The sequence below is a fragment of the Pinus tabuliformis genome, chromosome 8 (assembly GCF_031772625.1).
Source record: "Pinus tabuliformis cultivar Carrire ecotype Pingquan chromosome 8, CPIR1, whole genome shotgun sequence".
Classification (NCBI taxonomy): Eukaryota; Viridiplantae; Streptophyta; class Pinopsida; order Pinales; family Pinaceae; genus Pinus; species Pinus tabuliformis.
The window spans coordinates 1,770,015,486-1,770,159,664 of record NC_142294.1 but is presented as its reverse complement, the minus strand read 5'-3'; the positions used below and the strand labels follow the sequence as shown (position 1 = coordinate 1,770,159,664).

Here is a 144,179-nt window from a genome sequence, read left to right as displayed (position 1 = left end):
AAGTAGGCTCACTATCACAAAGAAATTATATTCAGAAACATGAGAATAATTACCTGAAGAACATCTTGTTTCAAAATCATCATATTTTCTTGGAAATGTTCTAATATGAGTTGATATTCTTAGTGGCTATTCATCTCGTGGAGGAAGTTTCTCATCTTGTGGAGCAGACTCTTTTGGAATGCAAGTAATTTTTTTCCTTGTAGAAACACTTCTATCATCCATTTTTTTCAACAAAACCATTATCATCATTAAGAGGCAAATTTAATGAAGGAAAATCCACAGATGAAAATTCCACAGTCTAATCTTGTAACACCCTCCTCCTACATTTACCCAAGTTAACAAGTTTGTTGGGGTAAACATGTGATGAGAGGCTACTATGATCCGATTCAGCTCCCCATGTATGGTTAAGGAAGTAGAAACAACACAACACAACTAATCTAAACTTCTACGTAAGTCGCACAACCTCCACAATCCAACCAACCTTTCCAAGTGATCAACCACTAACACAAATTGTCATTTCCCTATCCTAGATCCTCAGTCACTCCCATGGCATGGGCATTCATGCAACTAGGGCCCTCCAGTCACTCTCAAATCAAGGGCATGCAAGTGGCTGGGGTATGTTTTAGCTAGTTCATAGACAGTGACCCAAGATTCTATGCCACTTTTCAAGGCTAGGGCTTAGGCCACTACTCAGAACTTCATGAAACATCCAGAAATGAAACATAACATCAAAATAATGTGATATGAATTGGATCATTATATTGTTTTTCATACATATCGATGCATTTGGGGTGGAAAAAGTGGAGGAATTAGCTCACGAGGCAGTTTTTACTGGAAGGACCCAGTTTGGTGAAACGGGGTCCGAAACCTTTCAAGAGCATTTTGAGGAATCAAATGACATTTTTTTAGGGTAAAGATTTGTGGGTTAGGTGTAGAAAATTTTCATGCTATTCTGCACACATAGAGATTTCCAACAGCACAAGAATCACATCAATCGGAGTTTGTATGCAAAAGTTATTGCACTTAGAAGTTGACCTTCTTGTTTTCACAGCTATAGTTCGGAAGGATGACACATCAGCCCCCATTATTCATGAAAAATGGACTAGCCACATGTTTTTGATCTAAAATAATCTAGAAGAGCCTATTATGTAACTCTAGTTAAGAGTTGATGTGGTCAAACTTAACCACTAGTCGACTATCAGGCTGCGTTATAACTAGGACACTAGGAAGAAGAGGCATTCCATTCTTTTGAGAGAATTTTGTTCCATAATTGAGAAAAGATAGCCAGGATAGATATCAGGTAGAGAAAACAGAGAAGATATGTGCACTGTATCAGCCCACGGGAAACAAACATTACTTCTTTGCATATGCTACCATATTTCTAGATAGAGAAAGAGAGCGAAGCGACCTCACCTTCCAACTAGGTTTTCTCTGGAAAGGGTTTCCCAGAGAGCATATCTTGTGTATTATGTGTGTGTGAGATTATTTTATCGTTATCTACTTTCAATTCATGCACTAATTACAGTTAATTTTACAGATCTAGAAATTAAATAAAACTGTAATAGTGTAGAATCTCAAAATTTTAATATAGTCTTACCGAATCTATTGTGACGAACTATCGAGTGGAATATCCATAGGAGTTTACAAATCATTTGGTATCAAAGTTGGTTTCTTTGGGTATTTTGTGGAGATTACAGGGATCTAGATCAGCGAGGCCAAAAATTGTAAAACCCTAATCATGGGTGACAAATTTGTAAAAAAACCTCATGACCCTGTTAAGGTGAGGTTTTTTGCGGCTCCAAGAATAAGTCATGGATATAAACCGCAATGTCAACCTCCTTATTCCAACCCTAAGAAATAAGTTGGGGATATTTGGAGAAGAAGGGGGTTCAAATGTAGAGGACAAATTAGAAGGGGAATCAGGAAATCAAGAAGACGCAGATAACTAGCCAAAGAAGGAACTCAGAAAAGATCAACCCAGTTTGAGTGTCGTGAACCAATACATGTTTAAAGTGGAAGAAAATGTTGATATCAAGCCATACCATGGTGAGATCGACACTCTGAAGCTAAACTACTAGTTGTAACAACTGGAAGTTTATTTCAGTGTCCATTAGATTGAGGAAGGGTAGATGATCTCATTCGTGCAACTAAAATTAGAGGGATATGCATGACTTGGTGGGAGAGCCACACAAAAACTCTGAGGTTGGAGGGAGAACCTCTAGTGACTAAGTGGGAGGATTTAAAGACCCTCATTAAGTCACATTTTTATCCCATTGTGTACGTGGAAGACCAGTGGATCTAGTGGCATTACTTCACGCAAATGCTGGGCCAAAGTGTTCAGGAGTACACCACAAAATTCAGAAAGATGGTTATAATGTTGGGTATCTCTCCAAAGAACACATATGTACTCCTCAAGTATTTAGGGGGTCTTCACCACCATCTGCGTGAGAAAGTGATGTTGTTGAAGCCCAAAACGGTGGACGAGGCTTGTGTATAGACACATTAGCTAGAGAACATAGGCCTGAAAAGAGTGCAATCAAGTGGATCGAAGCAAAAGGAGCAACAAGACGCTTCTAAGGAGGGCAAGAAGGAGAAAAAAGGGGGAAAAGATAAAAATATGTTAGCCACAACACACAAGTGCAAAGATCCTAGAAACCACTACAACCACTACAACATTGATGACCATACAGAGGAGAATTGTTGGAAGTTACATCCAGAGCAAAACCTGAAGAATAAGAAGAAAGATAATAAGAAGAAGAATCTCATGGCCACTGATTCCAACAATGAAGTTGAAATCAATCAGATGTGGATGAGAAGATCGTTTGTACATTCGTGCAGAAGGATGTGAATCTGAGTAGCCTTTAACAACAGGATGAGAAAGAAATGACCAAATTTTTCCATGTAAAGATATAGGTTAAGAAGACAAAGATTGATGCTCTGTTTGACTTAGGATCACAAGAAATTGCATTGCAACAGATCAAGTCAACAAGTTGGGGGTGGAAGTTCGTGATCATCCAAACCCATATCAATTGGGATGGGTACATAAGGATGCAAAGCTAAAGGTAACAAAACAATGTAAAATTAGATTTTCTATCAGTTCTAATTTTATTAATGAAGTAGATTTGGATGTGGTTCCCCTTGATATATGTGGAGTCATGTTTCGGAGTCCATACTTGTACATGCGTGATGAAATATTCATTAGGAGGGTTAACTGGTACCATCTCATCAAGGATGGAAAATCATTCATCAATGCATAAAAAGGAAAGTCAAAAATTTCACTAGTAAGTGCTAACCAAGCCAAGAAATTGATCAGTTCGAGCAAGAAGTATGTTTTATTGTTTTTAAGAGAAAATCAGTCTGTAGAGGATTCAATAAGAGGTAAGGCATCCCTAGAGGGGCATACTAAGAAACAAAAAAAACAATTGGATGAGTTTTTACAGGCATACAAGGACGTGTTCCGTGAGCCTAAATGGATACCCACTAAGAGAGAAGTGGAGCATGATATCTAGCTATTGCTAGATTCCCTATTGCCAAATATTGCATTGTAAAGGTAGTCTGTTATAGAAGCAAGTGAGGTGAAGAAACAGTTGCAGCAACTACTAGAACAGTGTGTCATTCGACCGAGTACATGACCATGCGGGTCACACATCATCATTGTGCCAAAGAAGGATGGGAGTTGGTGGATTTGTATAAATTATAGGGCCTTGAATAAAATCACGCTCAAGAATAGATACCCCCTGCCCAGGATAGATGATATGCTAGATCAGTTGCAACAAGAAAAGTATTTCACCAAGATGGACTTGAAGTCTGTATATCACCAGGTTTGAGTCAAATAAGAAGATACATGGAACGCCACCTTTAAAACCAGGCAAGGTTTGTATGAGTGGTTAGTTATGCCAGTTGGCCTATGTAATGCACCAGAGACATTTATGAGATTAATGAATGATGTATTGTGCCCTTTTATAGATTCATTTGTTATTTTCTATTCGGATGGTATATTGGTATATAGTGCTACATGGGAGGAGAATATTTCACATTTGATGCAGGTGCTGGAAACATTGAAGGAGCACTAGTTGCTAGTAGACCTCAAGAAGTGCGAGTTTGCACTATAGTCCTTAGTGTATTTGTGGTATGTGATTGGTGTAGGAGAATTGAAGGTAGATCCTTCCAAGATGGAGGCCATCATGAAGTGGGAGTTTCCCAGTAATGTTACTGAGGTTAGGAGTTTCGTTGGAGCAACACAATACTCGAGCAAATTCATAACCTCATGTTTAGCAGTAGCAGCACCACTCCACGCCATAACAACAAGTGGCAAGAGTTTCCAGTGGGGAAAAGGGCAAAAAAAGGCTTTCAATGAGTTGAAGAAGAATATTGGTGAAGCACCAGTTCTGGCATTACCGAATTTGAAATGAACCTTTGAAGTGGAGATATATGTGAGTGGTTATGCTATGGGATTTGTCTTGATGCAAAGGGAAATGTCAATTTTCTACCATTCTGAAGTATTTCATGGGGTAGTAGATAACTACCCTACCTGCAATAAGGAGCTCTATGCCATGGTGCGATATGTCAAGAAGTGGAAGCACTATTTGATGGGAAAGGAGGCAATAATCCACACAAATCACCAGCCATTACAGTACTTGCAAGCCCAGAGTAAGCTACAACAGACTCGACATTACAAGTGGATGGTGTTTTTACAGCAGTTTCCTTTGGCGATCAAGTATAAGAAGGGAAGCACATAGTATTCTTTCAATGTCACCCACATAAAATATTGCAACTTTGGGGACTCTTATGCACATGGACCCATTCACCCATGATGCATACGGAGAGGCATATTCAGAATATGAGGATTTCAAGGAGGTGTATCAGTAGTTACAGAGTGAGAGTCATGTGCAGGATGGAGACAACATTGTTGAATACCATATCGAGGATGAGTTACTCTAAAACCTAGATAAGCTATGTGTTCCTAAAGGTGAGTGTTTGCTGCGGATTAGAGAGGCTCACACCACCAAGGTTGCATGGCACTTTGGTGTAGGGGAGACCGTGGCTAACTTGTAGAGGTATGTGTATTGGCCCAAGATGAAAGAAAAAGTAGCTAGGTTCGTAAGAGGATGCATGCTTTGTTGTACCAGCAAGCATAGCAACATGAAACAAGGTATGTATCATCCCTTACCTGTACCTACTTATCCTTGGGAAAGCATTTCCATGGACTTTGTGGGAGGTTTACCGAAAACAAGGGAGGGACATGACTACCTGTTCATGGTAGTTGATAGGTTCAGGAAGATGTGTGTTCTGATGCCATGTAAAAAGACCATCAACAGACAAGAAGCAACAAACTTATTTTTTGGACACGTCTGGGTACATTTTGGGATGCCAAGGAGAATCACTTCAGACAGGGATACAATATTTATCATTGCATTCTAGACTACATTGTACGAGAAGATGGACATCAAGTTGAAGATATCTACAAAATTTCATCCACAAACAGATGGGCAGACAAAAGTAGTCAATAGGACTTTGGTGAAATTTCTGAGGGGTTACAACCAAAAGCATCTAAAGACCTGGGATAAAAATATGGTATATATACAACATTCTTATAACAGCGCGGTCCAATATTCTATACGAATGTCCCCACTTGAAACTTGTTTTGGATATTTTCCACCTTCACCTTTGGATATTGCATATGGGCAGTGATGAGGAGTGAAGGAAAACATTACAGGAGATGCTTTGAGGGTTGTCAAATTTATAGAGAAGATCAGGCTTATCCATCTATAGGTATAGGAAACACTGTAAAAGTCATAGGTGAAGTATAAAGCTAGGCATGATTAGCACAAAATAGATAAATCATTCAAGGTGGGAGATAGAGTATGGCTATAGTTGAACAAGGAGAGTCTGCAGGGGCCTGGAAAGAAAATCAAGGCTCTAAGCTATGGTCCCTTTGAGATACTAGAAAAGGTGGGTGATAATTCCTATTAACTCATTTTACCACCATATATGCACATTTACTCAGTTGTAAATGTAGAGGATTTGAAACTCTATGAGTCTTCCATACTATATCAAGAACAAGAACAGGTCCTACATTTTGTGGAGGATTTCACACCAGATGCTCAGCCAGAGTTGACAGAAGATACAGTTTTGAAAAAGAGGTCTAGAACTACAAGACAAGGGAAAAAATATGTTCGGCAAATTGGGTTGAATGGACAACTTCAAGCAAAGCTAAATGCTACAACAGAGAGAATGTGGAGGAAAAAATTCCTCACCTCATTGAGTAAAATATTTTGGGTACCAAAATCCCCCCAAAATGGGGAGGTGTGATCCAAATTGGATCATTATATTGTTTTCCATCCATCTCGATGCATTTGGAGTGGAAAACGTGGAGGAATCAGCACAGGGGATGGTTTTTACTGGCAGGACCCAGTTTGGCGAAATGGGGTCTGAAACCTTCTGGGAGAATTTTGAGCACCAAATGATGTTTTTGGGGGTAAAAAATTTCTTCTTAATCGTAGCACCTTCTCATGCTATTCTACACACAGAGATCCTTCCAACGGTGTAAGAAATGCATCAATCAGAGTCCGTATGCAAAAGTTATGCCACTCAAAAATTGACCTTCCTGTTTTCAGGCCTATAGTTCAGGAGGATGTCATGTTAGCTCCCATTATTCATGGAAAAGGGTCTACCCACGTTCTTTTCATGTAAATGACTCTAGAAGAGTATATTTTGTAACTCTAGTTAAGAGTTGATGTAGTCAAACTTAACCACTAGTAGGCTATCGGGTTGTGTTATAACCGGACCACTAGGAGGAAGAGGCATTCCATTCTTTCAAGAGAATTTTGTTCCACAGTTGAGAAAAGATAACCATGAGAGATAGGATGTAGAGCACAAAGAGAGGATTTGTGCATTGTAGTAGCCCACAGACCACAAACAATACTTCTTTGTATCTGCAGCCATATTTCCAAACAGAGAAAAAAAGCAAAGTGACCTCACCTTCCAACTGGGTTTTCTCCTGAAAGGGTTTCCCAAAGAGAATATCTTGTGTATTATGTGTGTGTGAGCTTATTTTATCATCCTCTACTTTTCTGCTTGATTTACTTTTGGGATGCCAAGGAGCATCATTTCATACAGGGATACAATATTTATCACTGCATTCTCGACTACATTGTGGGAGAAAACGAACATGAAGTTGAAGATATCTACAAAATTTCATCCACAAACAGATGGGTAGACAAAAGTAGTCAATAGGACTTTGGTGCAATTTCTGAGGGTTTACAACCAAAAGCATCTAAATACCTGGGATAAAAATATGGTATATATACAACATTCTTATAACAGCGCGGTCCAATATTCTATAGGAAAGTCCCCACTTGAAACTTGTTTTGGATATTTTCCACCTTCACCTTTGGATATTGCATATGGGCAGCGATGAGAAGTGAAGGAAAACATTACAGGAGATTCTTTGAGGGTTGTCAAATTTATAGAGAAGATCAGGCTTATCCATCTATAGGTATAGGAAACACTGTAGAATCCGTAGGTGAAGTATAAGGCTAGCCATGATAAGCACAAAATAGATAAATCATTCAAGGTGGGAGATAGAGTATGGCTACAGTTGAACAAGGAGAGTCTGTAGGGGCGTAGAAAGAAAATCAAGGCTCTAAGCTATGGTCCCTTTGAGATACTAGAAAAGGTGGGTGATAATGCCTATTGACTCATTTTACCACCATATATATGCATTTACTCAGTTGTAAATGTAGAGGATTTGAAACTCTATGAGTCTTCCATACTATATCAGGAACAAGAATAGGTCCTACGTTCTGTGGAGGATTTTACACCAGACGCTTAGGGAGAGTTGACAGAAGATACAGTTTTGCAAAAGAGGTCTAGAACTACAAGACAAGGGAAAAAATACCTTTGGCAGATTGGGTTGAATGGACAAGTTCAAGCAAAGCTAAATGGTACAACAGAGAGAATGTCGAGGAAAAAATTCCTCGCCTCATTGACTAAAATATTTTGGGGACCAAAATCCCCCCAAAATGGGGAGGTGTGATCCAAATTGGATCATTATATTGTTTTTCATCCATCTCGATGCATTTGGAGTGGAAAAAGTGGAGGAATCAGCTCACGGGATGGTTTTTACTGGCAGGACCGAGTTTGGCGAAATGGGGTCTGAAGCCTTCTAGGAGAATTTTGAGCATCAAATGATGTTTTGAGTGGTAAAAAAATTTCTTCTTATTCATAAAACCTTTTCATGCTATTCTACACACAGATATCCTTCCAATAGCGTAAGAATTGCGTCAATCAGAGTCCGTTTACAAAAGTTACGCCACTCAAAAATTGACCTTCCTGAACTTTCAGGAGGATGTTGCGTTAGCTCCCATTATTCATGGAAAAGGGTCTAGCCACATTCTTTTCATGTAAATGACCCTAGAAGAGTCTATTTTGTAAGTCTAGCTAAGAGTTGATGTAGTCAAACTTAACCACTAGTAGACTATCGGGCTGTGTTATAATTGGATCACTAGGAGGAAGAGGAATTCCATTCTTTCAAGAGAATTTTGTTCCATAGTTGAGAAAAGATATCCATGAGAGACAGGATGTAGAGCACAAAGAGAGGATTTGTGCATTGTAGTAGCCCATGGACCACAAACAATACTTCTTTGTATCTGTAGCCATATTTCCAGACAGAGAAAGAAAACGAAGTGACCTCACCTTCCAGTTGGATTTTCTCTCGAAAGGGTTTCCCAAAGAGAATATCTTGTGTATTATGTGTGTGTGAGCTTATTTTATCATCCTCTACTTTTTTTCTTGATTTACTTTTCGGATGCCAAGGAGCATCATTTTAGACAGGGATATAATATTTATCACTGCATTCTGGACTACATTGTGGGAGAAGATGGACATCAAGTTGAAGATATCTACAAAATTTCATCCACAAATAGATGGGTAGACAAAAGTAGTCAATAGGACTTTGGTGCAATTTCTGAGGGGTTACAATGAAAAGCATCTAAAGACCTTGGATAAAAATATGGTATGTATACAACATTCTTATAACAGCGTGATCCAATATTCCATAGGAAAGTCCCCACTTGAAACTTGTTTTGGATATTTTCCACCTTCACCTTAGTATATTGCATATGGGCAGCGATGAGGAGTGAAGGAAAACATTACAGGAGATTCTTTGAGGGTTTTAAAATTTATAAAGAAGGTTAGGCCTATCCATCTATAGGTATAGGAAACACTGCAGAAGTCATAGGTGAAGTATAAGGCTAGGCATGATTAGCACAAAATAGATAAATCATTCAAGGTGGGAGACAGAGTATGGCTACAATTGAATAAGGAGAGTCTACAGGGGCCTAGAAAGAAAATCAAGGCTCTAAGCTATGGTCCCTTTGAGATACTGGAAAAGGTGGGTGATAATGCCTATCCACTCATTTTACCACCATATATGTGCATTTACTCAGTTATAAATGTAGAGGATTTGAAACTCTATGAGTCTTCCATACTATATCAGGAACAAGAATAGGTCCTACGTTCTTTGGAGGATTTCACACCAAACGCTTAGGGAGAGTTGACAGAAGATACAGTTTTGCAAAAGAGGTCTAGAACTACAAGACAAGGGAAAAAATACCTTTGGCAGATTAGGTCGAATGGACAACTTCAAGCAAAGATTAATGGTACAACATAGAGAATGTGGAGGAAAACATTCCTCACCTCATTGAGTAAAATATTTTGGGGACCAAAATCCCCCCAAAATGGGGAGGTGTGATCCAAATTGGATCATTATATTGTTTTTTATCCATATCGATACATTTGGAGTCGAAAAAGTTGAGGAATCAGCTCATGGGACAGTTTTTACTGGCAGGACCCAGTTTGGCGAAATGGGGTCTGAAACCTTTTGGGAGAATTTTGAGCATCAAATGATGTTTTTAGGGGTAAAAAATTTCTTCTTAATTGTAGCACCTTTTCATGCTATTCTACACACAGAGATCCTTCCAACGGCGTAAGAATCGCATCAATCAGAGTCCGTATGCAAAAGTTATGCCACTCAAAAATTGACCTTCCTATTTTCATACCTATAGTTCGGGAGGATGTCGCATTAGCTCCCATTATTCATGGAAAAGGGTCTAGCCACGTTATTTTCATGTAAATGACTCTAGAAGAGTATATTTTGTAACTCTAGTTAAGAGTTGATGTAGTCAAACTTAACCACTAGTAGGCTATCGGGCTATGTTATAACCGGACCACTAGGAGGAAGAGGCATTCCATTCTTTCAAGAGAATTTTGTTCCATAGTTGAGAAAATATAGCCATGAGAGATAGGATGTAGAGCACAAAGAGAGGATTTGTGCATGGTAGCAGCCCATGGACCACTGACAATACTTCTTTGTATCTACAGCCATATTTCCAGACAGAGAAAGAAAGCGAAGTGACCTCACCTTCCAGCTCAGTTTTCTCCCGAAAGGGTTTCCAAAAGAGAATATCTTGTGAATTATGTGTGTGTGAGCTTATTTTATCATCCTCTACTTTTCTGCTTGATTTACTTTTACATGCATGCACTAATTACAGTTAATTTTACAGATCTAGAAATTAAATAAATCTGTAATAGTGTAGAATCTCATATTTTTAATATAATATTATCAGATATGTTGCGACGAACTATCTAGTGGAATATCCATGGAATTTTATATATCACAATGATACAAATGAAAATACTTGAACAAGGACTTGACTGGACCCCTACTAGCCATGATAGGCATTTTGTCAAACATGTCACAAATATGAATTTTATAGGTCATAACAACAAATCTAAGCACAAGGGTCTCATACTTATCTAAGAATCTCTAAGAAGCATTGTTGCCTTATCACATTATCTTTATTATCATCTATTAGGTTATATATTCATTGTCCATTCATTTACAAATAAAAACATGATGAGAGCCATACAACATCATTGTCAGAAAGCATACTCATAACCAACATATAATCAATAAAAAATACAAGGATACAACAACCATAAAATCTACATATAACTAGTACATTTACACATGAAATACCAAGGGAAAGAAACTCTTATTAATGAATGCAAAAGAAAACTAGGTTTGGGACTCCAACGAACCACCCAACCATAGATTGGCTGAATCAAATCTTTCTTTCAACAAAGCACCCCCATGCCATATTCCAAGCATGAATGTGGGACTCATAACCAAAATCAACCAAGACTTCCCAAGGCTAAACCACCTCACCCTCAATAATAGAACCAGGCTTTACTGCAATCCACATCATATCACTATGCCCTAAACAAGCATGGATGCCATCGATTTCTCCACCTACACCATGAGGAATTTTATTGTCTCCTAGTCCCTAGGATTTACCACAATCCACAGTCTGATTCAGGGATCACTAGAAGATGTGTTCCTTCTTTTATAGATCCACCTCACTCAGTTTTGAATCCAACCTGCAATCCATCTCAACCAAAACATGAGAACCCAATCACACCATGGCTATCTGGAAATGGAAAGGAAAGGTTGAAGAACACTATCACACCTGGAAAAACCCATGCCCATGACAACAAGAGAACCAAGAAATCACATGAATAACCATGTATGATAGATGTAACAAGGAAATCAAACATGAAAATCAATACCTACAAACAATATCGTTGTAGCTGTTTGATCCCACTCTTCCTTATTTGATCCTTGATTTCCTTGATCTAAAGTTGAAGTGCTTCAAGAAAACTCTAAGTATCCAAAAGTGTGTGTGAGAGAGAATAGAGATAGAGCTCCAAAACTAAATTGGTGCTCATAAGCCTTTTCATCAATGAGGCCTCTATTTTCTTCCATTTTTCATTATTTTCCTTCATTTTCCTCCTCACATGCATCCTTTGACCTTTCACCTTTCTTATCTCCTAATTTCCTTTATTTTCATAAATAATTTCCAAAAATGCCATTTTTCCTTTACAAATCCTTTTCCATTTCCTTTTCCATTTTCCTTTATCCATAATAACTGAAATGAACACCCACTAGGATGTTTTTCCCACCATTCATCTTGGAATACGTGTCCCATGACCTTGGTCTTATATTTTTTTTACATGAATTTTTACCAGGGATGTTACAGATCTAGAATGGGAATCCCCCATTCAAGATGTGGAAGTTTATTATCAGATTCATAATAAAATTTCTTAGATATTTTTTTCTAAATGATTTAGCTGTCTATCAACTATGGATGCATCTTTATCTGATTCAAGAAAAACAACATCTCTCGACAAAATAAACTTCTTATTTTCTTCATCATATAACCTGTATGTATTAGAAGTCATGGAATGTCCCAAAAATGTACATTTTTGCTTCTTGTACTCGACTTGTTTCTTTGTTTCTTACGAATTAAAGCATGAGAACTAAAAACATTGAGATATTGAACAATAGGAAGACGATTATACTACATGTCATATGAAGTTTTATTATTGATAACATAAGAAGGACAACGATTTCTGATATAAGTTTAACAAAGAACCTCTTATCACCAAAACATCAACTTTACATTCTTAAAGAACATCATTGATCTAACCATGTTAAGGAACAATCTGTTCATTCGTTCTACAACATAATTTTTTGTGTGGATTATAAGGAATTGTTGTTTGGTGTTTGATTCCATTCTCTTGAAAATAAATTTCAAAAGAATGTGAATTCTACACTCCACCATTATCAATTCTTAGAGTGCCTATATTAAGTTAAGTTTCATTTGTAATCAAGAGATGAATTTTTTTAAACACATCAAAAACTTGCAATTTTTATTTCAAGAGATAGACCCAACACATCCTCGAATAATCATCAATGAATGTCAGTATATATTTATTACCATTTGTAGTTGAAACAAGTATAGGTCCACATAAATCTTAACGTATGAGACCTAATTTTTCGAAAGTTTTAGAAGTAGAACTATGAAAAGGTTGTTTATAATGTTTTCCCAAAATACAAGCATTACATGGTGTAATCTTTCTTGGAATTGTTGGAAGCCCTTTAATTCTCTACGGTCTCATAATCATTATATTGTCATAATTTATATGACCAAAACGAGCATGCCATAATAAACTTGAAGAAAGAGTATCATTTTGCTGGATTGAATGAGTAGTATTTAATGCAATGGATGACATACCTTTTAATTTTAAGAGTTTTTCTTCTTCCACACCAGTCATAACAATCTCATTATCAGTTGTTCTTGGAATCTCCATTGTACCATCAAATATGTGTATTAAATGTCCTTGTTGTCTAATATGTATAAGAGACAATAAATTCCTCTCAAATTGTGGGATGTAAAGAACATCATGTAAAATATAGTCAGTAAGACATGGCATATTTAATCGAATAAAACCGATCCCTGAAGATTTAACTTGCAATTTATCAGCAAAATAAACTACACCATTAATGTGATCATTGAATTTTTCAAACAAGTCTCTCCTAAAGGCCATATGATAAGTGGCACCTGTCTCTACGATCCGACTTTCAGGCCATGAAGAAAATGAGGTACTAAAGAAATAATCCATATTAAAATTACAATGTGCAACAACATAATGTGCATTCTTAGAATATTGTCCTTTATCTGCAGATGGTTGATCTTTCTTTTCATTCGTTTGTTCTCTCCTTTCACTAACTTTATCCCAAGAAATTCTACAATTAGCAGCAATATGTCCAATTTTACCACATGTAAAACATTTGATATTTGGTTTATCATTAAAATTTCTCTGTTGTTTATCATTATGTTGTCTATCTCCGTGATTATTTTTTCCTTTTCTACCTCTATAATTCCTCTTACCACGACCTCTGCAACTCTTATTAGTTATGGAAGTTTATTCTTGAGGATTTTGATCTTTTCGAGCAAGGCAGAAAGTTTCAACATTAGGATTGGGTAGGGGTTCTTTCTTTCCAAATGACTTTTCTCTATCTGCAATTTTTCTTACTAATTTATGAGAGTCTAAATATTTTAACTGTCCACTAGCTTGGAGAGTTTCCAAGTAGTGTAAATAACCAGGGTAGAGGGAATTTATAAAGGCAGTAAGTTGTAGATCAACCTTAATACCAATAGATTCAATTTCATGATTGATGGATTTAATTTCATAAGCAAGTTTCAAAGGGTCATTATCTTTCATCTCTAGATTAAACAACTTCAATAATAACTAGACTATCTCCAATTCTGAATGTGAATCATAAAGTTATTTCAAATTTTTTATTGCTTCATATGTTGTTTTACTTTGAATAATGTATCTTGTTACCTCTTCTGAGACTGAAGTAGAGATTAACACATAGACATTTTTATCTTTACTCTCCCAGATTGCAAGTTTGTTTCCCTCATCAGGCGATTCTAGTTTATTGTCATATTTTCCTTCACAAACTCCATCACAAAGATTATTAAAAATAAGTTTATTAATTTTCCATTACGTCTCGTGATAATTTTCCTTTCCAGAAAGAAAAAAAACTACAGAAATGAGAGAACCCTTTTTTGTAGACAAACTCAACACTCGAAACGTGCACAACTGCTTAAAAACTACTAACTCTCATAACTTGCCTTTGGAATGATATATTAACACATTCTATCTCGACCAAGTAAAATTTTAAATTATCAAATTAACTCGAGCAACACGATTGATAAGGAATTTTCTCCTTAGCCTCATATATAACCAATAAAAATATAAACATTCATCGCAGTCAACAATGGTAAAAAATAATAAAATGAACAGATCAGAATCAATGGTCCAAATCAATTTGTCGTTACATCCGATAATAAACACAACAGTGTAGGTGGTCCCGTAGGTGCAGGACAGTCAAGCACAATCAATGACTTGGATAAACTCTCGATCAACAGCGTGGATCAACTCTCGAACAATGACACAAATCAACTCTCAACTAATCCTTGGCACATAACATCACATGTAATCGTCGAACCAAATCGATGGCGCAGAGCGGCTCTGACGTATCTAGGGGTGAACGAGGACATGAAGTTTTCCAAATGTGGATAAACTTGGTGGTCCAAGAAGGTGGTTTCACAAATTGTGATCTACGACTCACAGTTATTTTGGGGGCACTCTAAGCAATTTCAGAAACCACCGAGGGTGGTCACAAGGGTGGTTTTTGATACCACCATGGAATTGTGTGGGACCCTTAATCGCCACTTTCCCTCGTTGCTTCGCCAAAGGAACTCACCACGTTTGTAAAGATATTGAGGTTCTTAACCAATCATTATTAATCAACATGGAGTTCTTGACTAGGTCAATCCCTCAGAAAAATGGATCACCACTCCAGCACTTTCCAAACCTCACTCTCTGATACCACTATTAAACAAGCCTCGAGAACTTCATGATAAAACTTATGCTGTTCTTATTTTCATTATTAATCATACAAATGGGATTTTTACAAACAAAATTAGAGTGAGAAAGTTATGTCTCCATAACTAGAAATATGGGAAACAACTAATCAATCTCCTAACTAAGTCCACCCTAACTATATGCAAAATCCTGAAGGATTAGTTAACATTTGTTCTGCGTGGTATTCTCTTTATTTTTCTCATCTACCTTTACTATCAATCTATTGACAAATAAGTCTAAAAATATTAAAAACATCTCAGATTGTAATATATTATGCCAAAATATTTATTTTTCATATTAATGTTTGTGTCTATTTGAATGTTCATGCTTTCAAAACAATATTATCAACGCATCGAGGACATCAAGGCATAATTCATTAATCATTTGTTTTGAACAAGTTGAAGAGAAAAGTTAAAAGTTTTAAGCTTTTTGCCAAGTATGAATAGACAGATGAAGGCCAGTGATTCACAGCTTGTTTGTTTTGAGCAAGTTGAAGGAGAAAAACTAGAAATCCTACTTTGCTTTTGACAAGTTCTAATCGAGTCATAGTTAATTTGGAGAGATTTTTGGTGTAATTTAACTATAATTTGATAAAAATTTGTTGATATCACAAGTTTAAGTTATAAACTCTCCAATTTAAATCGCAGAATGTTAAATTCATATATTAAAAAACCGATTTTAAACGTTTAAAAAAATCAATTGAATTCCAACAAAAAACTCTAAAAACGTATAATGATTAGACAAGTCTCTAGAAATATTTGATTTTTTTTTAAATGTGAGTGCGACATGTGGAAAACAAAATATAGTAACCTTATTCCTCCGTATTGGTTAAAAAATCGTTCGACTCAAGTGAATCAAATTCAATTCATTTCATGTGGTAGCGTTAGAGAGGAGGAACGATGAGAAGACGGGGTGGAGTGGAGCCGAGCTACGAAGGTGTTGTAGCTGTAAAATTCTTTACCGAAGTATTTGTCATCCTTTCCATGTTTCATAAATTAATTGAATATCTATTCACCTATGATAGGTCTAACTCACTGCTCTACATAATGACCACAATACCAACCATTCTACAGAAGGATCACAATACCAACCACTCGGAATGTGATTAAATAAAGTTTTAGATGATATGGATGTGATTTTTCCTTTTGCAAAAAAATAATAGAAAGCCTAGTTAATTTAGGATTAGAGACACATTCAGGAATGTTACCATCTACTATAAAGATGTCGACATCTTTTAATGCTACACCATTTGGCAATGTGTTTATAGCTGTGACCTTTTCCAAAATTAAATACGATTTTTTGTTTTTCAGAACAAAAAAACAGAACATTCATATATCAATAAGAATGTTTTAGATATTCAATGGTTCTTCAATGGGAAACATATCTAGTGACAAATGGCCATCTGATCACACAAAATATTTTGTTCCTACAAAAACCTTAGCGTCCAACAATTATATATATATAAATTTAGTTTTTACAGAGAAAGCTAATAATATTATTTATTTTGGTTTATAATTTTTAACATAGTTAATAAAGATTATTATGTTGACAGACACTAGTTATATTTGTATGAAAGAGATATTGTTATATTATGTTAAATATTTTGATTTATTAAATTATATAAAAATAAATAATATAATTATATTATATTATTTTATTGAGCAGAGAGGTTCATTTTACAACCTAGTATTAGGGGATGTGTAAGTCTGTCTGTTTGTCCATTTAAAAGAAATAAAAAATACATTCTAAATAGAAAAATAATATCGGTTATAATAAAAAAATAATATTGGAAGTATAAAAAATTGTGTGACTAAGACAATTAAACCGTATACTTTTCAAAAATATTTCAACAAGAGATTTAAATAAATTATTTGAAGATCTATGTTAATTGATTTATGTTGATATCTATAGAAAAAGATATTTTAATGTTATATATAATAAAATATTTTATATGGCTTATCAATATAATATTTTAATACTAATTAATATTGACATATACTTAAAAATACATTAATAATACATGTTATATAAAATATTTTATTTTAGTCCTATATATATATTATATATAGCATTAAAAATAAAATTTAAACAATTGAAAATTACACATTGTATTTTGTATTTTAAAGAAGTTTGCAAGTGAAGAAATTTGATCTTCTAAGCTCATGTTAAATCAATAATTAAAATGGATTTATGTGGATTATAAATTAGACTAAATAATCTTGAAATTTATGAAATTTAACTTTTAATTAACTGTCTGTATTTCTATTAATAATGAAGTTATACCATGCCATTCAAACATTTTCTTGGAATTTAATTTTTAATTAACATACTGTTTGTTTTGACATTAATAATTTTGAATAATTCAGTAATGGTATGCAATTCAAACCTTTTAAGTGAATGGTAACTGTGTACAATGCTCTTTATATGGTGCATGATGCACGGACCCAAAAATACATTTCTCTCTCATAAGGAGGTTTATGATGGGCGAGAACAGTTTTTTACAACTTAGGTGGAGAGATTTAGTCATAGTCTACTCCAGAGAAAAGACAATAAAAATTTCTTATGTATGACTGACAAAAAAAATGAGAAAAAAGAGCGTTACTTTTTGCTATTCCACGTAAATCATTGTCAGAGCTCTCAAAGGCTCTCGCTACCCACGCCCACAAAGTCTCCTTCCTCTCAACGCCTGTTAACATTTCCAGAATGAATCCGTCCTAAGAGTTTCAATAGTGGCCCGGCCGGGTTGATCTGCTGGAAGTGCTGTTAATGAAGGTCAATTTCAGAAGATATGAATCGGCTACAGACAGATGTGAAAGGCAATGTCCTTCAGGGAATCACTTTTTAATAGAATCTGAGTTTAAGAGATGGAAAGATTCGAAAATCCGAACAATTTAAGGTTTAATTTTTTCCGTCCCAAGGACCTCCACCATACGGGAATCTCTCTGACGGAAAGATTTGAAAACTTTGTTTGTGCGAAGGACCTGTCCGAATTACAGTAAATGAAGAATGAGTTTTGAACCATATCATTCGGAAAATTCCCACTTAAATGTCGAGGCAATGTCCAGGACACCATCCATCCCTGTATAATAAGACCATAGCTCAAACGATATCCGTTATTCTATTGGCTGTTACTGTTGAAATATTAATTTCAACTGTTACGCTGCATTTAATTCAGTAAACCGCTGAACCTTATCGCACGGCTTTTGCTGAAAGGTGGTTTTTTTCCGAACGGCAGCGATAAAACCAGTGCTGACGCGTGTCCTCAGTACATTTTGCAAAATCACTTTTCATCGGGGCGTAACGTTCGTTTGATTTGACCAAGCGTTGGATTGAAAAGAAAGCTGTCCACCGTTGATTGAGACCAAAACTGTGTACAGCCCTGCACCATTTGGACATTGCGTGAAGTTTTTTGTTTGACCGCTAGTAAAACATAAATGAAATTAAATGTGTTCGTAGAGTATTGGTAAAGAGTTTTAATTTTAATGTTTTTTTTATTTTACGGAGGTATGGGCATAGTAAAAACGTATTTGTTATGTTTTTTTGTTGTGTTGTGTATTGTATATGGAAGGTGAATCCACGCAGCAACGTATGGAAAAAAGGGCGAATAAAGAAAATCTCTTACAAAGAGGTATCAAATTTTTAATGCACAACAGTGCAGATGTAATCCTTTTTTTTGTTGAGAGATTGAAATGGAATGTGTAGCAGCACACATGTAAATTTTTGGTTGTTCGTTGAATACGTTCTGAAAATATACGCAGAAGCGTAGGAAGCAGAGTATGTGCTTTTTATTTTTTTGTTGAAATGAAATATGCAGAAGTTTTTTTTTTTATTTATAGCAGTAAATGTAAAGGAAATTTTTATACACAGTAGTGTAAAATTTCTAAAAGAGATAGAGTAATTTTTTTTGGAACTTCTTGGTGAATCCCTCTGTTAAGAGGAAGAAGTTTGTATCAGGGAGTTCATTAATGAATATAAAATTTTTATGAGTGTGAAAAACTTTGAGCTTCTTCAGCTATCTATTTTAAGCTTCCCTGTGTTAAAGACCCTGTGCAAAATAGAGCATTTTCTCTGTTCAGTTGTTGTTTGAAATTACCAGAAATCTCCAACAGTGGTATCAGAGCTTGTCCAGGCTCTTTGAAGGTGTCAAAGAAGCTGAAGGAAGGTTCCTTTTGTTGCAGCAGCTTCTCTAGCAGAGTGAAGACTCAGTCAAGAAAGGATCCAGGTATTTCTCAAAGTTTTTTTTGTGTTGTTGTTGAAGACACTCAGTGATTTTTAAATACACAGTCAAATATTTGAAGCATAGCTGAGCGTGCAAGGAATGGCTAGCTCCAGCACCAGCACTAGCATGGATATTTTTAATACTTAGCTCCCACAGTTTAATGGGAAAAACTATGACTATTGGGCAATAACCATGAGAGCCCTATTTGCCTCACAAGATTTATGGGAATTAGTTGAAGATGGATTTGAAGAACCAGCAGATGAAGAAGAGTTTAATAACTTGACATAGGCAGAGAAAGATCTGTTGAAGAGCTATAAGAAGAAGGATTCAAAAGCCCTCGTATTTTTGTATCAATCAGTGCATGAAAGTGTGTTTCCAAGGATAGCAGTAGCCAAGACATCCAAAGAAGCATGGCAAACTCTCAAGACAGCCTATCAAGGCATGGAGAAAGTGAAGACAGCAAAACTATAGTTGCTAAGGAGAGATTTTGAGAATCTATGCACGAAGGAGTCAGACAATATTGACTCATTCTTCACACATGTGATTGGTCTGGTCACACAGATAAGATCTCATGGATAAATTCTTGAAGAAAGGAAGATTGTGGAGAAACTACCGAGGGTCCTACCCTCAAAGTTTGATGTGACTGTCACCACCATAGAAGAGACAAAGGATCTCACAAACTTTTCAGTTGATGAACTTCATGCATCACTGATAACACATGAGCAAAGGTTGAGTAGAAATGAAAACTCATCTCTAGAGCGAGCCTTCAAGACCCAGATGTCCTTTGGAAGAGGAAGAGGTCAAGGCAGAGGAAACAAGAGAGGAAGAGGCAGAAGCCAAAATAGAGGTCGAAGGAACAGTCCAGCAAATGCTGAAGGAAGAGGCAGCAATCCAAATCAGAATCAAGGCCAAGGCAGCAGCCAACAAAGTGGACAACATCATGCTCAAGGACAAAGGTATGAAAAATCTAATGTCCAATGTTATTACTGTAAAAAATATGGGCATTATGCAAATGAATGTAGGAAGGAGCAGCATGATATAAGTAATAGATCTAGTACAAATTTCACTAGAGAAAATATCAGCCAAGATAATGTGCTTTTAGCTTGTAACATGACTGAGACAAACAGTGATGATATATGGTTTCTAGACTCCGGTTGCAATAACCATATGACAGGAAACATAACCTTGTTTTCCAATTTAGATCAGAGTGTGAAGTCACAAGTCACACTTGGGACTGATAGTAAAGTTTCTATTATGGGAAAAAGAGAAGTAAAAATATTTACAAAGAAAGGTGAAAAGAAAACCGTAGCAGATGTCTATTATGTTCCTGGAATGAGGTGTAACCTCTTAAGTATTGGACAGTTTGTTCAAAAGGATTACAATGTTTTCTTTGTGAATGATGTATGCACCATCATGGATAGAGCACCCAGCAAACGATGTATTGCTGAAGTAAAAATGACAAGGAACAGGATGTTCCCTCTCAGAATAAAGGCAGATTTGAAAAATAAGGAAATAATAGCAGCATTGACACAAGAGGCTTTCCAAAGCGTACCAAAGGATGAAAATTGGTTGTGGCACTTGAGATTTGGACATCTCAACTTTGGAGGTCTTAACTTGTTGAGTAGAAAAGGAATGGTAAGAGGATTACCATTGATAGAAAAACCGGACAGCCTTTATGAAGGTTGTATCTTTGGAAAACAACATAGAGAAAGTTTTCCATCAGGGAAAAGCGTAAGGGCAAAAGCACCCTTAGAAATTGTCCACTCAGATTTATGTGGACTGATGCAAACCCAATCATTAGCAGACAGCCAATATTTTCTAACGTTCATTGATGATTTCACCAGAAAGACTTGGGTTTATTTCCTGAAGAATAAAAGTGAAGTGTTTGAAAAATTTCGAAATTTCAAAGCACTTGTAGAAAACCAAAGTGGGCTGCATATCAAAGTCCTAAGAACTGACAGAGGAGGTGAGTATATCTCCAAGGAATTTCTACGTTTTTGTAGAGAAAATGGAATTCATAAACAATTTACAGCTAGGTACACCCCGTAGCAAAATGGAGTTGCTGGAAGGAAGAATAGGACAATCATGGATATGGCGAGGAGTATGCTAAAAGCAAAGCATTTACCAAATGATTATTGGGCTGAAGCTGTACACTGTGCAGCGTATATTTTGAATAGGTGTCCTACAAAAGCAGTCATGAACAGAGTGCCGGAAGAAGCATGGAGTGGGAGAAAGCAAAGAGTCACCCACATGAAAGTTTTTGGATGTGTGGCTTATGCACACATTCCAGATCAGCTAAGGAAGAAGTTTGACAGCAAATGGGAGAAATGTATTTTCATTGGATACAGTGAGGAATCCAAAGCTTACAGGTTGTATATCCCATCTACCAAGAAGTTTTTTGTGAGCAGAGATGTTCAATTCATTGAGGAGGAAGCTTGGGATGGAAGCATAGAGAAAACAATGAATATTAAAAACTGTTTATCTCATGATGAAGATGATGAGAAGATGGCTGAAATACATCCCCAAACAACAGCGCCAACACAAGGGCAGCAAGAGACACCCTTGAGGAGAAATGAAAGTGTTTCTCCAAGCACACCACAATGTGTAAATTCAAGTGCGTCTTCAAGCACTTGTACACCAAATGAAAGAGGTAAGAAATTCAGAAATTTAAGTGACATTTATGATGAAGGTATGAATTCCTTGTTTGCTTTATATTGTCATGTTGATGACCCTATTCATTTCGAAGATGCAATTAAGGATAGGAAATTGATAGAAGCTATGGATGAGGAGATTAATGCCATAGAAAGAAACAAGACATGGGATTTGGTCGAACTACCAAAAGGAAAAGAAGTCATTGGAGTTAAATGGGTCTATAAGACCAAAAGTAATGCTGAAGGCAAAATAGAAAGACACAAGGCAAGGCTAGTTGTCAAAGGATATAAGCAACAGTATGAGAGAGACTATGAGGAAACTTTTGCACCAGTTGCAAGAATGGAAACCGTGAGAGCTGTGCTATCCATAGCAGCACAAAACAATTGGAAAGTTTACCAAATGGACGTGAAGTCAGCATTCCTAAATGGAGTGTTAATGGAAGAGGTTTACATTGAACAACCTCTAGGCTATGAAAAGAAAGGCCAAGAGCACAAAGTGTGCAGATTGAAGAAAGCTCTTTATGGGCTGAAGCAAGCGCCAAGAGCGTGGTACAGTAGGATAGATTCCTATCTACTGGAAAAAGGATTTGTTAAGTGTGAGGGAGAACCCACCCTCTACATCAAAGAAAAAGATGGTAAAATACTAATTGTTGTGTTATATGTTGATGATGTTATTTTCACAGGTAATGATGATCATCTTATTGAAACTTCAAAACAGTCATAAAAGAAGAATTTGAAATGACTAACATGGGTTTGCTGAGATACTTCTTAGGAATAGAAGTAGATCAAAATGAAAATGGGATTTTTATCTCACAAGAAAAATATGTTAATGAAGTGTTGGAAAGATTTAATATGCAAGAGTGCAAGGCAGCAATCACTCCCACAGTGATGGGATTAAAACTCAGCAAAGAGGATAGCAGCAAGGATTTTGATCCTAGTTTGTACAAGAGCATAGTTGGCAGCCTCATGTATTTGACTGCAACTAGGCTAGATATAATGTTTGTTGTTAGTTTAATTTCCAGATTCATGGAGAGGCCAAAAGAAGCACATTGGCAGGCAGCAAAAAGAATTCTGAGGTATGTTAAAGGTACTAAAAGGTTTGGCATTTTATATACTGTCTCAGAATGTTCAGATTTAATTGGATACACTGATAGTGATTGGGCTGGAAGTATAGATGACCGGAAAAGCATATCCAGTTATGTTTTTCACATGGGTTCAGGAGCCATTTCATGGGCTTCTAAGAAACAATCTATTGTAGCATTGTTTACAGCAGAGGCAGAATATATGGTAGCTACAGCAGCAGCATGTCACGCAGTTTGGATGAGAAGGATGTTGAGGAGCTTATGCCAAGAGCAAACAAAAGGAACGTTGATTTTTTGTGACAATAGCTTAGTTATTGCATTATCCAAGAATGTTGTGTTTCATAAGAGAACGAAACACATTGACACAAAGTTTTACTACATCGGGGAATTGGTGAACAATGGAGAAATTGTTTTACAGCATTACAGAACTCAGGAACAGGTTGCTGACATTCTGACCAAGCCATTGAGACAGAAAAGTTTTGAATTTTTGAGGAAATGTCTGGGTATGACTAATAACCCACCAGTTGAAATTAAAGGGGAGTGTTGAAATATTAATTTCAACTGTCGTGCTGCATTTAATTCAGAAAATTGCTGCACCTTATCACACCGCTTTTGCTAAAAGGTGGTTTTCCTTCGAATGGCAGCGATAAAACCCAGTGCTGACGCGTGTCCTCAGTACATTTTGCAAAACCAATTTTCATCAGGGCATAACGTTCGTTTGATTTGACCAAGCAATATCCGTTGGATTGAAAGGAAGGCTGTCCATCGTTGATTGAGACCAAAACTATGTACAGCCCTGCACCATTTGGACATTGCGTGAAGTTTTTTGTTTGACCGCTAGTAAAACATAAATGAAATTAAATGTGTTCGTAATTTTTTTTTATTTTATGGAGGTATGGGCATAGTAAAAGCGTATTTGTTATGTTTTTTTGTTGTGTTGTGTATTGTATATGGAAAGTGAATCCACACAGTAGCGTATGGAAAAAAGGGCGAATGAAGAAAATCTCTTACAAAGAGGTATCAAATTTTTAATGCACAGCAGTGCAGATGTAATCCTTTTTTTTGTTGACAAATTGAAATGGAATGTATAGCAACACACATCTAAATTTTTGGTTGTTCGTTGAATACGTTCTGAAAATATACGCAGAAGCGTAGGAAGCAGAGTATGTACTTTTTATTTTTTTGTTGAAATGAAATATGCAGTCGAGTAAATGAAACAAGAAGTTTTTTTTTTTTTTTTTTTTTTTTTTTTTTTTTTTTACAGCAGTAAATGTAAAGGAAATTTTTATACACAGTACTGTAAAATTTCTAAAAGAGACAGAGTAATTTTTTTTTGGAAGTTCTTGGTGAATCCCTTTTTTAAGAGGAAGAAGTTTGTATCAGGCAGTTCATTAATGAATATAAAATTTTTATTAGTGTGAAAAACTCTGAGCTTCTCCAGCAATCTATTTTAAGCTTCCCTGTGTTAAATATCCTGTGCAAAACAGAGCATTTTCTCTGTTCAGTTGTTGTTTGAAATTACCAGAAATCTCCAACAGTTACCATCCCAAATCCAGATAATGTCTTTGAGACCAGGTCTCAGCTCTTGGCTGCACAGCTTACTGTACTCTACCGTATCACCCCGAGTCTTGCGAAGCTCTACTAGGAAAAGTGAGGGCGTGATTTCAAAAATCTGGACATCGATGGACAAATGACCCTTCAGCACGACCTCAGAACCCTGGAGCTTGATCTTGCAATCCTCGGTCTTCTTGATGTTGAATCTCAACACTTTGGCGATCTCCTCCACCTTCGATATTATGCTCCATGCTGGTTGAATTGATGTAAACCACAACCCCTGCTTCACGTTCTTGTCTTCGAACATGCCGGAGAGATTGAATGCCGACGACAGCGAGATTATGTCGAAGGCGTTGAAGAGGGCCAGCTTGGCAACAAAGAACACCGACTCGACATTGTTGGCTTGTGGGGATTTGAAGCCTAACCAAAACCAGGGGACCTCCCTGAGCTACGGAACGGTGATCCTTGTCTGGGGATTGTGGTCCAACAATCGGAAGACGAGTCGCCGGAGGTCGGAGGAGAACCAGGGCGGGAACTTGAAGTCGCCCTTGTTGATTTTCTTATACAATGCCATAACATTTGCGTCCTGGAACGGCAGGTAACCTACCCTGAGCACGAACAGTATGATCCCACATGACGAGATGTCGGCCTTGGCGCCGTCGTAGCCCTTCATCGTTATGACCTCTGGCGCCACGTACGCCGGCGTGCCGCATGCTGTGTGCAGAAGCCCATCCGGTCTAAATTGCTCCGGCAGTGCGCTAAGTCCAAAGTCGCAGACCTTCATGTCCCCGTTCTCATCTAACTACAAGTTCTCCGGCTTCAGATCCCGGTGGTACACACCCTGGCTGTGGCAGAAATTCACCGCGCTGATCAATTGTTGAAAATACTTCATCGCCTCCTCTTCTTTCAATTTCCCCTTTCTGGCAACCCTCTTGAAGACCTCACCGCCATTAACGTACTCCATAACGATATAAATCGTGGACTTGCTCGCCAGGACTTCGCAAAGCCGAACGATGTTGGGGTGTTGGACCAATTTCATTACCGAGATTTCCCGTGTAATCTGCTCACTCATCCCAACCTCCAGGGTTTTTCGTTTGTCCATTACCTTAATGGCAACGTTCTCGCGGGTTTCGAGATTTATAGCATGGTAGACCTTGGAAAATGTCCCTTGCCCCAACAGGCGCCCTAATTCATACTTCTCCATCAGAATATTGGGCTTCATCTCAATTTAAAAACTAAAATCAAAAATCCGTGTGGATTAAAACTTCTACTCAGGCGTCTTCGCTGTATCAAGCCTGTCAAGTTTCTCTCCGCCATCTGTTCCATTGTGGCATAGTCGGCATGTGTTCTGGTGGAGCCCGGCATAACCTGCGTACAAGAGCTCTGATAGCCTGTATTTTATTATGAAAGATAAGTAGGCAGTATAAACCTTTGAAATCCAATTAATATTCGAAGAAAAGCCCAAGTGTGGACGATTTCAAGAACGTATCGAAGAACCCTGATCACTGGAAATACGTGAAGGAGGGACAACCTATCATTCTTGGGCTCTTTGCTTGTGTGTTAAGATTATGCCATGTGTCGTTCCGTCGATTTCCTTCCTGTATCATTCCATCCAGTATACACTCATCTCTGCTAGAAACTTGTTTACCCGGCTTTCGTTTATAATAGATTACCCACGTTGGCTTGGAAGGAGTTGGCATCCTTCGTAGACACTTTACCTTACCAGGCAATAACACATGGTTTTCATGTAGCAATGTGAATACGACATCAACCATTTCAAATTGAAATTCGAAAACCACGTGTTTATTTTAATTTCAAACCAAACACAAATAGCATCGTCTACGCAGGTGGTAGAATTGCTGGAATGGTAAAAATGATTTGAATTTGGTTTTAAAAATTTCAAAAAATGTAGTATTAGCAATGTTTGAATCATATTTTTGATGGTGGAAATGAATTTAGCACTTTTAAATTTTGGGGTACCCAAAATCTTGAAGTTTGACAGCTGTAACTTGGATTTACAAAAATCCCAAATTCTATTAAAATTTTGCTGAAATTTCCATAATTTTCGAGGCAAATTTGAGATGGTTAGACTATCATTGTTTGATACAATGTAAGAAATATGAAATTATGAAATACCAAAAACGAATCATAAATAGAGAGTAGTCTACCCATGAGGAGGAATTGCCTGGGAGCCTCTGCCGACAGGGAAAACTTCTGACTCTGGCCACCGGTATTTTTTTTCCTCAAACCTCAAGATTTGTCGCTTTGTACAGGAATGTTCTAATTCTTGTTTGAATTCTCTCACAATCCGGTGTGATTGTCCAAGTTGGTCGAGTCATAAATAGGGAGTAGTCTACCCATGAGGAGGAATTGCTTGGGAACCTCCACCGACCAGAAAAAATTCTGAATCCCACCGGGTAACTTTTTCCTCAACTCTCGAGGTTCGTCGCTTCGTGCAGGAATGCTCTAATTCTTGTTCGAATTCTCTCGCAATCCAATGTGATTGTCCAAGCTGGTTGAGTTAAGGCAAATGTGGTGGGTGGGTGAAGTCAACACACTGCACATTCCTCCAATTCGAAAAACCATTCTCCCTGCAAAATGACCTTACTGAACTCCATTCTCAAAACAGAACGACACGAGGACTTGCAAGTTGCTCAACATCGTCCATTGATCGAATCCTCATTAGAAAATTTCTATTCCCTATTTTGTTGATAGACACACATATTTGATCGATGGGTCCACCCATTTCGACATTACACACAGACATTACATATCGATGACTTCCTCTGTTTTAGGGCTAGACACACATACTCCCTATTGTAACACTGCTCCAAAAGTTCTCCATCAGAAACTGCTCGGACAGAGGCTTCCCATCCTTTGCAGTCTGCAAGATATTGTTCAACAGTTTCAGCACATTCCTCAGCTAACTCAACCTTGATCCTCTGCAAAATTTCCCCTGCAGCTTCAGAATCCGAACCATTCATTCCCCCCTCCTTCCTCTCCACTTCCTCTTGCATTTTCCCTCTTTCATTACCCTCACTCCTCCCCTGCTCCAAATCGACAAATGCCAATGAAAACTTCTGCCATTTCTCCCCAAATCGATCTCCTTCTCCGCCTTTAATCTTCCCCTCCCCTTTCAAGTTCCCCATCTTCAACAATTCAATATGTTAGGCCCCTATACTACTAGTGTAACCCCTTATTGTTATTAGTACAACCCCCTTATTATATTGTTGTACCCATGTAGTCCCCATATTGTTATTATTGTGCCCCATAGAAGCCCACTATTGTTATTATTGTGCCCTTACATTATTAATGTTATGTCGGCTCTGATTATATTATGACCCCTTAGACTCCTATATATAGAAAGGAGGTCTTGTCATTTGTATCATCCAAGAATTGTTCATTTATGTAATGTAAAGGAGGTTGCCCCCTCGAAGAGGCTGAATTCTAAGGCGTTGATCTATCTTTTCTATCTTTTTCTTGAGCTGGTTTCATAACACAATATTTTGACCTTCATTGATTTCATTCAATCTCCTCTTCTTCATCAATTCCATACCCTGTAACCAATTGCTTTCATTCCATTTTCTCTTTTTCAACAATTCAGCGTACCAACCCCCATTTTCTATAACTTGCTGCTATAAATCAGGTGCCTGCTCTCTAACAAATTTGGGTTCTATTCATGATCTGGGTTCTAACAAATCTGGGTTCTATTCATGATTGTACGATTTTCATGAGGAACCATGTTCTTCTTATGTTTTAGTTAATTGAGCTTCATTAGGTTTGACTTTCGTTGTGAGTGATTTAGAAAGTCGATTCTTGATGCAGTTTCCTACTACTTTTAACCAAATACATCATGAATTCAAATGTGTAGGGACCATAGCAGTTTCATGCTTTTCATAAATGCTTATAGTTTCGATCTTATTTTATTTTTCTCAAAGTAACTAGCTGGTCTTCTTTATTTACAATTTTTTTTATCTTAATCTCACTGCATTCTTTTTGCCATTAGCCTAATGTAGATAAATATTATGGCATTGTCTTCCAAGTTGTCTGATAGAATTATGTAGTATTATATTATGCTCTTTTCTTAGAACATGCATGGGTGCGTTATGTTTTTTGATAGGTTACATAAGGATAGTCCCTGCCTTATGCTTCATGCTTAGAAAATGTTTGTTCTGCATATTTTGCAGAAGTATTTTTCAACTTTAGCATATGCATAGATGCCCTTTGGTCTTTCAAAAACATAACCTTATTGGTTTATGTTCATTGAAGGAGATGGATTTACCTTGCAATAAGTTCTCTCCCTTCTATTTATGAATAAGTTGCAAAGCTCTCATTTCCTAAAAAAATGTGTAAAAATTTAATACTTCTTTAGTGTATACAATTTGCATATGTTTTGGTTTTGTTTTTGTGAAACATGTTGTCACTTTTCCAATCAATGGAAAGCCACCTAGACTTAATAAATTTTCTTTATCAACCTTAATACTTCTCTAAGGACTAATTTGCACATAAGGCACAAGTCTTTCTTGCTAGATTCAATTGATTAAAGTCAGTTGTCTTAGAGTAGTGTGTGAGCTTCTTCAAGAAACTGCCAGATTGTTCTATGTTTTCACATAAATAAGTTTTATCTTAGCAGAAATTGCTAATAGATTCCTATCCAAAATATAAGTATTTTGATATTTAATTTAATTTATGTGGTTGCTTAATTTTCTCTAAGTAGTTCAAGATAGTTTACACCTTTCAAGTAATAATTGCATAATCTTCTCAACCTTTTGGGAAAGATTTAATTGTGCTACAATGGATACTAGTGTTTGGCATTTTCCCTTCTTTGATCACCATTATGTTGGTTACAGTTTATATATAAACTACTATAGATTACAATGTCAATTTTTAGTCTATAACTTGAAACTGATCAATTCCTTGATCATTATAGCACTAAGAAGCATTGAATCCCTTGAGGCCAACAAGATCCCCGGTTGATTGTATCGGGGGGGTTGTGTGACCACGAGGGTCTCAACACCTCTTGGTGCTACATTAACTAGGTATCTGATCTATTTCTGGTAGTATGTTAATTTTCAGTTTGAGAAGGTATTTTTCAGTCTATAATTAATCTCTAGTATAGGAAATGATAACATTATATCTATCATATGAGCACAATATTCTGAACATGTTTGTTAATGACAGTGGATTGAGTTTCTACAAAAATTCTCTGCTCTAGTCTTTTCTTACTCTGCTCTTGTCTTACCTTGCTATGCTCTTGTCTTAGTTTTTCATTTATATACTTCTTGTTAATCTTTTTCTCACATCTCTAAATTTGTTAGTTAGTTCTTGTACAACTACATATTCATAGTTAGACTTGACATGGGATCTCCTCCTGAAAAGGCTAATCTTTTCAAATCTAGGTTATAGGGATAGAGGAATAACCATAGAATCGAAGTATGTACATTATTCTATTGGTATATTTTTATGATTGTTGCTTAGTGCTTCCCCTAATATTAGATATGTTAATCTTTGAAGAAACTTTAGGAACTTTATAAAAGTTCGATTTTAATTTGAATTATAAATTTGTATTCACATTCTCTATATTTTTGAATCCTATTGACCAGTCTTGTGGTCATTCGTTGGACATTAGTAGAGATATTTTTTTTTTTTTTTTTTTCACAAAGAATACATAATTTTTATCGATAATCAAAAAAAAATTGCATATTTCAAGTGCAAAGAGAACTTCCAAATAGTATTTCACCTTCCATCAAGCTAAAGGTCACCAAATGACTTTAGTCAATAAGTTTTTGGTCCATTCCATACTCAAGTGATAAAATCTCTGGGATTTCAAGTTCCTGGTCATAAGAACTATGAAGGAATGAAAGAGGGCAATAGTATTGATAAATTGGTTCCATTATATCATTCTTGTTGAAGGTTGACTCCATCCTTGTTGAAGTATATTTGTCTAAATCTTTATCTACAAGTGCACATTGTGTAGTGTGGTGTGTGTTGTGTATCTCTCGCTATAAATCTCAAGTTACTGTAAAAATGTGATCGCCTTGTATGCTTAATGACCTTGGAGTTAAAGAATCTAGTTACAATTGAAACTTAAGTTCTCCCATCTTAAAACCAAAATCCAGAAAGTTGATAGCAAGATATGTTTCATTTTTCCATTGTGTTTGCATTTGTTTTTTTGAACCACTTATATTGTTTATTGTGTCTTGGTTCCACAAAACACCAATGCTTGAGTTATTTGGTGAGTCTTTGTTTCCTCTATTTGTTGTTCTCAAGGAAGATATTTGGTGGTTATTTTTGTTTAATATTAAGCCTCTCATGCCTTATGTAGACCTTGGCAACTCGAGTTCTTTGTTGTTTCCTATTTGAATTTATATTCTTTAAGCTCTTGGACACCTATTATCTTGTAATTGTGAATTTTCTCTGCTTTCATCTTGCATCGCTTCTAAGCACAAAATCGACTTTAGCAGTATGCTCTGTTTCCTTGTTGTATGCCTTAGGAGTTCAAGTTTTTTGTTTTTTAATTTATTTTGTATCCTTTAAGTTCTTGGACACCTAGAATCTTGTAATTGTTAATTTCCTGTGCTTTCATCTCGCATCTTTTCTAAGCACAAAGTTGAAAGAGAAATATTCTTTGGTTCCCTATTGGAGACCTTGGGAGATCAATTTCTCTGCTATTATTTTATTATATTTCTTGTTCTTACAACTCTTGGACACCTGGAATTTCGTAATTATGAATTTCCTTTACTTTCATCTTGCATCTTTTCTAAGTAGTAGCACAAAGTATAACCAAATCATTTGGGTTATATGTAGATAAAATCTAACAACCTAACCCTTTCCATCAGTGGGGACTTGGTTGATTGGTAAATTGATGGTGCTTGTTGGTTTCCATAGATGTGTTATTTTCTTATCAGTTCTCTCGTGTCAAGGATGGATTATTAATTATTGTTTCATTACATTGCAAAATATTCAAGCCTTTATGTATCTTTATACTGATCTTAAAAGAAAGACTTTTTGGATAGATCTGTATTGCCCACAGTACCCTAGAGTTAAACCCCACAGTACCCTCGAGTTAAACCAAATATTTTTTTTGTTTGCACATTCAACTATGCAGATTTTACATCCAAATCCATATTTCAAGTAATGTTTATAGATTTGGCATCTGTTACAAATATAACATACTGCAATACTTTGCTTTGGAGCAGCCTTTGGGTCAATTTTTCTCAATTCTCTTTTGTTGGACAGGTACTTGATGCTCATGTTTGAATGGTACATACTATAGAATGATATCTCCCTGTTGGCTCTGGTTGAGTTGATATGGTTTTCTGATTGACAGATGTATGATATTTTTAAGTTGTTTTTTTTATCCTGATATTTCAAAGGCATAATAGATAATTAATTTTTATAATTATATATCACTGAAAAACATGTTGAGTATTAAGAAATAGATAACTTCCTACATGTCTAATATGAATTTATTGTTCTTATTTTCCAGGTCTTCTAAGTGTAAAAAATAGTGCAAAAGTGGATTTTATGCATTGAATTGTCGTGCTTTCCAAATCCAAGTCAAGTAGTTCTAAAATTTGTCCTTCACAATATGGCGACAAATCAGGTGCTCCACAGAAGTAGAGAAGTGCCTCGAAGGACGACAAACAATGGAGCATACTACATTGCCCTTGTTGAAGGGATAAAAGAGGAAAAAAAACATGATGTCAACGATATTGAAGTCTTCACCAACTCGGAGCTAATATGTAATCAAATGAAAGAAATCTTATGTCAAATATGACATAGGATCACCATCCACTACAACAGAAATCATTGATCAACATCAAGATAGGTCCCCAGTATGCAAATGGGTTGTTGTTTTCATTTTTCTTGGGTCTATCATGGCATGGATATTTCACTAAAGAAGAACCTGTTAATGTATTATTTTTCCCCAACTTGTAACGATTATGGTTTTTTGTATGGGTGACAAATTTATGGACAAATGTAATATATTCCATGTATCTAAAAAAATATATTTTGAGAAAATTAAATGGTTCATGGTCTTGTGATTTTCATTAAAAAATTATGGTTACTGTAGAGTCCCATGACTCTTTTGTTTTTGATACCATTTCCATCCATTTTTCCTCTTTTTATCATTGCTACTAACTCAAATAAACAGTAAAATATAGATTTTTACATGGTAAGGTACTACATGTCTTATTTTTCATATTTATTAATGTGCCTTATTATTAAGTTAAAAGATTGTAATAGCTACAGAATTCACATGATTATGTAGTTGTTTCATGATTCCACAGCTATCTCCATGGTTTGATGGGTTTCAGTGCACTAGCCAAGCAAAGAAGCACATGCGCAGATGGGTATTGATCTCCTCATGGATCTCCTCCTATTCGATCGAGCCAAATCATTAAGGAAATCGCCCAATGGCGCAGTCAAAGAAGTCAGTCAAATACGTGGATAAACAAGAGCAACAAGAGTTCAAATAGATCATGACTCTCCAATTTTCTTTCCAAATAGAAAATCTTCAAGAAACGTTATTTCTCCGTTAAAACATTAGGATTCAGATTAGGATTTTTTTTTTTTTAAGTTTTAAGGCATGAAAGTATCAATCTGTTGAGCACGAATTCTATATATATAACTTTGTAAACAAAAAGCAGGGTTGCACATGTAATCCTTAATTCACAGCTTGAAGTTTCATAACTCTCTTCTTTTTAATTGAAGAAGTATTCTCGTCAATCTCATGCGCAGTTAGTTGTTGAATTAAAGTCTTAAAACCTATTGTTTTGTGGAGGACCCCTACAGATAGTCGAGGTTCTTTCTTTGTATTTTTAGTTCAGTTCATTTCATTTTCTTTATTTCCATAATTGCATTATCGTAGCTTCAACTTCTTTGTAATTAATTGTTTATAGACTTTCGTTTGTTGTCTGTCAATTTCAAATCATTTGTATGATTTCTAAAATAGGACTATGTAGATAATCCTCTTCTTTTCATAGCAAATATGTTTGATTAGATCACATTCCTTCTACTTTTTTTTTATTAATTTGAGTAGAATTGATAATTTTAGTGTGTAGATCTTAACATAGATTTCTTTATAAATTTATTCTTGAATAGAAATGACTATTTGTAGAACATAAATAATTGTCTTTCTAGAAAAAATTAGTTTAGTTATACATTCCAGAATACCTTTCTTTTTAGTTATTTTCGAAAACACAATTTATCTTAAAGAATCATTCATAGAATTTACAAACTAGTTTTCCTTTTTCATCACCTTGCATAGTAATTCTTTTGAAACTAACAATAGTCAGTTAAATAGGATCATGATATCTTGTCTTATTTTCCTTTTTAAGAGTTTATTGTATTAATTTAATTGTAAATCATCAGTTTCATTAAGAACATAGGAATAAAGAAAATCCTTAAAACAAACACAATCATCATCTTAATAAACTCAAAAAGGCTTCTAGCATATATAGTGCACTTGCACTTCACAAGTTTACCAACTCCAGTCGATAATTTATGTAAGCAATTTAAGAACATTAAATTGACTAAACACTTTGGCATCGTTTCCGGTGAATTATAGATAAAAGTCCTAATTTATTTAAAGAAAAACATGATATGCATAGGGAAAGAGATTCTAGGGGTAGATTTGTAGGTAGAGGAAAGAGCTTAATTCCAACAGCATCACTTACTCCACCACGACCTCATAGTCCCACACCACCGACACAAACTTGAATTCCATCCATAGTATGAAAACATAAACTTCCTAAGGTATTAAGATCCCAAATCCAACGTATAGATTCACCAACTTCATCAACAAAAGCCGTAATAGAAGAAGACCCATATCCCCAACAACAAGAATAATTCTCCTATCTTCAACAAGAGAAAAACTTCTAGCGCAAAAGTTGGAAGTTCCTACAGTGGAAGAGGAAGAAGAAACCTACTTCAAACCATTAATAGAAGAACCAGAAGAACTATAGGAAGCTAAAAACCCAATCTTATAACGAGAACCAGAACCCTATATTAGTTCTGAAGAATCTACAATGGTTGGAGAATGGGAAGCAGAGGTACATAATTTGAATGGTGAACAACCTATGATTGGAGTGGGAAGAGGAGGTGGAAGAGATGGAGGAAGAGGAAGAGGAGAGAATAAAAATCCACAACCCTTTGGATTTCCAATACTCAATGAAGATACAACTATAACAATGAAAAATATCTCATCCTCTATCCTTCAAAACTTTCATGGATTAAGGAGTGAAGATCCTGAGACATTTCTCTTTGAATTTGAAGTCTTGTGTAGATCATATGATTATCTACATGATGCTCAAAAGTTGAAATTATTCCATGCAACCCTTAAAGATGCAACATTAAAATGGTTTATGGGTTTAGGAAGAAACTCCATAAGAACATGGGAACAAATGAAAACTACATTCTTAGAGAAATATAAGGATTATTGTATGCCCCATAACATTAAAGATGAAGTCTTTAAAATGACACAAGAAGAAGATGAAAATCTTGAAGATTTCGTCGAAAGATTTAATTACAGTGTAAAAGGGAAAAATGAATGATCTAGATGAGGAAACTTTGAAGGCTCTCTTATTGAAATCAATTAGAGATGAGTGGATTGATCTTCTCAATCTAATGGGTAAGGGAGACATTTCTCAGTTATCACTAGGAGAAATTTGTGAGTTATATCCAAGAGATCCTCTTATATCAAGGATTAATAAATATGCAGTTGGGACAGTAAGTAGAGAAGAATTAGGAAATTTTCTTGATAATTTTAAAATAGATATTTTAGGGAGTATTAGTGAACAAATTGACACTCTTAAAATACAAAACAAGAAAAAAGCTAAAAATGCTACATTGTCCATTTTTTGTCCTAAATGCAAAAAGAAACATGCCTTGAGAGAATGTCCTCTTGATTTAAAAAGTGTAGAAATTTGTGTTATTTGTGCGGAAAATCATAATACAAAAGAATGTCCCTCAATACCAAGTTTTAAAGCTATTTATCAAGAAGGAGTACCAAATCAGGTTGATCATCTCTTTTTTATTTCTAAAATACCTTGGTAGAATCCAGAACCAAATACAGCTCAAGGTTTTAATCCTCAACCATTTGCACAATCTTCACAAAGTGATTGGACTGCCCCAATTCCTTGGCAATCTTGGCCATAACCTTGGTCACAAGGATGGAAAAATCCTCCTGGAAAATTCCCTTAACATCCTCAATATCCTCAATTTCCATAATTTCAACAATCATATCCTACTTTTCCTCCACAATATTATCCTCAACCTATTCAACAAACTCAACCTCACAATGTGAATCCACAACTTCAGTTACTATTTCCTCAAATACCAAATCAATTACCTGCCCAACCACTTCCAAATCCAAATAATAATAAAAATTCACAACCTGTTTACAATAGGGAAGGACAAAATTTTCAAACCTATATGATAACTCCACTAGATCTAAATAATGTTCAACTTAGATATGGTAGAATATTAGAAAATAAGTCCCCCTCAGCTGTTATTCAAGAAAGTGAAAAAGAAAATATCCTTGAAGAAGAAAAGTCTCGTAATAATAAAAAAGAAGAAACTCAAAAATAAGTTACTCCAACACATTCAAATAACTCAACTCCTACGATGGAACAACCTTCAATATCTGTTTCAAAACCACTTTTCCCTAATAGATTAAAAATTGATGAAGGGGTAGAGAAACAAATTTTATTGTTTGATTACGACATGTTAGATGAACTAATGAATGTTTGCATAAAGATTTGTTTGCTTCAAGCCATTAAGGAAATACAAATTTTTGCAAAAGCAATTAGGGACTTGAGCATAAAAAGACCTGGAAGAAAGAGAAACTAAATTAAAAGAATCCAACTTGTTGGAAAAATTGCAGATATCATGATGGGTAAAACAACAATTCAAAAATATCTTTATCCAGGAAGTCCCATTAGGAAAACACACATCAATGGTGTAGAGATCCCAAATACATTGATTGGTCTAGGAGCAGCCATAAATATCATGAGTAAGCAAACCATGAATCAATTAAAACTTTCTAATCTTCAATATACACTTGCACTTTTGCAATTGGCAGATAGATCCGTAATCAAGCCTGATGGTGTATTAGAAGACATATATGTATCCTTGGATTCTTGGGAATGCCCTGTTGATTTTATGATTTTAATAGTCAAGAATAACATAGGAGGAGATCCATTGATTCTAGGAAGACCATGGCTACCTATAGTCATTTCTTTCATAAGTTGTAGATTTTTATGGGAGTACAACAAAGAAATTCACACTATATCCACCAGCAAAAACCATAGTAGAGGTTGAAAATCAAGAATGGATAGATGATGACTTCGATATAAGGCCAATCTTTGCTACCTCACAATTAGATGAAGAAGATCAAATTTTAAATTTAATGGAAAATAATCAATCTTCATCACATTGTGAATCTAGTAAGAGTTTTGAAGAAAAATGCAATATTGAATATTTATCATCTCATCAACTATCCTTTCACTATATGGAAAATTTTTTCAATTATACAATTGAAATATTTCTAGAAAAAACTTTGAGTATCAACAATAATTTGGAAGATTTTCAAAAGAAATAATTAATCAAGATGTTACAAGAACATTCATCTTCTTATGCATGGGAATATACGAACATGAAGGGAATTGATCCTAATACTTTTAAACATCATATCAACATTGAAAAAAATGTCAAACCAGTTCGACAACCTCAAAGAAGAATTAATCCAAATCTAAGGGAGATTATTAAGGAAGAGCTACAAAAACTGTTGAATGTCAATTTTATCTATCCTATATCAGACAGTCAGTGGGTTTCACCCTTAGTAATTGTCCCTAAAAATAATGGAAAATGGAGGGTATGTATTTACTATAGGGAATGGAATAAAGCCACTTTAAAAGATCACTTTCCACTTCCTTTCATAGTTCAAGTTTTACATACATTGGCAGGAAAGAAATATTTCATTTTTAGATGGTTTTTGTGGATATAACCAAATCCAAGTAGCCCTAGAAGACCAAGATAAAACCACATTTACCTGCCCATGGGGAACTTATCCTTACTGAGTACTTCCCTTTGGATTATGTAATGCTCCTACAACATTCCAAAGAGCAGTATTAGGCATTTTTTCTTATCTAATTCATGATTGCGTGGAAGTATATATGGACGATTTTACAGTTTATGGAAATTATTTTGAAGAAGCTCTTAAAAATTTGGAAAAAGTTCTCATTAGATGTCAAGAGGAAAATCTCTCATTAAGCCACGAAAAATGTTTTTGATGTTTACTAAAGGAATTGTTTTAGGATACCATATTAAAGGAAATGGAATTAGAGTGGACACATCCAAAGTAGAATTTATTTCCAAATTGTCAATTCCAACCTGTCAATGAGATGTTAGAAGTTTTCTTGGTTTCAATGGTTATTATAGAATATTAATTGAAAAATTTACAAAAATTGCATCTCCATGTTTCAAACTACTCACAAAAGACTGTAAATTCAATTGGAATTATGATTGCCAAAAGGCCTTTGAGTCATTAAAAGAGAAAATCTCTGAAGCACCCATTCTTAGAATACCAAATTCAAAATTACCTTTCATATTTCGACTGATGCTTCAGATACATATTTAGGAACTTTACTAGGACAAAAAGGCTTAACTCCATATGCTATTTATTACACCATTAAAAATTTGACTCCTACAGAGTTAAATTATACTATCACAGAGAAGGAGCTTTTAGCTGTTGTTCATGCCATCAATAAATTTAGACATTATATTACTGGCTATGAAACTTTTGTACATATTGATCATTCTGCAATTAGATACTTAATGAATAAATCAATCACTAATGGAAGAATTACTAGATGGTTATTGTTGTTGCAAGAGTTTAACATTACTATTTTGGATCGACATGGGAAAAAAACACAGTTGCTGACTTTTTATCAAGTATTCAAAATGATAACAATGACATGCATGTAGAAGATAATTTTCATGATGAATATCTTTTTGCAGTATCTACTAAATCTTCATGGTTTGCAGATATTGCTAACTATTTAACTACAAGAAAATTACCATCATACTTGTCTCCTCAAGAAAAAAGGAAGGTAATTCAAATTAGTGCATCTTATTCATGGATAAATGAAGAATTGTATAAAACAGGTCCACATCTGATCATCCGAAGGTGTGTGAGAGAATATGAAGTACTAGAGATATTGAAAGCTTGTCATGATGAGCCACGTGGACGACACTTCACTGGCAAAATAACTTCTTACAAAGTACTTCTCTTAGGATACTACTGGCCTTCCCTTTTAAAGATGCCAGAGAGTATGTTAAGAGATGTGATAGTTGTCAAAGGATGGGGAAACTTGTTCCTTTTGATGAGATGTCTCTACAATCTCAGGTACTTATTGAGCCTTTTAAAAAATGAGCTCTAGATTTTGTTGGTCCAATCAATCCACTTTCGAGACAAAAATGGTATATTCTTGTTTGTACTGATTATGTTACAAAATGGGTAGAAGCTAAATAACTTCTTTCTGCTACTGAAAATGTTGTAGTTTCATTTCTTTTTGAGGATATCTTTACTCATTTTGGTGCCCCAAGAGAAATTGTAATAGATCAAGGCACTCAATTCACATCCAAATTGGTACAGAAGATAATGGAGGAATACAAAATCAAACATCGGAAGTCTACTCCATATCATCCTCAAGCAAATGGACAGGTGGGGTCAACCAATAAATTCATTTAAGCAATTTTCACCAAAGCTATGCATTTTCATAGAAGAGATTAGGCAGAAAATCTTCTAGAAGATTTATGGGCATACCGTATCACATGGAGAAATACTACAAGACATACTCCTTATGAGCTTGTATATGGAAAACAAGTCTTGTTTCCTATTGAGTTTCAAGTCAAAACTTTCAAGACAATGGTCAAATTGGGTCTTGATATTTCAGAAGCACGAAAACAAAGAATGGAGCAGCAGAATGAACTTGCTGAGACAAGACAAGATGCAATCCAAAGAACCTATCTAGTTCAACAACAAAGATCCAGATGGCATGAAAAATATATAAAAGAGAGAAAATTATAGCCAGGAGATTCAGCATTACTGTTTGATTCAAAGTTCAAATATTTCTAAAGGAAATTTCAAATCCACTGGCTTGGGCCTTACGAGATTGAAACAGTCTTTGACAATGATGCGGTTAGGATCAGAAATATTGATGAAGAAAGAATCACTTTTCTTGTGAATGGTAATTGATTGAGAATCTATCATAAACCATTAACTAAGGAAGGATTTATCAAATATTTGCAAGATAATACTGATTTAAAGTTGGTGAAGAAGGATTTTCCTTCTTCTCCAACTTGATCTGCAAAAGTCTTTTTCTTTCTGAAAATAAAAGTAAAAAAATAAAAAAATGTATAAACTTGAAAACCAACAATGGTTGGCATGTTTATATAGAAAATATAAGGTGAAAATCATTTTTTGACACCTTAAATTTTCCTCACATCTGTTCTAAACCCATTTTATTTATGTCCCACTCTTTTATTTTCAAAAATAAAATAGGTACAGAATTATTGAGTTTATATACCTCTAACAAATTTATGTAGCAAATTTGATAGAAATTTTTGATTGAATAATTGAAAGCATGGTTGACTCCCTCCATTGCAAAGCACCTGAAGACAATACAAAGGACAACAACCAAAGGTTAGAAAGAAATAATTCAAAGGTATGCAATTCCATAATTTGATAATAGGGATCAAAAACATTAATTATATGAATTATATAGATGTCGTACTACCAAATTGAAATTCATGATTACTAAGAGTTGATAGTATCATGTCAAATCAGATCTAATTCGCCATTGACTGCTCATCATTATACCTACGCTCCAACCCCACATCCCAATTTTATTGATTCGGTTGCCCAAATCATACTCATTCATGCTCTCAATGGTTAGATTTTGTTGCACTTCTTCATACCCTTACCACTTATGCTCCCATCATTCACACTCCCATCCTCATCACTCTAAAACCCTTTCAAACCCTCATACCTTGTCAAACAAACAACGTTGAGAAAAAGCTTCTCAGCCATGAGAGTTATAGTCAGAACAAAACTAGTAGGAAGAAAATTTTAAGAAGGATATCCACAGATAAGAGAATTATTGCAGAAAGCGTAGTGGCTGGAGTTTGTGGAGAAATTTGATGGTTTCCACAAAGAAGTAACCAAATCCTTTGCCATAGCCTTTTATGGGGTGGAAGTCGAAATAGGGGACATAAAATTTACAATGATAGAACCCTTTGTTGCTGAAGCTACTCGATTGCCTCGAATTGGAGAAAAATGGTTTCAAAACAGAGGTATTAAGAGAGAGGACTAGAAGTTTTTTTTGAAAAACCCTAGCATGGACACCACCATTTTCAAAAAGGGCATTTCAAGCACAACATTGAAAAGTAAGTGGATAAATTTACTTCTAATAATTGAAAATTTTGTTACTTATGAAGGGAGGCTTGGATGCATGTTTTTCTATCATATCCAACTGCTGATGAATTTTATCGAGGCTAATGAAATAAATCTTCCATATTTCTTTCTTAATAGTCTAAGAAAGATTTTAGGGAATGTTCAAAGGAAAATTCAATTTATAGAGAACACCATGTATCACCATGGTCTTCTTAAAATCCTTGTTGAATTTCATCTTAAAAATATGGGTGATAATTGGGAAATCGTTTTAGTGAGGAACCATTTTAAGAAAGATAACCAAGAACAACCAAGCAACGACAAGGCTAAGAGAGGGAGAAAAAGAAGAATTGAAGAACTAGTGGAAGAAGAATAGACAAGAAGAAACAAAACAAAGAAAGGGAGAAAAAGAAAAACTGAAGAACCAGTAGAACAAGGACAACAACAGTCATAGGAGCAGTCAGAGGATGATATTCCTCTTGAAGAAATTTTAGAAAATATAAACAAGAAATAAGTTAGAAGAAAGAGAGCCAACCAAAAGATAGAGAGGACACCCAAAACAGAGAAGCCTAAGATAGAAAGAAAGAAAGAAAAAATTTAAATGCCTCATGTGACAAGCTTAAGAAGAAGTACCAGATTCAATCCAACAACAAAAGAACAACCTTCAAAAATTATGGATCATATCGACTTAGAACTAGAGGAAAATTCAAGGGTTTCTCTACCAACTTTTATCACACCTCCTCAGAGTCCAAGCCGAAGAACACCTGAAATTGATCCTGTACAGCAGGAGATTTATGATTATATTGAGTCCCTAGAGAAAAGGGATGCAAAAAAACATCATCTTCAAATCAAGAAGAAGTCCAAATTAGTAAACCACAAGAACCTCCAGTAATAAATTTTTTAAAACAAGAAATTTTCGAGCTGGAGACACTAAATAGGTACATTCAGAAGGAGAATCAAACCCTAAAAGCCCAGAGTGAAATCCAAATAGCTAAGAGTGACAATCTCCTTTTACACCTAAGTCTGTGGTGTAAGCAAAATAAGAAGCTAAAGTAGAAAAATAAAGCTCTACAAAGGCAAGTCATAAACCTAAAGTACAAGATTCTCATGAAAAAGCCAATGATGGAAGTGGAGGGAAAGAAAGGTCTCAAAAGAAATGCAGTAATTAAATAGAAGACATCACTTTTGTGTTTTCCATGAGGACATGAAAAGACCTCAGCATGGGGGAATGCAGAGTCTCATGATTGTTTTGTTTTTGACACCATTTCCATCCATTTCCCCTATTTTTATCATTGCTACCAACTCAAATAAATGGTAAACTATAGATTTTGACATGGTAAGGTAATCAGATGTCTTATTTTTCATATTTATTAATGTGCCTTATTATTAAGTTAAAATATTGTAATAGCTACAAAATTAACATGATTCTGCAATCGTTTCATGATTCCACACCTATCTCCATGGTTTGTCAGGTTTCAGTACACTAGCCAAGCAAAGAAGCACATGGGTAGATGGGGATTGATCTCGTCATGGATCTCCTCCTATTTGCTTAAGCCAAATCATCAAGGAAATCACCCAGTGACGCAGTTAAATAAGCAGGTCAAATATGTTGATAAACAAGAGCAGTGAGAGTTCAAATAGATCACAACTCTCGAAACGTTATTTCTCCATTATAAGATTAGAATTCAGATTAGGATTTTTTTTTAAATTTTTTAAGCCATGAAAGTCTCAATCTGATGAGCATGAATTCTATATATAGATATATATATATATATATATATATATATATATATATATATATATATATATATATATATCTATATATATATATATATATATATATATATATATATATATATATATATATATATATAACACTGTAAACAAAAAGTAGAGATGCATATGTAATCTTTAATTGATAACTTGAAGTTTCATAACTCTGTTCTTTTTAATTAAAGAAGTATTCTCGTCAATCTCATGTGCAGTTAGCTGTTGAATTAAAGTCTTATAACCTATTGTTTTGTGGAGGGCCCCTGCAGATAACCGAGGTTATTTATTTTTATTTTTAGTTCAGTTCATTTCATTTTGTTATTTCCAGAATTGCACTATCACGGCTTCAACTTCTTTCTAATTGCTTGTTTACAATATTTCGTTTGTTTTTTGTCAATTTCAAATCATTTGTATGCTTTCTAAAATAAGATTATGTACATAATCCTCTTATTTTCATAGCAAATATGTTTGATTAGATCACATTTCTTCTGCTTTTGTTTTATTATTTCAAGTATTATTGTTAACTGTAGTGTGTAGATCTTAACATAGACTGATTTATAAATTTATTCTTGAATAGAAGTGATTCTTTGTAGAACGGAAACAATTGTCTTTGTAGAACATAAGTAGTTTAGTTATAGATTCTAGAATAACTTTGTTTTTAGTTCTTTTCAAAAACACAATTTATCTTAAAGATTAACTCATAGAATTTACAAAGTAGTTTTGCTTTTTTGTCACCTTGCATAGTAATTCTTTTGAAACTAACAATAGTCAGTTAAATTGGATCATGATAGATTGTATTATTTTCCTTTTTAAGATTTGATGGTAGGAATTTAATTGTAAATATTCAGTTTCATTAAGAACATAGGAATAAAGAAAATCTGTAAAATAAACACATTCATCATCTTAATAAACTCAAAAAAGCTTCTAGCATATATAGTGCGCTTGCACTTCACAAGTTTACCATCTTTGGTCAATAATTCATGTAAGCAATTTAAGAACATTGAATTGACTAAAGAGGTACAATATGGTTTTAAGATAATTTGGATAAAAGTTGTTAAAATATGATTAGTTATGACACACATGCTTTTCTTCGAAATAGTTTTGAACATATGTTGCTGCATTGCATAAGGTTGTGGTTATTGGTGGTTGGACAAGTTTGTCCATGCTAGCTTTTGTTTGCAACTCTTTTTAACTATTAATGGTGTAACATTAGATGTGATTGTGTTGTTGAGGAATTGTAATGGGTTTTGATGTATTGTAATCGAATACCTTGCTGCCAATAATAGGTTACCACATACCCTGTACTAGATATATGAGACATGCCTACTCCTACTAGCATACCAATATTTAATATAGCCCAATAAAAAACTAGGGATAAAGTTTGACTCCCTCAACCCTCAACTAGAGTTATAGAATTCAACCTAATAAATTCTTCTTCAATGGCCACATGTGGATAACCCCATTGACATTGATATTGACAACTAAAATGGTGTCATCTCATACCATTATGGTCAACATGATAGGTCAACTTATAAGAGGGATGGAATTTACAAACGGATTATGATTGACATGATTCTTGCACCATTGGAATGGTGTCTAAGCGTAGACACTTCTTAATGTTTTTGGTGCAAGATAGATTTTTTGATCCTAAAAAATGTCATTTAATGCCTCAAAATGTCTCTAAAATGTTTGAAATTCCAATTCTCCAAAGACCTATAGCTAAAATGACCCTTAGTTTGATTTCCGTCATGTTTCCCACTTTCAAAGCATTGGGAAAGATGAAAGATGATATAATTATTTAATCTTAATCAATGTAGGAATGTTGTGATTACATCCATTTGTTTGACATAAAGACCAAAAGTATTAGTAACGGACTAAAAAAATCTAATAGAAGTTAACTTTGCAATGGGAGATTGATGTCAATCCCCTATACATAGGAATAATTTTTTGCTACTAACCAAGTTTTTAAATTTTCCACTTTACCTTTTGAATTCAACTTTTTAACACCCATTTGCTACTAATGGGATTTCTTCTAGTTGGAAAATCAGTCAATCCCAAGATTAATTTATGTCGAAGGATGCCATTTCTTCAAGTGGGGACTTTCTCTAGAGTTTACCATCCTCTGAATACATTGCCTCTCAAATAGTTATGGGATAATAATAAATGTCAAAAAAATAAAATCTAGAATGAAAATAAGGTGGAGTATACCTTTCTAGTTTCCTTCTCTCTTGAATTGATCTCCTGAATATTGGAGTATCAGGTTCTTATTCTTCTTAATCATGTTTCTAAGCTAAGTTAGATTCTTCATCCTATTACTAGAACTATGTAATATCTGGCTTATTTTTCCTTGGTACGACTTCCTATTTGGAAACAACATTAGCTTCTATAAAGATAATATACTTCATATTTTCATTTTGCCAAAAATTATAACCATTTAGATAATCTTCATAACCAATAATAATATACTTTTCAACTTTTTGTCTAGCTTACTCCTATTTTCCTTTAGAACATGTACATAAGCATCCCAAACAAAAGCTATAAGGTATTTAAAATAAGGCTTCTTACTATCTCATGCCTCATTCACTATCTTATTGACAATATTTTAGTGAGGGTGATCAACTTACTAGGTAACATCTGGTGTCCATGATTTTACTAGGTAATTTGCATCTCAGTTCGCCTCCTTTGGATCTTATGAATCTTCCCCTGCTCACTTGGTTTTTGCACGCTTGCTCACTCATCCTTGGAAATTCCACCCACAACCGCAATTGTGGAATTTCTATATAAATTCTACCCAACCATAGTTGGAAGTTATTCTTTACAGAAAATATTCCCTTTCCCTACTCTTATACCAACTAACATAGACCAATTTTGGGGTCTGCAATTTCAAAAGCCTATGGGTTATGGGCTCACTATCATAGATTTTATTTCATTTTTAATTGCATCAACTAATTCTCCCTCAAATTAAACCCTAATTCCACTCTAATCTTCAATGTGAGCACTGGTGCTTAGGCCACCAACAACTTCTCATCAATTTGAGGATAGAGCGCCAATTAATCACCATACTCCAATTGCGCCGAACAAATATCCATGTTCTAGGCTCAACCTCAGAGGTTCACATGATATTAGTGGTTGGGAGTCGGCTTTAGTTCACTAGTCATAGGTCAGAACTTACAATACTCCGTGCTGAAATACACTAAGGCCTGACTTTGCCGACTGGGGTCAACGCGATTTCCATCCACCAGTTGGAGGTGTAATGCGACCATAATTAAATATAGAATGTAAATGAAAATGTAATGAAATGAAAATGAACTAAATTTTAAATTTATAATGGAGGGAAAAACAATTATGGGATATTTTTATTAAAATATTAGAATATTCCCTCCATGCATTAGAAAACTATTACAAAAAATTGAGGGTTAGTGGTTTTGTGTAGAGGTTTGAATTCAAGTGTGTGTGTCTTGCTAGATTGAAAATAGGGTTTTGGTGGATCCATAATGAGGGTGTGAGACATTGCAAAGCCTCCCTACAGCCATTGCAGGGAGGCCTACATAATATGTATTTTTTTTATATGGGAATGAAAATGAATTTGGATTTCATCTAGTCCCTTTGAGTTGTGGCACTCTATGATTTATTTTTCTATCCAATTATGTTTTATTTGCAATAGTTATCAAAGTTAATTTGCAACATTTTTTGTATATAGTTTGTTGTTTACATAGTTTTCTAGGATTATGGTTTTGTAACTATGTAGTCTAGCTTGATATTGTCATGTGAAACAATTTATTTGCAAGTAGTTTGTGTGTTTCAGCGGTTGTGTTGAATTTTCATTATAGTTCTCTTTTTGGTGGCCCTCGTGGACAAGATGGGCTATCAATAAGTTTCATCAGCTAGAAAACTCCAAATTCCCTCTTCAGTTGATTAGTAGTAGCAATGGGGAGAAACCCAGGCAGTTCAACTTATGGTCCGATGGAGGCTATGGGCATGGCCAACCTGTAGCTTTAGGAAGATCTCAAAATCAGTGACTTATGGGTTGACTTTTTTTGGGTTCTTGTTAGTTTGATGAGCCCTCATTACTTTGCAATTATAGAGGTATTTGTTCTGTTGGATTGGAGGGTCCACTCAAGCTTTTCCATCTAGAGGAATATAATAGAAATTTGTAAACAATGAGGGTGGTTTGAAGGAAATTTTACCATTGTGGAATAAAATGGTTGATGGAGTGAAAAGTACTACATAGATGGCAGCCAAAAATTACATTGGCAGAATAGAGTAAGGTGACAGGCAGCACTGGTAGGCATTGTTTTACCAAACAGGTCTCAACTCCTTGCTAAACAGTGTTTGGAGTCCCTTTTTGCTAGAGATCGCGAGTTACTTAAGTTTGGCTATGGACACAATGGATTTTCTTGGATAACCCCCATTTTCATGGATTTGCAAGTGGTTGAGTGTAGATCCACATGTGGATGTGAGAGTTGGATGAAAAAAGGAGTTATGCAAAACCACTATGAATGAATTTGTACATCACCATTGAATTGTCCATTATTCACATCTGGGTTTCATAAGACTGTAAATATGTATATTATATGCGATTATTGATATTTGTGCATAACTTGTCCCTTATGGACAGGGCAGTTCCAATCCTTCTTTCTGTGGGTAAAATGGGCAAAGTAGTGGGTGGTCTAGGTCAAGTGGGCATATACATGTCAATTATGCATGACAATGCTTGATATGAGTTCATCAAGGATAGTGGCTTAGGCAACATCAAGGTGGCCAGGCTTACATGAGACATGCAAAAGAAAGAGATGATGGTATTCAAAAATTGGAAGGAACAGGACCATTGCATATATAATAAGAGTAATCTCATTGACACCCTTCTGTATTCTCAAGAGGATGTTGCACAGTTGCATAAACAATTGCTCCATGGGATCGTGTAATGAGAAAGAGCATGACATGTTAGTGAAGGACAAATAGTGACACTGCCACAATCTAATGGTGTTGGAACCATGGTGGTTGTTGATATAGGTGGATATTGGTGGCCACCTACCAAGTCCACCTAGACCCCCACCATTATTTCTCTTAGCATTTTCAGTTTCCTTAATTGTAGCACAACTTACTATTTTTAGCATTTTTTCGGGTTCTGAACTTTTAGAGCCATTTTGAGGCCCTAAACGACGTTTTTTGGGAAATATAGGGGCAACATGGGTCCGTGGACGAATTTTTCCCTTCCCAAAGTGATAGTGCTCGGATAGATCTTTCTAACGAGCTATTGTACACGTCAAACGGAGATCGTATGCCAAAGTTACGACCCAGGGAAGTTGATGTACCAATTTACCCAAATGAGGCCCATAGTTTGGCATTTCATCTTCTAGGGTTAGGTTTTGGAATGTTAAGAGTTTTCCATTGTTTATCAACAATAAATAGGCCTTCGAGCCTCATTGTAACATAGTTCAGAGGCATGTAGCTACCACATCTCTTCTCAGAGATAAGCTACCATTGCCCTAGCTGGTTTATTTCCATCACTATTTGTAAGCATATTTCAGTATTTTACATTAATGAAATGAAGTATTATTTCCACTGCATATATGTGTTTATGGTTATCTCTGTAATTTGTTGCGTTCCTGTTTAAGTTTGGATCAGTGATATCAGAGCGGTCTGCTTTTTCTCTGTTTTTCTTTGCATGTCCCCAACGAGGTCGAGATATAAGGAGTTAGGGCTTGAACTGGTCGAACCTTTGCAAGACCAACCTCGCAGATCCCAATGGCCTCCCATGGCAGATGAGAAGAAAGATGAGGGGGCAGGAGATCCTATCAAAATCTTGCTCGAAGAAGCCCCTGAGCGACAACGGAATGTGATGATGGACAGTTTTGCCCAGATCCTTCAGCGGCTACCCAGAAGCGACGCATCGGCTTCCAGCAACTACTCTGGAAATGCCACGCCCTTTAAGGTGCAAGTTAATTTTGAAATCCCCATATTTGAGGGCTAGATAGACACAGATGCCGTAGATAAATGGTTAAATTTGCTAGAGGGTTATTTTTCTGTTCATGAATTTTCGAGTCAGGAAAAGATTGTTTTCTCTCTTCTCAAAGTAGCCCCCCACATCAAGGACTGGTGGGAAACCTACTGCGAGTAGAAGGATGAAAATACAGGCTCACTATTTTCAGCCACACCCACCTGGAATTCATTTTTGGATGCCATAAAGGAGCAGTACTACCTTGTTGGAAGCTATGAGGATGAATACATAAAGTGGACCACACTACGGTAGGGAAGGGACCAAGACGTGCCGGAGTTCACCAATCTTTTCCATACCCTTCGCACAAAGTTGGGTATCAAGGATTTGAAGTAGCATTTGATACTCAAATACCGCGGCGGCTTACACAAGTATATCCAGGAAGAAATAGAATTCCTGAACATCTCCTCGCTCGGCACAACATACCGTTATGCCATCAAGGTCGAGCAGAAGTTTAAACAAAAGAAGCGAGACTTTGGATTTGCGAATCCGAAGCAAGGGAAAGGTGCCCCTAAACCACAGAACAAAGGACAAAGCCAAGGCGGGGTAGCCCAAGACAACCCGCCAAAGCTGCAAGCAAAGAACAACACCGCAAAGCTGAAAAAGGACATGGCAAAATGGTGTGAGTTCCATAAGAGCTCCACTCACAACACAAGTGAGTGTCGGGCCAAGCAGTCACTGGTGACTGAGCTAAGGGTTTCAGAATCAAATGCATGTTCCGACTCTAAGTCAAAACCCAACAAAGGGAGTCACAAAGGGAAGCAGATCATTGATGCAGATCCTAACGCCACTGTTGCTACTGCCAAGATCCAGAAAAACGAACCCGAAGATCCAGAGGAGGAGGAGCGTCTCTTCCACTCCCGGATGTGGGTAAAGGGCTCCCCGCTACAGTTCATTGTCGATAGCGGGAGCCAAAAGAACCTCATTTTGGCAGAGGTCGTAAAGCGGTTGGGCTTGTTAGGGCTCGAATCCGCCTCAGGCTGAAGAAGGCAAAATTCGAGGCAACATCAAACCAAGCTCAGCCTCGTAGCTAGCCCTACGAGGACAGGAGAGGGCTCTCTCCGGGTCTATCTCGGCAAAAGGTTTTCAAAGGGGCTGAGATGACCGATATGGAATACTGATTTTAGGCTAGTAAATTGATAGAAAGGGGTTTTCAATAAGTGATTGGGTTTTCTGGGCTGCATGGGCAAAGAACAGCTTGAAACAGAGAAATACAATCAAAAAACACAGATTATCTCCTGAGACAAGATAGGCAAGAAGTTTAACATCAAATTTGAAGCATTGTGGAGTGGGTGAACTATTGAGGGGTTGACAAGGGCATAGAAGATGAATCCTTGTCAAATAGAAGAAAACATTTAATATGAACACTTCCTCAAGACAGAGCAAATAATTTGAATTATGCCTTTCTCACTTAAAAGTATTCATTTAGAAATGATTATGAAATGAAATAGAAACACAATAGGCTACATATGAAACAAAGGATGAGACAAATGTTAAATTTCATACCATAAGAATCTCAGGGGTCAGAGCTGCATTTTTTTATTAAAATCCCTGTCAAAACTGTACAATAGAAGCTCTGTTTTTCTTCCTCCACCAGCTCTCAGAATTCTCTCTCTTCACTAACTTTTACAAGTGATTTTTTAATGCATTAAATACGCTATTCTAGGAGAAAACAGATCGACCCAAAAAAAAGGGCACTGTTTCACCTGAATTTACAAAAATAGAGATAGAATCATCTCTTTATTCTAAAAACATACGATCGTTCCCCTTAAAATCCTCTGATGTCCACTTTAAAGACACAAATTGGAGCATAGATCCACTTGGAGATTTAACTGAAGTCAAAATAGGCAAATCGACCCTATTTCTCTGCTGTGACAGATGTCTTTGTTTATTTTTGGCTTTAGTTTTCTGACTTTTCACCTTTGCCACCCTTCTTGGGGCATTGAATACGACGAGCAGCAAGCTTTGAATGACATTGTATTTCTAGTAACTGACAGGTCTCTCCAGCCATAGGCAAGCTCGGATAATCATACATACCATCAAGTTCAAAAACCCTTACACTCATCATTCCTGGCCATCCATCATCACCTGCTTGAAATTCACCACTAACAGTGCCTCTACCAGGTGCTGACTTTGAACTCACATTAGATGTACATCCCCGCAATACAGCTAACTCAATCATATTACGCCGCTTGTTGTAGGATAATCCCATCCTCAAAATTGGGCAACCACAAGACTCCACCCAACGAGGAAGACATTCCTTAAGAAATGGCCTCTCCAAGTTTCCAATTTTGTTTGCAAGATGCCGAAACTCTTTTGTACTCAGAGTTCTAGATGCACGAATGACATCCTCCGCTTTATGCACAATTCTCTGTAAAATCTTGCGAAACGACTCAGGACCCATTTGTTTCTCTAGCATCTAAAGAATTGCAACAGCCTTCCATGACTGAATTTTGCCCAACACACCAATTCCTTGTGTCCCATATAATTTAGCTGCAGCTCCAGATAAACTAAGAGCAGTGGCCCCATCAACATCAACTTTGCAAACTACCTCATTTGCCTTGTAGCGGTGATACCGAGCTTCATTATTGCCAAGAAAACGCTTTATGAAGCAATCAGTTAAAAAGCCAGCAAGACCATCCAATAGCCACCCATCATTAGCTGTCTCAGCTGTGATATAAATTCCAAACCATTGTTGTGCCAGAGCATAAGCCAGTTTAATTCTTGTGCTGATGACCTGGTCAATAACCCGTTCATCATACAACAAATGAGAACTGAAAATGGACATGGAAGCACCAACACAGGTAGAAGATAATGCAGTCTCAGAATCAATGAAGACTTGCTTATATGATCCAAAAGGAAAAGTTGCAGCAAGATACTCCTCATAATAGCTGAATACAGTATGGAAGAAGCTCACTGTGCATTGTAGCTTTGATGCACATATGAGAAACAACCCCATTATGACGATCTGGAAGCACCTCAAACGGGGCAACTACCAATGTTATGAATTCCGTAGCAACTGGGATATTCACATAGTACACATATGTTTTACTGGATGGATTATCTTTGGTAGTGACTTGACAAAGAAGTGTGCCATTTCTAACTGCAACGTGCCATTGCTAACTGCAACATACTTAGATTCAACAGTAAACTCGAGATCATAGCAACAACGTTGTAGACCAAAGTCAACACATGGAAACCAACAGCGTGCTTGCCTTAGCTGATTATTTGTGTGCAGGGAACTGCCCATAAAATGAACACCTTCTTCAGGCTTCTCTAACCAGTACTCAACTCGAACCAACTTGATATTCTGCATTCAATACTAACCTCTTGCTGAGCATTCTTATTGACATCATCTGGCTTGCACTCACTTGGAATAATTTGCCCAATCTTCTGTGTATCTGCAGGTTCCTGTACTGCACTTTCTACAGAGGTAGCCTTACCACAAAAAATGAGTAGATCCAGAGCCATCTCTCTCTCCAAAGATGAAAAATATGCTGAGCCAGTAGCTTCAGCCGCATCAATAGAAGTGATAGAACCCCAGTTCTTTCCTATTTCAAATTGTTGATGCTATGAATAAAATTTAAACCGCACAGGCAATCCATTCAAAAAGACATTATCAATATTCATACTATTCACATGTAATCCAATGACTCCACTCTTAGGAACCAACACTTTAAGTTCTGTATGCCTATTTGCAAGCTTGGAGTGATTTTGGTTGAGTTCTGGGCGCATATACAAGTTTTTATGTTGCTGAGATCCAATGCGCAGCGCGCAACCCCAGTGCGCAGCGTACACTCCTATGCGCAGCGCCTTTGTAATTTTGCACTGGCTCAAACTGCACAATGCGCAGCACACTGCCCAATGCGCGGCGCACACTTCCTATGTGCAGCGCACACCTTCAATACTGTCCAGGGATATGAAAGTTGCATCTTCGACCTTCGATAGCTCAAACTTAACTTCTGCCTTGAAATTTGGTGCAAATGAAATTGTTTACCATACTTGCTATATGAAGAACATATCTCATCACATCATATTTGATTTTATTTTTACTCCATGACCCACTCTTATAATGTTTGACACTTTGACATTCGGTCATTTAATACAATGCTTTTCCTTTGGCTTTTCTGAATTTTTGGACTGATAACTTTGCTGTCTTTTGCAGGGATTGGAGCTGATGAGTCCTGGCAAGGTGACCAGGGCCTGCATTTGACATTTTTCATGAGGCCAGACTTTTTAAAATATACTTATTACAAATAACTAATTTGACAATTTCTTCTCCAAAACAGGGTTTTGGAGAAGAATCATCCTTTTAATCATTGAAACTAACTCACTGAAACTTCCTCTGGCTTGCACATGTTATTGAAACATTCTGAGAACAAGCTCTGCAAACATCTAAGTTGCGGTTGGTGAAAGCTGATTGTCATTGGCCTGCATATTTGAACTGAGACTTTGATAGCCACCTGTCAATTTTACTCTGACAGAGGACTTTGAGAAGACGGAGTCTAACATTGGCTCCAATGGGGATGGCAACTGCTGCTTCTCGGAGGTGCCAAGAACCGCAGAGCTTTGGGAGAGCAGACAATGCCTCCATCCATTGGGCAATGGAGTCATTATTTCAACAGACAACACGAGACTTCCGACTCATTTATGGAACTTGACTGAAATGATTGAAAAACTGACTCGGCAAACTTCTAACTAAAACTGTAATGAAACTCAAAACGAAATGCTGCCTTTTGGCTGCTTATTTATTTACAAAATCTACCCTACTCTACTGTAAAAACAATAGATCAGGTAATACTGAAATGCCAGATCAACCATTCAAGTAAACCTGAGAATGATGCCGCTTGAGAATGCTTCCACCAGGACACAGATGTAATTGCTGGCAGCCCTTCATGCACGTAATGAGCCTGGTCACGTAAAAGACAGCCTGATCTATCAATCAAACTGAAAAAAATTTCCATGTATGTTGCCATTGGATCGCGAAAGCCAGACTCTGTTGGCTGCCCCAACTCCGCAATACATACCTCCAGCTGCACACTGTCAATGCAAACATCTATAGGCACCTCTATTATCTCTTGTTTCGATGGAGGAAGAGTTTCCAAGAACTTTTTAGGATCTCGGAAATCGTATGACTGGATCTGCTCATTCAAATACTGAATCTCCTTCTCAAGTTTTTCAACAATTAACTGGCAGAAACCAGTTTTAGCTTCAAAAGGGAACTTTGGAGATTTCAAAAATTGAAGCAAGGCACTGAAAAAATCTTCATTAATTTCAAAATCTGCTAACTGATTTCTTACTTCTTTTACAGCTTCACACAGTGCAGTTTTTGCCACATACCCTACCATTGCATGAATGGATCAGCGAGCACTGGAATGTCTGGATCGAGTTGGAGTCGCCAGGTGAATGTTTCAGCCTGCATATGTGTCTGACTGTTGTCCACCATCAGCATCAGATCTGCAACTTGATTTCATGTACTGGGGCTAGACAGTCTTCAAGTCAAATGTCACATCAATAGCAAACCATCTTCCCCAGTATGGTCGCCACTATGTTAGGGCTCGAATCCACCTCAGGCTGAAGAAGGCAAAATTCGAGGCAACATCAAACCAAGCTCAACCTCGTAGCTAGCCCTACGAGGACAGGAGAGGGCTCTCTCCGGGTCTATCTCGGCCAAACGTTTTCAAAGGGGTTGAGATGACCGATATGGAATACTGATTTTAGGCTAGTAAATTGATAGAAAGGGGTTTTCAATAAGTGATTGGGTTTTCTGGGCTGCATGGGCAAAGAACAGCTTGAAACAGAGAAATACAATCAAAAAACACAGATTATCTCCTGAGGAAAGATAGGCAAGAAGTTTAACATCAAATTTGAAGCATTATGGAGTGGGTGAACAGTTGAGGGGTTGACAAGGGCATAGAAGATGAATCCTTGTCAAACAGAAGAAAACATTTAATATGAACACTTCCTCAAGACAGAGCAAATAATTTGAATTCTGCCTTTCTCACTTAAAAGTATTCATTTAGAAACGATTATGAAATGAAATAGAAACACAACAGGCTACATATGAAACAAAGGATGAGACAAATGTTAAATTTCATACCATAAGAATCTCAGGGGTCAGAGCCGCATTTTTTTATTAAAATCCCTGTCAAAACTTTACAATAGAAGCTCTGTTTTTCTTCCTCCACCAGCTCTCAGAATTCTCTCTCTTCACTAAATTTTACAAGTGATTTTTTAATGCATTAAATAAACTATTCTAGGAGAAAACAGATCGACCCAAAAAAAAGGGCGTTGTTTCACCTGAAGTTACAAAAATAGAGATAGAATCATCTCTTTATTCTAAAAACAGAAGATCGTTCCCCTTAAAATCCTCTGATGGCCACTTTAAAGACACAAATTGGAGCGCAGATCCACTTGGAGATTTAACTGAGGTCAAAAATAGGCAAATCGACCCTATTTCTCTGCTGTGACAGATGTCTCTGTTTATTTTTGGCTTTAGTTTTCTCACTTTTCACCTTTGCCACCCTTCTTGGGGCGTTGAATACGACGAGCAGCAAGCTTTGAATGACATTGTATTTCTAGTAACTGACAGGTCTCTCCAGCCATAGGCAAGCTCGGATGATCATACATACCATCAAGTTCAAAAACCCTTACACTCATCATTCCTGGCCATCCATCATCACCTGCTTGAAATTCACCACTAACAGTGCCTCTACTAGGTGCTGACTTTGAACTCACATTAGATGTACATCCCCGCAATACAGCTAACTCAATCATATTACGCCGCTTGTTGTAGGATAATCCCATCCTCAAAATTGGGCAACCACAAGACTCCACCCAACGAGGAAGACATTCCTTAAGAAATGGCCTCTCCAAGTTGCCAATTTTGTTTGCAAGATGCTGAAACTCTTTTGTACTCAGAGTTCTAGATGCATGAATGACATCCTCCGATTTATGCACAATTCTCTGTAAAATCTTGCGAAACGACTCAGGACCCATTTGTTTCTCTAGCATCTGAAGAATTGCAACAACCTTCCATGACCGAATTTTGCCCAACACACCAATTCCTTGCATCCCATATAATTCAGCTCCAGCTCCAGATAAACTAAGAGCAGTGGCCCCATCAACATCAACTTTGCAAACTGCCTCATTTGCCTTGTAGCGGCGATACCGAGCTTCATTATTGCCAAGAAAACGCTTTATGAAGCAATCAGTTAAAAAGCCAACAAGACCATCCAATAGCCACCCATCATTAGCTGTCTCAGCTGTGATATAAATTCCAAACCATTGTTGTGCCAGAGCATAAGCCAGTTTAATTCTTGTGCTGATGACCTGGTCAATAACCCGTTCATCATACAACAAATGAGAACTAAAAATGGACATGGAAGCACCAACACAGGTAGAAGATAATGCAGTCTCAGAATCAATGAAGACTTGCTTATATGATCCAAAAGGAAAAGTTGCAGCAAGATACTCCTCATAATAGCTGAATACAGTATGGAAGAAGCTCACTGTGCATTGCAGCTTTGATGCACATATGAGAAACAACCCCATTATGACGATCTGGAAGCACCTCAAACGGGGCAACTACCAATGTTATGAATTCCGCAGCAACTGGGATATTCACACAGTACACATATGTTTTACTGGATGGATTATCTTTGGTAGTGACCTGACAAAGAAGTGTGCCATTGGTAACTGCAACGTGCCATTGCTAACTGCAACATACTTAGATTCAACAGTAAATTCGAGATCATAGCAATAATGTTGTAGACCAAAGTCAACACATGGAAACCAACAGCGTGCTCGCCTTAGCTGATTATTTGTGTGCAGGGAACTGCCCATAAAATGAACACCTTCTTCAGGCTTCTCTAACCAGTACTCAACTCGAACCAACTTGATATTCTGCATTCAATACTAACCTCTTGCTGAGCATTCTTATTGACATCATCTTGCTTGCACTCACTTGGAATAATTTGCCCAACCTTCTCTGTATCTACAGGTTCCTGTACTGCACTTTCTGCAGAGGTAGCCTTACCACAAAAAATGAGTAGATCCGGAGCCATCTCTCTCCAAAGATGAAAAATATGCTGAGCCAGCAGCTTCAGCCGCATCAATAGAAGTGATAGAACCCCAGTTCTTTCCTATTTCAAATTGTTGATGCTGTGAATAAAATTTAAACTGCACAGGCAATCCATTCAAAAAGACATTATCAATATTCATACTATTCGCATGTAATCCAATGACTCCACTCTTAGGAACCAACACTTTAAGTTCTGTATGCCTATTTGCAAGATTGGAGTGAGTTTGGTTGAGTTCTGGGTGCATATACAAGTTTTTCTGTTGCTGAGATCCAATGTGCAGCGCGCAACCCCAGTGTGCAGCGTACACTCCTATGTGTAGCGCCTTTGTAATTTTGCACTGGCTCAAACTGCCCAATGCGTAGCGCACTGCCCAATGTGCAGCGCACACTTCCTATGCGCAGCACACACCTTCAATACAGTCCAGGGATATGAAAGTTGCATCTTCGACCTTCGATAGCTCAAACTTAACTTCTGCCTTGAAATTTGGTGCAAATGAAATTGTTTACCATATTTTCTATATGAAGAACATATCTCATCACATCATATTGGATTTTATTTTTACTCCATGACCCACTCTTATAATGTTTGACACTTTGACATTCAGTCATTTAATACAATGCTTTTCCTTTGGCTTTTCTGAATTTTTGGACTAATAACTTTGCTGTCTTTTGCAGGGATTGGAGCTGATGAGTCCTGGCAAGGTGACCAGGGCCTGCATTTGACATTTTTCATGAGGCCAGACTTTTTAAAATATACTTATTACAAATAACTAATTTGACAATTTCTTCTCCAAAACAGGGTTTTGGAGAAGAATCATCCTTTTAATCATTGAAACTAACTCACTGAAACTTCCTCTGGCTTGCACATGTTATTGAAACATTCTGAGAACAAGCTCTGCAAACATCTAAGTTGCGGTTGGTGAAAGTTGATTGTCATTGGCCTGCATATTTGAACTGAGACTTTGACAGCCACCTGTCAATTTGACTCTGAGAGAGGACTTTGAGAAGACAGAGTCTAACAGGGCTTACTGACCACAGCACATCCACAACCGTACACCATTGGGTGGCTTCACCAAGGACGGGATCTTCGTGTGAGCCAACAGTGTCGCCTTCCATACAACATCAAGCCCTTCACGGATGAGGTATTGTGTGACATTTCTCCCCTTGAAGTTTGTGATGTATTATTAGGACAACCATACTTGTGGAAGCGACATGCTGTGTATGAATCAAGGCCCCGTGCTGTTATTATTACATTGGGAAATAAGTTGTACAGGATACCAGAGGTAGCACCGCCTACCACCATCTCTTTGATTACTGCAAAACAATGCAGTAAGCTCATTTCCAAAACTGGGAAATTTGTTTTCCTGATGATACGCCCTCAAGGAAAGAAGAAGATGGTGGCCACGGCCTCCAGACAGGGCCCCTCCGCACGACAACTACAAATGGACAAGGTCGTGGAGGAGTATGAGGACATCTTCACCTCCCCCGCAGGGATTCCTCTGCACTGTTAGGTCAAGCACTCCATCGATCTGACCCTAGGTGCACCGCTACCCAATGGACCAATTTATCGGTGCTTCGTTCTGGAGAACAATGAAATCAAGAGGCAGATTCAGGAGCTGCTGCAGAAAGGTCACATTCGTTCGAGTTCATCACCTTGTGGGAGCCCGATCGTGTTGGTATAGAAGAAGGATGGGACTTGGAGACTCTGTATTGACTATCGGGTGCTGAATAAGATCATTGTCCATAATAGGTACCTAATCCCACAAATTGATGACCTCCTGGACCAACTAAAGGGGGCAAAATATTTCAGCAAGATCAATCTGAAGTCAGGATATCACCAGGTACCAATCAAACCCTTTGATGTGTGGAAGACTACCCTCAAAGCCAAGGAGGGCCTTTTCGAATGGTTGGTTATGCCTTTCAGATTGACGAATGCTCCTGAAACCTTCATGAGGTTGATGGATGACATCTTGCAGCCATTCACCAACTCATTTGTAGTGGTATACTTGGATGACATTCTGATCTTTAGCCAGAGTTGGGAAGAGCACCTCCACCACATCCGACATGTTCTCCAAACACTGTGGCAACACAAGCTATGTGCCAATTTGGAGAAATGCACTTTTGGCATGACCCAGGTTCAGTATCTAGGATACATTATTGATGAACAGGGTGTGCATGTGGATCCAACCAAGATCCAAGTCATTCAAGATTGGCCGTCTCCAACTACCCTGACAGAGCTCCACATCTTTCTAGGTCTTGCTAACTTCTACTGCAGGTTCGTGTTGGGGTTTTCTCATATCACTTGGCCCTTGAGTCAAGTCACCAAGGGAGGAGCGAAAGCAATCTTTTGGTCTGAATCTCAACAGAAGGCATTCATAGAGTTGAAAGATCGCCTCTGCATGGCACCAGTGCTCACGTTACCAGATTTACAACAACCATTTGAGGTCGAGACAGATGCCTCTGACTATGCTATTGGGGCAGTCCTTACTCAACACGGGCATCCAGTGGCATATCACAGTGAAACACTTTCAAACACAGTCCGAAAGTATCCCACTTATGATAAAGAGATGTATTACATTGTGCAGGCCTGCCGACAATGGAAGCATTACATTTTGGGGAAGGAAATGGTCATCCACACAGACCACCGACCCCTGCAGTTCATACAGGCCCAAGGGAAATTGCAAAATGATCGCCATCAGAAGTGGTCTACATACCTGCAACAATTCCATTTGAATATCAAGTATAAGAAGGGAAGCACCAATAATGTTGTAGATTGCCTCAGTCGACCACCGATCATGGCGTTAACCTCCGTGCTCAACTCTTATGGGCACGAGACTTCTGATTGGCCACTTCTCTACAAAAGCGACCCAGAATTTGGCCACACATACCAGACACTTTTGGATGGTTGGCATGTTCCAAATTTTCACCTCCAAGATGCCCTGTTATGCCACTTGGGTCACCTTTGTGTTCCTTCAAGCAAGCGTACCAAGATGATTTGGGAAGCACACTATAGTCGGGCTGCTGGGCATTTCGAGGTCGAGAAAATGGTGGCAGTATTGCAAAAGTATTTCTATTCATTGAATCTTCGATAGGATGTCGGGAAGTACATCAGATCATGTACTGCCTGTGCCATTGCCAAACCGACCATCAAGAAGCAAGGCCTCTATACCCCACTGCCTACCCCTAGTCTACCTTGGGAATCCATCTCCATGGATCACATGTCAGGTCTTCCTTCCACTAAGCATGGAAATGACTGTGTTTTTGTGGTCGTCGACAGGTTCTCGAAGATGGCCATTATGGCAGCCTGCAAGAAGAATATAATAGCAGAAGCCACTGCTAAACTCTTCTTTGAACGAGTGTGGGTGCACTTTGGGATTCCATAGTCTATCATCTCAGATCGGGACAGTCAGTTCCTCAGTACATTTTGGTCCAATCTCTGGTCAATGTTGGACACCAAACTGACTAAGTCCACAGCCTTCCATCCTCAAACTGATGGCCAGACAGAGGTTGTCAATAGGATGATTGTACACATTCTGCGCATGTACAACTCAAAGCATCCACGCACATGGGACGAGAGCCTCCCCTATGTTCAACACAGCTACAATTGAGCTCTTCATAGCTCGACTAGCCACAGCCCTTTTTAGGTGGGCTTGGGATTCCAGCCACTATGCCCCATTGATGTAGCCATGCCACTTGCAGCGACTCACACAGATTCGGCTCATGTCCAGTCCGAAATAGACAAGGAAACCAGCTTCATTGAGCACATTCAACATATTTTCCAGTAGGTCCATGACATTTTGGAGAAATCAAATGCGAAGTACAAGCAGCGACATGATCAAAATCGGGTGCCACACAAGTTTCAGGTGGGTGACAAAGTCTAGTTGCATTTGCAAAAGGAACGCCTTACTGGAGCCTATCGGAAACTGAGACCAATCCGCTATGGTCCTTACACCATTACTAAGGCTGTGGGAGACAATGCATTGGAGCTTAGCATTCCCCCCCTCCTTGGCCTGTACCCAGTGTTCAATGTGGACCGCCTTTGGCCATACTTTCCACCATTGCTAGACACATCCGACATTGCAGAACAGCTCATGCCCACAGAATTAAATCCAGATTGCATGGAACAAGCTGCAACTGATCAGATCATGGACACATAGATCAAGAACACTCTCCAACAGAATATCTAACTGTATTGAGTTATCAAAGTAGGCCAACTCCTTCACCAAGGCAAGTGGCTCACCAGGGACCAAGTTCAGCAAAAGTTTCCTCATCTCATGGAGGAACTCAATGCAATGGGGACCATTGCTTCCTAAGGGGGGAGGAATGATCCAGGTGGATATTGGTGGCCACCTGCCAAGTCCACCTAGACCCCCACCATTTTTTCTCTTAGCATTTTCAGTTTCCTTAATTGTAGCACAACTTACTTTTTTTAACATTTTTTCGGGTCCTGAACTTCCAGAACCATTTTGAGGCCCTAAACGACGTTTTTTGGGAAATTTGGGGGCAACACGGGTCCATGGGCTGATGTTGCCCTTCCCAAAGTGGTAGTGCTCAGATAGATCTTTCTAACGAGCTATTGTACGCGTCAAACAGAGATCGTATGCCAAAGTTACGACCCCGGGAAGTTAATGTACCAATTTACCCAAACGGGGCCCACAGTTTGGCGTTTCATCTTCTAGGGTTAGGTTTTGGAATGTTAAGAGTTTTCCATTGTTTCTCAACAATATATAGGCCTTCGAGCCTCATTGTAACACAGTTCAGAGGCATGTAGCTACCACATCTCTTCTCAGAGATAAGCTACCATCGCCCTAGCTGGTTTATTTCCATCACTGTTTGTAAGCATATTTCAATATTTTACATTAATGAAATGAAGTATTATTTCCGTTGCATATATGTGTTTATGGTTATCTCTATAATTTGTTGTGTTCATGTTTAAGTGTGGATCAATTGTTCTTGTGACTTATGTGTGACTTTTGACCATAAAGCTTGATATTATTTTTGCTCAAAATTATGGCTTATAATTTTATGACGTATTGTAATAGGGGAGCCACATCTTGTAACATGAATAACCCAAAAAATTGTACAACAATGTTTTAAATTTTGGTTACAGGCATGTTTTATTTCATGTTAATTTTATTGTTATGCTTACAAAGAAACTGTGCAACACAAAATTAAAAATTGGGACATAGTATATGGGAAATATTTATTAAGAACCCCATGAGTGTCACTAGCTGGTCTTGCACAAACCAACTGGAACATTGATTTTTTGGTTGTCCCATAACAATAACAGATGCAAAGATGGACAATTTTGTAGCTAAACAACTCAACCCAATAAAACAGAGAAATCCAGCAGAGGATAGAACATCTGAGTAGGTGTGGTCGACATGGGTAGTGGAGGAAGGAAGAGTGACAGAGAACTAAATGCAGGCTGGTGTAGTTAGTGGTAGAGTAGAGTAGAGAAGAATTGGGGTCTTGCAAGAAAGAGGAAGGGACACTGATAGGAAGAGAAATATGCACAAAGGGCGAGTGCATAATAGATCAAAAGATTAGTGTGCAACCTATAGTTAAACATTTAGAGGTGGATTAGGATCATGCAGGAATAATGCAAGTGAGCATGGTTGTTTGACTATACCTTGCTTGGGATGAGCAAAGATTTGTGTCGGGAGCTTTTTGGAGGTTGAATGTGACCATAATTAAATATAGAATGTAAATTCAAATGTAATTAAGTGAAAATGACATGAAATGTCAATTTTTAATGGAGAGAAAAACAATTATGAGATATTTTTATTAAAATATTCCTTAAGTGCATTAGAAAAATCAGAGAGTTGAGGGTTTTTCTTAGAGGCTTGGATTCAAGTTTGTCTCTCATTGGCATTGTAAATAGCATTTTAGTGGTTGCATAAGGAGGGTGTGAGAGGTTGTGTAGCCTACCTCCTGCCATGGCAGGGAGGCCTACAAAATATGTAATTTTTTGATATGGGAATGAAAGGGAATCTGTATTTCATCTAGTGCCTTTGTGTTGTAGTAGTATGTGATTTATTTTTCTATTCATATGTGTTTTATTTGCAGCACTTGTGTAGATAGTTTGTTGTTTACATACTTTTCCAAGATTATGTTTTTGTAAATGTGCATTCTAGCTTGTTATTGTCACATGCAACAATTTATTTGCAAGAAGTTTGTGTGATTTAGAATTTGTGTTAAAATTTCTTTTCAGTTTCTTTTTGGTGGCCCTCTTGGCCAAGAGGGACACCAACAACACCATTTGTGTTGAAGGCCCTTAGGCTCGACTATATGGGGGTGCGCGATGTTGGGGTCATCTTATTCCCACTCACCTTCAGCTTAGTGGTGCCCAACTAGTTCAAGGACCCACTTGGTCCCCACCAAGTCAGGGTTGGGGTTTGATTCATGTCCTAACTACACTTAATGATGTATCGACTATTTTGACATCCTTATTAGTACATATGCAATTCCTTTTGGCTAGCATTCCATGTTGCTTTGTGCACACTTCCCCAATCCCATCTCTAAGCGCGACTCAACACTCTCTTCTATTCTACATACTAATGTTCTCACCTTCTCTAATTAAGGTTCTTCGGTTGGCACCCAAAATTTAGACACACATGATAATCACAAATACAGACAAAGATTTGAGGCAAAAAAATTAAGAATACATAGACTGAAACAGGCATGAATACTTATATTAAAATAAAAATTATTACATACGACCTCTCAGCCCTGACCCAAAATTACCATGTCCACTTCCCTCAACCTAATATTTTCAAGGATTGGGAACCCCCTAATATCTCACAAGTTTCCTATTTAAAACAAAAACCCTACCAGAATGAGGAATCCCATCCTCTGCCACGACATGCTTACAAATATTTGGTTAAAATTTAGAAAAATATGAGAAAATCATGTTCTTTGTTACCGAGTGCCATGAAATCCTTCCCGAAGCTTATGGGAATAAATTTTGGTTAGGAGTGGGGTTCATGCTCCTGCATCAATGATCATCTATCAAGTCCCTAGAGGGATGCAATCTTTGGAGGTGCAATTTTTTAAGTTTTGCACTATAAAGAGGGTTTTCACATCAATAGATTTGTTCCCTCTCGGCTCTGACTAGATCTGTGGTTAATATGGATCTACACTAGTCAAATGACATGGATTGGAATTATGTAGTATACTTATACTATAATGGGTTCAAATACCATTGGATAAAAAACACCAAAAGCATGCTAATGAGAGTGTTTGGATGTGTGGCTTATGCACATGTCCCAAATGTGTTAGGAAATAATTTGGACAGTAAGGGGGAAAATGTATATTTGTTGGCTACAATGATGAATCTAGGGCATATAAAATCTACAATGTAGATTAACCAAAAATTTGATAATCAATAGAGATGTGTAGTTCATGGAAGAGGACCCATAGGATGGAAGTTTGGAGAAGATAATTGACGTAGTATAAAGTCTACCAGAAGAAGACAAAGAGAAACTAGTAGCAACAAGTAATTCTTCAATGGTGACTCCTCCTATGCCTATTCAAGCTCAACAAGGTAATCCTCAATTGTTATCATAAAAAGTCAATAGGACATGGTAACACATTCAAGAAAATACCCCTCCAAGTGCGCAATAATAGTCAGCAACTCCACATTCTTTAGGTACAACTTCAAGTGACACATCAAATATCTTTGGCAAGCTCGAGAAGTCAAAAATTCAGAAATTTTTGTGACATTTATGAGAAAAATGAAGGAGAAAGAAGCGCAGGTCTGAATTCTTTATTTTTGCATGTAGATGATCCAATTAATTTTGAAGATGCGATTAAGGAAGAAAAGTGGGCAACAATAATGGATGAAGAAATAGAGGCAATAGAAAATAATTATACATGAGAGTTAGTGAATCTTCCATAAGGAAAAGAAGTCATGGTGATAAATTGGGTATATAACACCAAAAGAAATGTCAAAGGAAATATTGAAAGGCATAAAGCAAGGCTAGCCATTAATGCATACAAACAACAACGAGAAAGAGAATATGATGAAACATTCATTCTAATCATAAGAATGGAGGCATTGAGGACAATTTTAGTAATAACAACGCAACATAAATGGAAGGTATATAAAATGGACATGAACTCAATCTTTTAGAATGGATTATTGAAAGAGGAAGTGTATGTGGAGAAGCTACTTGGTTATGAGGTTCAAGGCTAGGAAGACAAAGTGTATATACTAAATAAAGTGTTCAAAATAACATCAAGAAAAATCCTAATTTAATCCTTGAATTAAATTGGGAATAAAATTTTAATTCCACATCTCATGACAACTTGTAATAGTTAACTAAGTTAATTTGACTTAGTTGGCCCAGTTAATCCGATTTGAGGGTCTAAATAGAGTAATATAGAGTGTCTCCTACAATTAGGAGGACTATTTGAGTTTATTATTGAGTTGTAAATATTTAATTCAATCTAACTAAGTTAAAGTCAGTTAAAATAGTTCCAACCGATGGAGGAATTAGTGGAAGGTCCAGTAGTGGGGTGTAACCTATAGTAATGGGGCATTGTCTGTCAAACAATGGGGTGCTTCCTGAACTACAGTGTGGTGTTGTCTGCAGTGATCAACCAGTAAACTAAATATTCACTCATAATTAACTCATGCATATCAGATCAGAGAAAGACCCAGTTGAGATTGGAGTTCAGGGACAATGTAATATCAGTTGCAAAATCATCTAAATTAACCTGATGGTGCATGGAGTCAAAGAAAGGCCTATTAGGATTTCAAAATTCATAATTCAGGAATTTCCCAATTAAATAGAGGCTAATTCCTTGAGTTACAACATAAGGAACTAGTGTTGATCTAAAGATGATCTGACGTTGTCATTGATGTCAACCCAAGCAGCACTAAGGATGACCCTGAACTTCCATGGCACATTGGGCATTATCATTCATAGTTTCTCGTCTCATAGCCATTATAGGAATACTCTACTCAAAAATATCTTTCTATCGGTATATAGCTCTCCTCATAATTCCTTGTGGTTTGTAAGCTATTCAAGATTGAAGTTGGTAACCCCAATTTGTGGGCTAAAACCCCATGGGGTTGTGGCATGGAATTTATAATTAATTTTGGTCATTGAATAGTCAATAATTAAAAAAAAATTAAGCTCCTAAAATCCCTCCAACATTCTCTACAGAAGCCCCTCTCAACTCTATAAAAAGAAATCTCATATATCCTCCAAAAGTAACAAGTGTGGAATTTTCGCTATAACTTTATTTATGTGAAGTCTTAGATTCAGAAATTAAAACCCAATTGCGAGGAAATTCTGATGAACGTCATCACCAAATTTCCAATCTTGGTTCTCTATATTCTTGGAGATATGATCTGTGGAAGTTAGGGTTTTTGCAGGGTCCCGAATTTCATCTCAAAGAGGTGACCTCGGGAAAACCATCATAACTCTCTTTCTAAGAAGCAGATTGGAATTTTCTAAAAAGTGGTGGATATTACACAAAGTGTAGTTTTCTGTGTATCAATTTTAGAGCTGAAGGAGGAAACATTGACACGTGGCATGGCTTACAAGTTCGCTCTACTGAACTAGTCCATAATTAGGTCATTGTGAGAGATTGGGCATAAGTTTGCCTTGAAGAATCCAAATCGGGTCAGACCTATGGAACTGGAAAGAAGACTCAGAAGGCTACTACAAAACTAGAGATAACATATTGGGGATCTGAAATCACATAGATACATCAGATTCAATATCGTGCTCCTATAAGGCAAGAAGAAAATCTAGATCAAGTGCTCTCAAGGGCTGCAAAGGACTAGACTTTCTAGGGTAGCAAAGAGCAAGGTGCAGTAGAGGTAAGCACCATGTAAGTATCTTCTCTATATGAATGTTCATCTCTTAATTTCATTAGGTTCTTTGTATTCTAATTTGTTGTTTTTGTTTAGCACTCACATATGCTCTGCAGGATGAGGTAATTTTGCTATTATCATGTCATGGGTATTTCCTTGAAGACATTTTGCAGATATTATATATTCATCAAGACAAGACTCAATGCATAATCTAATGTTTTGAAGAGTGAGAAAGGGTAGTATGATAAGAGGAACAATCAAGGTGCAGAATAGCAGCAAGAAGTTCACCACATGAAGTCTTCAAGTGGGCAGCACTGCATACAGTCATTGTAAAAGTATCATTGTACAGAGTCAATGTAAAAGCATCATTGTAAAATTTGTACAAGTTCTTTCTATGGAAAGTTGAAGAGGTAGTGTTGGGAGGTCTAGTATCATCGTTAGGTGGTTGTGTCATAGTTGGGGTTATGGTCTAGTATGTCTTCTTCTTCTACATCATTCTATATCATTGTAAAGTGGGCCATTTTCCCTAGTACGGGAGTCCATTCTTCTTTTATTCTTTTATAGGGTGGTAGGATGGGGCTAGGCTGGTGCATGAAGTCACCAACAGGTTCAAATCTGTTAAAACTTGAGGGTGGTATGGTGGTGCTAGGGTGAATTGTAGCTCTTTGGGTATTGGGGCATCTATTCAATTGACTACTGAAGAATCTTGAGTGTTGGAGCATCCATCTAGTGGGAGCTGGAGAAGAATGGTTTTCTAGATTCTAGGAAGTTAAAGCTTTCTTTTCAATTAGAGTTGAATATTGAAGAATTATTAGGAAAGTGTTTGGTGGTTTTTGTCTCAGAGGGGGTTTCCACCTTAAAACCTGTATGCATTTGTGTTCCTTTTGTTTACTGCTATCATTGTACAAACACTGATAATATTTGAAGATTAACTAATGCTCTGAAAGGTTAATAATAATGCTAATTGAAAGGAATATTGATTCACCCCCCCTTCAGTATTTCCAACGATTGGTATCAGAGCTTGGTTCCTTCAATAGTAGTTTAACAACTGGTAGGAGATCATGGAGCATACCAAGAATGTTGTACCTCTATTCAATGAAAATAATTATGCACTCTAGAAAGGAAGAATGGAGGTCTATGTCTTAGCGCAAGGTCATGAAGTATGGGACACTTTTCAAAATGGCTTTACACCAACTGTGGATGAACAAGGTAAGAAGAATTTGGTAAATGATGCAAAAGAAAAGAATATTATTATCAGTGGACTTATTGAATCTGCTTATCATAAGGTGTTGGGTTGTAAAACTGCCAAAAATGTATGGGACAAACTTGAGAATATATATGCAGGTGACTCAAATGTCAAAGAAGCAAAGCTTCAAATCTATAAAGAAAAATTTGAGCAACTCAGAATGAAAGAAGATGACAACATTGTTGCATACTTCCAACATGCTGATGAAATAACCAACACTCTGGAAGGATTGGGAGAGCTTGTTGATGAGAAGAATATTATACGAATGATTCTTATAATGTTACCAAGAAGCTTCAACCCAAAGGTATGGGTCTAAGAATACAGTGCAAATATGGCCAAACTCAGCAAAGAGGAATTACATGGAGTTCTCATAGCATATGAAATGGGACTTGATGAAGGAGAGGGTACTTCGCATCTAGAAACTGCGTTCGTTGCACCTAATAAAACCAATAAGGACAAATAACCTTCAAACACAAAGACCTACACCTACAAGTGTGAAGAAAAGGAAGATGATGAAGAAGGTTTTTCAGATGGAGCATATGCTTACTTTACAAGAAAACTAAAAAATGGTAACGAAAAATTGAAAGGTAGACTTCCATTGATATGTTTCAGTTGTGGTGAGGTTGGGCATTTTGCAGCAAAATGTCTAAACAAAAGTGATGGAAACTCAAAAGGAAAGAAAGGCTTTAAGAAATTCAACAAGAAAGGTAAGAAGAAAGGATTCAAAAGGAACTTTCTCTCTAAAGAAGATAGCTCATCATCCAATGAAGATCGTGACAATGAAGAAGAAACCAATGAGAGAGTATTGTTTATGGCCAAGCACATTAAAAAAGAGGTATCAAACAATGAAGAAGAAGGGTTGACCACAAAAGAATTTTCTAAGGAGGCAATCAAGCTTATAAAAGAGCTCAACGCTGAGAAGATCTGTTCCAATACTCTTGAAGAACAAGTTCAAGGTCTCAAAATTGAAGTTGAAGAACACAAATGTATTGAAGAGTCACTTCAAAATAAGTTGGAAGAAATCAACCAAGAAAGTGAAGCATTAGAAGCCAAAGTAGTCTCGCTGCGTAAGGAAGTGAAGAAGGGAAACACTGTCCAAAACTATGCTAACAGCTCAAGCGCGTTGGAAGAAATCATCAACAATCAATGATTTTACAATGACAAAACTGGCCTCGGTTACAAAGAAGAAAAAGCGGGACCTTCTACAACAAAATACAATGAACCTATCAGATCTCACAGGCATGTAGACTTCATTAGACAAGATTCACAAGAATAGCCTTGGAAGGCAATTCCCCGATGAAGATTTCCATCCAAGTACCAACATATTTTTCATGGCTATTATTATTCATGTGGCAATTTTGGTCACAAAGCTGTAGAATTTCACACGTACCCTAGGAACCAATACAATTCTAGGAGATCTGTCAAATATGAACCTCCCAGGGCTCAACGAAACATCAATAGATTTGAACATTTAAGAAATAATATTGAATGTTACAAACGTTGAAACTTTGGACACATAGCCAGAGACTGCAAACTTGGAAATCCTCCAGAAGAATCTTCGAAGCCACAGAACAAACAAACATGGAAGAAGAAGAAGACTGATAACTGTGCTCTCACTCTCAAGGCTCAAAACAACAAAGATGTGTGGTATGTTGATAGCAGTTGCTCAACGCATATGACTAGAGATAGAAAGAAATTTGTATCTTTGAAAGAGAAGAAGGATGGAACTGTGTCCATTGGAAATGATGGACCTTCAAATGTTATAGGATCAGGTACTGTTAGCCTCAGAAGAAAATATGCTCTAGCCAAGAATGTTCTATTGGTTGAAAACATGAACCACAATATGCTCAGTGTTGGACAAATGTGTGATCAAGGACACACAATGCTATTCAGCTCCACAAAATGTGAAATCAAGAAAGGCAGGTATGGTAAAATTGTGGCTACAGCAAGTCGAGCTCCAAACAACATATATGTTCTGGATGAAGCAACTAAAGCATGTATACTAGCTAAAGAAGATGAATGTTGGTTATGGCACAAACGAATGGGTCACATAAACTTTGACAATATTGTCAGGATAAGCAAAAAGGAAGAAAAATCGCAAAACCTTCCAACACACTATGTGAGGCTTGTCAGCACAGCAAGGAGACAAAATTTGGATTTAAAACAAAAGAATAATTTGCATCTCATCCATTGGAATGTATACATACTAATCTATGCGGTCCTATGAGAACAAAAGGCTTAGATGGAGAATTATATTTCATGTTAATGATAGATGACTATACCAGGGTGACAATCATCAGTTTCCGAAAGAAAAAATCTGAAGAATTTGATTTCTTTAAGATCTACAAGGAGTTGGTCGAAAATTAAACTAATTTGAAAATAAAGTGTCTAAGATCAGATAATGGCGGAGAATTCACTTCCAAATTATTTCAGCAATACTGTGACAAAAATGGAATAAAAAGACAATTCTCAACAGCATGAACACCTCAACAAAATGGAGTTGCTGAAAGAAAGAACATAACCATACAGGAAATGGGTAGAACAATGCTGAAGGACTCAAAATTGGATGAAAAACTCTAGGTTCAAGCAACTGATATGGTAGTCTTCATTATCAACAGAAGTCTTCTCAGAAATAATTGCAACAAGACCCCATATGAATTATGGAAAGGAAAACTAGCTAATGTAAAATATTTCAGAATCTTCGGAAGAAAATGTTATATCAAAAGAGAAGATCAAAAGTTGGGTAAGTTTGAATCACATGTTGACGAAGGTATCTTTGTTGGTTACTCACACAAAAGAAAGGCCTATAAATGCTTTGATCTAAGACGAAAACAGATAATGGAGAGCATAAATTGTACATTTGACGAAGATGGTGTTCTAACGAATAATGATGAGGATCTAGAATCTTTGAAACTTGAGACAAAGACTGAAAAAGGTACAGAGAAAATTCTAAAACAAGAAGCAACTGTCAACTAGGAAGAAGTAAATAATGATCAACAAGATATATAGGAAAAACAACAAGAAGCTCCTCCAAAGAGAACAGAAGAATGGATTCAAAAGAACCATCCATCAAATCAAAGCATTGGTGATATAAATGAAGGAATTGGAAGAAGAGAAGGTCGACAACTTAGTTCATCACAACAAGCTCACATTGCTTTTCTAGAAACCTTTGAGCCTAGTAGTCTTGAGGAAGTCAGCTAGAATGAACATTGGGTAGTAGCTATGAATGAAGAATTGGATCAAATCGATAAGAATAACACCTGGGAATTAGTTCCACGACCAAAAGATAAAAATTTCATTGGGATTAAATGGGTGTTCAAGAACAAATTGAATGAAGATTGACAGGTTACCAAAAACAAAGCAACATTGGTTTGCAAAGGCTATGCACAAGTGGAAGGAATTGATTTCGACGAAACATTTGCACCAGTTGCCAGAATGGAAGCCATCTGGATGTTTCTCGCCTATGCATGTTCAAGAAAAATAAAAGTCTACCAAATGGATGTTAAGTCAACATTTCTGAATGGCGAATTAGAAGAAGAAGTTTACATCGAACAACTTGAAGGTTTTCTACTATCATAAAAAGAAGACTATGTTTGCAGGTTAAAGAAGGCTCCATATGGTCTCAATTAGACTCCCAGAGCATGGTATGCTCGTCTTGATGGATATCTACGTCAACAAGGGTTCAAGAAAGGTACTACTAATAGCAATATTTATGTACAAATAGATAAAGATAATTTAACAATCATTGAGGTATATGTGGATGATATAATCTTTGGTAGAAATGATGATTGACTAAGTAAGAACTTTGCTACAAAGATGCAAAGTGAGTTCGAGATGTCTTTACTTGGTGAGTTGACATACTTCTTAGGGCTTCAAATATCTTAGCAAGAGAAAGCAATAATTGTATGTCAAGCCAAGTACATCAAGGAAATGCTCAAGAAATTCAAAATGGAAGAATGCAAACCCATCCTTACTCGAATGGTAACAGGTTGCAAATTGGGCATAGAGGACTCATCTAAGGATATGGATTAGAGGTTGTACATATCTATGATTGGTAGTCTTCTATATGTAACAACCTCCTAACCAGATGTTATGCTCGTAGATGGACAAGTAGCAAGATTCCAAGCAACACCAAAAGAATCTGATATTATTGCTATCAAAAGAATTCTTCGATATCTAAAGGGCACAACATAATATGGCTTGCAGTATCCCAAGGGAAAAGATCTCATTATTCATGCCTTTGCAGATGCATATTGGGCAGGCAGTGTTGATGATCGTAAGAGTATGTTAGGTCCCTATACTACTAGTGTAACCCCTTACTGTTATTAGTACAACCCCCTTATTATATTGTTGTGCCCATGTAGTCCCCATATTGTTGTTATTGTGCCCCATAGAAGCCCACTATTGTTATTATTGTGCCCTTACATTATTATTGTTATGTCAACTCTGATTATATTATGACCCCTTAGACTCCTATATATAGAAAGGAGGTCTTGTCATTTGTATCATCCAAGAATTGTTCATTTGTGTAATGTAAAGGAGGTTTCCCCCTCAAAGAGGCTTATTTCTAAGGCGTTGATCTGTCTTTTCTATCTTCTTTTGAACTGGTTTCATAAAATTTGGTATCAGAGCTTTAGATTCTAGGGTTTCGCTACTCCAAACAGGTCATCGTGGAATTTTGTCTATAACTTTCTTTCTGCGATGTTTCAAAAGCTACAAAAAAAACCCATTTGAGCTGAAATAATTCTAAACTTTGGGTCTGAATTTTAGAGCTTTTTTTGCTATATTTGTGGATATATGATCTGAGGAAGTTAGGGTTTTTGCAGACTCCCGAATTACATGCCAAACAGGTGACCAGGGAAAAATCACCATAACTTTTGTTTTATGTATCAGATTGAAATTTCGTAAGAAGTTTCAAAAAGAGGATGGCCTGTAGTTTTCTGTATATCAGGTTCAGGTACTAAGGTCGAAACAATTAGACGTGGCATGTCGTACAAGTTTTATCTACTGAACTAGTCTATAATCAGGTCACCATGGAAGATTTGGCATAACGCTTTCTTGGATAATCAAATTATGATCAGATTTGTGGGATTAGAAAGAGATCTCAGAGAGTTACTGCAGGAGGAAATTTTAGAACTTGGAGATCTGAAATTACAGAGTTACAATCGTTTCAAGAGCGAGCTCCTAAAATCAAGAAAAATCAAGATGAGGAAGTTTGATGGCAAGGATCTGGTAAATTGGATACTATAGATGGAGAAATAGTTTGATCTACTTGGTGTACCACTGTTAAAAAAGGTATGTATTGCATCTTCATATTTAGAATAAGATTAAATTTTATGGTATAAAGGGATTTGTTCTCATAAACCACTTGTTACGTGGACAATTTTCACGGAGGAAATTATAGCACATTATGAGGATACAAAGAGCAACACCTTCTTTAGAGAAACACCACAACAATTGGAAGAAAAAAGAGCAAAAGGGCTTGGTTACAAAGTGGAAAGAAAAATTATGGCAACAAGGAAGTCTACCCCTCACAACTATAAAGATGGAAGCATTGTTTCTCCTAGCTTTCCACAACCTACAAGGGTTACACCACAACAATTGGAGGAAAAAAGAAAAAAAGGGCTTTGTTACAATTGTGATAAAGAATACATTAAAGGTCATAAGTGTGCTGAGAAGAAATTATTTTACATCGATTGTGGAGAGGAGGAAGAAAAGGATCAAGAAACGTCAAAAGAAGGACATATCAAGAAGAAAAACATTCAAGCAGTGAAAGGTCACATCGAGCATCAACAACAAGTTCTCCAACTTTTAAAGGATAACGCCACTTTGGTGCAGAATCGAATGAAACAACAGGTAGATCAACATCACAATGAAAGAAGTTTTGATGTAGGCGATTGGGTATTTTTATGGTAAGATATATACAAACAAATGTCCCTCAAGAAAGCTATTTATGAGAAGGAAATGTTGGCAATACTACACGCACTTAAGAAATGGCGACCTTACCTAATGGGAAGACACTTCAAGGTAGAAACGGATCATGATACTATTAAATACTTTTTAGAACAAAGATTATCCTCTGAAGAGCAAAAAAAATGGGTCACAAAGATGTTGGGTTATGACTTTGAAATCATCTACAAAAAAGGGAAGCAAAATGTTGTGGCAGATGCACTCTCAAGAAATGATGAGGATGTGGAAGCATTGTTATGAGCCATTTCTATTATCCAACTAAATTGGATAAACGAAGAAAGGGATGAATGGAAGAAGGACGAAGAAGTGTGGCCACTCATTCAAAAGTTGCAGAAGATCCCAGTTCAAACAATATTACCAGAACTTGACGAGGAAGGAAAAATCATATTGGAACCTGGAGCAGTCATAGAAAAAAGAACCCGACTGCCACTAAATCGATCAATTTCAGAGTATCTCATCAAGTGGAAGAACTTACCCGCTGAATACTCCACATGGGAGAACAAGAATTTTATACAAAAGCATCGAGAACTACTCAAGCGTTGAGTACAACACTTTTTGAAGGAGAGGGGCATGTTAGGTCCATATACTACTAGTGTACCCCTTATTTTTATTAGTACAACCCCCTTATTATATTGTTGTGCCCATGTAGTCCCCATATTGTTGTTATTGTGCCCCATAGAAGCCCACTATTGTTATTATTGTGCCCTTACATTATTATTGTTATGTCAGCTCTAATTATATTATGACCCCTTAGACTTCTATATATAGAAAGGAGGTCTTGTCATTTGTATCATCCAAGAATTGTTCATTTGTGTAATGTAAAGGAGGTTGCCCCCCTGAAGAGGCTTATTTCTAAGGCGTTGATCTATCTTTTCTATCTTTTTGTGAGCTGGTTTCATAACAGAGTACTAGTGGAGCAGCATTCTATCTCGGTGGTTGTCTCGTATCATGGTTTAGCAAAAAGCAAACCTCAATCTTGTTATCTACAGTGGAAGCAGAATACATTGCAACGAAAACTTGTTGTACTCAAGTCCTTTGGATGAAACAAACTTTGCGAGATCTTCAAGTACAATTCAGTGAGCCTATTCCCATCTTATGTGATAACACCAGTGCCATTAGCATCTACAAGAATCTTGTCATGCATTCAAAAATAAAACACATTCCGATCAAATATCACTTTGTTAGAGAACAAGTCATTGAAATGAATATCAAAATTGAATATGCTGGTACAAAAGAACAAATCACTAATATCTTCACTAAACCTTTACCTCCTGAAGTATTTGAATATCTTCACCAGAAGCTTGGGATTCTCCCAAGTTCTCATTAGATTTTCCTTATTCATAAAATAAAGGGGGAGTGGAAGCGTGTACAGGTCTGTAGGGTGGTTGTGGGTTAGAGGGAGTTACCCTTTGCCATTGATGTCAAAGGGGGAGAGAAGGTGGTAGGAAGAGGTGCCCTCATCGCAGGAGGAGTACTTGTGTTACCATCAATGCCAAAGGGGGAGATTGTTGATCTAAAGATGATCTGAGGTTGTCATTGATGTCAACCCAAGAAGCACCAAGGATGACCATAAACTTCCATGGCACATTGGGCATCATAATTCATGGTTTCTCATCTCATAACCATTTTAGGAATACTCTACTCAAAAATATCTTTCTATTGGTATATAGCTCTCCTCATAATTCCTCACAATTTGCAAGTTATTGAAGATTGAAGTTAGTAACCCCAATTAGTGGGCTGAAACTCCATGGGGTTGTGGCATGAAATTTATCATTGATTTTGGTCATTGAATAGTCAATAATTAATAAATTTGTAAGCTCCTAAAATCCCTCCAACATTCTCTATAGAAGCCCCTCTCAACTCTATAAAAATGAATCTCATATATCCTCCAAAAGTAGTGATTGTGTAATTTTTGCTATAACTTTATTTCTGTGATGTATTAGATGCTGAAATTAAAACCCATTTGAGTTGAAATCTTGATGAACATCATGACCGAATTGAAGATCTTGGTTCGCTATATGTAGGGATATATGATCCGTGGAAATTAGGGTTTTTGTAGGCTCCTGAATTTCATCGCAAAGAGGTGACCTTGGGAAAATCGTCATAACTCTCTTTCTAGAAGCAAATTGGAAGTATGTAAAAGGTGATGGATAGTGCACGAACTATATGTTTCTTTTTATCAATTTCAGAGCCGAAGGAGGAAACAATGACACTTGGCATGCCATACAAGTTTGCTCTACTAAACTAGTCCATAATTAGGTTATTGTGAGAGATTGGGCATAACGTTGCCTTCACGAATCCAAATTGGGTCAAACCTGTGGCAATGAAAATAAGACTCAGAGGGATACTATAGGAATGAAGATCGCATATTAGGGATCTGAAATCGCAAAGATGCATTAGATTCAATATTGTACTCCTGGAAGAATAGAAAAAAAACTAGATCAAGTGTTGTCAAGGGCTGCAAAGGACTAGACTTTCTAGCGCAGAAAAGAGAAAGGTGCAGCAAAATGGTGCAACAGAGGTAAGCTTCATGTAAGTATATTCTCTATATGCATGTTCATCTTTTATTTGCATTAGGTTCTTTGTATTCTAATTTGTTGTTTTTGTTTAGCACTCACATATGCTCTACAGGATGAGGTAATTTTGCTATTATCATGTCATGGGTATTTCCTTGAAGAATTTTTGCAGGTATTATATATTCATCAAGAGAAGACTCAATACATAATATAATGTTCTGAAGAGTGAGAAAGGGTATTATGACAAGAGCAACAATCAAGGCGCAAAACATCAACAAGAAGTTCACCACATGAAGTATTCAAGTGGGCAGCACTGCATACAGCCATTGTAAAAGTATCATTGTACAAAGTCATTGTAAAAGCATAATTGTAAAAGTTATACAAGTTTCTATCTGCCAAGATTTGAAGAAGAAGTTTTGGGAGGTCTAGGATCATCATTAGGTGGTTGTGTCATAGTTGGGGTTATGGTTTAGTATGTCTTCTTCTTCTACATCATTCTATGTCATTGTAAAGTGGACCATTTTCCCTTGTATGGGAGACCATTCTTCTTTTATTATTCTATAGGGTGGTAGGGTGGTTCTAGGTTGGTGCATGAAGTCATGAATAGGTTTAAGCCCATCAAAACTTCAGGCTGGTAGGGTGGTGCTAGGGTGAATTATATCTCATTGGGTGTTGGGGCCTCCGTTCAGTTGACTACTAAAGAATCTCAGGCGTTGGAGCATCCATCCAGCGGGAGCTGGAGAAGAATTCTTTTCTAGATTCTAGGAAGTTGGATCTTTATTTTCAATTACAGAAAAATATTAAAGAATTATTAGAAAAGTGTTCAGTTGTCCCAGAGGGGGTTTCCACCTTAAAAACTGTGTGCATTTGTGTTCCTTTTGTTTACTTCTATCAGTTTACAAACATTGATAATAATTGAAGATTAACTAATGCTCTGAAAGATTAATAATAATACTAATTGAAAGGAATCCTCGTTCACCCCCCCCCCCCCCCCCCCCCCAGTATTTACAACAACTAGGAGCTTGGAAGGCTAGGAATTTGGCTAAGTATTGGCCAAAGGCAATCATCGAGGCAGAGGATACAAAACACTTGTGCAGGTTGAGAAGAGCATATTGTATTCATCCAAGGCTTTCCTAGGAAGCAGTGAGACAGATAATGATATTGCAGAGGTTTCTAGGGCTTGTGAAAATCATTGTAATCTTCCTGTATTTTCTCCTTAATGCAATATATAGATAGCAAAGGATTTTAGTTGTGGATTTCCCTAGAAAATCATTGTGTTATGTATGATTGAATTATTTCTCTTATATGCTTCGTGATTTCAACAATATTTTAATTTTTACATTGATGAGTAGAATAGACTCAAGTCAATTATTTTAGCACATTACAATTTGCAATTTTAATCTACAAGGAATTTCTAGATGGTATCAAAGCTAGATCTATGGAAATTCCTACATGGTATCAGGGCTATATTTGTAAGAATTTCTACATGGTGTCAAAGCTAGATTTGTAAAAATTTCTACATGGTATCGAAGTTGAAATCATGATAGAAGAGAAGAATTCAAAGTTGTCCATGTAGATTGATGGAGCTCTAGTTCAGGGCAGATCCAGAAGACCCTATGTGCAGACTTCTTAATGGAGTAAGAAGGTTGCTAGAGGGAAGATCAATGAGCCAATGTTTAGTGACAAAAAAAGGAGTTTTGATCATTGATACTGGTAGATTGAGGAGCATATATATTTCCCATACGGAGATCGATACTCAGAGGGAGAAACCCTATGGAAGACAGTACTTCATGATTTGGGGAGATCAAACTCATTATTGTAGTAGTTGTAGCAGCAGTGCGGAAGCAACAACAGATTAGTAACAACAACAGTATGAGTAGATCATATTTATCTCATGGATGCAAATCCTTGACAACCAAGGAAAAGACTAGAGATTTAGTCATTGAGAGGGAGCATGTTAGACCTCTCAACATGCAACCTCGAAAAAACCCAAAGAAATTGTGGAGCCACCACAATTGGAGAAGAAGAGATGAGAATGAGTGGAGACATCCACTAAATAATATACCTCCATTGGGGGGAAATTTCGATCCAAGTGGGAAGAGGGAGAGCATGCATCCATACCTCTAGGTGTGAGGTGGGGCGATATGAAACCTTAGTCCAAGAGTTTCAGAAATTTCGGCAGGGCCCATTGAGGTATCTTTTTCCTCATGAATCATTACCTTGCTATGGGGACCCACAATACTTAGTAGCAGGAGGATAAGTGTTAGTCAAATACTAAGGAGTGTAGAGCAGTGTTTACAGTAGAGCAGGATGCTCAGTAGCAGATTCGATAGCAACACAATTTTCCTAGTAGACAGTTGCAGACCCAATTGATTCAATTTATTTTGTTTGGATGCTTTTTTTGGGCTATAGATGTTGGAGTAACAACAAAAAAAATGACAAGTGTTACATACTGAACATTCCAAAGGTTCCATATCAGGATAGAGTTGAATTCCTTTCTTGTTGAGACGAAGTGTTGAAATAGCAACAAGAAATGTTAAAAATAGCATCAAGAAAAATCCCAATTTAATCCTTGAATTAGGGAATAAAATTACAATTCCACATATCATGACAACTTGTAATAGTTAACTAAGTTAATTTGACTTATTTGGCTCAGTTGATTCGAGTTGAGGGTCTAACTAGAGTCATGTATAGTGTCTCCTACAATTAGGAGCACTATTTGAGTTTATTTTTGAGTTGTAATTATTTAATTCAGTCTAACTGAGTTAAAGTCAGTTAAACTAGTTCCAACTAATGGAGGAATTATTGGGAAGTCTAGTAGTTGGGTGTAACCTACAGTAGTGGGGCATAACCTATAGTAGTGGGGTACTTCCTATAGTAGTGGGGTGTATCCTACAGTAGTGGGCTGTTTCGTGTCGAATAGTGAGGTGTTGCCTGAAGTACGGTGTGGTGTTACCTGTAGTGATAAACTAGTAAAATGAAGATTCACTCATAATTAACTCATGCATGTCAGATTAGAGAAAGACCCATTTGAGATTTGAGTTCGAGGAAAGTGTACTATTAATTGTAAAATCATGCAAATGAAACCGATGGTGCATGCAGTCAAAGAAAGCCCTATGAGGATTGCACAATTCATGGTTGAGGATTTTCCCAATTACATAGAGGCTAATTCCTTGAGGAACAACACAAGGAAATAGGAGCTTGAAAAGCTGGGAATTTGGCTAAGTATTTGCCAAAGGAATTCATTCAGGTGGAAAATAAAAAATACTTATGCAGGTTGAGATCAAGGTTGACTAGAGCATATTGTATTCATCCAAGGCTTGCCTAGGAAGCAGTGAGACAAATAGAGATAGTGCATAGGTTTCTCAGTCCTAAGCAAAGCACTATAATCTTCTCATATTTTATGATTAATGCAATATAAAGATAACAGGGGCTTTTAGTTGTGGCTTTCCCCATATAATCACTATGTTATTTGTGATTCAAATGTTTATGTTATATGCTTCATGATTTCATCGATCGATTATTGTTTCTCTTGATGAGTAGGGTAGATTCAAGCCAATTGTTTTAGCATATTACAATTTTTAGTTTGAATCTATAAGAAATTTCATCAGAAATATCTTTATGGGATGAAGAAAGCACTGCGTGCATGGCACAACAAGATAGATTCATATTTGTTGGACAATGGCTTTAAAAAATGTGATAGTGAGCCTACACTCTACATGAAAGAAAGTGATTGTAAGATTCTAATTGTGGCTTTTATATGTAGATGATTTGATTTTCACGTGGAGCGATGATCTCCTCATTGTTGATTTCAAAGGGGTCATGAAAAGTGAATTTGAAATGACAAATTTGGGATTGTTAAGATATTTTATAGGTATATAAGTGAAGCAAATGGAAGATGGAATTTTTTATTTCTCTATCAAAGTATGCTTCAAACATCTTAAATAGGTTTAAAATTCAAAACAACAAGAATGCGCTAATTCCAATAGTCATGGGTTAAAAAATTGATTTAAGAAGTCTGTATCAACAATGTAAATTCATCACTCTACAAAAGTATGGTTGGAAGTTTTAAGTATTTTACTGCAACTAGGTCTGATTTAATGTATGCAGTAAGTTTTGTTTCGAGACACCAAAGGAGACCTATTACCAAGCGGCTAAAACACTTTTAAGGTATGTTAATGGAAACTAAGGATTTAACATTTTGTATACTACAAAAAATTGTTTTAGGCTAGTTGGATACATTCACAGGGATTGGGAAGGAAGTGTAGATCATAGAGAAAGCACATTAGGCTATGTTTTTCATTTGGCTTCAGGAGTCATCTAATGGGCTTCCAAGAAACAACCAATAGTTTCACAGTCCATAGCTGAAGTTTAATATGTCACAACAATGGAGGAAACATGCCAAGAAATTTCGATGAGAAAAATAGTGAAAAAATTATGGCATGAACAAGAAGAGACAAAAAAAAATTATTGTGACAAAATTTTTGCATTTGCGCTATGAAAAACATCACTCTTTCAGAAAAGGAGTAAGCACATTGACAAAAATTATCATTTCATTATGAATTTGACCAACAATGGAGAAATTTATTTGCGACATTACAAGTCTCAAGAGCAGTTTGCAGTCATCTTCCCAAAACCATTGGCAAAGGAGAGTTTTATTCGTCTAAGAGATAGATTGGGCATTATGAATATCAGTAGTTGTGATTAAGGGGGAGTGTTGGAAATTAATCCCAACTACTGCATTAACTGAACATGATAGTGCATCATTCATGGAGGTACAAGACAAATCACATTTCATATTTTCCCTCAGTATTAAGCAATGTGAAAGTAAATGAAATATTAAACCAACGTAGTAGTTTTCACCTCTGCAAGAAATAAATAATAGTCAATCAAAATTAGTAAACCAAAATCACTCGAAATATCTTACATGGTTAGTATACTCATTAAATTCCAAATTTTACATCATGACAGGAGTTTGTACTACAAAGGAAATTAATTTGTGTATGGGCGCCATATTTTGGTTCAATTTTTTTATTGTCAAAACAATATAGATCAATGTGTATATTTTAAATTATGAGATGAAATGTTTGTCTTGTCAAAACAATATAGATCAATGTGTATATTTTTTAGGTTTTAAGCATGTAGAGAAATTACATGCAAACAAATTCTTAAAAAAGAAAATATACAATGGTGAGAACATAAAACAAATACACAGATATTTTCCCCTGGATCCCAAATCAAGACTACCATATTTATTTTTCATTATAGTCCTCTCAATGTTAGAATACATAGATATACATGTCGAAGCATTCATAAACCCCAATTCATTAACCCTGGATTATAATGTAACTGTAGTTCCCTTTGATCGGATCTACAAAATACCATGGGAAGAAAACCATCATCCCCAAAACCATGTGCAAAACTGATGAACAAAACCATAGGTAGGTTTACCCACCTATTATAGGGTCCAAAAAAATTCTCGTGGCATTTCCCTGGAACCCATGTAGGGGTACTACCGCCCCACTTTAACCTCCCCTTTTCCACCTGACACAATGAACAAGGGGGCTATTCCACCCCAAATGACCCCCCCTACACTTGTGACTATCTGTGGAAAGAATATAACACACACCAAACATATTTTAAATTATGTCATGAATTTTTTTCCTAAAAGTGTGAATATCTGCAGCCTAAAATAGTGATGTGTGCATAAAATTAGTGTTTACTGTGTAAAAAAATAAAGCTATGTCGTTTTACAGTGTGAGAAATGAGTTACAGTCTCCATATCTCATGAATGTATTTTCCTCTTACGACATTATAATCTAGAGATATAATTTCTTTTGTGCTCATTCCGGAAATCCAATTTTATTTTTACTTCGCAATACTTTGTTTTTTACTACGCATTACTTTGAGCTTAAAACCCCGTTTTTTTTACTGTCAAGTGAAATTTGTTTAATTTGGTGTTAAACAATCTTGGAGAACTTCATGATAAAATTGATGGTATTCTTCTTTTCATTATTAATTAGAAAAATGGTATTTATACAAACAAAATAAGAGAAATACAATTATGTCTCCATAACTATAAATATGGGAAACAACTAATCAATGTCCTAACTAAGTCCATCCTACCTATACACAAAATCCTGAAGGATTAGTTAACATTTCATTCCTTAATCCAAAAGGACATCTGACATGCGAAGTAAAGATCTGAAATTTTCAATTTTTTCATGTCCTAATGCTTTGGAAAAAATATCTATAATATGTTCTGAAGTACGACAATGTGTTAGATGAATTGTTTTGGCCTCCACATGATGTCAAATCAAATGATACTTGGTGCTGATATGTTTGGTTCGATCATGAAATTTTGGATTCTTAGCCAATTGAATTGCAGAATTATTGTCACTGAATAAAGGAGGTGAAGTCTTTTGTTTCTCCTGCAAATATTTAAGTATTTTGAGAAGCCAAATTATTTCTTTTGTAGATTGGGTTGCTACAATGTCATATTCAGCATTGGTGTTAGACTCAAGAGGAATAGATTATTTTCGTGATCTCCAACTGATAAGTGTTGATCCATGATTCATCAAATAACCAAAAGTTGAGGCTCCATGCTCCTTATCACCAACAAAATCTGAATCAGAATAACTAGTAAGATGGAAGTCTGAAACTTTGGAATATATGATGCCATATGTTTGAGTCCCTTTTAGATATTTAAGTATTCTTTTTGCTACTACCCAATGAACTTCACAAGGTTGATGCATAAATCTGAAGAGTATCCCTATAGAAAAAGTTATGTCAAGATGAGTAGTGGAGAGATAAATCAAACTTCCAACAAGTTTCTTGTACTCTGTTGGATCTTCAAATGGTTTTCCTTCCTCTGAAGTAAGTTTCAGATTTTGTTCCGTTAGAGTAGAAACAGAATTACAATCCATCATTCCATATTTGTTCAATAAATTTCCAACGTACTTCCTCTGAGAGATAAAAATATGTTGAGGTTTTTGATCAACCTCAATTCCAAGATAATAATGAAGTAAACCTAAATATTTCATATAAAAAACCTTTCACAATTCTTTCTTAACTGATGATATATAGTCATCATTGTTCCCTGTAATCACCAAATCACCAACATAGAAAACTAGATATACAATTGATCTGCCAACCTTATTAACAAAAAGAGTTGCATCATGTAGGTCAGGATGCATACAATTCAACTTAAGAATATGTTTAATTAGTTTCTCATATCATGCATGGCGTACTTATTTCAAACCATACAAGGGCTTCATTAGCTTGCATACCTTTTGTTCTTTACCTTTGACAGAAAAACCTTCTGGTCGAAACATGTAAACATCTTCCTTCAAATATCCATTTAGGAAAGTAGCTTTTACATCCATATGATGAATTTTCCATCCTTTTTGTGCCGCAATAGAAAACAAGGTTCCAATAATGCCTCATTTAGTTGTAGGAGAAAAAGTTTGTGTGTAATCAATACCTTCTTTTTGTGAATATCCCTTTGCTACAAGTCTTTCCTTGTACTTGTCAAGTGAACCGTCAACTTTATATTTGGTTTTATAAACCCACTTGCAACCAATGGGTTTGATGCAATCAGGAGGATCTACCAACCTTCAAGTGTCATTTTTAATGAGTGTATCATACTCCCTTTACATTTCATTTTTCCATTCATTACAAATAACAACTTCTTCCAAATAAGAAGGCTCACTATCACAAAGGAATTATATTCAGAAACATGAGAATAGTTACCTGAAGAACATCTTGTTTAAAAATCATCATATTTTCATGGAAATGTTCTAATACGAGTTAATATTCTTAGTGGCTACTTATCTTGTGGAGGAATTTGCTCATTTTGTGGAGCAGACTCTTCTAGAATGCAAGTACTTTTTGTAACTGTAGAAACACTTCTATCATCTAATTTTTTTCAACAAAACCATTATCATCATTAAGAGGAAAATTTATTGAAGGAAAATCCACAAATGAAAAATACACACATTGATCTTGTAACACCCTCCTCTCACATTTACTCAAGCTAACCAGTCCGTTGGGGTAAGCATGTTACAAGAGGCTACTATGATCTGATTCAACTCCCCATGTATGGTTAAGGAAATGGAAACAACACAACAAAACCAATCTGAACTTATACACATGTCACGGAATCTTCATGAGCCAACCAACCTTTCTAGGTTATCAACCCCTGAGACAAATTGACATTTCCCTACACTAGATCCTTAGTTGCTCACATGACATGGGAATGCATGCAATTAGGGCCCTCCAGTTGCTCTCAAAACAAGGGCATGAAAGCAACTGGGGTCTTTTTCAGCTAGTTTAGAGCCAGCGAACCTGGATTCTATGCGACTTTTCAAGGCCAGGTCTTAAGCCATTACCCAGAACTTCATGGAAGTTCCAAAAATCAAAATTAACATTGAAAAAATGATACACATGCAAATACTTGTACAAGGACTTGACTGGACCCATACTATCCATGACAAACATTTCATCAAACATGTCACAAATATGCATTCTATGGGTCATGAAAACATATATGAGCACATGGGTCTCATACTTATCTAATAATCACTAAGAAGCATTGATGCCTTATGAAATTAGTTGCATTATCATCTATTAGGTCATATATTGATTGTTCATTCATTTACGAATCAAAACATGATGTGAGCCATACATCATCATTGTCATAAGGCATACTCATAACCAACATATAATCAACAGAAATTACAAGGATACAACAACCATAAAATTCACATATAACTAGTACATTTAAACATGAAATACCAAGGGAAATAAACTCTTATTAATGAATGCAAAAGCAAACCAGGTTTGGTACTTCCATGAACCACCTGACCATAGATTGGTTGAACCAAATCTTTCTTCATTCAATCACCCCCATGCCATATTCCAAGCATGAATGTCGGAATCATAACCAAAATCAACGAGGACTTCCCAAGGCTAAACATCCTCACCCTCCATAATAGAACTAGGCTTTACCGCAATCCCAACACCCATAAAATCCACATATAAGTAGTGCATTTACACATGAGATACCAAGGGAAATAAACTATTATTAATGAATGCAAAAGAAAACTAGGTTTGGGCGTTCCATGAACCACCTGACCATAGATTGGTTGAACCAAATCTTTCAAGCATGAATGTGGGAATCATAACCAAAATCAGCCAAGACTTCCCAAGCCCAAACTACCTCACCCTCCACAATAGAACTAGGCTTTACCCCAATCCACACCAGATAGCTAGGCCCTAAATAAGCATGGATGCCACCGGATTTCTCCACCTACAGTGTGAGGAATTTTATTGTCTCCTAGTCCCTATGCTTTTACCACAATCCATAGTCAGATTCAGGGATCACTGGGACATGTGTTCTTTCTTTCAGAGGTCCACCTCACTCAGTTATGAATCCATCTAGTAATCTAGCTCAACCAAAACATGAGAACCCCATCACATCATGATTATCTAGAAATGGCATGCCAAGGCTGAAGAACATTGTCACACCTGGAAAAACCCATGCCCGTGACAACAAGAGAACCAAGAACACACATGCATAATCATGCATGCTAAATCTAAGAAGGAAATCACACATTCAAATCAATACCTACAAATAATCACGTTGTAGTTGCTTGATCCTACTCTTCATTTCTTGATCGTTTCATTCCTTGATCCAAATTTGAAGTGCTCCAAAAAAACTCTAATTATCCAAGAGTGAGGGAGAGAGATAATATAGAGAGATCCAAAATTGAACTAATGAAAGGTCTATGAACTTATCCTCTTAAGCCTTTTTATCAATGAGGCCTCTATTTTCTTCAATTTTCCATTATTTTCCTTCATTTTCCTCCTCACATACATCGTGTGACCTTTCACCTTCCTTATCTCAAAATTTCCTTTATTTTCATAAATAAATTTCCAAAAATGACATTTTTCCTTTCCAAAGCCTTTTCCATTGGCTTTTCCATTTTCCTTTAGCCATAATAACCGAAATGAACACCCACTAGGATGTTTTGCCCACCATTTAGCTTGGAATACGTGTCCCATCACCTTGGTCTTATATTTTTTTACATGAATTTTTTCCAGGGATGTTACAGATCTAGAATGGGAATCCCCCCTTCAGGATGTGGAAGATTATTATAAGATTCGTAAAAATGTCTTCGACAATGTTTTTTCTATATGATTAAGTTGTCTATCAACTTTGGATGTATCTTTATCTGATTCAAGAAAAATTACATCTCTTGACAAAATTAACTTCTTATTTTCTTCATTATATAACCTGTATGCCTTAGAAGTCATGGAATATCCCAAAAATGTACATTTTCTGCTTCTTGCACTCAACTTGTTTCTTTGCCACTTATGAATTAAAGCATGAGAACCAAAAAATCTGAAATATTGAACAATAGGAAGACGATTATACCACATTTCATATGAAGTTTTATTATTGATAACATAAGAAGGAAAATGATTACTGATATAAGCTGAACAAAGCACACCTTCTCCCTAAAACATCAACTTTACATTCTTAAAGAAAATCATTGATCTCACCATGTTAAGCAACAATTTGTTCATTCGTTCTGCAACACCATTTTGTTGTGGACTATAAGGAATTGTTGCTTGGTGTTTGATTCCATTCTCTTGCAAATAACTTTCAAAATCATGTGAAGTATACTCTCCACCATTATCAATTCTTAGAGTGGCTACATTAAGTTAAGTTTCATTTGTAATCAAGAGATGAATTTTTTTAAACATACCAAGTTTGTGATTTTTATCTCAAGAGATAGACCCAACACATCCTCGAATAATAATTAATGAATGTTAGTATATATTTATTACCATTTGTAGTCGGAACACGTATAGGTACACATAACTCTGAATGTATGAGACGTAATTTTCTGGAATTTTTAGAATTAGAACTATTAAAATGTTTTTTATAATGTTTTCTCAAAATAAAAGCATTACATGGTGTAAACTTTCTTGGAATTGTTGGAAGCCCTTTAATTCCCCGCGGTCTCATAAGTCTTATATTGTCATAATTTATATGACCAAAACGAGCATGCCATAATAAACTTGAAGAAAGAGTATCATTTTTCTAAATTGAATGAGTAGTATATAATGTAATGGATGACATACCTTTCAATTTTAAGAGTTTGCTTTCTTCCACACTAGTCATAATAGTCTCATTATTAGTTGTTTTTTGAATATCCACAGTACCATCAAATATGTGTATTGAATGTCCTTGTTGTCTAATTTTTATAAGAGACAATAAATTTCTCCCACATTATGGGATGTAAAGAACATCATGTTAAATATAGTCTGTAAGAACTTGCATATTTAATCAAATAAAACTCATCCCTAAAGGTTTAACTTGCAATTTATCAGCAAAATAAACTACCCCGTTAATGTGATCATTGAAGTTTTCAAACAAGTCTTTCCTAAAGGTCATATGACAAGTGGCACCTGTGTCTACAATCAACCTATCATGCCATGAAGAAAATGAGGTACTAAAGAAATCATCCATATTAAAATTACAATGTGCAACAACATAATCTGCATTCTGAGAAGATTGTCCTTTATCTAGAGGCAATCGATATTTCTTCTCATTCATTTGTTCTCTCCTTTCACTAACTTTCTCCAAAGGAATTCTACAATTAGCAGCAATATGTCCATTTTTACCACATCTAAAACATTTGATAGCTGGTTTATTAGTAAAATTTCTTTCTTATTTATCATTATGTTGTCTATCTTCCTGATTATTTTTTCCTTTCCTACCTCTATAATTCCTCCTACCATGATATCTTCCACTCTTATTACTTATGGAAGATTCTTATTGAGGATTTTGATATTTTTGAGCAAGGCATAAAGTTTTATGATGCAGGCAGAAGCAGAACTCAAGAAACCCCAATAATCACCCTGCAGTTCCCTTTTAATTATAACCCGACCTTTTTCTTTTAAACCAAAATACCTTTGAAAACAAGCCAAAACAATGAATTTTACCTTTTGAGTCGGTGCACTCGTCATACACCGAAATTCAATGCACACGATCCTTCATGACCGTTGATCTAGATTTGTTTGATCTGACGGTTGTTAGATATTTCGGGTGTGACACATACGCGGGGAATAACCACCCGATAAGTGGTTTCCTCTCTCCTTTTTTGTGCTACTTGTCAAACATTCAATGGGATCAGGTGCCGACCCTTCAAAACAGCTTAGAGCTCTTGAGCCACCCAAAATACCATTCACTGTAGTGAGACTACTTCCGCGATCCAACAATTGTGATTTATTCACAATCTAACAGCCACGATTAAATCGGCCGATCTCAAGTTAGAAGTTCACTTGGCCAGGCTCCTTCCGCTTTAGAATTGTGATGCGATGGAGAACCATGGACCCGATGAGGTTTAAAAGCCTCTATCTATAATATTTCACATCCGGGCTTGGATCCAATCTATGTTTTGCGCTGATTCTTAGTGTAAGTTGGGTTTTCTGCTTGCAGGACCAAAACTATGTAATAAACTTCGTCGATCCGATATCGGTGATCCAACAGTTAGAACTAAATCGGCATCAAACAATGATATTTAAAAAGGCCTCGGACTTCTATTAATTTTGCGATTTAGACATGAAACATAGAAAAACAAAGGAATAAACTCTCGCCCGTATACAAAGGAAACAAAGGTACAACGAGGGTTTCCACAGACTTGAGAATTGATCACACACACAATATTATTCATTCACAATAAAATAATTACAGAGTCTCGGCCTTGGCCTGATTACACAAATAAAGACCTTTGTTTCAAATACAATCCTCACACTATTCTGGCTCTCGCTTCACTCAATCCCCTCTCTTCTTTCATTACATTTTTCCTTCCTTTTATCAATCGGATATCACTCTAACTATGTCTAACAACTCAATCTCTGTTTTTAATAAATCTAACAACAAATCTCTAATTCCTTGCTCTATGCTAACAACTTATCTTTGAACCTAAAATAAGACAATTCTAACTATTACAATAATGAAATACAACTCATTTCTTGAGAGATCCAACCCTCTCAATCAAAATGACTTTTGACTAATTAGGTCAATGAAATTCAACTCATTTAGCCACAACATGTGAACAAACTTTCACATTGTTGGCTATGTCCAGATGCTCCTACATCAGACTCCCAGGGAAGAAAACAATCATCCTTCAACCTTTTAGGACTTACTCCATACTTCTGTAACTATGTTGTTGTCAACCAGCTAGCATCCTCCATTGGTTGTCCTTTCTATTTGACTAGATATTGGAAATAAGTCTGTCCTCTAGTTCTTTTGGATACTCTTTTCTCCAAAACAACTTCCATTTCTTTCTTAGTTGTCTTTGGCATTTGTTCTTCCCAGTTCACAATTTGAACTTCATCTCCTGTAGTTTCCTCCTGTAGCTCTGTCTCTACCTCTTTGTATGGATACAAATCTGCAACATTGAAGATAGGTGATATTCCAATCCCTTCTGGCAACTCAATTTCATATACATTAGCTGAAAACTTTCTTACAATTCTACATGGTCGTATCTTTTTCATTTTTAGTTTATTGTAAGTCGTAGCAGGAAATATTTCTTTTCTCAAATACACCATCACTAAATCTCCCACTTTGAATTCTTTCTCTCTTCTTTTCATATCTACCCTCTATTTGTATTTGTCGTTGCTTTCCTGCAATCTACCTTTGACATCTTCTTGTAGTCTCTACATCTACTCTACAAACTCTTCAGCTTTTGCACTTCTTGTATCCTGTTTACCCAAATTTTTGAGCTCATACACAACTCTTGGATTCATTCCAAAAACAATCTGAATGGACTCATTCTAGTACTTCAGTTTGGAGTATTGTTATAAGCAAATTCAGCCTGAGCTAGTGCTAAATCCCACTGCTTAGGATTTTGATACACTAAACTTCTCAATATGTTTCCCAAGCTCCTGTTTACTACTTCGGTCTATCCATCTGTTTGAGGATGGTATGCTGAACTAAAACTGAGGTTAGCTCCCAATTTCTTCCAAAGAGTTCTCCAAAAATGCCCTACAAACTTTGTATCTCTATCAGACACAATACTTACAGGCAATCCATGTAATCTTACAATTTCTGAAAAAAATAGATTAGCTATATGTGTTGCATCACTAGTCTTCTTACAAGCAATGAAATGTTCCATCTTAGAAAATATATCTACCACAACATAAATAGAATCATTCCCTCTTTGAGTTTTAGGTAAGCCCAAAACAAAATCCATGCTAACTGCATCCCACGGTCGGTCTAGTATTGGCAATGGTTGATATAATCCTGTATTCTGGCTCCTCCCTTTAGCATGTTGACATATCCTGCACTTCTCAACAAACTTCTTAACATCAATCTGCATTTTTGGCCAATAATAAAAAGCATTCACCTGAGCAAAGGTTTTATTTTGTCCAAAGTGACCAGATAATCCTCCACTATGTTTCTCCTTTATTATGTTTTCCATCATAGAACATTTGGGAACACACAACTTGTTGATTTTAAACAATAAGCCTCGTCGAATGAGATATTCCAACCATTGACTTCTGTTATGAACTATTAGATTCTGAACTGTTGCATAGATATCTTTGAAATCTGCATCATCTTTGTACATTTCAACCATTTCTTCAAAACCTATAGTACCCACTTTGAATTCTTGCACAATAAAACTTACCCTAATCATGCATCAACGACTTTATTTGACTTACCACTCTTGTGTTTTATCACAAAATTAAAGCTTTACAAAAATTCTACCCACTTGGCATGTTTCTGGTTCACTTTTGGCTGGTTATTGATCAACTGTAAGGCATGATTGTCTAAATACAATATGAATTCCTTTGGCAGCAAATAATGTCTCCATTTTTTCAAGGCTTGTACAATAGCATAAAATTCTTTATCATAAGAAGAATACTTCTTCTTTTCTTCACTAAATTTCTCACTGAAGTATGCTATTGGTCTCTATTCCTAACTCAAAACCGCTCCAATTGCAACTCCACTAGCATATGTTTCAACTTGAAATACCTTTTCAAAATCAGGTAAAGCCAAAACTGGTTTCTCTATGATTTTCTCCTTCAGCAACTTAAAATTCCTCTCTACTGCTCTCTCCACTTGAACAGCTAATTGATCTCCTTAATTGTTTCAAGAATTGGTGCATAAATCTGACTAAAGCCTTTGATAAACTTTCTGTAAAAACTTGCAAGACCATTGAAGCTCCTTACCTAAAATATATTTCTGGGAATAGGTAAATTCCAAATCGCTTGGACTTTCTCTGGATCCATTTTCAATCCTTCTTTAGAAACTACAAATCCCAAGTAAATCAATTCTTCCTTCATGAAACTACATTTCTTTAGATTTATCATTATTTTCTCTTTTTGCAGAGTTCTTAGAACCAACTTAATATGCTCTAGATGTTCTTCTTTACTTTTACTAAAAACTAGAATATCACCAAGATAAACAATAACAAACTTGCCTGCATATTCCTTCAAGACTTCATTCATTAATCTCATGAATGTGCTAGGTGCATTAGTGAGTCCAAAAGGCATCACTAACCACTCATACAACCCATTTTTTGTTTTAAATGCATCCTTCCATTCATTGCCTTCTCGAATTCTTATTTGATGATATCCACTTTTCAATTCTATTTTAGTAAAATATTTTGATTTACTCAAACAATCCATCAAATCATCCATGCATGGCAAGGGGAATCTATACCTAATAGTGATCTTGTTGATGGCTCTGGAATCTATGTACATACGCCATTCTCCTCCTTTCTTTGGATTGAGTACTGTTGGTACAACACATGGACTAAGACTTTCAATGATTAACCCTGTATCCATCAGCTCCTACACTTTTCTTCCAACTTCTGCATTCTCTTGAGGAGTTAATCTGTATGCTGCTTTGTTTGGAAAACTTTCTCTTGGTATTAGATCAATATGATGATGAATACTCTTGATCGGTTGTAATGCATTTGGCAACTCATCCACAACAATATCAGCAAAATCATTCAACAAAGTTTTGATTTCTTTAGGTAAATCATCTAAGTTTGTGGAAGTCAAAATTACCTTAGGTCTCCCTATGACAACAAAATTCATTTCTTCACCTTTTTCAACCTCTTGTAACAGCTCCTTCCCACTCATCAGCATAACACTATTTTCAAGTGCTCCCTTGTCAGCTTCATCCTTCAATGGCAACAGTGTATGTTTAGTTCCATCCTTCTCCAGAGTATAAGTGTTTCTCCTCCCATCATGAATAACTTTTTGATCAAATTTCCACGATCTTCCTAGTAATACATGGCATACATCCATGGGCATTACATCACATAATATCACATCTTTATACGTACCAATTTGTATCTCAACCTTGCATTGTTCTGTCACAATAATCTGATGTCCCTTCTGTAACCATGACACTCTGTAAGGAGTAGGGTGTATTGTCTTTACCAACCCTAGCTTGTCCACCATCTCTGTAGAAACAAGGTTATCAGTGCTTCCACTGTCAATTATCACTTTACAACACTTACCTTTAGATTTGCATGTAGTTCTGAACAAACTCTTCCTCTGAGCTGGTTCTTCAATCTCCTTCTCTATCTTAAGCAAGGTCCTTCTCAATAACAGGGATTCTCCTACTTCAGGGGGTTCCTCCTTTTCCATAAGTAGAGGTGGTTTTGGCTTTGCCTCAGCCACATTCGCATTCCTCTGACTTGCTGGTTTATTATGAGGACAATCCCATGACACAAGTCCCCATTCTCCACATGCATAACACCGAACATCTCTTCTTTGACCTCTTCCTCTAGGTGCAAATCTTCCTCTATTAAAGTCTCCCCTCTATGGTGGTTTGCTACTTGAGCTGCTTGCTTCATGCTGATGTTATTGTCCCCTTGGTCTGGTAGTTCCTCTACCTCTTATTAAGCTTCTTCCTCTATTTCTTTGAGTCTGTTTTCTCAACATCTTCTCTTCTACCTTCAAACCTACTTGATAGGCATCTTCAATAGTCTTTAGACTAAACAAGTTGATCTCATCCTAGATGTCATACCTTAAGCCATTGATATATCTAGCTACCTTCTCCATGCCATCTTCTGGATGTCCTGCTCTAATACTCAATCTATAGAACTCTTTTATGTATTCCTTAACAGAAATTCTTTTTTGCCTTAAATTTTGCAATTGTTTAAAAATATTTAACTGATAATCTTTAGGCATAAATTTGGCTTTCATTTTACTTACCATTTTTTCCCATTACTTGATCTTGGACTTTCCTTTCCTCGTTCTGGATGTTTGTAGTTCATCCCACCAAACAGTTGCATGACCCTTCAATTTGGTAACTGCAAATTTCACCTTCTGTTTGTCATCAGTGTCCTCTTCATAGTCAAAATATTTGTCCAATGAATTGATCCAATCCATTAGCTCTTCTGTATTGAGACTTCCTTCATACATAGGAATTTCCATCTTTGTTTTTCCTCATACTTTTGCCAACATCTTGATAACTCTGGTAGTTTCATTTTCCTCCTCTTCTTCTTCCTCAGAAGATTCTTCTTTAGCACTGTTAGCTCCTTCATCAGGTATTCTTCTCTGAGCAGTCTCAATTGTTTCCATCCTCATTCGCAGACTCCAGATCTCTTCCAATAGAACTGCATTTGCTACAGGTCTTCCTCAACCAATGCTAGCTCCTCTCCTTGGTGGCATTTTTGTTGCAATCAACCTTAACTTCTGCTCTGATACGAAAATTGATGTAGGCAGAAGTAGAACTCAAGAAACCCCAATAATCACCCCACGGTTCCCTTTTAATTATAACCCGACCTTTTTCTTTTAAACCGAAATACCTTTGAAAACAAGCCAAAACAATGAATTTTACCTTTTGAGTCGGCACGCTCGTCGTACACTGAAAGTCAACATGCACGATCCTTCATGACCATTGATCTGGATCTGTTTGATCTGACAGTTGTCAGAGATTTCGGGCGTGACACATACGCGGGGAATAACTGCCCAATAAGCGGTTTCCTCTCTCCTTTCTTGTGCTACGTGTCGAACGTTCAATGGGATCGGGTGCCGACCCTTCAAAACAGCTTACAACTCTTGAGCCGCCCGAAATACCATTCACTGTAGCGAGACTGCTTCCGTGATCCAACGGTTGTGATTTATTCACGATCTAATGGCCACGATTGAATCGGTCGATCGCAAGTCACAAGTTCACTTGGCCAGGCTCCTTCTACTTTAGAATTGTGATGCGATGGAGAACCACGGACTTGATGAGGTTTAAAAGCCTCTGTCTATAATATTTCATGTCTGGGCTTGGATCCGATCTATGTTTTGTGCTGATTCTTAGTGTAAGTTGGGTTTTCTGCTTGTGGGACCAAAACTATGTAATAAACTTTGCCAATCCAATATCGGTGATCTGACGGTTAGAACTAAATCAACATCAAACAATGATATTTAAAAAGGCCTCGGACTTCTATTAATTCTGCGATTTAGACATGAAACATAGAAAAACAAAGGAATAAACTCTCGCTCGTATACAAAGGAAACAAAGGTACAATGAGGGTTTCCAAAGACTTGAGAATTGATCACACACACAATATTATTCATTCACAATAAAATAATTATAGAGTCTCGGCCTTGGCCTGATTACACAAATAAAGACCTCTGTTTCAAATACAATCCTCACACTATTCTTGCTCTTGCTCCACTCAATCCTCTCTCTTCTTTCATTACATTTTTCCTTCCTTTTATCAATTGGATATCACTCTAACTATGTCTAACAACTCAATCTCTATTTTTAATAAATCTAACAACAAATCTCTAATTCCTAGCTCTATGCTAACAACTTATCTTTGAACCTAAAATAAGACAATTTCTAACTATTACAATAATGAAATACAACTCATTTCTTGAGAGATCCAACCCTCTCAGTAAAACTGACTTTTGACCAATCAGGTCAATGAAATTCAACTCGTTTAGCCACAACATGTGAACAAACTTTCACATTGCTGGCTAAGTCCGAATGCTCCTACATCATTTTAGCATTATGATTGGGTAGGGGTTCTTTCTTGCCAAATTATTTTTCTCTTTCTGCAATTTTTCTTACTAATCTATCAAAGTTTAAATCTTTTAATTGTCCACTAGCTTGTAGTGATTCCAAGTAGTGTGAATAAATAGGTTAGAGGGATTTTATAAAGTGAGCTTTAGATCAACCTTAACACCAATAGATTCAATTTCATGATCGATGGCTTTAATTTCAAACGCAAGTTTCAAAGGGTTAGTATCTTTCATCTCCATATTAAACAACTTCAATAATAATTGAATTATCTCCAATTCTGAATGTGAATCATAAAGTTCCTTCAATTTTGTTATTTCTTCATATGTTGTTTTACTTTGAATAATGTATTTTCTTACCTCTTCTAAGACTGAAGTAGAGATTAATGCAAGGGAATTTTTATCTTTACTCTCCGAGATTGATATTTGTTTTTCTTCACCAGGCGAATCTGGTTTATTGTCATCTTTTCCTTCACAAACTCCATGACACGAATTATTAAAAATAAGTGTATTTTTAATTTTCCATTACCACTCGTCATAATTTTCCTTTCCAAAAATAACAACAACTAGAGAAACTAAATAATTCATTTTTGCAGACAATCTCAATAGTCAAAACATGCAAAATTGCTAAAAAAAAAATAAAAAAATATGTTTGATAACTTGCCTTCTGAATGATATATTAACACATTCTATCTTAACCAGGTGAATTTTAAATTATCAAATTAACTCGAGCAACATGATTGATAAGGAATTTTCTCCTTAGCCTCATATATAACCAATATAAATATAAACATTAGTCACAGTCAACAATGGTAAAAAATTATAAAATCAACACATCAGAATAAATGATCTAAATCAATTTGTCGTTACATCTGACAATAAATGTGATGGTGTAGATGGTCCTGTGGGTGCATAACAGTCAAGCACAATCAACAGCTCGAATAAACTCTCGAGAAATGGCGTGGATAAACTCTTCAACAATGACGCAAATCAACTCTCAACCAATCCTTGGCACATAACATCGTATGTAATGGTCGAACCAAATTGATGGTTTAGAGTGGCTCTGACATATCCAGGGTTGAGTGAGGACACAAAGTTTTACCAATGTTAATAAACAAGGTGGTCTCGGAAGGTTGTTTCACAAATTGTGATCTACGACTCAATTATTTTGGGGGCACTCTCACTGATTTCAGAAACCACCAAGGGTGGTCTCGAGGGTGGTTTTGGATAACACCATGGAATTGTGCAGGACCCTCAATCACCACTTTTCCTCGTTACTTCACCAAAGGATCTCGCCATGTTTGTCAAGATCTCGGTGTTCTTAACCAATCATCATTAATTAACATGGACTTCTTGACCATGCCGATTCCTTAGAAAAAATGGATCACCACTCCAACGCTTTCCAAACCTCGTGCTCTGATACCACTGTTAAACAAGTATGGAGAACTTCATGATAAAACTTATGGGGTTCTTATTTTTATTATTAATCAGAAAAATGGGATTTATACAGAAAAATCAGAGGGAGAAATTATGTCTCCATAACTAGAAATATGGGAAACAAGTAATCAATTTCCTAACTAAGTCCATCCTAACTATATACAAAATCCTGAAAGATCAGTTAACATTTGGTCTGCGTGGTGTTCTCTTTATTTTTATTGTCTACCTTTACTATAAATGGATTGACAAATAAGTCTGAAAATATTAAAAACATCTCAAATTGTAATATAGTATAAAAAAAAATTATTTTTCATATTAATTATTGTCTGTCTCAGTGTTCAGGCTTTCAAAACAGTGCTATCAATACATGGAGGACATGAGGGAAGAATTCATTGATCATTCGTTTTGACCAAGTTGGAGAGAAAAGTTAAAAATTTTAAAAAAATTTCCAAGTATGCATGGACATATGAAGGCCAGTAATTCACCAGTTGTTTGTTTTAAGCAAGTTGAAGGAGAAAAAATAGAAATCCAAGTTTTATGGCAAGTTCTAATCGAGCAGTAGTTAATTTTGAGAGTTTTTCAGTTTAATTTTACCATAATTTGATAAGGATTTGTTGGTATCACAAGTCTATGTTGTAAACTCTCCACAATTTGAGTGTCAAGATGTTAAATTCATATGTTAAAAATCGATTTTAAGCATTTAAAGAAAAATCAATTGAATTCCAACCAAAAACTCTAAAAATTTGTTGGTATCACAAGTCTATGTTGTAAACTCTCCACAATTTGAGTGTCAAGATGTTAAATTCATATGTTAAAAATCGATTTTAAGCATTTAAAGAAAAATCAATTGAATTCCAACCAAAAACTCTAAAAACATATAATGACTAGACAAGTCTCTAGAAATATTTGATTTTTTTAAAATGTGAGTACGACATTTCGAAAAAAAATAGATTGACTTTATTCTGTCGTATTTGTTAAAAAAATCATTCAACTCGGCTGAATTTTTGGTCAAATTCAATTTATTTCATGTGGTAGGATCACAGGGGAGCAACACTGAGAAGACAGGGTAGAGTGGAGTAGAGCTGGGAAGGCGTTATAGTTATAAAATTCTTTTTCCTAGTATTTGTCATCCTTTCACTGTTATAGAAATTAATTGAATATCTATTCACCTATGATACGTCTAAATCCCTATTTTACAGAATGATCACAATACCAACCACTCATAATTTGATTGAATAAAGTTTTAGATGATATGGATGTGATTTCTGCTTTTGCAAAAACATGGTAGAAAGCATAGTTACTAGAAACATATTCATGAGTATTGCTTTCTACTATAAAGATGTAAACATCTTTTAATGATACATCATTTGGCAATGTGTTTATAGTTGTCACCTTTTTCAAAATTAAATCGGATATATTTTTTTTCAAAAAGAAAAAAAACAGAACATTCATATATTAATAAGAATTTTTTACATATTCAATCGTTCTTTAATCCATAAACACATCTAATAACAAATGACCATCTAACCAATATTTTGTGCCTACAAAAACCCCTACCTCCACACAAATAGGATATATATAACATTCTAATAAATATAGAGAAGGCAAATAATATTATTTAGCTTTTATAGAGAAAGTTAATAATATTATTTTGGTTTATAATTTTTAACATAGTTAGTAAAGATTATTATGTTGAGAGACATTGGTTACATTTGTATGGAAGATATATTGTTATGTTAGGTTAAATATTTTGATTAGTTAAATTATATAAAAATAAAAAATAAAATTATATTATATTATTAAATTTTTTCAAATTTTATTATAGACTAAGCTACACTAATTTTGAAATTTAACTTTTAATTAAGCATTTGTATTTCCATTAATAATTATTAATACATTTCTATGGCAGAGATATTTTTATGTTATGTTAAATATCTTGATTCATTAAAGTACATAAAAATAAAAAATAAAATTATATTATATTATAAAATATTTTCAAATCTTATTATAGACTAAGATACACTAATCTTGAAATTTAACTTTTAATTAACCATATATATTTCCATTAATAATTTTTAATAATTAAATAATACCATGCCATTCAAACATTTTCTTGAAATTTAATTTTTAATTAACATACCTTTTTTTTACATTAATAATTTTCAATAATTACACAGATACGCATCCCCCTATTGGAATTGGCCACTTTAATATTTTTGCTAATTATTTTTTCTGATCAGATGGTCTAAATTGAGAGATCAGAGTATCCATTGCCACTCTATCAATGAATGAAATTGAAATTGATAATTTCCTTGCATATCTAAATCATCTGTTTAAACCTTGTTTAAATTAATTTTTTACCAAATCATGATTAAATATTTAATGTTCCTCTCATTTATCTCCCTGTATTGCGATTAGAGAAAATGAAATTAAAAATTTAGTTTCAAATATCACTTTGAAACAAATGCTTGTTTACATTCTTAAACATTTGGATGCTAAAAAGTGGAGGAATATATGGCAACCTGGAGGAATAAGAGCAAGGTTTCTTCATTGAGCATTTGACATTGTCATTAAATATTTATTATACTTGTTATTCATCACCATGTAGGTCAAATTGTGATTAAAAGTTAAAACTTTTCAAATTCTGTAACTATTTTGTCGAATTCATTAGGTAAGTGGTGTGTAATCACTTTGGCCTCTAAATATTGCCACTTGGAAAAACATTTAAGTAAAATAAACTAAGAGTTTGTTGTTGCTGGTAGGCACTCTTGTTAATTAATGAGAAAAAATAAAAATAAAAATAAAATAATATAATATGGATTGTAACACCTGCCACTCTATTTAATGGACTGTAACCTGCATTCTACCACTCCATCTAGGATTGTAACAACCATCACTCCATGTAGGATTGTAACAACCATCACTCCATCTATTAAAATCAAAGTAGTGTACATTTCTGGGTGGATGCTTACATTTCTCAGTGGGTGGATTGTTAGAATTGTTGAAGCCAAGCCATATGAAACTAAGTTAAGTCAAATTCCTGGAACGATTTGAAGGGGTTTATGTAGGCTTCTATCTGCTAAGAAAAGTGCACAATCCTTTGTTCTGCAATTTTTTTCAAAAAAAAAATTTAATATATAGTTTGGCGTAAGTTGAAATCAATCTAGCCACGCATTTTTTCTCCAGTGCCTCCATAAACCATCGCACCTCCTGCATTGAAACTCAAAATCCGCACACCCCTGCGGCTGTACAGACAAGCCTTTCCCTTTACCTTTTCTGCAGCACCATCATCTCCCATCGGTTACCTACTTGGCCAATTCTATTTCCAGATTTCAACCTAACGGAATTTCGACCTCAATGTGACATTGCGGTGAGGATCCGGCTCACAGTCCTTCCATGTGAGCTACTCAACATCTTTTGGAAACGTCTGATGAGTCACTCTGTTAGATCATTTGTCTCCACAGACACACCTGACTCCAATGACAAACCTCGAAAACCCTTTCCCTCTCTTTCAGCTTAGCCTGCAGCGATTTTGTTTGCTCTGCGTGATCTGCTTTGCACCCATTGGGTTACTCTTACCTTGCAAATAAGGAGTATATGGATTCATACATACGCCAGGATTTCATTTTATTTATTTTTTTAAATAAGATTGGTTTGATATGAATTTGCATAAATTTTGAGCATTTACATTGAGTTTGTGAAAAAAGTCAGGCATGAAATGATATGAGTTACATATTTGATATTTAGTTGGGTTTAGAAAATGATTACTTTAAATCTGTGAGACAGTTATTAATTATTTTTGTTTTGAAGGGGATATATTTACAAATTGAGAGAATGATTATTATTTTTTTTTGTTTTGAACTGGATATATTTTCAAATTGAGAGGATGCACTCAATATTTTCTATTAGAATATTTCAGATTGAGGCTATATGGTTGTGTTGAGATTTGGAAACCCTATCATACCTATAGGTTACAATAATTGATTTTGATCATTTTATTTAAAATTGTTTCATTTAATCAAATCACATATATGGTATATATTGCATGGTTAAACCATTAGTTAGAATAATAACTTTTTTGTGGTATTTTTATAACAATTTTCTTTATTTAACTTACATGTACATCTTAGTGATTAACTATCTAATATCTTTTATGGGGATTTCCATTATTGCATAATAAGATTGAGTGGAGTTTTGAAAATTATTAATTTAAACATTAAATCCTGAATGAGTAAATGCATATAAAAGGGTTATTAGAATTTCTTTTTGGAACAGATACATTTAGAAATTAACAACATGCCTTGAAAATTTTCCATGAGAACATTTTAGATTGAGACCATATGGTTGTGATGAGTCTTTTAAACCTGTTGATACCTATGCCTCACCACAGTTGGTTTTAAACATTTTGTAACAATAATAGTGGTACATTTGTTCAAATCACTAAAAGCACTAAGCATATATGGCATTTATTGTATGGTTAAACAATGATTTAGCATAATAAATCTTTTGGTGGCATTTTCATAAAGGAATTTCTCATTAACTCACTTTCACATGTTGATGATAACTCTCTAATTTCTGGCATGCCGATTTCTAGTTTTCCATTTAAGATTGAGTGAGATTTTGAAAATTATTGGTTTAACTTTAAATCCTAAATGAGTAAATGCATCTTGAAATGGTTATCAAAAATTCTTTTTGAATTGGATACATTTCCAAATTCAACATGGGTTGAACATTTTCCATTCCAACATTTCATATTGAGACCATATGATTGCGCTGAGTTTTTGAAACCTCTTCATACCAATGCCTCACGATCATTGGTTTTAAACATTTTATAGTGGTAAAAGTGGTGCATTTAATCAAATCACTATGCATATATTGTATTTATTGTAGGTTTAAACCATCATTTTGTATAAAAATAACAACTCCTATGTGGCATTTTATAATGACTTTCCTTATTTAGCTTACATGCATATTTTGATGATCAAATCTCTAATTTATGGGATGGTAGTTTGTTTTTTCTCCGTTTGAGATGAAAATTGATACAAATATTTTCCTAGCATAACTTTGATGTATAAAGTGTTATCACTTTAAAAAAAATAAAAAAAAAATCAAATTCTGAGCATCAATTTTTCAAATTTGACAAAGGTTGGTGTCAGTCTTGGTCTGGTCTTTTCATGTTGTTTTAGAGTCTAAGATTTTGAATAGGAGTCTTGTTAAGAATCTTTTTGGTATGTCAAAAGGGGTCAATTCTCTGTCTTAGTCTATCATTCGTCTCATAGCTCACATGAACATGATATGTCGAAACTTGTTTCAAGGTTCTTATGCGCTACAAAACTGTCTAGGAGTTTTCGTAGCGCAAATATAAAATCTGTTAATGTTTCAACACCACGTGTCACTCCTTGAACTTTACCTATCAATTCAACCGCGTATCCTCATCATTAGGTCGTTAGGTGTCTTGGTACTGGCACATGTTTACAGTTGTACTTTGCCCTACGGTTTTGGTCGTTCAAGCAATCGGGGAAATGTCCTTTTGGGTTTTGCATCTTTTCTTTGGATTTGGGGTAGTCTGAAACTATTCCTTGTAAACAATCTTGAGCTTAGTTTTAGTTTTCCATGTGGTCTTGGGGATGGGCATCTATTCAACTTCATATTGAATATGAGCACTGGAGAGTTGTCTGACCGGAAGAAGATTTCATTGGGTACAAAAGCTATCACCTTGAGGACTTTTCGCTCTAAGAACACAGCACATGTTTTTGCAGCATCAGACAGGCCGGCCATTATTTACAGTAGCAATCGGAAGTTGTTGTATAGCAATGTGAATCTCAAGGAAGTCAATCACATGTGCCCTTTCAATTCAGTTTCCTTTCCAGAGAGCTTTGCAATTGCAAAGGAGGACCTGCTTACTATTGGGTGAATTGATGACATTCAATAACTTCATATCCGTGCAGTTCCTCTTGGAGAGCATGCTCATCATATTTGCCATCAAGAGAAATTTCGCACCTTTGCCATTTGCAGTGTGAAGTATTCTCAGACAAATATTGAGGAGACTGAAACACACTTTGTGCGCCTGTTAGATGATCAGACATTTGAAGTTCTTTCATCATATCAACTTGATACTTATGAAAATGGATGTTCCATCCTAAGTTGTTCATTTACAGATGACAACAATGCTTATTATTGTGTTGGGACAGCACACGTATTGCCTGAGGAGAACGAACCTAACAAGGGCCGAATTTTAGTATCTTCAGTTGAAGATGGTAAACTGCAACTTGTTACTGAGAAGGAGACAAAGGGTTCTATTTACGATCTGAATGCATTTAATGGAAAGTTGCTTGCTGGCATCAATCAAAAGATTCAGTTATACAAATGGGAGCTCCGTGATGATGGTTCAAGAGAGTTGCAGTCTGAATGTAGCCATCATGGTCATATTCTTACACTATATGTTCAATCTCGTGGAGATGTTATTGTAGTTGGTGATTTGATGAAATCAATCTCTTTATTGATATACAAACATGAGGAGGGAGCAATTGAAGAGAGGACTCATGATTATAATGCAAATTGAATGACAGCAGTTGAAATTCTGGATGACGATATATACCTTGGAGCAGAGAACAATTTCAACCTTTTTACAGTGAGGAAAAATAGTGATGCTGCAACTGATGAAGAGAGAGGAAAATTGGAAGTTGTAGGTGAATACCACTTAGGAGAGTTTGTTAATCTTTTTAGGCATGGATCTCTTGTTATACGTCTGCCAGATTCAGAATCTAGCCAGATTCCTACAGTTATATTTGGAACAGTCAATGGTGTTATTGGTGTCATTGCATCTCTTCCTCAGGAGCAATATCTGTTTCTTGAAAAGTTGCAAGCAAATCTTGTCAAGGTGATCAAGGGAGTAGGGGGCTTAAGCCATGAACAGTGGCGATCATTTAGCAATGAAAGGAAGACTGTGGATGCAAAAAGTTTCCTGGACGGTGATTTGATTGAGTCATTTCTGGATCTCAGCAGAAATCAGATGGAGGAAATTGCAACTGCAATGTCTGTTCCAGTAGAGGTAAAGCAACTATCTCTCAAGAGGAATGTGGTGTTTAAGAGTTAAAAAGGGCCTTTGCATTCAGTTTTGAACAGCTTCAGGGCACATGAAAAGAGACATTTCAAGATAATGAAGCTCAAGACAGTCAAATTTTGGCATTAAGACTGTGTTTTTGAAATTACACAGTAGTTTCGTAGCACGCTACGAAACTGTTGTAGCTGCATGTTATAATTCAGTTGATCAATTATGATTGACAAAGTGGAAATTTTTTTTGAAAGGAGGTGTATAAAGAGGATCATTAACAAAATATGAGCATCCAGTAGGGGCAGAACAAGCTGAGGAAAAACATATATGAGCTCTAAAGCTATGTGTTATAAAGTGGTCATTATTCATAGCTAGCTTTGGTCATAATGCTTCAAACAGCATTAGACAGGTGTTGTCTTAACACGTGTGCATGAGCCAGGGTCTACAGCACATGAAGAACGTGGCACTCCAATACATTTTTGTGTAATCAAAGAAGAACAACATGGATAATTGGTTTCGAATATCTTTGTGGAGACCAAAAGCAGAAAAACAGGGGCAGTTTCCTACTTTCCAGCAGCAGTAAAGAGATAAGACATTAAGGGCCAGCAAGGAGCTTCAAACATCCACCAAAGCAAAACTGAAGGAGACCACTTGTCATAGAACGAGTTTTGATTGTAATAAATGATATTACCAACGTGATGTGGAGTTACACTCCTAATTGTCTTAGGTTTCTAGAGCTTTCAATTAGCAGTAAGTTGCTTTTAATAGTTAGTTTAAAATGTTAATAGGTGTCATAATAAGAATAATTCGAGTTCCCCTCATGATGGAGGAGGAATCTCAAGTATGTAAAAGAGCTCTATATATAGCAGAACATCGGATGTACAAAGGGTTGGAAAATTATTGAGAAAAGCTCTCAGATTGTGCTTTGTGTAAAGACTCTATTTTCTAGTAATACAGTATTGGCCTTGCTTCTCAGGAATCAAAAGGAATTCGATGTTCCAAATGTCTTGTGTTGTCTTTTTCCTATTATCTACAGTGTTATGAATGTCTGATTACTTAGAAATCACTAACAGTGCTCTAATTTCCTTCATACATTTGTAAACTGTGTTGGTTCTCCATGTGTTTGTTGTGTTTACATATGTTGGATTCTGAATGCCCTGACCTCTATGCAAAGCTAACCTTACTGTCAATGACTCCATAAGCCCAATGGATACTTTCTAATTGTATTTCAACCTCTTATACTTGTTCATTTTGTTTAATAGAGTTAGACATCTTATTCATTATCCAAATCTGTAATTTTGTGAGAGAGCCCTCTCAGGTTGGGGAGGCTAAGCCTCAGCCTAAAGTAGGTTTGAAATAGCTACTTAAAGTCTACCTGATCACAGCAGCCTTTCAGGGTCCAATTTTGAATAAATTTAATGCATTGAATAGATTTTATTTTAATCAATACATTTGTATGCAGTCAATGTATTTTAATCAATAAATCTAATTCATTCAATCTATTCCATTGTTTGGATGTTTTTATTATTTTCAATAATATTTTGGAATGGGACACATGCCATGTTAATAGTGTGGATATTATGTGTTTTGAAAGTGAACAATAGTCAAAAATCCTTGAGACAATGGTATAGATACTAGGGGAAAAAATAAGAATGTTTTATTACACAAAGTAAATATGCATATAATGAAACCCTATTTTTAACTAAAGAATTTAATACACCAAACCTTAACAAAAGAGTCATCTATTATATGTACTAGATTTATGTAAACAAAAATATAGATTTTAAATAATGAAACCTATTTTATGGATTTATGTTAAATATGTTTTATATATTTTAGATAATAAAATCTATTTTATAGATTTATGTTAAATGTATGCTATAGATTTATTTTATGTAATCCAAAAATTAGTACAATTCACGAATTAGAACAAAAAAAAGGCATAGAAAAACATTTAGAATTTAGTTCATTTGCATTTAAATACAAATATTAAGAATGGATGTAAAAATTGTGTTGTTACTAAAACATCTAAAATTTCTTATTGATTTAATTTTGTGTTTTCAATATAAAATCTATTTTATGTAATACATTTATATAATACATTTGGTTTATTTTGATTTGATATAAAATATTTATATATTTAAATTTTCTTCATTTAGATTTAAATAAATAAATTGACAATCCATGTAAAAATTGTGTTAATAATAAATTATGTTAATTTGTTATTAATTCAATTTATTGTATTCAATATAGAATCTCTATAATGTATTAAACATCAATATATTAATATATGTTTTACATTAATATTAAAAGTAAATATCTCTTTTAATGTTAATTCTTATTATTATTATTATTAAATGTAGAAATCTATGTAAAAATATATTTTGCATCTATACATTAATGTGAATATTTTTTTATGTAAATATTTTTATTAAATGTTAGAGTTAATAAACTTAGGTTTATTTAGGTTCAGTGATGTTAAGATTAAAATATTTGGTAATTTTATATTGTTTGGTTCATGTAGCATTGCGTTAATTTATAACAAGAGGTTTTGAAGTTTAGGTTTTTTAACGTTAGAAAATTTGGTTTAATGTTAATATTTATATTGAAAATAAAAAATTGATATCGATATTAAAAATATATGAATCGAAACATTATAACATCAATATTAAACATAGATATTAATATAAACATAATTATAGGTTTACTAACATTAATAATATTGGATTATAGAGATTAGGTTTAAAAATCTGTGGAATTTTGTTCATTGTTGTACTAATGTTTTGATCACTCATTTCATTTTATACAATGTGTATATGTGAAGTTTTTCTATATGCGTAGATGGTAAATTATGTATGTATGTTACTTTTAATTATATTCAACATTAATTTTGTTGATATAAAATGTGTTTTTTTTTTTATTATTTTTTTTTATGTTAGGTGATTTCATTGTTTGATCATGGATCCAGCTATTGGAGTTGGCTTCCATTCGAAATTCTTGAAATTGTCTTCCTCTGGCTCCCTTTATTAGTTGTGATAAAGTTTAGCACTATTTGTAAGAAATGGAAGAATGTTTTGGAAAACCCTTCTTTCTTATTGCATTGCAAGCATGTCTCTATGAACGAATTTGAATTTAGGCTTCCTTTCCTCAATAATGAAAATAATTATTTTGTTGTTGAATACCTTAATCAGAATGGGCACATATCTCATTTTCATTTGTGATTCATAGATTCAAGATACAAAGTAGAGTCTACTGTTGGACCAATGGTGGTTTTATCCTTACCAACAGAATACTCCTATACACACAACTATTTTGTAACGAATCCATTTACAAAAGCCTTTAAAAACATAGGGAAAATATCAATTGGAGACTGGGTATTCTTTTCATTATTGGAAAATGTAAGGAACAAAAAATATGACTCGATTGTTCTAAAACATACGTATGGTAGAATGGAATCTAAATTTTATGTTTGCAATAGTCTTCATAGGGTTTGGCAAAGGTCTTATCTTCCATTTGGTGGCACTTCACCCCCTAAGAATTCAATGTTTGATAAAAGTAAATTGTTTTGGCTCTATTTGGACAAGGAGTATGAAGATTATCCTTGGTATGGGTATACAATCTACTAGTTTGATGTAATAAAAAATGAATAGGTTTTTTAATTTGTTCCAATCACTGACATATGGTGTATGTCGTTAGAAATATACATGGATAAGTTGATATGCCTTGTCAATGATGACTCCACTTCTGTATGGTCAATTGAAGAATTAGATCATTTCCAATTTGGTCATCCATGCATTGAAGGAAGAACTGACTACTTTGAGGATGATTTGGGTTTCATATGGAAGTTGTTGGAAGAAATTTCTATAGATATAAATAGCAAATCTCCTGGTTATCCCATTTCGAATAATCCATGTTGTGGTTCTTATGTGCAACTACAGTGACATTCCTTTCGTATTATATGACATGATGATTGATAATTCAACAAATGAACAAATGTCTGGGTTTTGGTACCCAACGTTGGAGGATTGCAATGATTTGATTGAGTATGGAAATGTTTTTGCAATTTCTCCCCGTATGGATTCTGTTGATGAGATTCCACCATTAGATGTGAATATGGATTCTTACGCTATTAGTATTCTTAGGAGTTCCTATAAATATTTTCATTTTATATACTCTCTATGCTTGTATCGATCTTTATGCTGGAAAATATTCCATATTGTTTCCCCTAAAGTTTTCTTAATTACATGTAAATGTGTTTGGATGCTATGCAGTTTTCTTTGTTTGTATAATTATAATTGCTATGAGTTATGCTGTAGATGTTATTTGTATTGCTTTTTGTCATTGCTTCTCAAACAATGTTATATGTTTATGTACATTTTAATATTTTCATTTATATTTTGATAGCATATAGTTCCATATTTTTAGATATACTTCCAAGTCATATAATTCTTACAGTATTGTGTCCAGATTGTATGGGTTCTGTTTTGATTCTAGTATGATACATGAAAATTTAGACCCTTTTGTTTAAGCCATTTGGAAAAATTCATTTTTGATTTTAGCCGTTTTGAAAAATTCAATTTTTTTTAGCCATTTGGAAAAATCCTTATACATTTTGATAAGTTTATATGGTTGGAAAAAATAGCATATACCCTTTTTATGTTTTTTTTATGATTGATAAAAAAAAACCTTGTGCTTTTTTCATTCTTTTGTGTTTATTTATATTAGATATATTTTATGTTCCATGTTTATGGTTCCATAATGAATATTTTATTATTCATTGTAGACATGTCATCTGAAGGAACAAGCAAGCATACAAGAAAATGAAATCTATCACCAGCATCACGTGACAAGTCTAATAAAAGTTATCGTTTATGGTATCAACAAAATAAGGATGCCATAAATGAGCATAGGAGAGCTACATATCATAGAATAACGAGTGCAACCACTCTTCAAAATTATTTTATAATTCCTCGTATGTACCATACTATGGATGATATAATGGAAAGAACATTTCATGTTGATAGTTCATTATCAAAATATGCTCCTCATCAGCATAATTTTGTTGTTTGATGCTCTCCTGAAAATGTTCATAATATTGGGAAACATCTTGCAATCAGGAAGAACATCATATCGATAATGTGGATGCAAATATCCATCCTAACACTTCCATGTCTACAATTTCATGTTTCGGCCAAGGCCAAAGGTTGCAAAATATCCATGGTGGAGGTAATGATGACATTGTGTGTGATGATTTCAATGATAGTTTAACTGGGCATTTGTTAGATAATTTGGAGCTAGTTGCTTGAAACATTGGATCTTCCAATCATCCTTCTCAAAGTAATGTGGTCCCACCAAGAGAATCAGTCATCCTTGATAACATCTCACGTGGAACAATGGAGGTAGCGCAATGATATTTTGAATTTTTCTGCAATAGTGGTTGTTTTATTACATTCCTCTATTTAAAATATTTTCTTTACTAAACTTATAAGCTATTTCCTTCTCTAGGAATATGATACAACTCGTTTTAATAGAGGTCTAGAAATTAGTTCCCAAAGTGTTCCATCCACTAATCTAAGAAGTGAAGATGAAGCACATCATAACCTTCCTGGGCATTCTCCTCGACGATCAAATCGCCAAACTAATGTAAATTTTAAATGTTTTTAATTTTCTTTTCATTTTTTGAATTTCTAGTTGTTTAGATGTTGAATTTTATGGCATATTTTATTTTCTTTGAATAGGACACAACTCATTTCATTAGAGGCATACAATTAACTTCATAGATGTTCCATCTGTTGACGTTAGAAGTGAATAGGAACCATCTCATAGCGTTCATCCACATTGTTAAACAAATGTGAATGTTGAGTGCAATTGATATTTTTCTCATATTTTCATTTACAATTGGTTGGACATTGTATTTTATAAATTTTTTATAGAAAAAACATGATCTCATCTTATCAGGTTGGAGAATTGGAATCCAAAACATCAAATTGTAAAACTAATGTAGATGTTCAATATATTTGATTTGCTTTCCATTTTTAAACTTTATTTGTTGGACATTTAGTTTTCTAATGTATTTTATTTTGTTGAAACAAGAAATAACTCATTTGATAAAAGGCATAGAAACTAACTCCCCAAATGTTCCATTCACTGATGTTAGAAGCAAAGAGAAACCATCTCATAACCCTCATCCACATCAACAAACAAATGTAAATTTTAAATGCATTTTATTTTTTTCATTGTTTTCATTTATAATTAGTTGGAAATTAAATTTTAAAATATTTTATGACAAAGAGACCTTTACATCCTCTGAGGTTCATGAAATGCAGACCTTAAATTTGGAAAGGCCTTGTCATAGATCCATTCGACATGCTTCAAATTTGGGAAGGGAATCTCATGTTCTTGAAGATGAAGTACATTTTGGTAGAAATTTTACTCTTCCAAATGGTTCTCAACATGGTCCGGCCAATAGAGATCATATTCATTTTGATGAAAACATGATTGCAGTGCATAAAATATTTCAAGCAAAGATAGATAGCTTGTCAGTTGTCCAAATGTGCCACATTTTCCAAGAATCATATCCCGGAATCTAGGTTTTGAGACATTCTAAAGGACCTGTTTGCAGATGATGTAAGAGTGAAATAGGTGCCCATCATTTTTATCGATATAATAGCATGGATCCTAGTGAGCAACCTCACATTTTAAGAGTTCTTACTCAAGTTAAATAAATGCTAATTGCACGTGTGAATCCTATTTTGCAAGTGACACATGCTCGAGGTGGGCAATATAAGTATAACGGTCATTCAATTAACTTTCCTCAAGATATTTCTACAATTGTACAAATTCTTCCCTGACATGTTGAAGATATTGACTTTCTAATTGTGAGGAGACATGCCGCTCAGTCTAAATATTATTAATGTTATGTCAAAATATATCAAGTGATGGCTGCATTGCTTTTCAAAATCCAACATGATCAATATTATCGAGATGTTGTAATTGGCCCAATATTGGAATCTCTCCTGTGAATGAATATAATACAAAGGGGTTATTACATATGGAATTCCCAAAATTGTTCCCCACTGGTGATGTTAATTGGTTGCAACCACATATTTGTAGTGTTGAACTTCATGAGTATGTATTGCATCTTCTTAGGTACTATGATCAAATATTTGGAATCCATCCTTGCTTTTGATATTACCTATTGAACATGATAATGTGGCATTAGAGCCAAGTGATTGCTGTAGTTTTTGTAAAGAAACATTTACAAGATAACTCACCTACAAGAATTGAAGAGTTGCGTCACCAACTTTCTGATTTACCAGATAACAAGTTGGTTGAGCATCTTATGCAGTTTGGTTCTTTTATGAGAGGTACAAGGGCATACTGGACTAAGTGTCAAGCTGAATTAACTGACATGATTACTTAGTTTGGATGTCCATATTTATTTTTTACTTTGAGTGCAGCTGACACAAAGTTGCAAGAGTTGCATAACATCATGCGCATACATTCACATTCTCATTCTTTAAATGAGCATTGTATGAAAATTGAGAATGTTATCTAGTACCCTCATATTGTTGCCACATTTATGCACCATAGATTCAATATTTTTCGAGAGGAAGTTATCCAAAAATATCTTAAAGCTAAAGACTTTTGGTACAGGTTTGTGTTGTTGAATTTATTTTCTATACTTTGTCAATTTTTTATTATGATTCTATTTATATTGTTTGTAGTAAATATATCTTCATTTTTTTCAAATATGAGTGGCAGCATAGAGGTTCAGCACATATCCATGGTTTCCTATGGTTGGAAGGAGCTCCTGACATGGAAATACTTGATTGGTCAAATGATTCTGATGTACAACTTGCAAAGAGATTCTTTGACAAATATGTAACTGCATGGAATCCAGGTGACATACATCGTCGCAACATAATGGTTCCAAGAAGCCTGAATGATGACCCTTTCCTATTAAATATTGATAATATTTCTCTTGAAATCCTCATAATGATTATGAAGAATTGTTAAGCCATGTCCAAAGGCACACAAAGTGTAGTGTAGATCCTTGTTTGCGCAAAAAAAGCACTATTCTGACATGTCGATAAAATGCTCCGTGGGATCTTTGTGATGAATCAAGATTGTTCATAGATGATAAGGGAAGAAACAAATATGATCCAATAAGAAATGTTGACAGGATCAATGTACATAACATTAACCTTCTAACAATGTGGCGTGTAAATGTTGATTGCCAACCAGTGCTTTCTTGCTATGTTGTCTTGAAATATATTTCTAAGTATGCATCAAAAGCAGAAAAAAAGGTCTGAAAATTATAGTCATATGTTAACTATGATTTCAAATTCTATTGGCTCTAAGGATCATGCTTTATGTGCATACAAAAGGTTTCTTGCAGAAACGATTATTGATCGTGGCATTGGAGCACAAGAAACGTGTCATATGTTGCTTAAGCTACCTCTTGTTGTTTGTAGGTAGAAATTTGTTTCCTTAAATGTTGGAAGAAAGGTTTTCAAGAAAATCTCAAGGGATGGCTTGCAATGTTCATCTGAGAATACTTTTTCTCAACATTATCAGAAGAGACCCCTTTTCCTTGAACATCTATCTTTGATAGAAACATCAAGACCTTAGACATTTGATAGTAAGCATAAACAAGATTCATGGAAGCCTAGAGATGTCCATGCTATTGTTCAGGTTTGGACATGGTTTTATTCTATTCCTGGTGAGGCTTCATATGAATTTGAAACCTTTTGTTGGGCAAAATTTCTCTTGTACAAGCCATTTCGTGACATTCCTGTAGAAATTGGCCTTTCAACTGAAACTATTATTGAAAATTGGAGGAATTTCTGATATCGAGCATGGCATGTTGATCAAAATCCATCAATTGTCGACAATATTGAAGATGAAGAAGATGGTGATTTTGCTAACTAGGAAATGAACCTTGAATATTCTTTTCACGAATGGCATATTTTCTCTCTCTTGGTTCCACCAAATGACGTGAATGTTTCTAATATTCACACCCTTGTTCGAGGGGACTTTGATATATCCTTTGACCTAGAAAGTACAACTATTTCTGATGATGTTGTAGAGGAAGCTATTAATTTTATAAGGAATGCAAAATCAAGGGGTGATATTGTTGACCCTTCAAACAGAACATTTTGATATTCAGATTCATTTTCGGAAAAACAATGGCTTTCTTTTGAAATTGTTTTAAGGCACTTTGCTAAATATGAGATTCGTGAAGATCTTCTTATGATTGTTCAGGGCATTGCAGGCACTGGGAAGTCTTTCCTTGTCCATTTTATTTTTGAATCTCTTTCTAATTTTTCAAGTAATGGAAGAAGCCCTTTGCTTCGTCTTGCTACAACAAGAATATTTTCTTTTAATATACAAGCAAAAACAATACACTCAGCTCTAAACATTTCAATTAAAGATATGCAGGCACTACAGGGGCAGTCACTAGCAACATTCCAAGAATAAATGAGACATATTAGATATATATTGATTGATTAAATAAGATTTCTAGGATCAAGGTTGTTTATGAAAATAGATGCTTCATTACGAGAAGCATTTCCAGAGAAAAAGAATTGTCCTTTTGGTGGCAGATCCATCAATCTTGTGGGCAACCTTGGCCAGTTACCTCTGGTGAGAGATAAGCCTTTGTATGCAGGTAATATAACATGGAAAGTCTTGTGGAACAAATTCAACATTGTTTCCACTCTTGACAAAATCTTTCACCAATAACGGAATAATGAGAAACAATCTTGTTTTCTCAATAACATAAGAAATGTAGAACCTTTTCTTGAAGATTGGGAGTTTCTTATGTCAGAGGCTGATATGAGGTTGCACCCTAGAGAAAGGGATTTATTTAATGCAACAGTTCACCTGTTTCCAACAAATAATTTGGCCTCCTTCCATAACAGGCATATGTTAAAATCATTAAATTCTCCAATTGCATGATGTATTGTTGAGCATTCAAGGTGTTCATAAATCATTAGTGTTGATGATGATCAAATGGACCGTGAAGTTTTGTTGTGTCATGGTCAGCATGTTATGTTGACATGTGATTTGTGGGTTGAAGGTGGCTTGGCGAATGGTGAACTTGGCTATGTTAAGGATATATTTTAGATGCCTACCTCTAAGCAACCTCGGCTTCCAATGTTCACAACTATGTATTTTGATAAGTATGTTGATGTTCCATTTAATGCAAGCAGTCCAAACATTATGCATATCACACCAGTGATAAGAGTAAATCAAAATCAAATTCCTTTGAATATGGCATGAACTCTTACAATCCACAAGTCACAGGGATTGACCTTAGAATAAAGAGCAGCAATGCCTTATCTTCACAGCCATATCAAGAGTGAAATCAATAGATGGTTTATGCATTGCACTGGCTTTCCCTTTTCAATGTTATGCCAAGATGAAAGATAGTGTATATGTTACAATTAGGAAGAAAGAAGAGGAGCGATTGAAGTCCATATCGCTATGACATACAACTAATAACGTTGTGACCTTTTCTATAGTATGTTTTCTGAATTGCTTTTATTGTCCTCCTGATTTACTTTTAATATAATAATCGTTTTCATATATTTATGAGATTAATACATTCATCATATTCATAGTAATATTTTAGAAAGTTGTTTACATATTTTTCCATGTTGTTCAATTTTCTTATTTTTTTTAAGTGGATATTGTTCCCTTCTTTACAACAAACCATTAAGACATAAACAACAAGTTATATGAACCAATCATTCAAAATCAATTTTATAAATGGTTCATATTGACATTAATATTGTGGATTCATATTACATCATGAAATGAAAAAATGGAGGTTGTGAATATTGGCCATTAGTTTGGCCAATATTCATTTTTTGAATATTGGCCACGATTTTGTTCTAATTGCGCAACTTTTTCCATTGTCTTTTGAAATCAAGTTTATATTTGTAGAATTTTTTATATCATTTGGTTCATGTAACATTAGATTATTTTATAGCATGAGGTTTATAAGATTAAGTTTTTTAACATAAATAAAAATGGGGTGTTATGTTTTATGTATATATATCTATATATGTGTATGCTTATTTGTTTGTGCGTGTCTATATTAATTTTCTTTTCTTTTCTTTTTATCTTTCAAATGAAGATATGGACAATAATGATGTCATCCATTATTCCATAATAGTGCACAATATTCTTGGAGTGATAAGTTTTCTTTCGTATCTTCATAATAAGTTTGATAGAAAACATGGGTTCCATCTCACTTTTATTGATGAGCATCTTCGTGTGCTAGATTAAATGAAAACACATGTAAAATACTTGTTACATGTGCACTGGAGGGAATCTGGGAGGAGAACAAGAATGAATTGGTTGGAAAGCGTTAAGTATTGTGATCATTATGCTGTTGATTTGAAATGGTGCTTCTTTTTTCATCGGTCTGGTTGTATTTTGGAAGAGGCTATTCCATAGATGACTTTTTATGGAGTGGTTCAAGTTCAATTTTGTAGTGGAATTATTTGATGTAAAGAAAAAATATATATATGTTAAGACTTGGCATTCTTTTTGTGGTCACAATGTTGGTGAAATTGAGTTTTTTCCTCGTTGTTCTTGTTACGTAGAAAATTGTATATCTCTCATCTTAAATATCATATCATGTCGTTCTTCTTTAAATCCATTGTGTGAAATTTAGTTGTGTTTTTTGCATTTATGTTCCTTTGCTCCAATGGTGGTGTTACTATTTTATTTTTTTCTCTTGCATTTGTAATTGTTTTGGTCTTTTGTATGGGTCCCTTTGTGACTTTGTTCATGTCTTTCATAATGAAAATATTATTGATGTTTATAATATTAATTTTGGGCCTTCTTGTTCTTGTTGTTTATATCAATATTCACTAGATTTATACTATTAATATATTGATGTATTCATAATAATGTATTTATTCCTTAAAATTTATTTATTGTTTATAATGTAGTGATATAAATGTGTTATTATTAATGTGTTGATGATTTACCATTTTTTAATGTTTTATAGTGTATTATTATTAATGTATTCATATTATTTTTTTGTATTGATGTCTTAATGGTTTACAATGTAGTTCTTATATTGATTGTTATTTATGTTTATTATCATTGTTTTGTATTATAACATTATTTAAGTTTATAATATTGATGCCATGGATTTAGGGCTTAGGGGTTTTAAAATATTTAATATGACATGTATTCTCTCATTTTCAAAACCAATCATTGTGAGTGTTGTTGAACATTATGTTATAACAAAGATTCTCTTCAGATTAAAACCATAATCAACCATGGCAAATCATGGCCAACCATGGTCCAACATCGCATTGTAACAAAGATTTTCTCAATATGAAAATAAACGATGGTTAAGGATGGTCATTGATATTTATTTTTCTATCTATAATATTTATCACGGGGTTTAAACAACTTGTGTTTAAAATATTAATCCATTGGGGTTAAAATATCAATCCTTTCCGTTGTTAATATTGATCCCTTGTATTTTTTGATCCCTTAGGTTTATAATGTTTTTCTCTTGGGTTTATAATATTAAACACTTGGTTTTATTTGTTCTTTTAGTTTATAATATTAATAATTCCTTTGGTTTATTTTATCCCTTGGGTTTATTAATCCCTCGACTTTAAAATATTAATTTCTAGGGTTTATTAATTGTATAGGTTGTTAATATTAGTTTGTTGAGTTTATTTATTCCTTGGGTTTATTGATTGCTTGGGTTTATTAATCATTTGTTTTTATAATATTAATGCCTTGGGTTTATAATATTAAAAATGCATTGGGCTTATTCATCTCTTGTATTTATAATATTAATAATCCCTTGGATTTATAATAATAATAATCCCTTCGGTTTATTAAACCCCAATATTAATGGTTTAATCCGTTAGGTTTATAATATTTATCCTTTTAGTTTATTTATTCTTTGGGTTTATAATACTAACAATCTCTAAGGTTTATTGATTTCTTGGGTTTATAATATTAATAATCATGCGAGTTTATCAATCCTTTGTTTTTAGAATATTAATTCCTAGGCTTTATTAATATCTTGTGTTTGTAATATCAATCCCTTGTGCTTCTTGATCCCTCAGGTTTTTAATCTTTATCCCTTAGGTTCACTAGTTCCTTGGGTTTATAATATTAATAATCCCTTGGGTTTAAAATATTAATAATCCCTTTGGTTTATTAATCCCTTGAGTTTAAAATATTAATTCTTAGGGTTTATTAATCGCTTTGGTTTTTATTTTGGTTTGTTGGGTTTATTGATTCATGGATTTTATTAATCACTTAGATTTATTAATACTTTGTGTTTATAATATTATTTTGTTGGGTTTACTATTTCACTTGGGTTTACTATTTCCTTGGGTTTATAATATTAAATGCTTAGGTTTATTTGTTCTTTAAGTTTATAATATTAATAATTCCTTGGGTTTATCATTTAATCCCTTGGGTTTATTAATCCCCAATATTAAGGTTTAAATAATAGTCCTAAGGTTTAATATTAATCCCTTAGATTCACAATGTTTATCCTTCGAGTTTATTAACCTCTTGGGTTCATAATATTAACAACCCCTAGGGTTTATAATATTCATAGTCATGTGGGTTTATCAATCCTTTGGGTTTTAAATATTAATTCTTAGGCTTTTTTAATCCCTTATATTTTTAATATTGATCCCTTACAATTTTTGATCCCTTGGGTTTATTAATTCCTTGGGTTTATAATATCAAATGCTTGGGTTTTTTCATTCTTTAAGTTTATAATATTAATAATTCCTTTGGTTTATCATTTAATCCCTTGGTTTTATTAATCCTCGAAGCTTAAAATATTAATTCCTAAGGTTTATTAATCGTTTGGGTTTTTAATATTAGTTCGTTGGGTTTATTGATTCCTTGGGTATATTGATCCATTCCGTTTATTAATCATTTATTTTTATAATATTAATGCCTTGGGTTTTTAATATTAATAACACCTTGGGTTTATTGATCTCTTGTATTTATAATATTAATAATCCCTTGGTTTTTGTAAAACCCCAATATTAAGGGTAAATATTTGTCCAACCATTTATGATTATGTCAATATCACAATAGATTAATCTAATACGGAAATCAAACATGGTCAACCATGTTTATTTTAGGGTTTATAATAGTCATGATATGGTTTATATGTGTTTGATTTATATTTTTTATCCCTTAGGTTTATTATTCCCTTGGGATTATAATATCAATCCCTAGGGTTTATTGATCTAAGGGTTCATATTCCTAGGGTTTAATATTATTCAACATTGTGACAAGGATTGTCTTAATATGAAAATCAACCACGCTCAACCATGTTTATTTTAGTATTTGTAATATTTATCTAAGGGTTTTTATACTTTGGGTTTATAATATTACAACCCTTCGGTTTAATATTATTCCCTTGGGTTCAAAATCCCTTGGGGTTTTAGTATTAATCCCTTGGGTTTATTATTACTTTGGTTTTATGATATCAATTCCTTGGGTCTTCTCCCTTAGGTTTATAATATCAATCGTGGTCAACCATTATCAATCATAGCCAACCATGATCAACCATGGTTGAATGTCGCATTGTGACAAGGATTATCTCACCATGAAAATAAAACGTGTTTATTTTAGTGCTTGTAATATTTATATTAGGGTTTACCAATGTTGGGTTTATAATATTAGTCGCTTCAATTTAATATTATTCCCTTCAGTTCATAATATCAATCCCTTGGGTTTATTATTAATTTGGGTTTATAATATCAATCATGGTCAACCATGGTCAATCGTGGTCAAACATGTTTGAACGTTGCATTATGACAAAAATTGTCTCTATATGAAAATCAACCATGATCAACCATGGTCCAATTTCACACCATGACAAAGATTATCTGGATATTAAAATTAACAATGGATAACCATGGTCCAACATGGCATTGTGATAAGGATTGTCTTAATATGAAAATCAACCATGATCAACCACAGTCCAACATCGCATTGTGACAAATATTGTCTGGATATGAAAATTAACCATGGTCAACCATGGTCCAACATGGCATTGTGATAAGGATTGTCTCAATATGAAAATCAGTCATGGTCAATCATGCTTATTTTTGTGTTTATAATATTTATATTAGGTTTTATATATGTTGGGTTTATAATATTAGTCCCTTGGGTTTAATCTTGTCCCCTTAGGTTCATAATCCTTTGGGATTTTAGCATTAATCCCTTCGGTTTAATCTTATCCCCTTGGGTTCATAATCCCTTGGGATTTTAGTATTAATCCCTTCAGTTTGTTATTTCCTTGGGTTTATAATATCAATCCATTGGGTTTATAAATATTAATCATTGTAAACCATGGTCAATCATAGCCAACCATGTTCAACCATGGTCAAACCATATGGATATGGAAATCAACCATGGTCAACCATGGTCCAACGTTGTGTTCTGACAAAGATTGTCTCAATATGAAAATCAATCATGGTCAACCATGGTTAACCATGGTCCAACATTGCATTGTGACAAGGATTGTCTCTATATGGAAATCAACCCTTGGGGTTTTAGTATTAATCCCTTGGGTTTATTGTTCATTTGGGTTTATAATATTAATCACTTGGGTTTACTATTTCCTGCTCAACCATGGTTTATTATGATGTCAACCATGGTCAACCATGCTCCAACATCGAATTATAATAAGGATTGTCTCAATATGAAAATCAAAGATGGTCAATTATGTTTATTTTAGTGTTTATAATATTTATCTTGGTGTTTTTATATGTTGGGTTTATAATATTAGTCCCTTGGGTTTAATATTATTCCCTTAAGTTCATAATCCCCTGGGGTTTTAGTACTAGTCCCTTGGGTTTATAATATCAATCCATTGGGTTTATAATATTAATCATTTCCAACCATGCTCGAACAAGGCTAGATATGGAAATCAACCATGGTCAACCATTGTGACAAAAATTGACACCATAGAAAAATCATAGACGATCATGGTCAACCATGGTCAGGAATGATTGATCATGGTCAACCATGTTTTATAGAATCAAACATGGTCAACTATGGACAACCATGGTCAATCTTGGGTTTTTAGTATTAATTCTAGTGGTTTATTATTCCTTTGGGTCAAACATGACGAATCATATTCAACCAACGTCAACCATGCTCAAATGTCACTTTGTGACAAAGATTGTATTAATATGAAAAGCAACCATGGTCAACCATAATCCAATATCACATTATGACAGAGAATTAATTATTATTAATAATTATTAACATTATTAATTATTATTATGTAAAAATGAATTAATTATTATTATTATTATTCATATTATTATTATTTACCAATATTTAATTAAAAAAATATTATTATTTTTTAACAGTAATTAACTATTTAACTATTATTTATTCATTTTTATTAGTAAATTATTATTATTATTATTATTATTATCATAACTTATAAAATAAATAAAAAATACAAATATTTGTATTTTTCTAGAAACAATAGTAAACTTTTTTAATAAAATAAATAATTATTTATTTACATTTTATAAAATTTGAATAATAAATTATTATTATTAATTAGTATTACTAATAAAAAAAAAATTGTTAAGCTTGGTGGGACTCTCTCATTTTCAATTTTACATGTCTATTATTCACCCCGCAATGGGGGAGGGTAGTACAAGATTTGAACACAAGATCTCCAGTTCGGTGAGACTTCATTCCATGGCCATTGCCACTTGAGCTACCTTAGACGAACAATTAGTATTACTAATATTATTATCATTTATAGATGATGATGACGATGATGATGGTTAACATCTACTAAGACCAAACTTTGGTCTGTAGGACCTAAAGAAACGAATTATTTAGTTGGATTTAAGATTTTATTCCTATGCTCAAAAAGCTTGGAGAGAAGCCTCTTGAGCTCACGATACTTTTGACATCGTAAAAGGCTAGGAAGGTCAGTATTGCAACAAAGTGATTTTCATCATCGCATTTATGTATCATATAATATTATTAATATAATAATAATATTATATTATTATTATAACAATATAATATAATATAATATTATTATGAGTTATTATTATTATAATATTAATATAATGATCATAAATACATAAATATATAAGAATATGGTTGTTATTATTTATATAGTTATTAATAATCATATATAGTTAGTTTTTAAAAACATCACATAATAATTAATAATACTTTTGATATAGGTGCATATCAATTACATTGAAAAATGTGGTTGTATATATGCATCATATACCAATATGGTTGTATATATGATTCATATAGACCTATCAGCCTATATCAATCATATTGGTAAATAGAGTTATGTTAGTTCAATAATACTATGCAATTCAAACTTTTAGGTGAAAGGTCGTTGTATACAATTCTCTTTATATGGTACATGATGCACCTACCAGAGAATACATTTCTCTCTCATACCACACAGTAATGGTATGCAATTCAAACCTTTTAGGTGAATGGTAGCTATGTATAATGCTCTTTATATGGTGCATGATGCACGGACCTGAAAATACATTTCTCTCTCACACCAACACTCTATATAAGGAGGTTTATGATGGATGACCATAATGGCAAGAATATTTTTACAGATTAGGTGGGGAGATTTATGTGTGGCTGAAATCTACTCCAGGCATAACTGTTGAAAAAACATGACAAGGAAAAGCGTCACTTTTTGCTATTACCATGATTGGCACGGGGCCACATAAATCCCTTCTTAGAGCTCCCAAAGGCTATCACTATCCACGCCCACAAATTCTCCTTCCTCTCAACGCCTGTTAACATTTCTTTAATCAAGCCGTCCTTAGAGTTTTAGGAATGGCCTGGCCAGATCGATTTGCAAGAACTGCAGTTAATAAAGGTCAATTTCAGAAGATATGAATCAGCTCCAGATAGAACTCAACCTTATAAATTATTCTTCAATGGCCACATGTGGATAACCCCATTAACATTGATAATGACATCTAAAATGGTGTCATCTCATACCATTATGGTCAACATGATAGGTCAACTTATAAGAGGGATGGCATTTACAAACGAATTATGATTGACATGATTGTTTCACCATTGGAATGGTGTCTAAGTGTAGAACAATCTTAATGTTTTTGGTGCAAGATATATTTTTTTATCGGAAAAAATGTTATTTAATGCCTCAAAATATCTCTAAAATGTTTGAAATCCCAATTCTCCAAACTATGACCTATAGCTAAAATGACCCTAAGTTTGATTCCCCTGATGTTTTCCACTTTCAAAGCATTGGGAAAGATGAAAGATAATATAATGATTTAATCTTAATCAATGTACGAATGTTGTGATTACATCCATTTTTTTGACATAAAGACCAAAAGTATTAGTAACGGACTAAAAAAATCTAATAGAAGTTAACTTTGCAATGGGAGATTGATGTCAATTCCCTATACATAGGAATAATTTTTTGCTACTAACCAAGTTTTTAAATTTTCCACATTACCTTTTGCATTCAACTTTTTAACAACCATTTGCTACTAATTGGATTTCTTCCAGTTAGAAAATCAGTCAATCCCAAGATTAATTGATATCGAAGGATGCCATTTCTTCAAGTGGGGACTTTCTCTAGAGTTTACCATCCTCTGAATACATTGCCTCTCAAATAGTTATGGGATAATAATAAATGTTAGAAAAACAAAATCTAGAATGAAAATAAGGTGGATTATACATTTCTAGTTTCCTTCTCTCTCGAATTGATCTCCTAAATATTGGAGTATCAGGTTCTTATTCTTCTTAATCATGTTTCTAAGCTAAGTTAGATTATTCATCCTACTACTAGAACTATGTAATATCTGGCTCATTTTTCCTTGGTACAACTTCCTATTTGGAAACAACATTAGCCTCTTTAAAGATAATATATTGAATTTAAATAGCCTTCATATTTTCGGGTTGCCAAAACTTATAACCATTTAGATAATCTTTATAACCAATAATAATATACTTTTCAACTTTTTGTCTAGATTACTCCTATTTTCCTTTGGAACAGGTACATAAGCATCCCAACCAAAAGCTCTAAGATGTTTAAAATAAGGCTTCTTACTATCTCATGCCTCGTTCACTATCTTATTGACAATTGTTTAGTGAGGGTGATCAATTTACTAGGTAACATCTGGTGTCCATGATTTTACTAGGTAATTTGCATCTCAGTTTGCCTCCTTTGGATTTTATGAATCTTCCCCTTCTCACTTGGTTTTTGCATGCTTTCTCACTCATCCTTGGAAATTCCACCCACAACCACAACTGTGGAATTTCTATATAAATTCTACCCAACCATAGCTGGAAGTTGTTCTTTACAAAAAATATTCCCTTTCCCTACTCTGATACCAACTATCGTAGACTGATTTTGGGGTCTGCATTTTCAATTGTTTATGGCTTCAATTTCAAAAGCCTATGGGTTATGGGCTCACGATCATGGATTTTATTTCCTTTTTAATTGCATCAATGAATTATCCCTCAAATTAAACCCTAATTCCACTTTAATCTTCAATGTCAGCATTGGTGCTTAGCCCACCAACAACTTCTCGTCAATTTGAGGACAGAGCGCCAATGAATCACCATACTCCAATTTCTCTGAACAAATATCCATGTTCCAGGCTCAACCTCAGACGTTCACATGACATTAGAGGTTGAGAGTCGGTGTTAGTTCACTAATCTTAGGTCAGAACTTACAATATTCCGTGATGAAATACATTAAGGCTTAACTTTGCTGACTCGGGTCGACGTGATTTCCATCCACCAGTTGGAGGTGCAATGCAACCATAATTAAATATAGAATGAAAATGAAAATTTAATGAAATTAAAATGAACTAAAATGTAAATATATCTTGGACGGAAAAGCAATTATGGAATATTTTTATTAAAATATTAGAATATTCCCTCCATGCAATAGAAAAGTATTGCAAAAATTTGAGGGTTAGTGGTTTTGCATAGAGGTTTGAATTCAAGTGTGTGTGTCTCGCTAGAATTGCAAATAGGGTTTTGGTGGATCCATAATGAGGGTGTGAGAGGTTGCAAAGCCTCCCTACTGCCATTGCAGAAAGGCCTACATAATATGTAATTTTTTTATATGGGAATGAAAAGGAATTTGGATTTCATCTAGTCCCTTTGTGTTGTAGCACTCTATGATTTATTTTTTTATCCAATTATATTTTATTTGCAATAGTTCTCGAAGTTCATTTGAAACATTTTTTGTATATAGTTTGTTGTTTACAAAGTTTTCCAGGATTATGGTTTTGTAACTATGCAATCTAGCTTGATATTGTCATCTGCAACAATTTATTTGCAAGAAGTTTGTGTGTTTCAACAGTTGTGTTGAATTTTCATTTTAGTTCTCTTTTTCGTGGCCCTCGTGGACAAGATGGGCTACCAATAAGTTCCACCAGCTAGAAAAGTCCCAATTCCCTCTTCAATTGATTAACAGTAGCAGTTGGGAGAAACCTAGGTAGTTGAACTTGTGGTCTGATGGAGGTTATGGGCGTGGCCAACCTGTAGCTTCAGGAAGAGCTCAAAATCAGTGATTTATGGGTTCATTTCTTTTAGGTTCTTGTTAGTTTGATGACCCCTCATTACTTTGCAATTATAGAGATATTTGTTATGTTGGATTGGAGGGTCCACTCAAGCTTGTCCATCTAGAGGAATATAATGGGGGTGGTTTGAAGGAACTTCTACCATTATGGAATAAAATGATTGATGGAGTCAAAAGTACTACATAGATCGTAGCCAAAAAATACATTGGCAGAATAGAGTAAGGTGATAGGCAGCACTGGGAGGCACTGTTTTACCAAATGGGTCTCAACTCCTTGCTAAACAATGTTTGGAGTCCCTTTTCGCTAGAGACCGCGAGTTCTTTAAGTTGGGCCATGGGCACAATGGATTTTCTTGGATAACCCCCATTTTCATGGATTTCCAAGTGGTTGAGTGTAGAGCCACGTGAGGATGTGAGAGTTAGATGAAAAAAAGAGTTGCGTAGAACCCCGATGAATGAATTTGTACATCACCATTGACTTTTCCATTATTCCCATCTGGGTTTCATAAGACTGTAAATATGTATATTATATTCGATTATTGATATTTGTGCATATCTTGTCCCTTGTAGACAAGGCGGTTCCAATCCTTCTTTCTGTGGGTAAAATGGACAAAGTAGTGGGTGGTCTAGGTCAATTGGGCATATACATGTCAATTATGCATGACAATGCTTGATATGAGTTGATCAGGGATAGTGGCTCAGGCAACATCAAGGTGGCTAGGCTTACATGAGACATGCAAAACAAAGAGATGGTGCTATTCACATATTGGAAGGAGTAGGACCACTGCATATATAAGAAGAGTAATCTCATCGATAGCCTTGTGTATTCTCAAGAGGATGTTGCACAGTTTCATAAACAATTGCTCCATGGGACCGTTCAACGAAAACAAGTGTGACATGTTAGCGAATGACACATAGTGACATAACCACAATCTAATGGTCTTGGAACCATGGTGGTTGTTATTGTGACTTATGTGTGACTGCTGACCATAAAGCTTGATATTATTTTCATTCAAAATTATGGCTCATAATTTTATGACGCATTGTAACAGGGGAGCCACATCATGTAACATGAATAACCCAAAAATTTGTAAAACAATGTTTTAAATATTGGTTACAGGCATGTTTTATTTCATGTTAATTTTATTATTATGCTTACAAAGAAATCGTGCAACACAAAATTAAAACTTGGTACATAGTATATGGGAAATATTTACTAAGAACCCCATGTGTCACTAGCTAGTCTTGTAGAAACAACCTGGAACATTGACTTTTTGGTTGTCCCAAAACAATAACAGATGCAAAGATAGACAATTTTGTAGCTAAACAAATCAACCCAATAAAACAGAGAAATCCAACAGAGGACAGAACATCTGAGCAGGTGTGGTGGACATGGGCAGTAGAGGAAGGGAGAGTGACAGAGAACTGGATGCAAGTTGGAGTAGTTAGTGGTAGAGTAGACTAGAGAAGAATTGGGATCTTACAAGAAAGAGGAAGGGACACTGATAGGAAGAGAAATATGCACAAAGGATGAGCGCAGAATAGATCATAATATTAGTGTGCAGCTTGTAGTTCAACATTTAGAGGTGGATTAGGATCGTGCAGTAATAATGCAAACGAGCATGGTTGTTTGACTATAGCTGCCTTGGGATGAGCCAGGATTTGTGTCGGGAGCTTGTTGGAGGTTGAATGTGACCATAATTAAATATAGAATGTAAATTCAAATGTAATTAAATGAAAATGACCTAAAATGTAAATTTTTAATGCAGGGAAAAACAATTATGGGATATTTTTAATATTTTTATTAAAATATTAAAATATTCCTTAAATGCATTAGAAAAATCAGAGATTTGGGGGTTTTGCATAGAGGTTTGGATTCAAGTGTGTCTCTCATTGGCATTGTAAATATCGTTTTAGTGGTTGCGTAAGGAGGGTGTGAGAGGTTGTGTAGCCTCCCTGCTACAATGGCAGGGAGGCCTGCATAATATGTAATTTTTTGATATGGGAATGAAAATGAATTTGTATTTCATCTAGTCCCTTTGTGTTGTACTAGTATGTGATTTATTTTTCTATTCATATGTGTTTTAGTTGCAGCATTTGCGTAGATAGTTTGTTGTTTACATACTTTTCCAAGATTATGTTTTTGTAAATGTGCATTCTAGCTTGTTATTGTCATGTGCAACAATTTATTTGCAAGAAGTTTGTGTGATTCAACATTTGTGTAAAAGTTTCTTTTCAGTTTCTTTTTGGTGGCCCCCCTAGCCAAGAGGGACACCAACAACACCATTTGTGTTGAAGGCCCTTAGGCTCGACTATATGGGGGTGTACGATGTTGGGGTCATCTTATTCTCACTCACCTTCAACTCAGTGGTGCCTGACTAGTTCAAGGACCTACTGGGTCCCCACCAAGTCAGGGTCGGGGTTTGATCCATGTCCCAACTACACTTAATGAGGTCTCAACTATTTAGACATCCTTATTAGTGCAAATACAATTCCTTTTGGCTAGCATTCCATGTTGCTTTGTGCGCACTTCCCTAATCCCATCTCTAAGCGTGACTCAACACTCTCTTCTATTCTGCATACTAACGTTCTCACCTTCTCTAATTAAGGTTCTTCAGTGGGCACCCAAAATTTGGACACACATGATAATCACAAATACAGAAAGAGGTTTGAGGCAAAAAAAAAATTAAGAATACATAGATTCAAACAAGCATGAATACTTATATTAAAATAAAAATTATTATATAAAACCTCTCAGCCCTGACCCAAAATTACCCTAGCCACTTCCCTCAGCCTGATTTTTTCAAGGATTGGGAACCCCCTGATATCTCACAGGTTTCCTATTTAAAACAAAAACCCTACCAGAATGTTAGGAAACCAGCTCACAAAAAGATAGAAAAGATAGATCAACGCCTTAGAAATAAGCCTCTTCGAGGGGGCAACTTCCTTTACATTACACAAATGAACAATTCTTACATGATTCACATGAAAAAACCTCCTTTCTATATATAGGAGTCTAAGGGGTCACAATATAACCAAACCGACCTAACAATAATAATATGAAGGCACAAAAATAACAATAGAGGGATTCTATGGGGCACAGTAATAACAATATTGGGACAATAGGGGCACAACAATATTAATAAGGGATACAACTACAATAGTAATGGGGGAATCACTAGTATTATAGGGACCTAACATGCCCCTCTCCTTCAAAAAAGTGTTGTCCTCAACGCTTGAGTAGTTCTAGATGCTTCTGTATAAAATTCTCATCCTCCCATGTGGAATATTCAGCGGATAATTTCTTCCACTTGATGAGATACTTCGAAATTGATCGATTTCGTAGCTATCGAGTTCTTGTTTCTGTGACTGCTTCCGGTTCCAATATAATTTTTCCTTCCTTGTCAAGTTCTGGAAATATTGTTTGAACTGGGAGCTTGTCGCATATAACCTTCTTTAAACATGAAACATGGAAAATTGGGTGCACTCGAGAAGCTGCAATAAGGTCCAATTTGTATGCCATAGTACCAATCTTTTGCAACACCTTGTACAGACCATAATGCTTTGGTGATAATTTATTATCCTTCTTAGCTTGCTTGAGGGACATTTGTTTATATGGTTGTAGCCATAGGAATACCCAGTCACCTACATCAAAACTTCTTTCGCTGCGATGTTTATCTACTTGTTGTTTGATTCTATTCTGCGCCAACACGAGGTTATCCTTTAAGAGTTGGAGAACTTGTTGTTGATGCTCGTTGTGATGTTCCATTGCTTGAACCTTAGAATTTTCTCTTAAATATGATGTGATGGATGGTTGCTGATATCCATAAAGTGCCATAAATGGGGTCATTTTTGTTGCAATATGGAAGGAAGTGTTATACCACCATTCAGCTAGAGGCAACCATTTGACCCATTGTGTCTGTTCATCAGATACAAAGCAACGAAGATATCCTTCCAAACATTTGTTTACTATCTCAGTTTGCCCATCAGATTGAGGATGATAAGATGAGCTATGAGCTAACTAAGTACCAAGACAAGAAAATAATTATGTTCAAAAATTTCTAGTGAAAATGGGATCTCTATCACTTACAATAATCTTTGGGTTTCCATGTAGCTTTTGAATTGTTTCCATAAATGTAGTAGAAACTGTACTGGCCTTAAATGGATGTGATAATGCACAAAAGTGTGCATACTTGGTAAATCTATCAACTACCACCATGATGACACTCTTTCCTTCAGACTTGGGTAAACCTGTGATAAAATCCATTGAAAACTCCTCCTGGTGTTGGCTTGGAATGGATAAAGGTTGTAATAGGCTTGTGGTCTTAATTTTTTCAACTTTGTTTTGTTAGCATCCAAACATTCCACCACAAACTTTTAAATATCCGATTTAAGTCCATCCCAAAAAAATTCCTTCTTAACCCTGTGGTAAGTTTTTAAAAATCCGGAGTGCCCTCCTAAGGGAGAAGTGTGCAATTCCATAAGAATCTTTTGTTTGAGTTGGGAATTTTTACAAAGGTATAAGCGATCTTTGTACCATAACGAATCATTTTTCCAACTAAATGTATCAGATGTACTGGAATCTTGTTGTAACTTTCGAATACGTGCCCACACTTCTTTGTCATTCTTCCATTCCTCCCTTGCTTCGTTTATCCAATCTGGTTGGATAATAGAAATGGTGCACAACAATGCTTCTACATCCTCATCCTTTCTTGAGAGTGCATCTACCACAACATTTTGCTTCCCTTTTTTGTAGATGATTTCAAAGTCATAACCTAACATCTTTGTGACCCATTTTTGTTGCTCTTCAAAGGATAATCTTCGTTCTAAAAAGTATTTAAGGCTATCATGATCCATTTTTACCTTGAAGTGTCTTCCCATTAGGTAGGGTCGTCATTTCTTAAGTGCATGTAGTATTGCCAACATTTCCTTTCATAAATAGCTTTGTGTAAATACTTTCCCTTGATTGGATGACTTTCGAAAGCAATGGGTCTTTCATCTTGCATTAAAACAGCACCAATTCCATTTCTTGAAGCATCACATTCCACAATAAAGGTTTTTTTGAAGTCCAGTGTAGCTAAGACTGGTGCTTGGCACATTGCCTCTTTAAGATGTTTGGAGGCCTTTGTTGCTTCTTGAGTCCATGAAAATGCATCTTTCTTCAATAATGTTGTTAGAGGTGTTGCTATTCTCCCGTAATTCTTAACAAACTTGTGATAATACCCTGTCAACCTGATAAATCCTCCCAGATGCTTTATGGATGTGGGGATTTTCCATTCCTTAATGGCTTTAATTTTACTAGGGTCTACCTTAACACCTTCATGAGATACAATATGACCTAGATATTCCATCTCTCGTACTCCAAAGAAACATTTGGAGCTTTTTGCATATAATTGTTTCTCCTCCAATAGTTGTAACACCCTGTCAACATGTTCAACATGATCCTTCCAAGACTTGCTGTAGATTATTATATCATCAAAAAATACTAACACAAATTTTCTAAGGAAGGGTTTGAAAATAGAATTCATCAAACCTTGAAATGTAGAAGGTGCATTGGTAACGCCAAAAGGCATGACCAAAAATTCATAATGAACCTCATGAGTTCTAAATGCTATTTTTGGAATGTCTTCAGTCTTCATTCTGATTTGATGATATCCTGAACGAAGATCCAATGTGGGGAAGTAAATTCATCCATGCAATTCATCCAATAATTCATCAATGATAGGAATGGGAAATTTATCTTTAGTAGTGAACTTGTTGAGCTCCCTATAATCCAGACACATCCGCCATGATCCATCCTTCTTGTGCACCAATACTACTGGAGTAGAAAAAGAACTTTGACTAGGTTGAATTATACTAGCCTCTAGCATTTCTGCAACCATATGTTCAATTTCACTCTTTTGGGCATAGGGATATCTGTACGGCCTGATGTTTGGAGGAACACTTCCTGGAATCAAATGAATAGCATGATCCTAATCACGAATAGGTGGGTGACCTTTGAGAGTCTCAAATACCTTGGAATGATTGTCCAAGACTTTTTGGAGGTCTGGAGAAATAGATGATTTCGATGTGGAAACATCTAGTGAACATAATTGTGCAATTACACCTCGTTGTTCCTTTTTTAGAAGCTTTGTCATACCATTAGAGCTAATTATCTTTCTAGGTTTCCCAGCAATACCCCTTAATTCAACTTCCTTTCCTTCCACAGAAAATTTCATGAAAAGTTCTTGAAAATTAAAAGCTATTGTACCCAAGGATTGTAGCCATTGGACTCCTAGTACAACATCAGCACCACCCATTGGAATGGAAAGCATTGGGCTATTCAATACATATTCTCCCATGGATAGCTTGATATTATGGTACTTTCCAAAGAAATTTATGGCTCCTCCACTTGCAACCATCACTTGACACTCTGGTGCTGGATATAGGAAGCAATTCAATTCTTTTGCTATCTTACAATGAATAAAATTGTGGGTACTTCCTGAATCAATCAACACTATTACCCTTTTCTTCTTGATATGTCCTTCTATCTTGATAGTTTGAGGAGTGGTAATTCCAGCTAATGCATTATAAGATATGGTCAGATTCATTTCTTCTTTATCTAGGGTTTGTTCCTAGAGTACATCCTCTTCTTTTGACATTTCTTGTTCCTTTTCTTCCTCCTCTTCACAATCTATGTAGAATAATTTCTTCTCAGCACACTTATGACCTTTAGTGTATTTGCTATGACAACTGTAACAAAGCCCTTTTGCTCTTTTTTCTTCCAATTTTTGTGGTGTCAACCTTATAGGTTGTGGAAGGCTAGGGGCAGCAACACTTCCATCTTTATAGTTGTGAGTGGTAGGCTTCCTGGTTGCCATAATTTTTCTTTCCATTTTTCTTACTAACCTGAATGCCTTCTCCAATGAACCAGGTTCCCAAAGGTGAACCTCATGTTGGATATTATCCTTTAAAGTCCCTATGAACACATCAATCATATGCTCCTCTGGATATTTTTTACCCTTATGTTCAATTTTTGGAAGTCCTCAATGTGCTCCATCATTGAACCCTTTTGTTTGAGACTTATCAATTGGCTAAAAAAGGTGTTGCTTTTTGTATCCTCATAATGTGCTGTCATTTCTTCCATAAAAATTATCCAAGTGACAATTTGTTTACGAGAGAAAAATCATCGATACCATACAAACTAATTTGGTTCCAAATATAAAGTTGCAATACGTACCTTTTGTGTGTTTTGCACATTACGGAGATCGAAAAATTGCTCCATCTGTAGTATCCATGTTGCGGGATCCTTGCCATCAAACTTCCTCATATCGATTTTTGGAATATGGTGGGTCTTCAATCCAACATTAGATTCTATGAAATCGTGATTAACATTTCTTTTGTTCTCATCATGAGTTTCCTTTACTACCCTTTCACCATTAGTGACCATTTCTTGTAGCAACTTATTCAAATTTATCTTCAATTCTTCCATCTTAGCTTCCATCTTAGCGTCCATGCCATTCATCTTAGATTCCATGCCATTCATATTAACTTGCATGCCATTAATATTAGCTTCCACACCATTCATCTTGGCTTCATTTACCTTTAGTGAGAGTGAAATTTGTTGTACTTGGTCTTGTAATTTTGATATATCATGTTGCATTTCTTCCTCTTCTTCACAATTCATGCTAGAGCTTTCAGGTTGCTTATTAGGTGTTTCCATTTTCTTTCTTCGGGGAATTAAGTAATGCTAATAATTCTTCACTATTCCCTTTGAATTCCTTCAAACTAATTTTTCCAACCAATCTTATGCAAAATAAAAAAAAAAAATTACACACTTTTTTTTCACTTTGTAAGAGCTCGATATTGAATCTGTTGTATCTCTGTAGCCACAGATCTCGAATATCTGAACTCTCATCCTCTGGTAGCCCTTTGAGTCCTCTTTCTAACCCCACAAGTATTATCAATATTGGATTCTCCAAGGAAGAGTTATGCCAAATCTCCCACAGTGACCTGATTATAGACTAGTTCAGCAGAGTGAACTTGTATAACGTGCTACGTCTCACTGTTTCAACCTTAGGTTCTGAAAATGATACTCACAAAAACTAAATTCCGTCCTATTTCTGTAACTTCTTACGAAAATTCAATCTGATATCCAGAGCAAAAGTTATGATGATTTTCCCAAGGTGACATGTTTGAAATGTAATTTGAGGGTCTGCAAAAACCCTAACTTCCTCATATCATATCTTCGAGAATATAGCGATACAAGATCTAAAATTTGGGCCCAAGGTTCAGCACAATTTTCTATCAAATGGGTTTTTTTGTTCACATCTGAAACATCGCAGAAAAATGTTATAGCGAAAATGATATGATGTCCTGTTTGGAGCAGCGAAACCCTAGAATCCAAAGCTCTCATACCAAATGTTAGGAAACCAGCTCACAAAAAGATAGAAAAAATAGATCAATGCCTTAGAAATAAGCCTCTTCGAGGGGGCAACCTCCTTTACATTACACAAATGAACAATTCTTAGATGTTTCAAATGACAAAACCTCCTTTCTATATATAGGAGTCTAAGATGTCACAATATAACCAAGCCGACCTAACAATAATAATATAAAGGCACAAAAATAACAATAGAGGGATTCTATGGGGCACATTAATAACAATATGGGGACAATAGAGGCATAACAATATTAATAAGGGATACAACTACAATAGTAATGAGGGAATCACTAGTATTATAGGGACCTAACACAGAATGAGGAATCTCATCCTCTGCCACAACATGCTTACAAATATTTGGTTAAAATTTAGAAAAATATGAGAAAATCATGTTCTTTGTTATCGAGTGCCATGAAATCCTTTTCGAAGCTTATGGGAATCAATTTTGGTTAGGAGTGGGGTTCATTCTCCTACATCAACGATCATCTATCAAGTCCCTAGAGGGATGCAATCTTTGGAGATGCAATTTTTTAAGTTTTGCTCTATAAAAAGGGTTTTCACATCAATAGATTTGTTCCCTCTCGGCTCTGACTAGATATGTGGTTAATATGATTCTACACTAGTCAAATGACATGGATTAGAATTATTTAGTATACTTATATTATAATGGGTTGAAATACCATTGGATAAAAAACACCAAAAGCATGCTAATGAGAGTGTTTGGAGGTGTGGCTTATGCACATGTCCCAAATGAGTTAGGAAATAATTTGGACAGAAAGGGGGAAAATTTATATTTGTTAGCTACAATGATGAATTTAGGGCATATAAAATCTACAATGTGGATTAACCAAAAATTTGATAATCAACAAAGATGTGTAGTTCATGGAATAGGAGCCATAGGATGGAAGTTTGGAGAAGATAATTAATGTAGTATAAAGTCTACCACAAGAAGACAAAGAGAAACTAGTAGCAACAAGAAATTCTTCAATGGTGACTCCTCCTACACCTATTCAAGCTCAACAAGGTAGTCCTCAAGTGTTACCATAAAAAAACAATAGGACATGGTAACACATTCAAAAAAATACCCCTCCAAGTTCGCAATAATTGTCAGCATCTCCACATTCTCCAGGTACAACTTCAAGTGACACATCAAATATCTTTGGCAAGCTCGAGAAGTAAAAAATTCAGAAATTTTTGTGACATTTATGAGCAAAATGAACGAGAAAGAAGCACAGCCCTAAATTCTTTATTTTCTCATGTAGATGATCCAATTAATTTTGAAGATGCAATTAAGGAAGAAAAGTGGGCAACAACAATGGATGAAGAAATAGAGGCAATAGAAAATAATTATACATGGGAGTTAGTGAATCTTCCATAAGGAAAAGAAGTCATGTGGTTAAAGTGGGTATATAAGACCAAAAGAAATGTCGAAGGAAAGATTGAAAGGAATAAAGCGAGGCTAGCCATTAATGCATACAAACAACAATGAAAAAGAGAATATGTTGAAACATTCATGCTAGTCACAAGAATGGAGGCATTGAGCATAGTTTTAGTAATAACAATGCAACATAAATGGAAGGTATATCAGATGGAAATGAAATCAACCTTTTAGAATGGAGTATTGAAGAGGAAGTGTATCTGGAGAAGCTACTTGGTTATGAGGTTCAAGGCTAAGAAGACAAAGTGTATATACTCAATAAAGTTTTCAAAATAACATCAAGAAAAATCCTAATTTAATCCTTTAATTAAATTGGGAATAAAATTTTAATTCCACATCTCATGACAACATGTAATAGTTAACTAAGTTAATTTGACTTAGATGGCCCAGTTAATTCGACTTGAGGGTCTAACTAGAGTAATATAGAGTGTCTCCTACAATTAGGAGGACTATTTGAGTTTATTTTTGAGTTGTAATTATTTAATTCAATCTAAATGAGTTAAATTCAATTAAAATAGTTCCAACTCATGGAGGAATTAGTGAGAGGACTAGTAGTGGGGTGTAGCCTATAGTAGTGGGGTGTTGTATGTCGAACAGTGGGGTGCTACCTGAACTGCAGTGTGGTACTGCCTATAGTGATCAACCAGTAAACTAAAGATTCACTCATAATTAACTCATGCATATCATATCAGAGAAAGACCCAATTGAGATTGGAGTTCAGGGACAATGTACTATCAGTTGTAAAATCATCTAAATTAACCTCATGGTGCATGGAGTCAAAGAAAGGCCTATGAGGATTGCAAAATTCATAATTGAGGATTTTCCCAATTAAATAAAGGCCAATTCCTTGAGGAACAACGTAAGGAACTAGTGTTGATCTAAAGATGATCTGAGGTTGTCATTGATGTCAAGCCAAGTAGAACCAAGGATGAACCTGAACTTCCATGGCACATTGGGCATCATCATTCATGGTTTCTTGTCTCATAACCATTATAGGAATAATCTACTCAAAAATATATTTCTATCAGTATATAGCTCTCCTCGTAATTCCTCACGGTTTGTAAGTTATTCAATATTGAAGTTAGTAACCCCACTTTGTGTGCTAAAACCCCATGGGGTTGTGGCATGGAGTTTATCATTGATTTTGGTCATTGAATAGTCAATAATTAATAATTTTTTAAGCTCCTAAAATCCCTCCAACATTCTCTATAGAAGCCCCTCTCAACTCTATAAAAAGAGATCTCATATATCCTCCAAAAGTAGCAATCGTGGAATTTTCGCTAGTCTGCGAAGTCTTGGATTCATTAATTAAAACCAATTTGTGAAGAAATCCTAATGAACGTCACCATTGAAATTCCGATCTTGGTTCACTATATTTTCAAAGATAAGATCCGTGGAAGTTAGGGTTGTTGCAGGCTCCCAAATTTCATCTCAAAGAGTTGACCTCGGGAAACCCATCATAACTCTCTTTCTGAGAAGTGGATTGGAATTCTGAAAAAATTGGTTGATAGTGCACAGAGTGTAGTTTTTTGTATATCAATTTCAGAGCTGAAGGAGGAAACATTGACACATGGCATGCCATACAAGTTCGCTCTAATGAACTAGTCCATAATTAGGTCATTGTGAGAGATTGGGCATAACTTTGCCTTGAAGAATCCAAATCAAGTCAGACCTATGGAACTGGAAAGAAGACTCAGAGGGCTACTATATTACTGAAGATCACATATTGGGGATCTGAAATCACATAGATACATTGGATTCAATATCGTGCTCCTATAAGGCAAGAAAACAAAACTAGATCAAGTGTTTTCAAGGGCTGCAAAGAACCAGACTTTCTAGGGTAGGAAAGAGCAATGTGCAGAAAAATGGTGCAGTAGAGGTAAGCTCCAGGTAAGTATCTTCTGTATATGCATGTTCATATCTTAATTGCATTAGGTTATTTGTATTTTAATTTGTTGTTTGTGTTTAGCACTGGCATATGCTCTACAAGAAGGGGTAAGTTTTGCTATTATCATGCCATGGATATTTCCTTGAAGACTTTTTGCAGGTATTATATATTCATCAAGAGAAGACTCAACGCATAATATAATGTTCTGAAGAGTGAAGGTGCAGAATAGCAGTAATAATTTCACCACATGAAGTCTTCAAGTGTGCAGCAGTACATACAGTCATTGTAAAAGTATCATTGTACAAAGTCATTGTAAAATTTGTACTAGTGTCTATCTGCCAAGAGTTGAAGAGTTAGTGTCGGGAGGTCTAGTATCATCATTAGGTGGTTGTGTCATAGTTGGGGTTATGGTCTAGTGTGTCTTCTTCTTCTACCTCATTCTATATCAATGTAAAGTGGGCCATTTTCCCTGGTACATGAGTCCATTCTTCTTTTATTCTTCTATAGGGTGGTAGGGTGGTGTTAGGCTGGTGCATGAAGTCACCAATAGGTTCAAACCTATGAAAACTTCAAGGTGGTATAGTGGTGCTAGGGTGAATTGTAGCTCTTTGGGTGTTGGGGCATTTGTTCAGTTGACTACTGAAGAATCTTGGGTGTTGAAGTTTCCCTCCAATGGGAGCTGGAGAAGAATGATTTTCTAGATTCTAGGAAGTTCGAGCTTTATTTTCAATTGGAATTAAAGATTGAAGAATTATTAGGAAAGCATTCAGGTGGTTTTTGTCCCAGAGGGGGTTTCCACCTTAAAATCTGTGTGAATTTGTGTTCCTTTTGTTTATTGCTATCATTATACAAACGTTGATAATATTTGAAGATTAACTAATGCTCTGAAATATTAATAATAATACTAATTGAAAGGAATACTGATTCACCCCCCACCCCCCCCCCCCCCCCAAGTATTTCCAACAATTGGTATCAGAGCTTGGTTCCTTCAATAGCAGTTTAACAACTGGAAAGAGATCATGGAGCATACCAAGAATGTTGTACCTCTATTCAATGAAAATAATAATACACTCTGGAAAGGAAGAATGGAGGTCTATCTCTTGGTGTAAGGTTACGAAGTATGGGACACTTTTCAAAATGGCTTTACACCAACCGCGGATGAACAAGGTAAGAAAAATTTGGTAAATGATGCAAAAGAAAAGAATATTATTATCAGTGGACTTATTGAATCTTCTTATCGTAAGGTGTTGGGTTGTAAAACTACCAAAAATGTATGGGACAAGCTTCAGAATATATATGCAGGTGACTCAAATGTCAAAGAACCAAAGCTTCAAATCTACAAAGCAAAATTTGAGCAACTCAGAATGAAAGAAGATGATAACATTGTTGCATATTTTCAACACGTTGATGAAATAACCAACACTCTGGAAGGATTAGGAGAGCTTGTTGACGAGAATACTATTATATGAATGATTCTTAGAATGTTACTAGGAAGATTCAGCCCAAAGGTATCGGTCTTAGAATACAATGCAAATATGGCCAAACTCAGCAAAGAGGAATTACATGGAATTCTCATATCATATGAAATGAGACTTGATGAAGAAGAGGGTACTTTAAATCTAGAAACTGCGTTCACTACACCTAATAAAACCAGTAAGGAAAAACAACCTTCAAATGCAAAGACCTGCACCTACAAGTGTGAAGAAAAGGAAGATGATGAAGAAGGTTTTTCAGATGGAGCATATGCTTACTTTAGCATAAAACTAAAAATTGCTAAGGGAAAATTCAAAGGTAAACTTCCATTGATATGTTTTAGTTGTGGTGAGATTCGGCATTTCACAACAAAATGTCTAAACAGAAGCGATGGAAACTCAAAAGGAAAGAAAGGCTTTAATAAATTCAACAAGAAAGGCAAGAAGAAAGGATTCAAAAGGAAATTTCTCTCTAAAGAAGATAGCTCATCATCCGATGAAGATAGTGAGAGTGAAGAAGAAGCCAATGATAGAGTATTGTTTATGGCCATGCATAATAAACAAGAGATATCAAACAACAAAGAAGAAGGGTTGACCATAAAAGAATTTTCTAAGGAGGAAATCAAGCTTATAAAAGAGGTCAAGGTTGAGAAGATCTGTTCCAATACTCTCGAAGAACAAGTTCAAGGTCTCAAAGTTGAAATTAAAGAACACAAATGTATTGAAGAGTCACTTCAAAAGAAGTTGGAAGAAATCAATAGAGAAAGGGAAGAATTAGAAGCCAAAGTAGTCTCGCTGCATAAGGAAGTGAAGCAGGGAAACACTGTCCAAAACTATGCCAATAGCTGAAGGGTGTTGGAAGAAATCATCAACAATCAACGATTTTACAATGACAAAACTGGCCTTGGTTACAAAGAAGAAGAAGCGGGACCTTCTACAACAAAATACAATGAACCTATCAGATCTGACAAGCATGTAGACTTCATTGGACAAGATTCGCAAGAATAGCCTTTGAAGGCAATTCCCCGACGAAGATTTCCATCCAAGTATCAACATATTTTTCATGGCTATTACTATTCATGTGGAAAATTTGGTCATAAAGATGTAGAATGTCACACGTACCCTAGGAACCAATACAATTCCAGCAGATCTATCACATATGAACCTCCTAGGGTTCAATGAAACATCAATAGATGTGAACATTTAAGAAATAATATTAAATGTTACAAATGTCGAAACTTTGGACACCCAACGAGAGACTGCAGACCTGAAAATCCTCCATATGAATCTTTGAAGCCACAAAACGAATGAACATGGAAGAAGAAGAAGGCTGATAATTGTGCTCTTGCTCTCAAGGCTCAAAACAACAAAGATCTGTGGTATGTTGATAGCAGTTTCCCAACACATATGACTGGAGATAGAAAGAAATTTGTATCTCTGAAAGATAAGAAGGATGGAACCATGTCCATTGGAAATGATGGATCTTCAAATGTTATAGCATCAGGTACCATTAGTCTCAGAAGAAAATATGCTCTAGCCAAGAATGTTCTATTGGTTGAAAGCATGAATCACAATCTGCTCAGTGTTGGACAAATGTGTGATCAAGGACACACAATGCTATTTAGCTCCACAAAATGTGAAATCGGGAAAGGCAAGTATGGTAAAATTGTGGCTATAGTAAGTCAAGCTCCAAATGACATATATGTTATGGATGAAGAAACTAAAGCATGTCTACTAGCTAAAGAAGATGAAAGCTAGTTATGGCACAAATGAATGGGTCACATAAACTTTGACAATCTTGTCAGGATAAGAAAAAAGGAAGTAGTAGGAGAAATGCTGAAAATCTCAAAACCTTCCAACACATTATGTGAGGCTTCTCGGCATGGCAAGCAGACAAAATTCGGATTTAAAACAAAATAACACTTTGCATCACATCCATTGGAATTGATACATACTAATCTATGTGATCCTATGAGAAGAGAAGGCTTAGATGGAGAATTATATTTCATGTTAATGATAGATGACTATACCAGGATGAGAGTCATCAGTTTCCTAAAGAAAAAATCTAAAGCATTTGATTGCTTTAAGATCTACAAGGAGTTGGTCGAAAATGAAATTGATTTGAAAATAAAGTGTCTAAGATCAAATGATGGCAGAGAATTCACTTCCAAATTATTTCAGCAATACTGTGACAAAAATGGAATAAAAAGGCAATTCTCAACAGCAGGAACACCTCAGCAAAATTGAGATGCTGAAAGAAAGAACAGAATCGTACAGGAAATGGGTAGAACAATGCTAAAGGACTCAAAATTGGATGAAAAATTATGGGTTCAAGAAATTGATATAGAAGTCTTCATTATCAACAAAAGTCTTCTTAGAAATAGTTGCAACAAGACCCCATATGAATTATGGAAAGGAAAACTCGCTAATGTAAAATATTTCAAAATCTTCGGAAGAAAATGTTATATCAAAAGAGAAGATCAAAAGTTGGGTAAGTTTGAATCAGGTGTTGACGAAGGTATCTTTGTTGGTTACTCATGCAAAAGAAAGGCATATAAATGTTATAATCTAAGATGAAAACAGATAATGGATAGCATAAATGTTACATTTGACAAAGATGGTGTTCTAATGAATAATGATGAGCATCAAGAATCTTTGAAACTTGAGACAGAGACTGAAAAACGTACAGAGAAAATTCTAGAACAAGAAGCAATTGTCAACTAGGAAGAAGTAAATAATGATCAACAAGATATATAGGAAAAACAACAAGAAGCTCTTCCAAAGAGAACAAAGAACGGATTCAAAAGAACCATCCATCAAATCAAATCCTTGGTGACATAAATGAAGGAATTGGAACAAGAAAAGGTCGACAACTTAGTTCATCACAACAAGCTCACATTTCTTTTCTAGCAACCTTTAAGCCTAGTAGTTTTGACGAAGCCAGCCATAATGAACATTGGGTAGCAGCTATGAATGAAGAATTGGATCAAATCGATAAGAATAACACCTTGGAATTAGTTGCACAACCAAAAGATAAAAATTTCATTGGGATTAAATGGGTGTTCAGGAACAAATTGAATGAAGATGGACAGGTTACCAGAAACAAAGAAAGATTGGTTTGCAAAGGCTATGCACAAGTCGAAGGAATTGATTTCGATGAAACATTTGCAACAGTTGCCAGAATGGAAGCCATCTGGATTTTTCTTGCCTATGCATGTTCAAGAAAAATAAAATTCTACCAAATGGATGTTAAGTCAGCATTTCTGAATGGCGAATTAGAAGAACAAGTTTACATTGAACAACCTGAAGGTTTTCTACTATCATAAAAATAAGACTATGTTTGTAGGTTAAAGAAGGCTTCGTATGGTCTCAAGCAGGCTCCTAGAGCATGGTATGCTCGTCTTGATGGATATCTATGTCAACAAGGGTTCAAGAAAGGTACTACTACTAAAAATATTTACGTACATAATCTTTGGTAGAAATGATGATCGACTAAGCAAGAACTTTGCTACAAAGATGCAAAGTGATTTCGAGATGTCTTTACTTGGTGAGTTGACATACTTTTTAGGGCTTCAAATATCTCAACAAGAGAAAGCAATATTTATATCTCAAGCAAAGTACATCAAGGAAATGCTCATGAAATTCGAAATGCAATATTACAATCTCGTCCTTACTCCGATGGTAACAGGTTGAAAATTGAGCATAGAGGACTCATCTAAGGATGTGGATCAGAGGTTGTACATATCTATTATTGTTAGTCTTCTATATGTAATAGCCTCCTGACTAGATGTTATGCAAGCAGTTGGACAAGTAGAAATATTCCAAGTAGCACCAAAAGAATCACATATTATTGTTGTCAAAATAATTCTTCGATATCTAAAGGGCACAACAGAATATGGCTTATGGTATCCCAATGGAAACAATCTCATTATTCAAGCCTTTACAAATGCATATTGGGTAGAAAGCGTTGATGATCGTAAGAGTACTAGTGGAGCAGCATTCTATCTATGTTGTTGTCTCGTATCATGGTTTAGAAAAAAGGAAAGCTCAATATCGTTATCTATAGTGGAAGCAGAATACATTGCAGTGGCAACTGCTTGTACTCAAGTCCTTTGGATGAAATAAACTTTGTAAGATCTTCAAGTACAATTCAGTGAGCTTATTCCCATCTTATGTGATAACACCGATGCCATTACCATCTACAAGAATCTTGTCATGCATTCAAAAACAAAACACATTCTGATCAAATATCATTTTGTTAGAGAACAGGTCGCTAAAAAGAATATCAAACTTGAGTATGTTGGTACAAAAGGACAAATCGCTGATAAATTCACGAAACCTTTACCTCATGCAGCATTTGAATATCTTCACTGGAAGCTTGGGATTCTCCCAAGTTCTCACTAGATTTTCCTTATTCATAAAATAAAGGGGGGAGTGGAAGTGTGTACAGGTCCACAGGATGGTTGTGTGTCAGAGGGAGTTACCCCTTTCCATTGATGTCAAAGGGGGAGAGAAAGCAGTAGGAAGAGGTGCCTTGATCGGAGGGGGAGTACTTATGTTGCTATCAATGCCAAAGGGGGAGATTGTTGATCTAAAGATGATCTGCGGTTGTCATTGATGTCAACCCAAGAAGCACCAAGGATGACCCTAAACTTCCATGGCACATTGGGCATCATCATTCATGGTTTCTCATCTCATAACCATTATAGGAATACTCTACTCAAAAATTTCTTTCTATCGGTATATAGCTCTCCTTGTAATTCCTCACGATTTGTAAGTTATTGAAGATTGAAGTTAGTAACCCCAATTAGTGGGCTAGAACCCCATGGGGTTGTGGAATGACATTTATCATTGATTTTGGTAATTGAATAGTCAATAATTAATAAATTTTTAAGCTCCTAAAATCCCTCCAACATTCTCTATAGAAGCCCCTCTCAACTCTATAAAAAGAAATCTCGTATATCCTCCAAAAGTAGTGATCGTAGAATTTTCACTATAACTTTATTTCTGCGATGTATTAGATGCTGAAATTAAAACCCATTTTAGCCGAAATCCTAATGAACATCGTGACCGAATTGAAGATCTTGGTGCACTATATTGTTAGAGATATGATCTGTGGAATTTAGGGTTTTCGCAGGCTCCTAAATTTGATCTCAAAGAGGTGACCTTGGGAAAATCGTCATAACTCTCTTTCTGAGAAGCAGATTGGAATTATGTAAAAGGTGACGGATATTGCACGGACTATATCTTTTTGTATCAATTTTAGAGCCGAAGGAGGAAATAGTGACATGTGGCACGCCGTACAAATTCACTCTACTGAACTAGTCCATAATTAGGTCATTGTGAGAGATTGGGCATGACATTGCCTTGAGGAATCCAAATTGGGTCAAACCTATGGCAATGGAAAGAAGACTTAGAGGGCTACTACAAGACTGAAGATCACATATTAGGGAACTGAAATCACATAGATACATCAGATTCAATATCATGCTCCTATAAGACAAGAAAAAAAACTAGATCAATTGTTCTCCAGGGCTGAAAAGGACCAGACTTTCTAGGGCAGCAAAGAGCAAGGTGCAGCAAAATGGTGCAATAGAGATAAGCTCCATGTAAGTATCTTTTGTATATGAATGTTCATCTCTTAATTGCATTAGGTTCTTTGTATTCTAATTTGTTGTTTTTGTTTAGCACTAACATATTCTCTGCAGGATGAGGTAATTTTGCTATTATCATGTCATGGGTATTTCCCTGAATACTTTTTGCAGGTATTATATATTCATCAATATAAGACTCAATGCATAATCTAATGTTATGAAGAGTGAGAAATGGTAGCATGACAAGAGCAACAATCAAGGTGCAAAACAACAACAAGAAGTTCACCACATGAAGTCTTCAAGTGGGCAACACTACATACAGTCATTGTAAAAGTATCATTGTACAAAGTCATTGTAAAAGTTGTACAACTGTCCCTCTGCCAAGAGTTGAAGAGGCAGTGTTGGGAGGTATAGCATTATCATTAGGTGGTTGTGTCATAGTTGGGATTATGGTCTAGTGTGTCTTCTTTTTCTACATCATTCTA

The 144,179-nt window shown here is 35.4% G+C and overlaps 4 pseudogenes; 1 reads left to right on the top strand and 3 right to left on the bottom strand.

The window, feature by feature from the left end:
* Nucleotides 1-24,795: 24,795 nt before the first annotated feature.
* On the bottom strand, nt 24,796-26,070 carry LOC149243232 (CBL-interacting protein kinase 5-like; annotated as a pseudogene).
* Nucleotides 26,071-50,975: 24,905 nt separating this feature from the next.
* LOC149243231 (transcription initiation factor TFIID subunit 2-like) lies at nt 50,976-52,454 on the bottom strand (annotated as a pseudogene).
* A 3,125-nt stretch (nt 52,455-55,579) lies between these two features.
* LOC149243230 (transcription initiation factor TFIID subunit 2 pseudogene) lies at nt 55,580-100,510 on the bottom strand (annotated as a pseudogene).
* Nucleotides 100,511-102,586: 2,076 nt separating this feature from the next.
* On the top strand, nt 102,587-104,308 carry LOC149243229 (DNA damage-binding protein 1 pseudogene; annotated as a pseudogene).
* Nucleotides 104,309-144,179: the final 39,871 nt, after the last annotated feature.